Here is a 107545-nt window from a genome sequence, read left to right as displayed (position 1 = left end):
AACCTGGCTTAGGACCCTTGAAATCCCTAGGATTATCACATCACACAGCCCCCATAGAAGCAAGAAATAGCTTTATAAGAATGTTTTCATACCAAGAGCATATGGGATTCTCGCTAAACAAACAAAAAGAAAACAAAACAACAAAACAGATACGCAAACAAAAAAAACACCTGCTGAAGAAGCGCTCACAATAAAATATTATAAACCAGACAAGGAAATAATCTACCATACGGAAGAGTCAGCATACACAGCAAACAGGAGAATTAATACTCCAAGAAGTGTGCATAATAGAACAACATGAAAAATACTGTATAATAAGTATACTTAAAAACATTAAAGATTAAAGACAAGAAAAGTAACCATAATATAAACCACAATAAAATATTGTACTATGAAAAAAAGCAGCTTATTGAGGGTGAAAGATAAAACATTAAGAAATGAAAGACATACCATTGAAATTAAAAACTCAATGATGCATTAAACAGTAGACTAGAGCCTGCTGAAAAGAGAATTAGTGACTTGGAAGATAAAGTTAATGAAATCATTTGAAATATGGGCGGAAAGGGAAAAGTGATGAAATAGAAAATATGAAAGAATAATTTAAAAACACGAGGGAGAGATATATTCATATATATGGCCTATCACACCATATATATATATATGTATGCATATATATATGTATGTGTGTGTGTATATATATATATATGTACATATGTGTGTATATGTAATGAGAATTCCTGAAAGAGAGAGAATGAGAGAATGAGGCAAATGTAATAGATAATGGTTGAGAATTTTTCAAGATAGAAGAAAGACACAGTCTTCAGGTTGAAGAGTCCTGAGCTTAGAAACACATTGTGGTGAAACTGCAGAATCCTGAAGAGAAAGAGAAAAATCTTAAAAGTAACCAGAAAAAAACAGTCTTTTTCCCTACAAATATAATAATTATATTGGCAGCTGACTTTTTAATAGCAACAAAATTTTATAGAAAAAAAATGGAATATCTTCAAAAGACCAAAACTATCAACCTAAAATTCTATTCCCACCAAATTTACATTTAAATATTATAAAATAAGGACATTTTAAGACAAAGACTGTTTACCAAAGACTTTCACTGAAATGCCACCAAAGAATATTTATTTTATGAGAAGGAAGAAATGAACTGCAAGAAGAAATGGTGATCAGAGAAATTAATAAATATGTTAGTGAATCTAAACGGGCATTGAAAGGTAGTTAGTGGAGTGTAAATTGGTCCAACTGCTCTGTAGAGCAATTTGGCCATAACTAGTAAAGTTAAGCACACATTTTATGACCCAGAAATTCTACTTCTAGGTATCTACCTTAGAGAGTTGTTTACATATATGCTAAGGAGGCACGCACAGCAATGTTCAATGTCTGTGGCAGCATTGTCTGTAATAGAGAAAAATGGAAACATCCTAAATGCCCATTAGCAGAATGGATAAATTGTAGCATATTCAAACAAGAAAATAGCATTCAGCAGTTAAAATTCAACAAAACATGAAACAATGTGGATAAATGAAAAAAAAAAAAGTTGAGGAAAAAGGTTTGGATAAGAATGTATACAACATAATAAGATATATTTTAAGAACACGGTTCAGTGTTCTGTATTGTTTGTGGATATATACATATAGAGTAAAATTGTAAAACCATAAATAGAAAGGCAACCTCTGAATTAAATGTGGCAAGATACAAACAGTTGTTGGATTTCAGCAGTGCGTGTGTGTGTGTGTGTGTGTGTGTGTGTGTGTGTGTGTGCGTGCATGGTTGTTTATTATGTTATTCTCTGTATTGTACTTTTATGCATGTTTAAAAGATTCATATTTTTTTGTCTTCTTAATGAAAGGTTCTAGGCATTTCAAAATAAGGATAAAGAGAGATAAATGGCTGCATCAATTCTCAGAGAGGATGATCTGCAGGGTTAGGATTAGGAGAGAGGCTGAGTCCAGGGATTATGAAGATTAATTCAGATCATCCCCCTAAACTGATCACCTGGCTGGCATTCTGACCATTGCTGGCCCTTCAGGGCTGCATCCCTGGACCCCGGACCCCGGTCTACCTCTCCCCAGACCTGCTGAGCCCTTTCCCCCTGCCTCTTAACTTCACCCCACCCTCACCCCAGTGCTGGTCTGGCCAGGGTTTGCCCAAATTTGGGTCCTGAGAAGAGACTGGTTCAAGTGTCCCCTGAATGTTCTCCAAATTAAAGATGAATGGCAACCTGCAACCCAGGAGCTAGGGAGAGATTAGTCCTGATGCCCAGAATCAGAGCTCCCAGGGGAGAGCTTGTATCCCTGGATGTCACGGTTAACAATGTCCTCCCCTTCCCCTCCCTCCATCAGCCAAGAGGTCAGCAGTCAAGGTCAACTGCTCGCTGACTGCATTGACAGCTAGAACCAGAGGAGCTGTGCTGTGGCAAACAAAGAGCCACTGAGCTTCCAGCATTAGGCTCTGTCAGTCCCTAAAGCTCTATGCCCCCTCCTCTCCCAACGCCACCCCACTTCCACAATCCCTGACAATTGCCCTGCTCCCCAAGTCTGGGCCTGATATCTGTAGCAGACCCTCTGGAAAGGGTCTGGGTGGGCTTGTTCTACAGCCTTTCCCTATGACTGGATCGCCTTGACCATAGGATCTTGAGTGAAATCCTGACCTCTGGAGTGAAACCTCCTTGATGTGTGCTCATCATCTCTCAGAGTACTAGGTTTGGGGGATGAGAAGGAGAAAGAAAGGAGAAGGAGAGAGAGAGAGAGAGAGAGAGAGAGAGAGAGAAATTTTTATAGGAAAACGTTATCATTATCAGGCAACATTTAACTCCCTATGTGTGAAATCCTATGTTAAATGATAAGACAGTATTAACTGCATAGTTGGGAGATTTATCTTGACTAATTTATTCTGTGTCACGTACTTTGTCACATGCTGGAGATACAAAAATGACTAAGATACTTCCCAACCTTCAGGAAATTGGGCAGACAGAAGAGTGAACACCTGACCTCGACAACACAGAGTGACTGACTGGCACTGCCTTGGAGGGAAGGAGGACAGGGTGGAGCAAGCGGGGACATTTAGCGGGGTAGGCGTGGGACATTAGGGGAGGCTGCCCCCAGGCGACTCCCGGCAGTGGGCTTGAAGGAGATGTAGGGGATATTCATTCAGGCAAAGGACTTCTTTCCTGAGGAATTTAGGAGCCTGTGGGGGTGAACACAGTCAATAGATGCCCATGACCCTTGAGTGGATACCAAGAGAGGGACTGGCATGTATCCCTGGCTTAGGAATATCGCAGTACTTCTCTGGCTGTGCTGGGACGCCCAGTTCCCCAGTGTGTACCCATTCTTTCCTGGATGAGACCTGCAGAGATGTGAGAACAAGTGCCTTGGGCGCCTGGTAGATGGTCCTTCCTTGAATGATTGAATAAGCCCTCTGGGTTTCCACATCTCCTTTCTACGAGAGTGAAAGTCAGCAGTGCCCTACTCCACCGGGCAGGGTTGGGGTCGTGCCTTGCAGCCCACGGTGTGTGGGGCCAGGTGGCAAGGCCAGGCGGTGTTGAGAGGAGGTCTTCGGGCAGCGAAGGCTGCATGGGGCACGGAGCGGGCCATCCGAAGAGGGGCCCTGGTTCTGGCTTGGTGGGGGCGCGGAGAAAGCAGAGAGATCAAGGCCCTGTGTTTCACGAATGTGGGCCTCGACTTCCCTACTCCAGCCCTCAGGCAACTGTGGGACGCGATGGGCCACCGCTCGGGGCTGGGGCAGGCAGGAGCCGGACGCGGTGACAGTGGAGGTGAGGGCACCGGCCTGTATGTTGTGAGTGTCTGCAACAGGCTGCGAGGGTTCGTCCATCCTTGTCCTTTTCCTTCCCCACCTCTGAGCAGGACCGGGACCTGACACGGCGCAAAGGGGTCCCCGCGCCTAGCTGACTCCGGTAAGGACCCACCGCCAGACCAGAAGATCTTGTTGCTTCCCCTTGGGGCAAAGAACATGCCTTCTAGCCCTTTGGAGCCCTGGGAGCTTGTTGCTCCCTCAAGCCCTACTAGCTTGGGTCAGCCTGGCCCTCTCCCTCGAATGGGGCCGTAGACGTGTCCTGGGACCAGCTCCCTCGCCCTGCACGCGCCCGCCAGTCGGCACTGGGAGGGCTTCCGGGCGGTGGCGGCGGACAGCAGGCGGGGGCGGTGTCAGGTGGCCGGGCCAGGCCCCGCCCCCTCGGCCCGCCCCCCCCCCCCCCCCCCTGCGCGCCCGGCTCCCGGTCCCGGCCTCGCGGCTGCGGCTGCGGCGTCTGCTCCCGGCGGCGGCGGCGGCGGCGCGAGAGGCCATGGAGGCGGGCGCCGGGGCTGGCGCGGGCGCCGCGGGCTGGAGCTGCCCAGGTCAGAGCCGCCCCTCCCTCCCCTCCCCACTGCCGCTCCTTCCTCTTCTCCATCTCTTCTTCCTGCAGACCCCCACCTCCTCCCTCCCTCCGCGGCTCCCACCTTTCCCTCCTAAGTCTTTCCCCCTCCGTGCCGCCCCTCGCCCGGGCCCGGTCTCCATCTTTCCGGGCTGGGTCTTCTGCTCCCGGCCGCGTCCTCCTGGCAGTTCCTTCCCTGAGCCCCCTCCCATCTCGTCTCTCCAGCCTGGTAGTGCTTCCAGCCCTGGAGGCTCCTGCACCCTCTCCAGCCCCGAAGGCTTCTGAGCGCGGAGCGAGGGTGGGGCAGGCGAGGTCCAGGGAGGGGAGGGGAGCGGCTCTGGCCCAGACCCCTTCCCACGGCGCCACCCCCCATCACCTGCCTCCCCTTCCTCGCAGCACCTCACCCTTTCAGCCGCTTCTTGACCGCACCTGCCTCCTCTCCCATCCTTGCCCCTCTCCTCCTGTCCCTGCTGAGCTCAAGAGCCACACACCCTTTCTGTCTGTGCAAGGGAGAAGAGCCTGGAACGAGGGGTGCTGAGGAGGTTGGGCGGCGCAGGGCGGGGTCCCTGCAGGCCTAGCTCGCTGCGCTGGGCAAGTGAGCCAAGCACGTCCAAGGGGATTAAAGCCCCCAGGGCTCCAAAGCGCTAGAAGGCATGTTCTCTTACCTGCTCGCAGCCCCAAGCCGCCCCCTCGCATCCCACAATCCCTCCTCTCTTTCTGCGGGCAGGACCCACAGTGACCACTTTAGGGTCCTACGAGGTGTCTGAGGGCTGTGAGAGGAAGAAAGGCCAACGCTGGGGGTCCCTGGAGCGGCGGGGGATGCAAGCTATGGAGGGTGAGTTTTCCCAGAGAGCTTTCTTTCTCTCCCCATTGCCCAGTTTCCCTTCCCTTTTCCCGCCCCATCCTGATCCCCAGCACTCTGGGCCAGGACACTACCCTTTCCCCAGTTCATCAGAGCTCCCTCCGCCCCTCCTCAAAGCTCGGGCTTTGAGGGAGGTTCTAGGAGGTTCTGAGGCCCTAATCACCAGCTAACCAGGTTGTGTGTCCTGGGGGAGCTGCCAGACAGAGAAAGAGGTCTGGTTGGACAGAGCTTTGAAGCAGCCTTTCAGCAGGGGGTTTGTTCTCACTGCCTGCCGACCCAGATCCCAAGCTGTCTCTTATTTTGAAAAGCAGGGAAATGAGCATGTGAATTGTCTTTCTGGTGCCACCACCACTAACTACATATACAAGCCTTGTAGCTTCGGTTCTCCAGGATAGCTACCGCCTGAGACTGCCTGGGAGGGGGCAGGTGAGAGGGGCCAACCTGCCAACACTCCTGTGTCTCCATCACACCCATGCAACCTGGTAGATGCTGTCAACACCAGACCCCTGAAAGGATGCTGATCCATTTTCTAGGACTTCCTATGAAGTGTCCCCAGGTCCCTGTGCATACTCAGTGTGGGCAACCCTGCTCCCTCAATGGGGTACAGATGATGCGGAGGGTCCCAGATGAACATTAGGCTGCTGTTATTAGAGAAAGTAAGACCAGGGCTGCAGAATTTCAAAACAAAGCAAATGTCACCATCTAGACAAGAGTTTTGCTATTTAGAGGAACTGCATTGCAGCAAAGGAGGGGATGCTTACCAACCAGGGGCTGGGGACTAGCACATTCCATTTTTTTAATGCATTAAAATAGCAGGCCTTGCTTTTACACACAGGTACCTCTGACTTCCCCCTGTGTGGTCAGCAGGGGGAGTGGCCTCATAACATTCAGGGAGGGGAGAGGAATCATCTCCCCAACACACACACTTAGCAGAGGAAAGAGAGGTGGATGTTGTAGAAAGTTTCAAAAAAGCTATTTGATAGAGCACATTTGAAAGAGCCCCCAAATTCAGTAAAACATTTAGACTCACTCCATTCAGGTGTTTTCTTTCTCTTCTTACTGACAGGCAATGGTTTCTTATTATGGAAAGGCTAATAGTTTTTTAACTTTCTACAAAGCCCCAAACTGTAACTCTTGCTTCATTTGGCCTAAAGATACGTCCAGTGTGTGAATCGTTTCTTGACTACTTGTCCCACTACACAGAGACCAGAACTGGAAAAAGCAGGAATCCTTATGCAAGCGTCACATGGTTGAGCCAGCTCCCAGCTGCTCGGTTGGCCCAAGTGTAAGGCAGTAATAGGAGGCCACCAGGTGCAGTACTGGTCCAGAAAGGGCCTGAGAGGGGGATGGGCTACCTCCAACTGTGACCACCACATCTGAGGACTCATGAGTGCAGGTCCTACCCAGGGGCTACTTGAAGGACACCAGGTGGCACTATTATACCAGTCCTGAGAGTGAGTTTGAGGGCCCTCGCAGGACTGTGAAAAGGAAGTTCGTTCTGACTCCCTGGCGGGATGGATATCTGTCCTAGGGGAAGTGTTACTCCCAGCTCTCTATGAGGAGGAAGAGGAGGAGGAAGAGGAGGAAGAGGAGGTGGAAGAAGAGGAAGATCAAGTGCAGAAAGGTGGCAGCGTGGGCTCCCTGTCGGTCGGCAAGCACCGGGGCCTGAGCCTCACAGAAACGGAGCTGGAGGAGCTGAGGGCTCAGGTGCTACAGCTGGTGGCAGAGCTGGAGGAGACCCGGGAACTGGCTGGGCAGCACGAGGATGACTCTCTGGAGCTGCAGGGTGAGTGTCCATGAAAAGGCCAGAGGGCCTGGGCCCAAAGGCTCTGTGCTCACTGGATCCCTGATGCCATCTCACCCTCTAACTGCAGGTCTCCTGGAGGATGAACGGCTGGCCAGCGCCCAGCAGGCAGAGGTGTTCACCAAGCAGATCCAGCAACTTCAAGGTAATTCCTAGCCCTGAGGCTGGAGAGGCATGGCCATCCAAATACTTCTGTCCTGAGGGTTTGGCTGAAGCAAAGCAGACAAACATAATCCAGTTCAATACTTTCTTCTCTTTTTTCTCTTCTATTCTCACCCTTTCTCCTTGTCTCTCCAGTCTCCTCTTAATTTCCTTTCTTTTTGCATCTCTGCCTGGCTCGTCTGTCTTCCCCTCTCCTTTCTTGCCCTCTCGTTTCACCCCTTCTATCTGTGGTTAACTCTCTTCTTTTTCTCTCCTTCAGCTGCCTCCTTTCACGCACGCATCCCTTTTCCTTGGTTCTCCTGGTCAATGCCAGGGGTAGGTGATCAGGACTGAATTCCAAACCAGATTGCTTTTTCCTGTCCCTCCAAGGGCACCATGGGAAGAGCAGCAAGCCAATGAGAAGTGACTGGAGGGGGAGTCTGCATCAGATGAGAATGCATCTCTTGCTCCCTAGGTCCGGAGCTTGTGGCCCCCAAATTCCTTTCTTCTAATGCCCACATTCTCTTTGTCTCTGGGAAGCAGCAAGGCAGGCGTCCCACATTCCACTGCACCACCAAATAAAGAGGCAGCTTTTGTCACTTTTGTGGGCTTCCAGAAGGTTTAGGGGAGCTGCCCTAGAAAACAGCAGGGACTTTCCAGGGAGAATAGAGATCAAGCCAAAAGAAAAGTATAAATGGAGAAAAAAGGAAGGCCAGGAAGCAGGCCTGGAGAGGAACATGCAAAGGTCGAGGAGAGGGAGCGAAAGATGTAAGCAAATGTAGATGCAAAAGCAGACAATGCAGCAGGGAGTGCAGAGGACAGGAAAGGAGGGGGTGTATTGCACGGGGCAGAGAGTGTGAGCGCTGGCCTCAGATCACCTATATGCTTGGGCCCAGCTCTGCCACGTAACAAGCTTTGTGCTCTTGGGCAAGTAAGTCACTTTTATCTTTCTCAGACTTGGTTCCTCATCTGTAAAATTTATTTATCAACCATTTATGGAGTGAGTGCCTGTATACTTGGAGGACCAGCTATGAACGGGACAGACCAGATCCTTGCTCTAAGGAAAAGTACATTCTAATTGGGAGAGGCAGAAAATAATACAAGTTCAGGTGACAATAAGAGCCATGAAGACAATATAACAATATGATAGAAAGACATGGATGAGATGGGAGTTTATTTTCGACAGGGTGGTTGGAAAAGTTCTCTTTGAGACGATGACATTTGCACTAAGACCTGAATAATGAGAAAGATCTGAGGGAAGAGCACATCAGGCAGAAGGACTAGTAACTGCAAAAGATCAGATGCAAGAAAGAACATGTATTGGAAGGAAGAACAAATGCTGTTGTGGCTGAAGCAAAGTACATGTGGAGGATCTGGTAAGAGAGAGTTCTGAGAGGCAAGGAGAAGCCAGATTTCAGAGGTCCTTGTAGGCCAGATGAGAGGTTTGGCTTTTATCCTAAGTATAATGGGAAGACATGGGAGGGTCTTAGCCAAGGCTGAAGTGATATAATCTGCTTGACATTTTTTAAAAGAGCACTTTGGCTACTGTGTGGAAATTGGATGGAGGAAATGGAGTCAAAACAGTGAGTCTGGTCAGCAAGTTATTGCAGTAGTCCATTCAAGAGGTGATGGTTGCCTGGATTAGAACAGTAGAAATGAAGATGATTCACAAGAGATTTTGAAGGTTGAGCCCTCGGGACTTCTGATAAATTGGACAGGGTATAAGAGAGACATGAAAGATGGCAGCCTTGAGAAACTTGATGGTTGTCGGTGTCATTTATTGAGAAAGACTCAGCAAGGAACAAGTTTGGGGGCTAGGGGAAGCATTTAAGCCATGTTTTCTATGTGTTGAGTTTGATATGACGATTGACATCCAAGTAAATACATTAAGTTGAATATATAAATCTAGAACCAGAGAAGAAATTGGAGATGTAAATTTGGGAGTCATTAGCATACAGATGACATTTGAATCTATGGGAGATCATGACATCACATGGAGAGATACAGGAAGAGGAGAAAAAAAAGAGTCCAGTCCCAGGATTACTCCAGTATTTTAAGGTCCAGTATAGAAGGAGAAATGAATAAGAGACTGAGGTAGGAGGAACTACTCTCAATTTCCTGTGTCTGAAATTGCTAAGTCAGGTAAGATGGCCATTTGGTTTTGCAAGATGGAGGGCTCTGGCATATTTCAGTGAAGACAGAAGCCTGATTGGATTGGGACTGAAGAGGAAAGGGGAGGTGAAATGGAGGTGTGTACAGATAAGTCCAGCAGTCATGTTTTGAAGAGGAGCAGAGAAATAAGAAAACAGGAAAATATAAATAAAGTCAAGGGACAGTTTCTGTGTGTGTGTGTGTGCGTGTGTGTGTGTGTGTGTGTTTTGTTTTTCTTTTTGAGATAGGACACACTAGATCATGTTTGTATGATGAAGGAAATGATCCAGTAGAGCAGAAAAAGGCACTTGATTGAAGAAGGGTCATTCTTCCTTTCAGACAAGAGGAAAGTCAGGGGATCTAAGAGACGCATGCAGCCAACTACGTGGGGAAATAAAGTCCTAGAGCGATTCCCACTCAGTAGGGTTGTTTCTAGCATTAGATCTCATCCAAACGGAGGCCGAAAGTCTGGTGAAGGCTCCCCCAATCCCCACCCCGCGAAAATAGTCCTTGCGCACGTGCGTTGCCGGTTTCCGCTAAGACGGGGCGCGCGCAACCTCAGAGGTAGCTGGTGTTGCGAGGCCGTTCGGGCCGCCACAGCCCCTCGGGGGCCGGACCGGCCTGTGGAGGGAGGCCCCCCAGGAAGACCACCTACGGGGGGCCGACAAGATGGAGGCCATAACTAGTAAGTGAGAACCGACTTCTCTGCCTCCCTAGCCCGACTCCCGGGCCCTCGGACTCACCCCGATGGTCTCAGCCCCGCTGTTAACCGGCGCCAGCTCTTCGGAACCGGGCCAGGCCCTACTAACTCCCAGCCAGGGTTTGCCCCGCCCCGCTTCCGGATAAGCCCCTCCCTCGGGCCTGCAAGCCCCGCCCCTCGGCCCACGGCGCCTTTTGTGTTCCTAATTAAGAGCTTTCTTAGGTTGATGGAGAACTTCCTCCATTTCCCAGTGCATCTGAGCATGTCATTTTTTTAGGGCTAGACGCCCTAAGGGAGATTTGAAGCCGAACGTAGAGATTCGAAGCCGAACATCAAGGGCATATTAGGGAAGTGGAGATTGGTCAGCTCCCCCCACAGGAGCTCAACCCAGGCCCTAGGGCTTTTATCCTCATAGGACATAGGTGTCTACCCCTCTAGACCGCAAACTCCAAGAGGCAGCTGCAGTTCAGTAGGGGATAGAACAAGGACTTTGTTCCTTTTGAATAGGAAGGAAGTCAGAGAATCTAAGTGGGAGATGCTTGGGCTTGGCACAGAAGGGTTAATCAATACTTGTGAGTAGACCAAGGAGAAGAGGCAGCTGGGGTCTTTCTAGGGAAGAAAAGACTTGCAAAAGATGTGCCAGAAGATGCACAGGCGAGCTTGGGAAAGTAGGGCTGGAGACATTTCCCCCTGTCCCCGTACAAATGCCAACTCAGCATTTATATCTGTAGTATGCTCAAATTTTTATTCTCAAATATCTATATTCTGTTCTAATTTTTTAAAAAAAATACCCAAACATGTAATTCTGTATTCGTTAGTACTCAGTGAAAAAGTTCGTTGAATAGACAAATTAACCCCCTGCCTCATTTATGCATGAGTACAGCAAATGTTTCTCAAGCTGCATTATGGCACATACTGTGGCAAATCCTGGAGCTATAATGGTGAGTAAAACATTGGTCTGCCCCTCACTCCGTTATAATCTTCTGCCTTCACGAAGCTTATAACAGAGTGAGGGGGAGACCAGTGTTTTACACAAACATACACACACACACACACACACACACACAGTGCAAACTACAAGGTGCTTTGAGAGCATTTAATAGAGGACTGGTTAGTTTTTTGAGGAAGTGGCAGGCTAGGGAAAATTGAAATCTGAAGGGTGAGTAGAAAGAGCAGGAGTTTAGGATAGGCGAAGGATAAGGACTGTGTGGCTTGCAAAAGGTTTAAGGGAAGGCCCTGACCCTCCCAACCCAATCCTCATTAATTCCCTAACCCTTGTTCCCAGGTTTGAATTCCCTATTGGTGTCAATGCCCTTTACTCTCCACATGGAGGTTCTCCTGATCCGGAATGGGTACCCACGTCCAGAAACCCTAAGATGCTCCACGGATACGGAGCGATCTGACACATTTCTTTTGTAAATTAAAATCTATTATAAAATATAGGCTTATGAAAATTCAAACAGCACCAATATATATCATATGAAAAGTAAAAGTCCCCATCTCATGCATCTTGCTCCTCAGAAGGAACTGCTCTTTATGGTTTGGCACATAGATCTTTCCAGATCTTTTTCCATGTCTATGTATATTTGTTTTATATATTATGCATGTAAATATATTTTTTTTTGCAAAAATAAGAAGACTATACATTTTATAGTTCATTTTCCTTTCTAGTTAGTGTACTATGGAAACCTTTTCAGGTCTTCTCTCTAGATCTATCACTTTCTTTTAAATTGCTGCTGATATTCTACTTAACTGTTATCAATTTAAAATATCCCTCATTGATTGACATTTATTTTGCTATGTTTAGTTATCATGCGATGAACCTACATTTGAATTTCAGCTATGAACTCTAAATACACATTGTTTTGGGGCCACTACTTACCTCAGGCAGTTCATGGAAGCTCTGAGGCTCTATAATTTCTAAGCTCCCAGATCGAATGTATGAGAATAGTATGTGTAAATTTTTCTAACCAGAACATTTTTGGAGAGACTAAGGGCATCAGTAAAATACTGTAAATTAGGTTTAATCTTTAATTGTCAGGCTATTCCTTAGAAACACTTAATACTTTTTGTTTGCAGTAACCTAAGTTATCACTTTCGGTGTCAAGCCTCAGAATCTACTTTTCTACTGTAACTTACTACATAGATTCCCTCTGTTCCTTTTTGAGGTATTCCCTTTATTCCATACCAGATAAAACTATTCTTCTCTGATGGCATAGAGACTAGGTTGTCAGGAGTTTCCAGATAAGAATTAAGTCTGCCTTTACCTTTGTGCTTCTAGAATATGGTTAATTAGTTCATTTATCCTCTTGACCATTTGAACCTTTGGGCTTTGCAGGTGAGCTGAGGTCTCTACGGGAGGAGATTTCCCTGTTAGAGCGTGAGAAAGAAATTGAACTGAAGGACATGGAACGGGAGTTGCATGTGGCCCAGGCTGAGATCCGGAATCTGCGACAAGCAGCAGAGGATTCTGCGACCGAACATGAGAGCGACTTGGCATCCCTGCAGGAGGACCTCTGCCGGATGCAGAGTGAACTCGACGACATGGAACGCATCCGGGGAGAGTACGAGATGGAGATCACCTCCCTCCGTGCAGAACTAGAAATGAAGACCTCCGACCCATCCAATAGTTATAGTCTCTCAGATTTCTCTGAGATGCAAGGTATGAGAGCACAAGCCCTCCTCCTGGTCTGTCAGTAAAATAAGGCAGAGAGAGATAGTGTGTAAGAAGATGGTGGAAGGGTAACCTTAAATCATGAATTGGGAATCTCTAGGAAAAAAAAAAATCCCTCCAGGTTGAATTCAAGAATATAAGGGAGAAAAACTTAGCCAGATGTCACACAGCCAGCCAATCCATAGTCGTATAAGAAATAGCACCACTGGAGATGTACCCTGAGAATTCTTTCTCGGAGAGCCATCGGTCATTTGTTGAGTCAACTCTGCTAAAGGCCTTCCTGGAAAAGACTGGAGCTCTCCAGTTCTGAGATGGGAGTACAGGGGCCTGTCACCTTGGGAAACTCGTCCTGTTGCTCTGGCATGATGGCGCTTTGCCTGGACCACTTTCTGCAGAGGCTCCAGTCCTGTTCCCAAACCCTGGGCTGCTAATTCATCAGCTCCTTTAGCCCTCCCCCAAGTAGAAGCTTTAGGGGGCCACAAATCAGAGCACAAGAGAGCTGGAGAGGAAAGGAGGTTATTTCTAGTAATACATGAGGTACTGAAAAGTTCAGGGTCCGGCTTTCAGACAGTGAGTCTCCCAGCTCGTTGCTAGGATTCATGACATCGAAGAGTTTGTCTTTATTCTGAGGCTAGATTGATGATCTGGGTATAATGGGAGGGACCCTGTATTAGGCCAGGTCAAGCAGAGGCAAATCAACAAGAAACCAAAGAACCGCAGGTTTCTCTACCTGTAGCAAGCCTCTCAGAAGAGCCTTTGGACTGGCGATGCTAGGAGAGGGCAGCAGCCTAGGGGAAGGGCTTGGACGGGACTTGCGCAGCCTTCGGTTCAGCATCTCGGCTCCACCGATTAGCAGGATGACTTTAGTCTTGTTATTATCTCTCTGAACTTCAGTTTCCACATCTGTAAAAACTGGTTGATAAAACTTTACAATTAGATGAGATCCTGGACCGTGAAAAGGACCTTAGGAAAAAATGTAGAGAACTCTGACTAAAGTGTAGAGTTTAGCTAATAGTAATGTACCAGCGCTGGTTCCTTAATGGTGACAAGTGTACCCCCTGTCAGATGTTAACAGTAGGGGGAACTAGGGGAGAACTCTCCCAGGGGATTCCCCACTATCTTTGCAATTTTTCTGTAAATGTTCTGTAAAACTATTCTAAAACGAAAAGTTTATTTAGAAAAAAAAAAAAAAAAAAGGGAGAGAAAACCTTACAGAGCTATTTGGGAGATTAAATGAAATGCCTAGCACGTTGAAAGCACTAACTGAATCCGAGGCTGAAACCATCAAACCTAATGTTTAGCAGATGGTTGGTTTTTAGTAAAGATTAGTGTCCTTCCTTCTGTCTATGGTAATTTGGAGTATTCCAAAGACTTCTAATTGAAATAAACATTAGGAGTGAATTTCAGGGTGTTGAGTCTGACAGCAGGTAAGATAGGCCTTGTGTTCTAATTAGAACAAGTTAGTATTTTTAAAATGTCAGTAGAATTAGTATTCTAAGAAAAATCTTAATCATGAAGAAACAAAACAGATATGGGTGTTTGTATTATTGCAGCATTAAAAAGTATTGGTACCTGGTACTTAGGGACCTGTGCTGGGGCATTTCAGCCGGATCTCTACTGATGCCTGAGGATGATATGTGGATTCAGTTGGGATGGGCCCTTCTGTCAGCAGACAAAAGATCGTTAGAAAGAACTCTTGACCATGTGCAGGCCAATGTTTTTGGTGTGGCGATAAAGGAAGTAAAGGGACATTCGGGATGCCTGGGTTGTCTCTGAAAGGCCAGGAGTGACAGCATAACACCTGGCAGCTCTCATCTCTCAGCTTTTTGTACTAAAAGTGTTATAGGAAGGCAATCAAACAGTTTAGCGGAAACTTTAAATACAATAAACCAAACAATTCAACCCTCACAAGCTCCTAAAATCCTAGGACTCTGTCTTGGTTTTTTTTTTTTTTTTTTTTTTTTTAACGCCAACAACACCTGGTCTTCCTAAGTGGTCTCCCATCCAAGTACTAACCAGGTCCGACCCTGCTTAGCTTCCGAGATCAATCAAGATTGGGCACAGTCAGGGTGGCATGGCTGTAGACTGGGGTTTTAAATATGGGCACACAGGTCAAATCTTCCGTAAAGATGAAAGGAAGGGCAGTCTCTTGAAAGAAGACAAAGAAAGCTCTGTCGCAGTGTGGAAATTTCTGGGCCCTGTCTTCTGAGCCTCTGCCCATGGTATCTGTTCTGTCTTTGGAAAAAGAGGAGCTATTCAGCCTTCTGCTCTCAGATTTCTAGGCAGGAAAATTGGGGTCTGGTCATCAGTGCTTCCTCCCTAGGACCTCACTTCTCTCCTCTTGTCCTCTGCAGAAGAATTGCAACAATTACGAGAACGCTACCATTTCCTGAACGAGGAGTACCGGGCCCTGCAGGAGAGCAACAGCAGCCTCACAGGGCAGCTTGCAGATCTGGAGAGTGAGAGGTACAGCCAGGAGGCTAGTGGGGCTCTGTAGAACTGAGCTTTTCCCTGAGTAGAACTGGAGAAGGCAGATGCTGATGCCAGGCTGATGAGCATCCTTCTGCTCCTGGAGAACTGGTCCTACCCGTGGTGTCCAAAGGATCCAGATATGGCCTAGAAGCAGGCTTGGGGATCTAACCTGGTTGTCTAGAACTAGAGTTGAGTGAGTGCTAAAGTTTAGTTTTCTTCCGTTCTAGCCATTGGGGTCCAGTTTGATCTGAGTAGACTGGAAGTGATTCCTTTGTTGTCCAAATGGTCTCAATTCAGTCTAGTGGCCTCAAGTTTGGAGCTGGCTTGACATCAAGTCCAGCCTCAAGCTCAACTGGACTTATACTCTTAGGGTTTCCCAGAGCCCAACAAGCCTTTGCAGGCTGAGGTGCTTGGCACTTTTTTCTGTGCTCTTCTAGGGTGTTTATTTGAGAGGTAAAACACAATAGAAGACTCCTTACCATCTTTTGCCTAAAACGATGGCATCAGAACCACACTTGGTAGGTGATGCCAGGCAGAGCTCTCTCCCAAACATGGCTCTGGGGTTCTGGATTACAGGACACGAAGAGCAACAGAAAAATGGCTACTGGAGTCCCAAACACTAAGGAGTATGATGTCAACAGAGTCTCAGACTTTAGAAATGGATTTCTTGGAACCTCATCCAGAAACCCAGTTGTTACGACAGCAGCTGCTGGGAGCCGAGGAGCAGATGCACGACATGAAGAACAAGGTAGGGGAGCCGGGCTGCTTTCACTGTCTCTCTCCTGGGCTGTGGGGGAGACTGGCAGAAGAGGCATTGATAGCCGAGATGATAGTGCTCTGGGGCCTTGCTTGCTTGCCTGATGTAAAGATTCTCCCAAGCCTGTTCTTGGAGTGCATGCGGTACGTGTAGTAAGTCACCTTCTTATTCTGTTCCCTGCAGTGTAAGGAATTGTGTTGTGAGTTGCAAGAGCTACAGCATCATCGCCTGGCCAGTGAGGAGGAGCAGAAGCGGCTGCAGAGGGAGCTCAAGTGCGCACAGAATGAGATGCTTCGGTTTCAGACTTCCCACAATGCCACCCAGGTAAACACTGATGGGAAGGGACTTTGGGGAGGGCAGAAGGGCCTCCACGGAGTCGCTGCTTCAGGGGAGGATGAACGCAGAGTACGGCTGTGCTCTGCTGACTCTTGCCCTGCAACCAGGGGTACAGTCTACTGGAGAAGTCACATAGCATTGCATTCTAGAAATGCAAGTCGTTATTGAGTGTCTGCCTCAGAGAAGAAACCAGACCAGAAGAAACCATCTTGGGAGCAAATCAAGATGTCTGCATCTGGAAAAGAACCAAACTGGTCTGCTGTTTCTTGAGAGTAACCATTCTACCCACATCCTCCCCACCACAGAACGAGGAGCTGAAGACCAGACTCTGTGCCCTGCAGCAAAAGTATGATGCTAGCCAGGATGAGCAGCATGAGCTCTTAAAGGCACAACTCCAACTTCAAGCTGAGCTCCGGCAGCTCAAAGTCATGAAATCGGCAGTTGTAGAAAGCCAAAGTGAGAAGGTAACAGCAACCAGAGGTGAGGGGCAACTTAGGTACTAAGAGCTTTTGGGAAGGTAGATAAGGGTAGAGAGTTAAAACGACCCCAGCCACCGTCTGTGCAGCACTACAGGGGAACTCTGGCCACCCCTGAGTACTACATTAGATGAGAGGAGAGAGGACAACCAGTAAGTGAAGGGCAGGAAGAAGTCAATTCTTAGACTGTTCGTGTCTGAGAGTGACTCAGGCAGAAGAGAGAGTGAGTGGCTTGAGCATCCCAGAGGTACTGCCCAAAGTCCCCTCCACCATAGGAGTTACTGTGCCGACTGCACAAGCTGCAGCTCCAGTACGAGAACCTCATGTGTGAGAAGGATAAGCTGCTGGACGTGCAGCAGCAACTGCGGGAGGACCTGCAGTACCATGAGGCAGAGGTGCAGCGCCTCAAGGACATCGCAGGCTGCTTCCAAGAGAGCATTGAGAAGGTAAAAGAAGCTTCAGGTGAGGGAGAGGGTAGCAAGGCGGAAGCTTCTGTGAGAGGACTGGTGTAAAGGAGGAGTGTGAATGCCAGGAGTTCTGTGGAGTGGCTGTTGGTGAGGAGGATAAGGAGGTGCTTAGTAGAAAGGTATGTCAGAGACTCATGATGCTCTCAGCTTCCTTGGATTTTAAATCAGAAAACCAGCCTATAAAAAAGAAGCCCTTTTTCTTTCCCAATCCCCCAAATGGAAACCCCAGAAGGTCTCTGTGTAGAGCCTGTTAGGGACAGGTACATCTCGGGGAGCCCCCAACGGGATGAAATTGGGACCGGAAAGGACAGGGTAGGATCCGCTTAGCCCCTGTCTGAGAGGAGAGAGTATAGCCACTGGGACTCCTGGGATGATGGCGGGGCCTGCCTCCCCTGCCCCAGAACACAGAGATACAGTCCCAGCTTGAGGAGATGAAGCAGCTGTACCAGAGCAGCAAAGAGCAGCTGGAGCATCAGAAGTACATGTATGATCAGCTGGAGCAGGACTTCCTGCTCTGCCAGAAGGAGCTGAAGGAGCTCAAGACCACCCAGTCCATCACAGAGGAAAAGGGAACATGCGGTGATAAGGTAATTGTGATTAAGAGAGGTGAGATCTCCTGGGCACTTCCTCTGGAGAAAGGAGGTAAGGGCAAAAGATGAAGTCATCTGTCCGCCCGAGGGGCTTGATGGGCTCTTATCCAATCACAGCTGAGTGTGGCAAGGCAGGAAACAGAGGCAAGAGTCCCATGCTGTTAACTTTAAAACAGTTTACATTGACCTCGACTCGAGCCACAGCTTAGTAGGATCAGTACATCTGGGTCCAGTCTGAACACCTGAAGGTTTTACACATGATTCCACGTGTAGGGTGTCTCGTCATTCTTGGAGAAGAACATACACATAGGCCCATATATATACATTTTATTGTTAGAACCAGAAAGAGTTCTACATGTCCCAGTTTTCTGAGGCAGATTGCAAATACTCTTGTCAGATGGCATGGTCTTGTGTCCAGAACACTGACTGGGTATTAGAAGGACCTAGGCTCTTCCAGGATTTATTCTGTGATTTCAGAGTCATTAAGACCTCAAAGCTTGAATTTTACCCAATTTAAATTGAACAGAATACTAGTATCTTACTTCCGTTTAGTAATAAATCCTGGTAGTGATAAAGCCTTCCTTATTCATTTTCTCTATTTTTCATAGTGTGTAAAATGCAAGTCATCATCAGTTACTCTGTGTTGAGCACTTTGAGGATCACCAGTGAGGAAATGGGAAGGTGTTAAAGCACAGGAGAGAACAGGCACAGGATTTTCAAAAAATGGTGGAATAAGTCATGTTCTACCAGAAGACTCAGTAGCTCCTGCCACAGCCAACAGCAGGCCGTGTCCCCGGGGAAAGGCCTTCGGGAAACACAGAAGTGGGGAGGTTGTTTGGGGCCCCCTAACAGTCCACCTGCCTTTCTACACCCAGGCTTACATTTCCCCTTTTCCCCATTCCCACTCAACTTAGGGGCCTGGGGGGTCCATGCCTTGCTCATCACCTCCTCTTCCAGTGGAAGAGGAAAAGCGTGCTGGTGTACAGAGCCAGCTTTTTCTCTCTGGCCACGAAACAGCATTGAGATTAGTATGAGAAGATTTGGGGTTTGGGAATCATGGCATGATTTAGTCTTCTCAACCCAAATTCAGCAATAGTGCCTACTTTCCTAAAGATTTTACAACATGATTATGAAAACAAAAATGGGAAAAAATTAGTGTGAAATTATGTCCTTATTGGTAGAGAGCATAATTAGGTATAAAAAAAAAATTGAGAGTAATGAGAATAAAAGGGACTAGAATTACCAGCAGGATAGGATAATGGTTTATAGCAAAGAAAAGGGCCAGAGGAAAGGGAAGCAGGAGGTGAGAAAGGAGGGGCATTCGTAACACTCCCGCTCAGAATGCTTTTCGAAGTGACCAGTAAAAGAAATGTGGAGCAGAGCCAAATAGCAATCCCGAGCCGGCTGCTGGAGTTCCCCACTCAGTGTCTCTCTAGGCCTGGGTGCACACAGCACGTCTTGGGTTGATCAGTACAGGGAGGGAGACCCTGGTCAGGAGTAAGAGGCTAGCTGCGCAGGCAGAGAACTGCCTTGCAGAGTAACCGCCCCTCCATGCTCCGCCCCGTCCAGTGCGATGCGCTGCTGTCCAGACTGACAGAATTGCAGGAAAAGTACAAGGCCAGCCAGAAGGAGATAGAGACGCTGCAGATGGAGCAGTGCGAGCTCCTGGAAGATCAGAGGAGGATGCAGGAGGAGCAGGGCCAGCTGCAAGAAGAGCTGCACAAGCTCGTAATCCCGTTACCCAAAGCTGGTCTCCTGCAGAAGGTAACCACAGCCAGGGAATGGCAGCTTACTGTGGAGAAGCCGCTTTGAGAGGCTTCCCAGGTGTGACTAGGGCAAAAGAAAAGGGTGGAGATCAAACGTTTTCTTTTCCTAACCAACCACTCCTTACTTTTTCACCAGTCTTCTCTAACCAGAAAGCTGATTAGGGTTGTACACCTTAAAATATGTTTTATACTCCGGACTCTGTCCAGCATTTTATATTTAGATAATTAGTCCACCTGAAGAAAATATACTTGAAAGCACATTGTAAACTACCGAATGCATCCAAGTATTTGAGACCTGCTCATTACTAGCAGGTCTCCACAGCAGGACTCCCTCCACCCCAGGTGGGCTGTGCAGAGCCGACCCAGAGACTCCCAAGGGAAGGGCCCCCAGCGGGAAGGAGGCAGAGGTCTTTCCTTGTGGCCGCCACAGTTCCTGCCCCCTTCCTTCCGCTGTACCTCGCAGAGTCAGGACCTCCTTTCAAAGTTACGAGACCTGGGTGAACTGCAGCTGCTCTACCAAGGCATGCAGGGGGAGCAGGAAAAACTGGTACACAACCAAGAAGTTTTAATAAAAGAACAGTCAGAGCTGCACAAAAGGCTGCATCTTTGCAAAGACTCTCATTTCCGGGAAGTGTTGGAGAATCCGGAAGGTTCCAAATCGCCTAAGTCCTCAAGATACAGTCAAAACAAGGTAACCATAGCAAGAGGCAGGGACGAGTTTCTGGGGGCAGCAGCATGGCAGGGAAAGGGGCTGCGTGGAAGGGTCCGCGTTTGGGGAGGCTCGTTCTGCCAGAAGGAAGGATGAGACTGAAGTCCTGACCTGCCCCCGCCATGACCACTCATGGGCTCAGTTAAGATGTGGCTTTATATGTGGCCCAAAGACCTCATCCCCAGGTACGCCCAGCTGCAGCCGTGTGAACACTTAGAACTGGGGTGACCCGAAAGCCTGGAGTCACCTGATAATTTGATTCAGTCCCTTCAACATCTCATTTTCCGGATGTCTAATCCTGCTCCAGTGTTTGCTTGGGCCTGACTCGAAAGGTGTCATTCTTTTCTCATGAGCCGGTCGATGATTGAGAAGTACACTTTTCAAGGGTCCAAATCTGTAACCTTTCAGTGTTCTTCCTCAGGCCAATCCGGGACCATTTATGTCCAAGGGAGGAGGTCCGAGCATGTGGGAATCTTGGTTCTGACCACACTGTCTGCGTTAGAACGTTGGCACCAGTAACAGCCATGAGAGGGGAGTTAGGCACTGGCAAGGGGTCATGCCGTGAGGCCTCGCCGGTGGGGACTTCCATACACGTCTTTCAGGTGTGGGGGATGAAATTGGTCTGAAGTCTAAGTGGGAGTAAGAAAGAATAGATAGATAGTTTCAATTTAGGCAAAATCAATCCATTAGGATATTAGCCTGGACAGGGAGATCCAGGGAACAGCAGGAGTCCAAACCGAGGTTTAGTCAGATTCCAGGAGCATCAGATTTCAGCCTGGGTACCAGAGACCCACACCAGGTATAAAATATTTTCTTAACCGATCAGATCTCATCCTGGGCATCAGCAGCCAAGAAGTCCATCTCAGAGGGCCTGGGAAACATGCCCAGAGGCCAGATTCAGAACTGGGGCAGGAGGTATAGGAACTCGTAGTGAGATCTTGGTTCCAAGTCCCCATCTTCTGAGGAAGGACTTCTTCGTCTGCTGACATTCAAGGCCAGGGATGATTTTAGAATTGGGGGTAGAGAAAGGGACTGAGTCGAAAGGTCAGGATGACGGGTACACCTGACTGAGAAGAGGGGAGGGTGAGGAACCAGAGTGTTCTCGAGGCTCACGCAGCACTGCTCCAAGGAAAGAGATGTGTAACTGAATGCAGAATCAAGAGAAATAGGAGCTTGGAAATCTTGGAGCATCTGCCCTGGGGAGATTTCCCCCAGTGACCCAGAAACTGACACATGCCGGTTACCTGTAGGCTAAGTGGAGGACCTAGACTGTGGTGAGACTGGAGTGTAGGTGTGTAGTTCTCTAAAGTGTGCTCTCGGACGTCTGCACCAGGAAGGGTGCAGCTAGGAGGACTGCGGTGTCAGTAACGATACTGTCTCCCTACCCACTCCCGGCAGTCCAAGGTGATCGACGCTCAGATACGGGTTCTGCAGGATCTGTACGAGACCAGCCAGACTAAGCAGGAGCTACTGCAGCAGGAGCAGGGGAGGCTCCAGGAGGAGCAGAAGAGGCTACAGGCCGACTTGCAGCTCTGCCTGGAAGAAATGCAGTTGCTCCAAGCCCAGTCCCCTTCTGTAAAAATGAGCCTCGAGTCCAACAAGAAGAATAGCACAGCCAGCAGCAGTGAGAACTGTGAAAAGACTGACGATAACAACATTGATGACAACGAGAGCTATCACAAGAGTTACAGGAGCTCCGAGGACAGTGATGAGAGCTTTCTCAAGAGCTACTACAGTAGCACCAGTGAGACCTGTGGGAAGAGTCACCAGACCACCACCAGCAGCAGTGGCAATAGCTCTGACACCTTTTACAAGAGTTACGTCACCAGCAGCAATGAAGATGAATCTGCCGAAGCTGAAGATATAGAGGTAAAAGCAGGCAGATGACAGGTCAGGCAAGGAAAGAAGGTTCTTGTGTTATTAAGACGTAAGTCACCGGGGAAGGGCACAGAAGTAAGGTGGGCAGTGGGGTCAGAGCTGAGCTGGGTAGCTTGCTGGACGTAAAGGGGGCACGCTGCCCATCTAGCCTGGAGATGTTTCTGTCTGGATAGAGGTCTAGAGTGCAGGACTTTTCATCAGCACAGTCACAGTGCTCACTATGGGAAGAAATACGGGATCCCTCTGGGCAGCTTCAGGTCCTGTGGCCATTGTTTTGTACCCAAGGAAGAGCCTAGCGAGGAGAGTGGGGTGGAGGGCAGGTGCATTCCAGGGTGCCGTCATTACTCCCCCACCCTCCACAGCACTTTGAGGAAATGGTCTCCAAGGTGCTGGTCAAGCTGCAGGGGGTGCAGGCCATGTACCAGTTCAGCCAGGAGGAGCACGACCTGCTGCAGGAGAGGATGAAGAATCTGCTGGACAAACAGAAGGAGCTGAAGGCAGAGCTGGATGCCTGTGAAAAAGAATTCAAGGAGTGCATGGAGGGCCTTGAGAAACCTGTTGCCTCCCAAAACGACAAGAATGAGGTAACCGCTTTCAGGGAGGCAAGGTTTCTTGTAGGAGACCCTGGAGCCAGAGGAGGTTGTAGCCATTCAAAGAGGCTGAGCAGAGAGGGTCAGGAGCTCACTGCCCCGCTCTCTGCACGGCCGTCCGCTTCCTGGTCAGATGGACAGAACAGGGACTGAATCCCGGGAGGCCGGGCAGTCTGCTGTGTTGCTGATGGACGTTTTTCCCAGGTGCCCACAGTGCTGGCATTCACTAAGACCCTTTGAATAATTTTTTCTTTTTTTCCCTATGCCACTTCTGTTCTCTGTTTTGCTCTGTGTCCTACAGCACTTCCGGTAGAGTTATATTTTTTTACCTATCCATTTTCTTCAGTTATTTTGTGTGCATTTGTCTCGTGTCTTCAACTGGATTGTAAGCCCTTCAAGGACAGGGCCATGTGTCCTTCTCTTGGATCTCTCAGAATGGCAAGAAGAGTGCTCTGCATCCACTAGCAAGGGGATGGAAGGCACTGTCTCTGACCAAGAGCCGTCTGCAGTCCAGTGGGGGTCACTGTGTGCGCACGGGAGAGGCTCAGAGAGCAGTAGACACGTGGGCCTAGGTTGCTTCGTACTGGTCCTCGCCAAGGCGACCCTGGTGTGCTGCCAGAAGTCAGGAAAGAGAACTGGAGACTAGGAAGCAGGGTTGGGACTTGCGTCTTTTTCCAGGAAGAGGTGCAAGTGCCCAGGTACATTCTCAGGAGTGTACGATAGCGTTCCGTAGATGATTGTACTTAGTACAGAGAGAAATAGCTTGGGTGAAGTAAGAGTACCCATCAGAAATCACTATAAAATAAACCCTGAGGTTCAGAAGGTGTAGCCCCATAGTTATTCCCCAGACAGATCACAGTAAGGATGTAATTTAAATCAATCATCCTTTTTGGACCACGTTAGATATAAATGATCAGAGCGGAGGAGCTCTTCGTAAAACTGCATTAGAGGCTCATTTTCCACCGTTTTGTGTTTTCTTTATCATCTATTTCCCCGTGAGCTCCAACAGGGAAATTTCTGAGGCAGTGACCCCCCCAGGCAGGGCCCAGGAGTCCCACATAGGCCCAGCTGTGGGTAACTGGCCCTCCGCTACCAACAGATCAAAGAACTCCAGACCAGGCTGCGGGAGCTGCAGCTGCAGTACCAAGCCAGCATGGATGAGCAGGGGCGGCTGTTGGCAGTGCAGGAACACCTGGAGGGGCAGCTGCAGTGCTGCCAGGAAGAGCTTCGCCAGCTCAAAGAGAAGAGGTCTTCTGTTGCCAAAGAAACCGAGGGAAAGAATAGCAGTAAGAACTTGCGCAAGAACTCCAGTGGGGTTAAAAGTAAAAAGGTGTCCAAGCCAAGCCTGCAGAGTTCTCAGGGGAGCTGTGAGTCCAAAAAGGTGAGTAGTGACCTCTGTAGCCAGATAAGCAGAAAGGTAGAGGAGATCCTGGAAGAAAAGTCATCTCTGCCGCCATTCTGACCAGGTAGGCGTTAGTAGAGAAGCTCCTGGGGTCTCTAAGGTGTCTAGGGTAGTTAGTTTCATCTTAGTAGCAATTGGCTACTAAGTGGCCCTCCCTCTTCCTGTGAAGTTAAGGGGAGAGCGGAATCCAGGCCGCTCGTATCTGGAGTTACAGCCCCAAAGGACCACAGCCCCTAGGCTGGACATCTGCTTCAGTTAACCCAGCCCAATTCTCTGGGGCCCCTGTTCTTCCTGGGTCACACGCCCAAGAGAAGGACCCAATGGATGAAAAGAGGAATGTGTTCCAAGCAGTTGTGCGCACATATGTGAAAGAGGACTGGGCAAGATAGGAGTCGCCACGTGGGGGTAGGAAGAGCAGTCGAGGTGCAGGGCTCGAGAATCTGGCAGCTAGCCGTCTGGAGTGGCAAATGGCCGGCTAGATGCATCGCCCCTGAAGCCTGGGCGTGACTGCCCTCCACGCTGCCTGCAGGGCGTACCATGGGTCCCAGATGCAGTGCTGGGAAGCACGGTGCTTTGGGGATAGTTCGGCATGGCCTGCAGGGCTCGGATCTTCCCATGTAACAGCATCCCCTGTCCTGCCCCACCTCCGCCCCACAGAGTCTGGAGGTGGTGCTGTACTACAAGGCCAGCCACAGGGAGTTAGATGATATGACAAAAGAGGGAAAGAAAGAGGACACGGAGGACAAGAACAAGGAAGAAATTGAAGAGGAATCGAAGAAGGAGTCCTGGGACGAACTAGTTTCTGAGCCCCAAGACCCGCTAGAAGTAAAGTCCATAGAAGATGAGGAGGAGGGACTTGAAGACTCCCAAGACCAGGAAGAGAAGGAAGAGGACGACAGCTCTTCTTCTGAAGCTTCAGAGGAAAACAACCCCCTCAAAATTTCTGAGAGCAGAAAGGTAACCGCAGCCAAAGGCTGGACCAAGTGGGAAGCGGGCTCTTGGGCTCAGGCGCCTCAGTGTTCAGGGCGACCCAGCCCTGGATGGACTTCTACGGGTGTAGAGGCCAGCGAGCTCTGAGGTGTAGCACTCGGGGAAGGCGGAAATGGAGCCAGGCTTGGAGAGAGCGGTCTCTCTGCAGGAAGTGGCAAACGTAGGCCAATATGCCACGGAACTGTCTTGCAAAGGCCACCTTTGCTGGGAACCAAGGTGGGGTCATTGGAGTTCTACCTGATTTCATTTGCACGGTAGCCCTTGTGACTTACGTCAGGAGGGTGCGTCCCCCTCTCCCTTAGTGCTGTGCTCAGGAGGCTGACAGAACGAGGCCTTCCATCAGCCCGCCGCAGTCACTCAGTCCTTCCCCACGGTGCCCGGTCAAGTTTGACCTTTGTTGTTGCTATTAGGAGTGGGTGGGGGGCTGGCGTCACCCACTGGGCTCTATGAGGCATGAGGGTGGGGGCCTGGGTGATCAGAAGTAGTAGGCAAAATAGTTCTATCCGTACAGCAGGGCATTGATCGGTCCAGGGAGACCAGCCGGGACCTTAACCTTTGAGTCGCTGGATCTTGACAGGCTTGGGTGGGAGTGTCCCGTACAAAAGTGTGTCTGCGTTTTAACAACCGGTACATTGGTACAAGTACGTGCCAGCTGAATTCCTGCCCTGGTTGAGGCCAGCTGGGGGCTCTGGCTCTCTGAGGAGTTCGAGTCCTTCCCGAATAAGCCCTCGGTTCACAGGCCAGGTTCTTTCTGCCCCTCTAAGCTCAGGGGAAGAAAATCAGTCTCTTGTGGTGGGGTGTCCAGGCAGCTTCAAGGCTATCTGGAATTTTCTGGCAGTTCCGTCTGCAGCACTGGCTTCGGGTCCAGCGTGCAGTCCTCTCAACCTCGTGGCAGACCACAACTTAGGAAGCTGAGCGTGGGAGCAGCCGCCGCCTCCTCCCCAGTGTTGTATTCCTTCGACTTCATCGTATTCCACCGCATTCTGGTTCAGAGCCTCGTAGGTTTCCTGGCCTTGGGTACCACATTTCTAAATGCCGGACCCGATTTTTTTTACATCAAAGTCGAGCACATTCTTTGTGTCTGCATACGGAGGAGTCCTTTCGGCCCGGTGGGTCCTGTATCTTTTGCAGGCATCTCTACTGGCAATGTGTCACCGTCCACAAACTCACTTTCTCTCTGGAAGATTGTTGCAGTGAAAGAACTAGCTCTTCCCACTGTTAGCTCGTTTTAATGCATTTCGTCTCAACCACAGCATTACACTCCTAGGGCATCGTAGGGACCAGAGCCCAGAACACTGAGGGGCTTGATGGAAAGCAGCCAGAACAAGGGACTAACAGAGACAGGTGGCCGGGCAGGAGACGAGCGCTTCCTAGGGTGACTCGGGCAGAGTTTACATCCTGCTCGTCTGGAGAGCCCAGCTTTCCTTCGCCAGAGCTTCACTGTTTTAGTTACTGACCTATAGGAGAGGTCTAGGTGCAGATCGTCCCTGCTTAACAAAGATATGAGAGGGATACGACAAGCCAGAAAGCTGGAGCCACCACCTGATTCGGACCTCCGCTGCTGCTATACCCACTTCATTTTGCATCTTCTGGAGGCTACCAGTGGGAAGAACCAGGCCCGGGTCACAGCGAAACCTTCTGCCGCTCTCACTGACCACGCGTTTAACCTCTGATCTCTCTCTGTTTTCCCTTTGTTTTCTCATCTTCGTTATCTGTTGGATTCATGTGTGTTGTGTCTTTTTGCCACCTCTCATCTCCTGGCCTCTTGTCGTGCTTCTTTCTCGTTTGATATGTTGCAGCCATCCCCTGCCCCCAATCCCCCCATCTTCTCCTTGCCTCTCGTAGGCCTGGTGGTCATATCGGCTTTGCTCTGGTGCTGGTGGGCCGAGACGTCGTCCTAACACAGGTACTGGTATTGCGTCTTCTCCTTCGGAGGGGTAGAGGGAGGGTGCAGGTTGCTCTGGCCTCTTCTCTTTCCCTTCTCTCTGGGCATCTCACTTCGTGCTTTTGCTGTTTTAGAACAGGCATTACCCAGGTCTGAGATTTAGCCCTAGTTTTGCCTCGGGCTCCTGCAAAGCCCATGCCATGTCTTCATAGCCCATATGGAGTTAGAATGCTTACCGTGGGAGGCAGACTGTGGTCTTACGGCCCAACGTAGAACCCTAGGGCTCCACTTGCCTTCTGGAGCTTGTAGGCTCCCTTTGCCGCTTCCACTCCCCGACCCTCTCTCCTCACGTCCCGGGAAACGGAGTGTAGTTGGCTTAAGGCGTAGGTTCAGAGTGGCAGCTGAAGCACATGTCGGTAGCTCTTATCACCGTCTCCTTTTCTCTCCTTCCTTTATTTCCCCTCTCACTCTTTTTTTTTTTTCTCTTCAGATGCTTCTTTCTATCTTTTAGACATTCCAGTTATGCCCACAATCTTTACCTCTTTAGTGACGGGGTCTCTCCCTGTACCGGTTCTCCTCTGTATACTTCCAGATTTCTAAGTCCCTCCCTATAGGATGACCCAGAGCACTCAGGCATAACCTTTCACCGACTCGGACTGTAAGGACTTAACTTTAGCAACAGATAAAATTCCAGTCCTGTTTCCCCTTATCATCTCTCCTCATTTTGAGAGATTTTCTTTAGTTGCTTCCAAGTAATTAGGAGGACATCATATTTCTCTTTATTCAGCTTCGGATCACATTAGCTCTCTTGATAATATCACATTGTTAACTTCAAATCATGTTTATACAACCCCTTTGCACATTGCATACGCCAAGCCTCCCCTCCCCCTTACCCGTAGTTGATTTTTTGGATCCAAGGCAGAATTTTCCATTTATCCCTACTAGAGATAAACCATTGATCTAACCTGTGAAGTTTTTCGTGTTTTTTTTGTTTGTCCGTCTGCTTGTTTTTTAATTCGCAACTCTGGTTTCAAAATATTCCCTTTCTCTTCCATCTTCACATCATCATCCTCAGGGGTGAGAAGCCCACCCTCGTATCCTCAATCACGTTACAGAGGAGGGCCAAGCCCCTCAAATGTCATCCCTCCAGGCTCTTTTGTCCAGCTTATTGGTCACATAATAAACCACGCTGTCATCCTACTCTCTTTTCCTCGTATTTTCTCCAGTGATGCCATGGAAAACCTTGTCAAACACCTTTTTGTTTGTTTGTTTGTTTTTAAGAATATTCAAGAAAAAGTAATTCTTTTTTAAATTACAATTGGCAACATATTAGATCGAGGTATACAGTATAGTGGTTAGACATTTACGTAGTTTACAGAGTGATCTCTCTGATGAGTCTGGTGGTACCTGTCTGACACCACGCATAGTTATTACGACATTATTGACTCTATTCCCTGTGCTGTATGTACTTCACATCCCCGGGACAATTTTGTAACTACCAATTTGTAATTCTTAATCCCCTCACCTTTCACACCCAGCCCCCCAACCCTGCCCCCTGTCTGGCAGCCATCAGTATCTATGAATTTGTTTCTGTTTTAAACACTTTGATTAAGGCTAAAACATGATTTTCTTGCTCCGTGAATTTAGTAACCCAGCCTGAAAGGAGTGACATGACTTAGCCCTCTGTGACACCCAAACCAGCCCCCTGTGCAGCCCGTCTGGAATCCCGCCTCTGCCCGGCGTAAAGGGCACCATTCTCACTTGTGGGCTTCAGCTCTTTCCCCCTTAAGAACATCAGATGGACATTTTTAGCAGTGCGCACTGGGATGTAATCATCTGCACATGTAAATATTTTTCCTAGCTCCCTTACATGTCTTACATGAATTACTCTGTAAACCCACCTCCAACATTGTTTTTGTTTTCCATTTCATAGCTCATGTCCTTTTTAGTAACTATTTCTACAAGGAGATTTTTTTGTTGTTGTTCTTTATAAGTTGGCTTAAAATCTTTGTAGATCCTTTATTCTCTGAGCAAATGCATTCTTAGCATCAATGGGCTGTATTCATCCTTACCTAAAACCATCCTTCTGTTACTTTTCCTCATAGCTTACAACTAAAAACCCAAATTCTGTCTTTCAAGTAATACAGTAAAAAAAAAAAAAAAAAAGTACTGAAAATGGGAACTATTTCCCCAAGTATGTATTTTCTTGTCCAAGATTTCATGTTCCCTAAATGGTGTTTTTTGTTGTCCCACAAATCAGCAGGATTTGCTATGGTCAGCAGAGCCTGGGAGCCTCCGCCCTCTAGCACATGCTTAGGAAGTCAGTCGACACACCCAGCGGCTGGGGGTGTTTTAATGACCCTGGCTGGCAGTTGCCTCCCAAGGGCAGTGACCAGCTTCCGCAAATTTCCTTGAGCCAGCATCATACTCCACGAAGGGTTTGGGCTGCCTAAGAGCCCCGTATTTGCCTGCACTCTGTGGCACACCTTCTTCACGTCCCCTGCCAGTCTAAACATCCTCTTGACTCTTGAGTTCATTCTCCTCCATGAAGCTAATGAGGAGCTGTTGCTTTTCCCAAAGGCCCGCATTTACCCCACCTCCTCCCTTTTTTTTTTTTTTTTTTAAACCGTGGCGTTCTATCCCTTCTCAACCACACCCATTTGGATACTCTGAAGTCTGGCTCAAGCAGGAACTGGTATTCTCATTCTGTGGGGGCATGCTTACAGGCAGTCACCTCAGGTGATACACATAGTGTTGTTCCAGGATTCTAGTGGTACCAGGACTCAGACCGCACTGTCTCCAGTGGTTACCCAGGAGGTAAGAGGGACTGGACCACGATGGTCCTGAAGTGTCTCCAGCACCAGTAGGCAGGGGATCTCTGGCTTAGGGAAGGGTTCAGAAGACCAGGCACTCACCATTTGTCTTTGGTCCCCACAGAACATGTTTGGGATGTGGAAGCCTATGGTGTTCTTGGCTCTTGCAGCTGTGGCTCTGTATGTGTTACCCAACATGCGACAGCAGGAGACAGAGTTCTGCCTCATGGAGTGATGGCAGACCTGGGCCAGCCAAGGGGGCAGATCCCCAGTGGCTACTACCCTCAGCTTTGGGCAGGACGCACTGTGCCAGAGCCCCCGCTCCACCCGTATGTCCCATGTGTCCCCATCTTCTTAGCCTCAGTCACCCAGGCTGGAAAGGCTTATGGGGAGCTGCTGGCCCCCATCTCCTCCTGCCTTGTATAAGAACTTGGGTTCCTTGTAATTAAATGTCAACCTAACTGCATAAGACTTTGTGGCTTTTTTATTGGTTAAATACCTCACAACACGACCAGAACAGAGTGGTTCCCCTTAAGCCAGGTACCTCACAGAGGGTCTGGCTCCTAAATGTGATTTCTCACTCTACAGATGACCTCAGAAATGAGGCTGGCTCCTTGTGCTGCCAGCCGAATCACAGACGGATTGGTCTTTGCATATTAACCTAATCTCAAGGAACTCACCTGGGCACACAGAAATGGAATGAACTGGGTACTTTGCATGAGAGGGACCCAATGACCTGCATTTAGGTTCTGTGCCCACACTTATCTCCTGCGAGAAGGATGCCCTGAGATCTGTGTATGAGCCTTCGTGGCTTAGTCCTATGACTTCTCAAGGGATTTGCTCTCAGAGATGACTTATTAATCACTCAGGGCCTTGGCAGTAAACAGGCGGCACACTCAAAAGCTTTAACTGAAGAGTTTAATGAAGGGACAATGTACAGAAGGCAGAGTTAGGAGAACCGACCAAGAATAGTGAAGTCCCCAAGCACCAGCAACAGTGGATGGTGACTACTACCCCAGGCCTGAAGGGGGGAAAGGGAGGAAGCAAGAGCCGGAGACCCGAAAGGGGGCCCCAGATACACATGGTGGCCACAGAGGGACAGTAAGGCGGCCCTTACCACAATGAAGTTTATGTACTCCCCAGCCCTCTTCCCACCTGCCAGCTTCCTGTTGGTAACTGATCTCAAATGGGAGCCAGACAGCAGAGGTGCCCAGGTGACATCGTCTTTTGAGATCAGCTTCCTGGAGTTTACAGCAGGACAGAGGATTGAGAATGGGTCTCAGTAAGGACAAGCAGGATGATGATAATTTACGAGTGTCCTTGTGATTGGTTCTTATCACGAATGTTTCCATTTGAAAGCCCCCAAGTGTATTCACAAGCCACAGTGGACAGAGTGGCTCCTATGACTGCCGGTTTTCCGGGACCTCTCTCTCTGCCTCCTTTCCACCTGATGCCAGAGGAGTCTGTCTCATTCACCCAAATAATCCAAAGCAACCTAGAGCGCAGGTCGAGTGGTGGGCACTGCTGAGCACTAAATGAATTTATTTCTTCCCTAGCTTTTCCTAGAGGGAGTAGCAAGGACATGTAGAATTTAAAGTTGTGTGCAGCCCAGAAGAGTGGTGAGGCTGAGCCGGGAGTCCATCCTAGTGGGCGCGGGGCTAAGTGCTGAAGTCGTGATCGGCCCCTATAAACAGGGCTGCACCTGGGCAGATCGAGGGCGGGGCCACATGTCTCTTTTGCCTCCCTCTGAATGATCATCCTTCGAACATAGCACTGACCTAGCCCCTCGCCACTTGAAGAGTCACTCATGGACGAGCAGCATCAGCGTTTTGAGTTTGTTAGGCAGACTCTCCGGCTCCACCTCAGAACTACTGACACAGGATCTGCATTTTAACAAGCTCCCCAGTAGATTAGTGCGCACAAGCAAAGTTTGAGAAGCACTGCCCTCAGCTAAATTAGATTGTGTGTTCTCAGTTGTAACCTAATTGAAGAAATTCCTTCACAACCCACTCGGTGCCACCCCTTGCTGTTAAATGTAATGAAACCCTGCTTTTTTTTTTTTATCCCCTTTACTCCAGCCACCAATTGGCCGGAGAACATATTTGGTAGAAAAGACTGGAAGGTTACCTACCACCAAGGAGCACTGATTTAACTTGGAATTAGAAGTCAAGGCGGAGGTCCTGGCCTGGTAGGCATTTGGCCCCAAGTCAGGACTTTGTCCGGTCCTTCCCAGGCCTGAATCTAGAGCCTGGGAAATGACAAGAAAATGGCCCTGCTTTCCCCCAGCCTTTTTGCTTAGAATACAGAGCTCTTCCCTTTAGGACACTTGCCCCGATGGCTCATTTTAGAATGCCTTCTAGGCTTTGACTCCTGGGTCTTATTGATATGCCGTTACCAGAGGAGACTAAAGAAGTCTCTCTGTGTTGAATGTCACTCTGAACAGGCTGTGAGTCTACAGGAGTGTCTTCTAGAAGCCACAGGCAGTTCATGCACCCAGACTGAGGTACAAAATAGAACCAGGACTCCAAACACCTTCAGGGGCCTCCATTTCCAGCTCTGCTGCCCTCACAACTGCTTCCTTTTTGCCGTGTCCCCGCACGACAGCCCGCTCTGCTTTCCCTTCCCAGGCCACGTGGCAGAGCACGCCACCTGCCACTCCTGTCAAGGACCAGCTGCTATTGGGGGGGCAGGTTCTAAAGTTCAGAAGTACTGCGGTTCTGATTCTGGCAGGTGGAATGTTAAGATTCAGGGAAGGGAAGACCCGGAGTAGGATGGAGAGCCTGGCGACGGGCTCTACCAGGTATAGAGACAGAGCTGGAGGAAGGCCTAGCTCACCAGAACCCACATGGCTCCCAAGATACTAGTAGAAAAAGCAGACTATTTTCCCTAAGCACCTATTAGCTGCCAGGCACCAGGCTAATCATTTCACGTTACCTCCTTTCATCTTCCTACATAAAAAATTCCTATGAGAACACACTGTTAAGTCCATTTCACAGCTGACAAAACTGAGGTCCTAAAGTTACATTACCTGCCCAAGGTTACAGAGTCTATGGATCTTTCCATCCTACCACACTGTCTCTGGCACCCGGGTCAGGGCCACAGTCAGTAGTATCCCTGGTTGTCAGAGTGCCTGCTGTGAGCCCTGGCCAGGCTGCTATCCTCACAAGTGACTGTGGAAATGTCCCCAGCTCCAGAAAAACAGGATTCTCAAACATGGCTCATTGGAACCACTCGTTCAGACTCTGTTCGGCTCAAGTTAAATATGATCACTGTCCATGGCTGACGAGCCCCTTGATGGGAGCCGTAGGGCCAGGTGAAAGGCCAGGCAACCTGGTCCCCTGAGATAGGTCAGCAGGTGGTGAGTCAGGGGGCTATAAATGGCCTGTGGCCCCAACCAGCACTGCCCCAAATACTCAGCTGATGAAACCCCTCGTAAGCCCCTCTATGTGCCCCTGCCTCACTTGGGGAGGAACATATCGGCTCTCAGGGAGGCGGCCCCACTTGGCAGGCCCCAGGACCGGCATTGTGCACGGTCTGTTCTAGCCCTCATGGCCCGGCCTGGGGCCTGGGCTCATGGGCTATATTGAGGGCTGAGTCACCAACCTGCGCCTGGGTCAGGCTGCTGTGACTGGCTGGCTGGGGCCTGAGTCAGGCCCCGATTTATCCTGGAGAGCAACAGGCTCAGGTTTCTGGGGGAAGGGGGGTAAAGAGGGTGCCGGGAACCATCCTTGGCACTGGGTACGCTGCTCTGCTGAGACCATTCACTCACTCCTCTGGGGCCTCATACGAGCTGCCTGGAGAGAGAAAATGAGAAGAGAGAGAGAGAAGAGACTTCTTTCTCCACTCACTGGCTTCCCTCTGAACTCTCCCACCTCAACGGAGGCCCTCGACTGACTGGGGGAACATCAGGAAATGCCCACAAAATAGGGCTCCGAGCCACTAGCATTTGTAAAGGAGCTGTTGGCTCCAAGCTGACCCGCTTTACCCCTTTTGTCTCCTTCCCAGCAGTTCAGAGAGAGGAAGCCATCGTTTCTCAGATCTATAATTCAGTATCTTTATTAGGGCCTCAAAGACATCGTTGAACGCTGAGCTGACACCTCAGGTTAGGAGTCAGAAGTCTGCTTTTACACACACACACACACACACACACACAGTTCCCTTGTGAGACCCAGCTACATGTCATGTGTCCCCAGGAGCTGAGCATCTCTCCATCGGAGAGCTCAGCCTCTCAAGTAGATGGACAGCACTAATGCCTGGTGGTTGGTTTTGGCCAATGGGACAAAGGTGGCATGGGGGGGATGAGAGTTCTGGAGATAGGGAGGGGGGTGCCAATAGCAGAGTGGAATTCCTGAGCACCTCGTCACAGGCAGCCGACAGAACATGAGCCGCAGGGCCCAAGCTATTTATACCTTGCCTGTCACTATCAGGGCCCCCAGAGCTTCCCCCCCTTCCCCCACCCAAGCCACACACAGCAGGTCTCTTTTCTGTTTCTGGCCCCTTCTCTACTCCTCCCCCTCCCTACCTAAGGAGAGGGAAAGAAATCATTTATGGACCCTTTTCACCATAAGCACTGGCCCCAACAAAACCTCTAAATTTCTGAGTTCCGTAATGGAGATTGCCCCTATTCTGCCCTTGGGAGATAGCCTTCGGAGATGCCCGCCATCTCCTTCTCTTTCACTAGGCCTGAGGGTAGAAGAGGAATAAGGTAGAATGATTCACCTATAAGGTCCCAGAACCTTCCTAAACTTTAATTATCGTACAGCTTGAGTTGGGAGCTGTCTGGCCAAACTTACTTGGTTTTGAAGAATAGGAAAGCTTTGGAAATATGGCCTAAAAGGGGATTCCAGGGGATATAGAATACATGTATGCTACAGAATTATGAAAATATTTTCTTTTTATATAGGTATATTCTATCGCTCTGTCATCCCAGGCCAGCTTCTTTGAGTGCCTCAGTTTCCTTGCTGTCACCATTCCCTAGCCTCTAGTCACCCTTCACTTATCCCGAGCCCAGTCCTGCCTAGGCTTCCTGGCTGGCTCCCTTGGACTCTCCCTGCCCACCAGCCCCTGTCACGTTTCCCCTTGGCTGGTCTGGCAGGGCTCTCCCAGTTTCTGTCTGGCTAACCCGCCCTTTCACTAGAAGGATCTGCCCTGTGGCCCAAATGGGCACATTGCCCAGGGGGGCTCCCTGGTGCTACAGGCAGAGTCTCCCTTCCCGCTCATCACCTTGGTTGAGTCAGACTTTGGGGAGGGGGGAGCACAGTGTGACTCACTGGGTACACTTTTCCTGAGCTCAGCTTCATTCTGAGGGGATGAGGCTAGCGGGGATGGTGACAGGGACGCTGAGTCAGGGGTGGCCTCAGTCTTTCTTCTGGGGCCCCAGGTCGGAGCTTCAAACCAGGCATTTCTACCTGTAAAGTGGAGCACCCACTATGCCCACCACCAAGCCTTCTCCCTAATTGGCCTGGGCAGTGTCCTCACTTCCTCTCAGTCTGTCTGCACAAGCACACACACTTCCCTTCTCTGTCTGCAGGTGGACCGTACGGGGGCTAGGAGCCAGGACTCCCAGGTCCTGTCAATGGCCCTGTCACACCAACTAGTCCAGACAACTCTAACACCTGACTAATGGCCTCAGTTTCCCCATTGATCTCTTTTGTCCCGCGGCACGCGAAAGGGGCATATTTTATCAGTGACTGGCAATGCTTAGTTTGGGGTGTTGGGTGCCCTTCTCCCCCCCACCGCCCCGCCCCCCCCCCCCCACATTCCAGCTCTGCTCACCACCTCGTCAGCGCAGAGCCCCAGGGACCGGCCCCTCTGGGCGGCTACCCCGGGGCCGGGGGCGGGAGCCCCCCCTCGGGCCGCCTGGCCGCGTGGTGGGGGGAGGAGGGAGGCGGGGCGGCCGGGCTCCGCGCAGCCCCCACCCGCGGGCCGGGCGGCATTCCTGGGAGGCCGGCGCTCTGACGTGGACCCGGGGGCCGCGAGCGGGGCGGGGGGAGCGCGGCTCGGGGGCTTCTTAAACCCCCCGCCCCGGCCCGGCCGGCACTTCCCGAGCACTGCTCCGCCCCCGGAGGGAGAGAGAGAGAGAGAGGGAGAGAGAGAAAGCGCGCGGCCAAGGAGCGAGGAGTCCCGCCGAGTCCGGCCAGCCAGGGGCGCGAGAGAAGTTGAGAGCCGCGCGGCGCCGAGCTGCGAGTCCAGCGGTCGCCCCGACAGCGCCCCGACAGCGCCTTCAGCCGCAACCCAGCCCGCGCCCCGCAGACCGCGCAGCGCCCAGCCCGGCCCGGCCCCTGCCAGGATGATGAACAACAGCGGTTACTCGGAGGCCGCGGGCCTCGGCCTGGGGGACGAGGCGGACGACATGCCGTCCACGGAGAAGGACCTGGCGGAGGACGCGCCGTGGAAGAAGATCCAGCAGAACACGTTCACGCGCTGGTGCAACGAGCACCTCAAGTGCGTGGGCAAGCGCCTCACCGACCTGCAGCGCGACCTCAGCGACGGGCTGCGCCTCATCGCGCTGCTCGAGGTGCTCAGCCAGAAGCGCATGTACCGCAAGTTCCATCCGCGCCCCAATTTCCGCCAGATGAAGCTGGAGAACGTGTCCGTGGCTCTCGAGTTCCTCGAGCGCGAGCACATCAAGCTGGTGTCCATAGGTCAGTGCGGGCGGGGAGCAGGGAGTGTCCCGAGGACGGGATGGCCCGTGGGGACAGGGGACACAGGTGCCGGTGGGGGCGGGGAGCGGAGAGCAGCCCCTGGCACAGGGAGGGGACCCTGGCCCCGGCTGTCCAGCCACCGGCGCCGGCCACACGGGGACTGCCTTCACGCCCCTCTCTGCACGGCGGCGGCGGCGGGGGATGCCGGAAGGGTCCAGGGTCCCCCAGCTTCTCCCACACGCTCCCACCTTCTCGCCTTTGCTCATAGTCCCCATTCCTGCCATCGAGCAACCCCAGCTGTACTTGAGAGGACAGGGCCAGTACCCATTACTGATTCCTGGGGGCATCTTCCCCCAAACAAAGCAGCGGCTTCCCAGCCTCGGAGCAGCTCCAAGGGTTGGAGCGGGCTGAAGGCAAGTCCCAACTACTGCGGATCCCGGGGCTCCGGGGCAGACAGAGAGCCGGTGGCTCCCATGTGCTCAGCAGCTGGGTTCAGGCCCGGGGCCGGGGCAGGCAGGGCCCAGCCTCAGAAACCTAAAAAGGCACTGAGCGAGTGCGGGAGCCTTAACCCCCGCTTGTCCTCCTCCTGCTCAGCCTGCCGGGGAGGGGGTTCCTCACGTCCGTGCCCGGCCCCAGCCCCGGCCCCAGCCCACCCCCTGAGCTGGGATTGGCTGCGGCTAACGGGTCTGTGCCGAAGGGAGGGAGGAGAAGGCCTGTAGAAGGGAGGAAGTCATTGAGTGTAACCAGATTTGGAAGGTGTGTCTGTGTTGGGTGGGGGTGGGGAGACACTCTAGGCTTGGGAGCCCAGAGGCCAAGGTTGGACTCTGAGTGGCCAAAAGTTGTCCCTCCCCTCACAGCCCTTAGTCCTCCTTGCAGGCTGGGGGCCTGGGACAGGCCCTCTACCCTTGTGGTGATCTTTTCAGAGTCCTGCTGTGATTTAAAGGAAAGAGTCCCTTGCAGGGTGCACCCCGGGGTCCCAGGAGAGGAGTTTAATTTGGGGTCAGGTGCCTCTCTGGCCAGACTGCCCCAGAGACTATACTCCAGATAATTGAATATCTGTCCACCCCCCACTCTCCCTCAGGGCATCTCTAGTTCTCCTGAATTAGCAGCTGAGGTCAGTCCGGGGCCCTTTGCCCTGTCCTGTCCCCTCTGTAGGCCTTACCCCCTCCTGCCCCAATACTGCCCCCCCACATGCTCTAGCCTGGAAATAGCCCTGCCTCCGTGACACAGCAGATGTCTCTGAGCTTTCCAGAAGGACAAGCCTGAGGACGGGTGGGGGAGGGGCCCCGGTTTGTATAGTGGGTTTGAGGGCTATGTGAGAGTGTGTTTGGGGGGGGGGGGCTGGTCAGAGAGAAGTCAGCCAGCTCTGGGGCCTTCAACCCCTGCTGGCTGAGATTTGACAGACGGGACTGGCTGTCCCAGGTGGGGTCTCCAGGAGAGAGCTTGGGGCCTCACCACGACTTTATAGGAAACTGCTCTGCCTTCCCCTCCCCTCCCAGCAATGGGGAGGCCGGCCCCTCTCCAGGCCTCAACCTTCCTGAGTGCACCTCTCCCCTCCCCCATGGTGGTGCCTGGCTCCAGCCCTTTGGCTCAGCTGTGGAGGGGCCGGCTCAGAGTAGAGGGGGAAGAAGCAAAAACTGGTTTGAGGGCGGGAGGGAAGCGCCTCGGTTCCTGCTGGGTTCCTGCTGAGAGGAAGGGAACCGTTCTCCGTTTGGGCCAAGTGGCTCACTCTCGCTGATGAGATAAGCTGTCAGCAATTCAGCTGCTGGGCCTGAGGCTGAGGGTGGAGGCGAGGGGGCACCAGCAGCAGGGCCTGCCCAACCCTGTGCAGATGGAAAGGGTTTCCCCGCCAGGGGTGGCATCCTGCTTCCTCTAGTTCCCTCTGCTCAATGGTGGGAAGGGGCTATCAGGGACCCGCCTCCGGACATTATCTCAAGACCGAAATTAAGCATCTGGGCACCTGGAAAGAGGTCAAAAAGACTCCCACTTCCCTTTCTAGGAGTGGGGTGGGAGCTGGGAGCTGAGAAGTCCACCTGAAGGAGAGGGTACTCTGCTAGGGTTGAAGGCAGAGTACCCTCCCCCCATCCCGGTCCCCACCACCGCCCCCTCAGCCCCTCCGAACAAAGAGACGCATGAGGCAGCTCTGTCCCGCAGCTGTTCCCCAGTTGCTATTCCTTCTCTTGGAGCCAACAGCCAAGGGAGGGGCTGGAGAGGGCAGCAGCTGTCCCGGCCCCTCCTTTGTCCAGCCCTCTGTCCTTCCCCTCCATTTGGGGACTGGGGTGGCCTCAGGGACTGACTGTTGGGCTCCTCCCTTTGGGGGTATCCCCTGGCAGGCATAAAAGTGGTGGCTCGGGGTGCAAGAGAGGAAGCCTGGCTTGAGCTGAGCTCCCCTCCTCTGCCTGGCCTCCGAGGGGGAAAGGAAGAGGAGGAAGGTCACCGCTCCCAGAGTGAGACTCTAGGCCCACCCCTCTCCTGCTCCAAGCCAAAGTGGACCACTTGCTGTCTGGCCCAGGGCCAGTTGCTGGGGAGAAACCTATTCCTGCGGCAAATATGAAGGACCTCCCCCAACCACAACCCACCCCCCCATACCTACCCCTCCCCCCACCCCCAACCCCAGCAGCCTCCAGGCCTCCTTCCCAGGGATCTGGCTCCAGTTTGCAAGAAGTAATTCTGTAAGCACCGACTTTGGAGGCTGTCAGGACTGTGAGAGGCTGTGGGGCTCTGGGTGTCAAGACTGTGTGACTGTGCCCTGGGCCTGTGTGTTTGAGAGGGAATGCACTGAAGCACCGGGAGACTGGGAGTGAGTGTGTCATGGAATCTGAAAGCTGCCAAACCATTGTGCTGCAGTGGAGCCAGGGGGAGAGGGGGCGGCCTGGGGAGCTGCCGGGGAAGGAAGGATGAATCAGTGAATGGGTGGGGAAGCCAAAGGGGGCCAGAGCCCTGGACCAGAGGGACAGAGAGGCTGAGATTGTCCCTCCTGAGGGCAGGTGGGGGTGGAGTGGGGGATGCTGGGATTGCCCAATGCTGTCCCCCAAGATCTAGGGGGGTCAGAAAAAATGTGTACCGGGCGTCTTCAGCCCCACCCTTTCCCATCTCTTGGGCAACACCAGTAAACAAGGCTCAGTCTTCCGCCCCCTCCCAACCTCCTAAAAGCAGGGCTCAGGGAAACTGATGGATTTCAGGCCTGCATTGTTCTTCTCAGATGAACTGGTTTCCAAAGATTTATACTCCAGGCCACCCCCTGCTCCTGGATATTTCTTTCTGGCTGTTTAAGGGGAACTAGGCTCCCCAATATGTTGAGGAAACAGTTCTGATGCATCGTGTTCCTCAAAGGAGGGGATGGGATATGGGTCTCAGCTTCTAAGACTTGAATCCCCATGGGTGAAATTTCCCCTGGCTCTTGTGAAATCCCACTGGCCCCAAGCATTTGAAAACATGTTTTTTTTTTCAAGCCTTAACAGAGCATGTACTGTACCCCTTCCCTCTTCTCAGAACTTTGTTCCAAAAACCTTTTATGGCCTTCAGAGTAGAATTTGGCTGGAACCAGGTGGGTCCTACTCCTCTCCAACTTCAATTTTTTTAAGTATCCATTCATTCATTCATTCATTCATTCAGACCCTACTAAGTTCTAGGCTCTGAGTATAGAGAGATAAAATATAACGTCTAAAGTGAAAGAATCCAGACAAAAAAGAGTGCATACTGTATAAAACTCTAGAAAGCACAAACTAATCAATAGTGACCTCGAGCAGATGTGTTGTTGCCCGGGAAGAGGGCAGGGGGAGGGATCGCAAAGGAGAATGTGCTAGGAAACTCTGGGAAGGGGGTGTGTTTATTATCTTATGGCGACGGCTTTATGGATATGTACATGTCGTCACGGCTTATTCAGTTGTACTCCGTAATATGTGCAGTTTGTGGTATGTCAAGCATACCTCAATAAAATGAAACAACACAGTAGTGTCTGCCTCCAGGAGGCTTACCTACCGGATAACTGCGTGGACATCTATAGTCTAATAAGAGAACCACCCAAGTGCTGTGAAAGAGGTGAGAGTTTCTGCGGTGGGGACACATTGGGAAGTAGCCTCGTTCCAAGGGAGAAGGGAAGGATCTGTAAAGGGGCTGTCTTCTGGGCCAGGCCTTACAGGAGGGAGAGAATGTGGTAGGCAGAGAGGGGAGTGGGTTCCAGAAGTAGGAGACAGGGGAGGGAGGGCGCTTCGGGCCAGAGGGGTCTGAGCAGTGGAAGGTAGGGCCCTCCTGAGCCCAAATCGTCTCTTCCACTCTGCAGACAGCAAGGCCATCGTGGATGGGAACCTGAAGCTGATCCTGGGCCTCATCTGGACTCTGATCTTGCACTACTCCATCTCTATGCCCATGTGGGAGGACGAGGATGATGAGGATGCCCGAAAGCAGACGCCCAAGCAGCGTCTGCTCGGCTGGATCCAGAACAAGGTGCCCCAGCTGCCCATCACCAACTTCAACCGTGACTGGCAGGACGGCAAAGCACTGGGTGCCCTGGTGGACAACTGTGCCCCCGGTGAGTGGACCAGCTGGGACACATGGATCCCTTAGCTGGCCTGGAAGAAGAGTGGATGAGCTGGTGGTACTGAGGCCAGTGGTGATCAGAATGCATTTCTCAGAGCTGGGGGAGCAGGACCACCTGTGGGGCTTCCCCGCTTCCCCAGCTGAGAATCAGTGTTGGAGTCAGCCCTTCCCGATGGGTGTGCCAGGTTCTGCAGCGGCAAGAAAAGGTTTAGAACCCCTCATTTTACAGACAAGGACACTGAGGTCCAGAGCGCTAGTGACTTGTCCAAGATCACGTAGCTTATCTGTGGCAGAAGTGATCTAGAGCCCAGAGCCTCAGCTCCCTGCTCCATGAGCTTCCTACTTTGCCAAACGGGCACCATTTCTGCTGAGCTGAGATAAGAGAAATGTGGTAGACTTGTAGCAAGAAGGCCAGGAGTTAGACCCAGAGGAGGCTCTTCTTTGTGAAATCCTGGGACAGCTTTGGGAGGGGGCTGAGGCCGGTGTGGCACTGCCCCATGGCAGGTGACCCAGCCCTGGCCTAGTCAGGTGGGGGCAGCTCAGGGACCCCGAGAAGGCTGGGGCAGCACAGCTGGAGCCCTGCCCCATGTGCAGCTCCTTTTCTGACCCTCATCTCCTGAGAAAATAGGTCTTCTTCCCCCTGGGTCAGTCAACTCTGCTAGTGGGGAGCCATGGCCCCTTGGGAGAATCATCTCTCAGCCTGGGGTCAACTAGGGAGCAGGGGGTGGGAGGCAGGGGCACCGGCAGCCTGGGAAGCAGTCCCAGCTGCTGAGCCATTGCCCGTAGCTGGTGTGGCTGCCAGCAGTGAGCTCAGCTGTTCTGGCCAGTCTTGGATTCCAGCCCTTGAGCCGGCCCTGTCCCCGCCAGTAAGCATCACCCACCCTCCTCCAGGTCTAGCCTAAACCAAGCGCCTCCTCACCCCTACACCCCTTTGCAGGGGTGATCTGGGGCTACCTTAGTCCTTCCGCCAGAAGAGCTGGGTTCTGGGTCGCCATAGAGGAGGATTCATCCTCTCCCAATAGGCCCTTCAATATCTCAGTTTCCCCAACTGGGATGGAGAGGAGTCTCATGCCCTAGGGCTGATGTGGGAAGTGCTTAGAGATATAGGACTTCAGGGCAGCTGCGAGGGGACCTTCTAGGGGGTGGGTCAGAGGCATATGTGGGGCAGGGACCTCCTCTCTCCACTCCGAGGCCGCTGGAATGAGGTGGAGGGGCCCGGGAGGGGTGCCCTCACGGGGGTTTGGTGTTTAGGGTTTGGTGCGCGGGGTCCGTGCTGGGGCCTGGGAAGGCAGGAGGCTGGCTGGCAGGGCTGGTGCCAGGCTGCGTCAGCCAGGACAGAAAGGCCTCATTGTTGGTGCTAGGGAAGGTCGCCTGCTTCTAAGGAGCAGTGGGCATCCCGGCTGATGGGCCATAACATCGGGGGTCAGCAGGAATCTGGCCACTGGAAGGGGGTATGAACCCACAGCCTGTGAGAGTGACAGATGAGCATATACCCTGCCTCTGGCTGACTGCTTCTCCCTAATTGTCATCTCCCTCGCCACCTCTCCAGGCCTCTGCCCCGACTGGGAGGCCTGGGACCCCAACCAGCCTGTGCAGAATGCCCGGGAGGCCATGCAGCAGGCGGACGACTGGCTCGGGGTGCCCCAGGTACACTTGAGGTTGGGGTGCGGGGAGAGGAGAGGGACAAGGGGCCGAGGGTGGAGGTGGGGTCTATAAGGATGCCTGTTCGGGATGTGGGTGAGAACTGGGGTTGCTAGGTAAGGAGGGCGCCCTGTAACTCCGTTCCTCCACATGGCAGGTGATCGCCCCGGAGGAGATTGTGGACCCCAACGTGGATGAGCATTCTGTCATGACTTACCTGTCCCAGTTCCCAAAAGCCAAGCTCAAACCTGGCGCCCCTGTTCGCTCTAAGCAGCTGAACCCCAAGAAGGCCATTGCCTATGGGCCCGGTATGTGTTGAGTCCCCAGCGGTCCTCCCCGGGCAGCTGGGCGCCGCCAGGATGGATCTCCCCGAGTAACCAGCCTCTGCCTCTGCTCCTCAGGCATCGAACCGCAGGGCAACACCGTGCTGCAGCCCGCCCACTTCACCGTGCAGACGGTGGATGCCGGCGTGGGCGAGGTGCTGGTCTACGTCGAGGACCCTGAGGGCCACACCGAGGAGGTATGAAGAAGCCTTTGGGACAAGAGGGATTAGTGTGACATTAGAGCCAGAGGCCACAGGCCAACAACAGGAATGGCCTAGAGATGGCTGCCGGAGCCGTCCTCTATGCTGCAGAGTGGGGGCAGCTTCGCCATGGGGGCCGCCAGGCTCTGTGGGGTCAGGAGGGGATACAGCGACTGTGACTTCCAGTCTTTTCCCTTCCCAATAGGCCAAGGTCGTCCCCAACAATGACAAGGACCGCACCTACGCTGTCTCCTACGTGCCCAAGGTTGCCGGATTGCACAAGGTATCTACCCACGGACCCTCCCCCACACTCTCCATTCCATTCATATCCGAGGCTCTGGATGAGTGGACCCCCCTCCCTTCAGCTTACACCCGACCCCAGGGTGGTAGCCACCCGCCTCCCACTCTTCTTGACTCTGCATGCCCCTTTGCCACCTCTCAGCACTGTTCTCCCCTTGAAGCTAACATTTGACCCCTGACCCCCAGGTGACCGTGCTCTTTGCTGGCCAGAATATTGAACGCAGCCCCTTTGAGGTGAATGTGGGCATGGCCTTGGGGGATGCCAACAAGGTGTCAGCCCGTGGGCCTGGCCTGGAGCCTGTGGGCAATGTCGCCAACAAACCTACCTACTTTGACATCTACACCGCAGGTAGAGATGGGGCTCTGGGGGATGTTAGGTGGGCAGCCCCTGACTGCATGGGGGTGCGGGTGGGGGATCAGGACAAGGTCCCAGCCAGAGGATGGGCGGTCTCAGGGGAAGGTAGCTCTGAGTAGCTGTGTATGTCCAGAGTGGGAGCTGACGGCCTTTGTCCTTGGCAGGGGCTGGCACTGGTGATGTTGCTGTGGTGATCGTGGACCCACAGGGCCGGCGGGACACAGTGGAGGTGGCCCTGGAGGACAAGGGCGACAGCACGTTCCGCTGCACGTACAGGCCCGTGATGGAGGGGCCGCACACGGTGCACGTCGCCTTCGCCGGCGCCCCCATCACCCGCAGTCCCTTCCCCGTCCAGGTGGCTGAAGGTAAAGTCCTTTCTCCCGTCCCCACAATCACCCTCGCCAAGGCCAGGACACAGAATCGCCACCACATTCTGGGTCTGAGGATTTATGGGAAATGGAGCACTAAGCCCGTGGTTGGGGGGGAGCCAGCCGAAGTCTTCACATGGGCAAAAGAACAGCCGGGGAGGGGGCTCTAGAGAGACCTCCTCCTGATCACCTCCCCACCCCCGACGCCCGCGGTGGGTCAGGGGACCACAGCGAAGGATACCGGACAAGTGCCGCCTTGGAAGGGTTGAGGGGGAAATGCCAAGGGCACAAGGCAGGGGCACATGGTGTGAGCACTGTGAAGGGCCCGTCCCTGTCTCTCTTTGCTCCACTCTGTACCCGGCCTCTGCCATGCCTTTGTCCCAGGCAGCACTGACGCTGAGAACCTAGCAGAAGTTCCTTGTAATAGGCCCGACAGGGGCCTGTGCCTGGCTCCCTGCCAAGCGTGGCTCCCAGCAGCCCTAGTTGTGTTGAGGGTACCGGGGAGCGTGGAGGAAGCTTGCATGAGGCAATGGACTTGTGAGGGTGTCAGGAGGAGTGTACACAGTGAGGTGGGGGATGAGGGGTGAGGGGCTGAGGCTCCTTCCAGGACCCCTCAGCACCCTCAGCCTCCCCTCTCCTCTTCCCCCCCAGCCTGTAACCCGAATGCTTGCCGAGCCTCTGGGCGGGGCCTGCAGCCCAAGGGTGTGCGTGTGAAAGAGGTGGCTGACTTCAAGGTGTTCACCAAGGGCGCTGGCAGTGGGGAGCTCAAGGTCACAGTCAAGGGGCCAAGTGAGTGCCAGGGCCCTGGGCAGATGGGGGTAGGAGTGGTGGGGGTGGAGGTGGTGGGGTTGGGGGAGGAGGGAGGGATGTGGCCAGGGGCTCTGACCCCCTGAGAGCCATGTCAGCCAGCACAACGTCCCCTGGAGACTCCAAAGAGACACTGACCAGAGGCGGGGTGGGACTTTAGGCACACCATCTCCTCTCTGCCTCAGTTTCCCAAGCTGGGAATGCTCCGCTCTGCCCTCGGGCTGGGCCTGGGTCCCCAGGGCTCCTCGAGAGGGTCCAGGAGCTGGGACTTGTCCACTGTTGATTCCCACTTCCTGCATCTCCTCAGAGGGCACAGAGGAGCCCGTGAAGGTGCGGGAGGCTGGGGACGGTGTGTTCGAGTGTGAGTACTACCCCGTGGTGCCTGGAAAGTACGTGGTGACCATCACATGGGGCGGCTACGCCATCCCCCGCAGGTAAGCACCGTGCACCCCTGCCTTCCTGTCTGGGCCCTACAGGGTGGCAGGAGGGAGCCAGCTGCCTGGGACTCTGCGGGAAGAGAGGAGGGGGACTTCTGGTGGGGACACTTCTCAACATTGACACTGGCTCCCTCTGTGTCCAGCCCCTTTGAGGTACAGGTGAGCCCAGAGGCAGGAGCGCAGAAGGTACGGGCCTGGGGTCCCGGTTTGGAAACTGGCCAGGTGGGCAAGTCAGCCGACTTTGTGGTGGAGGCCATTGGCACGGAGGTGGGGACACTGGGTAAGTGGTTGGGTGGCAGCAGGTGGGAATGCTGGGGAGCAGTGTGATGGAGGGACACTGGGGAGCGACCGGAGGTGGGAACGTTGGGGCGTGTTGGGATGAGGCAAGGAGATGGGACACGGGGGCCACCGGGGTGGGGTTCTGGGGGAGTGACAGGATGTCCAAGCTGCCGCTGATCCTCTGCGCCTTGCACCCAGGCTTCTCCATCGAGGGGCCCTCACAGGCCAAGATCGAGTGTGACGACAAGGGAGATGGCTCCTGCGACGTGCGGTACTGGCCCACGGAGCCTGGGGAGTATGCCGTGCATGTCATCTGCGATGATGAAGACATCCGAGACTCTCCCTTCATTGCCCACATCCAGCCAGCCCCACCCGATTGCTTCCCGGACAAGGTGCGGTCCTAGCTCCCGCACACCAGCCTGGGATGGGGTGAGCAGGCCCTCCTCTAGTCGCCAACCCAGCCCTCCTCTCTTGCCCCTGCTCAGGTGAAGGCCTTTGGACCCGGCCTGGAGCCCACGGGCTGCATCGTGGACAAGCCCGCGGAGTTCACCATTGATGCCCGTGCAGCTGGCAAGGGAGATCTGAAGCTCTATGCTCAGGTGGGACATTGCTCCATGTCACTCTCCTGGGCAGGACCCTGGGGGCGGGGAGGCAGGTGAGAGGCAGGGGCCTCCAGGAATCACAGGACTCGTTCATTCTCATGGGTCCGTAAGAACTGTGGAAAATTTTTAATTTTATGTTTCCTTACTAATAATCTTAAAAACATAACTTTATCAAAAACATGTTTTTATACTAGTAACTTGTGATTAAAAGATAATTTGAGTAAGATATTAGTTTCCTAAATTAGTTTCTCAAATTGGTGTTCATTGACCCCTAGAGGTTAATGAACATATCTTAAGTCTAGGAAGAAGATTCTTCTTTAAAATGTTCATTATTCAATTTTAGGAACATTGCTTTAGCTCAGCGTCTCCCTTGCTAACACATTTCAGAGACCTAGGCAGGGAGAGCAGGCCACGCAGATGACCGAGAGCCCAGCTCCCTGACTCCCAGGGTGCACTCTAGCCATCAGAGCATGTGGCACTAGGCTCCCGTGGCCTGAGGTCTGGGCTGGGAAGGCCCTTGTGTGTGGCGGTGGGTAAGGAGGACGGCCTGAGGCCCACAGAGGGTGCCGGTGCTCCGAGGAAGCCTGAGCCCTCTAAAAACCTTGCTTTGTGACTCCCACAGGACGCCGATGGCTGCCCCATTGACATCAAGGTCATCCCTAATGGCGATGGCACCTTCCGCTGCTCCTATGTGCCCACCAAGCCCATTAAGCACACCATCATTATCTCCTGGGGAGGCGTCAACGTGCCCAAGAGCCCGTTCCGGGTGCGTTCTCTTTGCCCTGACCCTACCCACCTCCTGGGGCCCCAGAGGGCGGGTGGAACCCCATGCAAGAGATGTTGGCTGTCCCTGGGCCCTTGTCTCCACTCCCCACCTCCAGGCCCCCTTGCAGAGGCTGACAGTCCCGCTAAGGCTGCGGCGGGTAGTGCTCGGGAAGGGGATGGGCCTCAAGGGAGGTTCACCGTGCTGAGCATTGACTCCTTCCCACAGGTAAACGTGGGAGAGGGCAGTCACCCCGAGCGTGTGAAGGTGTATGGCCCTGGCGTGGAGAAGACGGGCCTCAAAGCCAACGAGCCCACCTACTTCACTGTGGACTGCAGCGAGGCAGGGCAAGGTGCGCCTGGACTGAGTGGGCATCGGGGGTAGGGCCCGGCGGGGTCCGGCCTGCTGAGGCTAGTACTCTGGCCAGGACTCTACGGGACTGGTCAGGCAGGGGAGGTTGTTCAGCTCCGTCTCATGGCCTCATGCCTGCCTCCCCACAGGCGATGTGAGCATTGGCATCAAGTGCGCCCCCGGTGTGGTGGGCCCTGCAGAGGCTGACATTGACTTTGACATCATCAAGAATGACAATGACACCTTCACAGTCAAGTACACACCCCCAGGGGCCGGCCGCTACACCATCATGGTGCTGTTTGCCAACCAGGTACCCACTCTCAGCTCTTGGCAGTCACCAGTGGCCTATACCACTGCCCCCAAGTCTGTGCTGGCAGCTGGAGATGCTGTCATTGTGGGCCGGGGGACAATTCCAAGGCCATCGATTGAGCACTTCCTGTGTGTGGGCAATGTGCCTCAGAGGAAGCAAAGGGGCCTCTTTCAGAAGCTGTCCTTGCCCACCCTGACCAAGCTTTTTCTCCATGTAGGAGATCCCCGCCAGCCCCTTCCACATCAAAGTGGACCCGTCTCACGATGCCAGCAAAGTCAAGGCTGAGGGCCCTGGGCTGAACCGCACAGGTGAATGTCTGGGCAGGGACTAGGCAACTTGGGGTTAGGTGGCCAGCAGGCCCTCACCTCCATGTCGGGGTGGCTCCACAGGTGTGGAAGTTGGGAAGCCCACTCACTTCACGGTGCTGACCAAGGGAGCCGGCAAGGCCAAGCTGGACGTGCAATTTGCCGGGGCCGCCAAGGGAGAGGCTGTACGGGACTTTGAAATCATCGACAACCACGACTACTCCTACACTGTCAAGTACACGGCCGTCCAACAGGTGCGCCCTGCCGTTTTCCATGCCCCCAGCCCTCCTGGCTGACAGGGTTCTGGGTCCCCTTCCTCCAGTTTCATAGGGTCCGTTCTGGGTCTTGGCCCCTTTCCTGCCTCCCATTCTCTCTTGATGTGAATCTCTGAGCCTCAAGGCCACATCGACCAAAGGCATGTTGCCAGGCTACATCTAAGCCACCCAGGTCTGACCTCCTGTTGTACCCCATAGGGCAACATGGCAGTGACAGTGACCTATGGTGGGGACCCCGTCCCCAAAAGCCCCTTCGTGGTGAACGTGGCGCCTCCACTGGACCTCAGCAAAGTCAAAGTTCAAGGCCTCGACAACAGTAAGTGGGGCAAGAGCTGCTCCGGGAGTGGGGGGCGTTTGGGGTGGGCTGGAGTCCCTGCTCATGGCGTCCCTTGCCCTCCATGCAGAGGTGGCTGTGGGGCAAGAACAGGCCTTCTCTGTGAACACACGAGGGGCTGGCGGTCAAGGCCAGCTGGACGTGCGGATGACCTCACCCTCCCGGCGACCCATCCCCTGCAAGCTGGAGCCCGGGGGTGGAGCTGAAGCCCAGGCTGTGCGCTACATGCCCCCCGAGGAGGGGCCCTACAAGGTGGACATCACCTACGATGGTCACCCCGTGCCTGGCAGCCCCTTCACTGTGGAGGGCGTCCTGCCCCCTGACCCCTCCAAGGTGAGGAGACAAGGGCTGGCGGGAGCTAGGAGCGGGTTTGTAGGGAAGATGGTTGAGTCACAGGGGCAGAGATCAGAGGGCCTTATGTCCCAGAGTGGGCACAGCGAAGGACCCAGGGCCAAGGCAATCCCCACCCCAGGACCTGCCTTTGAGACAGCTTAGTTATTAACAGCCTAGCCCTGGATCGGACCTGGACTTGAGTCCCAGATCCACTCACTGGAACAAATGATCTAATCTCTCCGTCTCTGTTTCCTCACCTGGAACTGTTATGAGGACTCAGTCTGTAGTAGCTGCTACAGTTGAAGGTGCTTATCTGCGTGGGGAGCCGTGAAGGCACAGGAGAGGCCAGGTATAGGGAACCCATATATCTGTTTCTCTCTCTAGGTCTGTGCTTATGGCCCTGGTCTCAAGGGCGGGCTGGTAGGCACCCCAGCGCCATTCTCCATCGACACCAAGGGGGCTGGCACAGGTGGCCTGGGGCTGACTGTGGAGGGCCCCTGTGAAGCCAAGATCGAGTGCCAGGACAATGGTGATGGCTCGTGTGCTGTCAGCTACCTGCCCACAGAGCCGGGCGAGTATACCATCAACATCCTGTTCGCCGAAGCCCACATCCCTGGCTCACCCTTCAAGGCCACCATCCGGCCCGTGTTCGACCCAAGCAAGGTGCGGGCCAGTGGGCCAGGTCTGGAGCGTGGCAAGGTTGGTGAGGCAGCCACCTTCACTGTGGACTGCTCAGAGGCGGGTGATGCTGAGCTGACCATTGAGATCCTGTCAGATGCTGGCGTCAAGGCCGAGGTGCTGATCCACAACAATGCAGACGGCACCTACCACATCACCTACAGCCCCGCCTTCCCCGGCACCTACACTATCACCATCAAGTATGGCGGGCACCCCGTACCCAAGTTCCCCACCCGTGTCCATGTGCAGCCCGCCGTCGACACCAGTGGAATCAAGGTCTCTGGGCCTGGCGTGGAGCCTCATGGTGAGTGAGACAGAAGGATCCAGGAGCCTGTCAGATCGTCAGTCAGGGAGCCAGAGGAGTCAGCAGGATGGAGGGAAGGAGGGCCAAGGGCTTAGAGCGCCAATGTGGGATGAAGGGCGGGCTTTGGGGCAGCCCTGGATTCCTTAGTTTGCAGACAGACACCCCAGAGAAGGAGCTAAGGGCAAGGACAGGGCTTGGAGCTTTGCCCCTGCTCTCGTGGCAAAATTGTGTCCACCCATTTTGGGGGGAGGTACTCAACTTTTATCAGCCTAAGGGGATCCTGATCTGGAAAACCTAAGAACCCTGCTCTAGAGGGTACAGAGGGATGCTTTGGGATCGAGACGACAAGAGTCAGGAGATGGTTCAGCTTGGTTCAGTAAATGTGTTACGACCTGCTGGGGCCACACCCTAACCTAGGCACGAGAGCAGAGGTGCAGAGGGACGTAAGACCCAGATCTTCCCTCTAAGGGCCCACAGCCTGGTGGGGTGACTGATGTGAACAGAACGTCACCACGTGGCAAAGGGAGCGACAGCAGGGGCCGTGGGAAGCAGAGCCTGCGACTCACGGGCACGGGGTCCCAGGCTCCAGCAAGGAGCAGCCTCAGGGCTGGGGAGGGAGTCGGGGGTTAGCTACTATGTGAAAGCTGCGCCCGGCCGCGCTGAGCTCTCCTCTCCTGGGACCCAGGTGTCCTGCGTGAGGTGACCACTGAGTTCACTGTGGATGCAAGATCCCTAACAGCCACGGGTGGGAACCACGTGACAGCTCGAGTGCTCAACCCGTCGGGTGCTAAAACGGACACCTACGTGACGGACAACGGGGATGGCACCTACAGAGTGCAGTATACAGCCTACGAAGAGGGTGAGGGGCCAGCCGGAGCCGGGCTGGTGGGATCGGATCCCAGCGTCCTCGGGGTGGCCGGGTGGTGGGGCGCCGCACACCCTGACCTGCTCTGTGTGGATGCTTCTAGGCGTGCACTTGGTGGAGGTGCTGTATGATGAGGTAGCCGTGCCCAAGAGCCCCTTCCGAGTGGGCGTGACCGAGGGCTGCGACCCCACTCGAGTCCGGGCCTTTGGCCCAGGTCTGGAGGGTGGTCTGGTCAACAAAGCCAACCGCTTCACCGTGGAGACCAGGTATCCTCCCCCCTTCCTAACTTTAATCTTGACACTGTGTCCACCCTGATTCTAGCCCTCACCTGACTCCTTTGTCCCCTGTGGCTGCCTCAGCATCTCCATTCCCCGTCAAGGATGACCTAGGAGCAAACCTTCCCCAGTGTCCCAGCGGCCTGCTCTCCTCCCTCCCACCTCACCCTGCTCCTCCATCCCCATCCACTGGTCCTAGCAGAGCTGACAGGGGTGTCATCTTGCAGGGGAGCTGGCACCGGAGGCCTAGGCCTAGCCATTGAGGGCCCCTCGGAAGCCAAGATGTCCTGTAAGGACAACAAGGATGGTAGCTGCACGGTGGAGTACATCCCCTTCACTCCTGGAGACTATGATGTCAACATCACCTTCGGGGGTCGGCCCATCCCAGGTGCGCGGGGAGGGTGGGGAGGGCTCCAGGTGGGCAGTCGGATGCCTGCTCAGTAGGTGGGAAACTGGAAGGAAGCGGATGTGCAGATTCATCCCTAGAGCAGGACAGCCAAAAGCCACACCATTGGGGAGGACACAGAACGGACAGGCATGGGCGCTGAGGCCGTCTCCAGAGGAAGGGCAGTGGGCGCTGTTGATGGGACCACCCCTCCGGCCATTCACAGAGGCCTAAGGCTGGCATCCTGGCCCTTTGCCTGGAGCACCAGACCTCATGGGTTCAGTCACTCAGCCACAGTCCAGGACACTCTCACTGGCTCAGTGAGGACCGTCTTGTGCCCTCTCGTTTTCTCTCTGCAAAGCCGAGAACCCCGCTCTTCTGCAGGCCGAGCTGCTCAACCTTTTTCTCCCCCTTATCTAATTTTACTGTCAAAAATGTGTTTTCTTTTAAAAATATTCCATTTTCAACTTTTTATTAACTTAGGAAGGCCTTCTTTCAGGCCTGTGGCCCAAATGAGTTAGGTTTGCCCAGCAGTCTAGTTTATTTACCCTTGTTTACATTTTCTTAGCACGTTCTTTAGCATTTGCACATTTTGGTCTGGCCTCCTGGAGGCATTTCAAAGGCAGGGAAGGCTCCCTCCAGGTTCCTAAGTGTCGGGAGATCCTCCTGGCAGGTGCATAGGGGCTGATGTCCTTTTCCTCCTAGGGAGCCCGTTCCGAGTGCCGGTGAAGGATGTGGTAGACCCTGGGAAGGTGAAGTGCTCTGGACCAGGCCTGGGGGCCGGTGTCAGGGCCCGGGTACCCCAGACCTTCACGGTGGACTGCAGCCAAGCTGGCAGAGCCCCCCTGCAGGTGGCCGTGCTGGGCCCCACAGGTATGAAATGTCTGGGGCAGAGTGGAGGGAGGTGGGATGGGGTGCCAGAGGCTCTGCTGACCCTGCTCTCCTTGCCCAGGTGTGGCTGAGCCTGTGGAGGTGCGCGACAATGGAGATGGCACCCACACTGTCCACTACACCCCAGCCACCGATGGGCCCTACACAGTGGCCGTCAAGTACGCTGACCAGGAGGTGCCACGCAGGTGAGGATGAGCTTCGGCCTCCCGTGCCCTGCCGAGCTCTGGGCCTCTCCTGCTAGGCCATCCCTGCAGGCCACTGCTGGGCCCTGGGACTGCGCCTCCCACTCATCTCAGCCCCTTCCTGCTCCTTCTCTGGGCTCCCTGCCTGTCTCTGTCCTGGAGGCGGCACAGCCCCCAGGGATGTTCCTCAGGCTTTCTCACCATGTAGCCACAAAATTAATACCTAGGGAAAAGGCAGGAGGCAGGAGAGGGCAGCCTCTCTACTCTCCTCTTTAAATAAACCATAGCATCTTCCTTGGGATGAAGAAGTGTTCAGGCTCTGTCAGGGGTGTCCCCAAGTGACCATCCCTCAGACTCGGGATATGATCTGGCTCCTGGGAACTGGTCCGTCCTCCCTGCTCTATGGAGTCATCCCTCCTGCTCATGTCTGTGGGGAGAGACTCCCCAAAAATGAGATGGAGTGTCCCACCCCAACCCCCAACCAACTGCCTATCCCTTCTGCCCCTCCAGCCCCTTCAAGATCAAGGTGCTTCCAGCCCATGATGCGAGCAAGGTGCGGGCCAGTGGCCCTGGCCTCAACGCCTCCGGCATCCCTGCCAGCCTGCCTGTGGAGTTCACCATTGATGCCCGGGACGCTGGGGAGGGCTTGCTCACTGTCCAGATCCTGGTGAGTCCACGCTCAGCCTACCACCCAGGTCAGGCTCTGGGGACAGGCAGGCCTTGACCTCTGCTTCTCCCCCAGGACCCTGAGGGTAAGCCCAAGAAGGCCAATATCCGGGACAACGGGGATGGCACGTATACTGTGTCCTACCTGCCGGATATGAGTGGCCGGTACACCATCACCATCAAATACGGCGGCGACGAGATCCCCTACTCACCCTTCCGCATCCATGCCCTGCCCACTGGGGATGCCAGCAAGTGCCTCGTCACAGGTGGGCACCTACCCACTTCCTCTGCCCGCTCACTGTCCAGCACCCCTCACAGCTCTTCCAGGTTCCTGGCCCAGTGTCCAGGGACCCAAGGGCCTGCCCCTCCCGCCCCTTGGCCCCCGGCCCACTCCTCCTGTGTGCCGCACTGTCTCATACTGTTCTCTCTTTCCAGTGTCCATCGGAGGCCATGGCCTAGGTGAGTGGCCAATCTCTTCTCTTCCGGCTGTGGGCTGAGGCGGTGGGGGCAGCTGGGTACAGAGCAGGGCTGGGTACACTTGTCACAGATCCCTGACAGGGCTCTTCTGTGTGGCAGGTGCCTGCCTGGGCCCCCGCATCCAGATCGGGGAGGAGACGGTGATCACGGTAGATGCCAAAGCAGCCGGCAAGGGGAAGGTGACGTGCACGGTGTCCACGCCGGATGGGGCAGAGCTTGACGTGGACGTGGTTGAGAACCACGATGGTACCTTCGACATCTACTACACAGCCCCTGAGCCGGGCAAGTACGTCATCACCATCCGCTTTGGAGGCGAGCACATCCCCAACAGCCCCTTCCATGTGCTGGTAAGTGCCACAGCCGAAGCAGGACTCCATGGTGTCCAGGGAGGCGGGTCAGGCCCTCTTAGCAATAGCAAGGAATCCCAGAGCCCTTCCCCACGTCTGGGCTCAGATGCTCCACAGCCAAGCCTTTGCTTTCCCGACCCAGGAGGTGAACTTGGGCCGCTCTGGCACTGGTCTGCTCTCTCTGGAGGAACTCGCCATGTTTCCTCCTGACTCTTGGCCCCCTGTCCCCGTACACCTTCTCAAGGTGGTCCTGCAGGACAATGAAGCCCTGCAGAGGGTAAAGCACCCAAGATATCCATCCCGCCCCATGAGCAGCCCAGGATGTCAGGACCCAGAGCCATTCCCTGAGTCAGTTCCCGGTCACTCGCACTGGTGTGCCGGCCTGCCACATCCTGAGCTCTCGGTGCCTTGCCTCCCAGGCGTGCGATCCCATGCCCCGCGTGGAGGAGCCCTCCGACGTGCTGCAGCTGCACCGGCCTGGCGCCTACCCCACACGCTGGGTACTGCCGCCTCCCACGGGGCGAGCCCTTGCCCTCCTCCTCCTCTTCAACCTTCATTTCTTTTTTCTATTCCTCAGCAGCCAGGGCTGGGCATGATTTGGGGCCATCTGGGGGAGCGGGAGAGGGGAGGTCAGGCTGGGCAGAGGGCTCCCCAGGCTGGGCATGACACCTCTTCTCTTGCAGCTGACACACCTCTTTGCCACGCTGGTTTCACCATTAACCATCGCGTTCTTGCCTCACTTTCTCTGACTTCGGTCATGGCTCAGGCCCAGCATGCCGGGCCTTCCCCAGCCAACGGCTGTTCTCTCTTACCTGCCCCAGGCCACAGAGGAGCCAGTGGTGCCTGTGGAGCCAATGGAGTCCATGCTGAGGCCCTTCAACCTGGTTATCCCCTTCACCGTGCAGAAAGGGGAGCTCACAGGTACTGAGGCACGAGGGCTCAGAGGGAGGACACCTTCGTCCAGGCCCAGTCCCTTGTCTTAGCGATGAAAACTGGGGCCAGGAGAGGGAAAGTGAGCAACCCAAGGTCATGCAGAAAGAAAGTTGGGCAGAGCTGGAACTCAGACTCAAGCCTTCTGTCTCCCAGTTCAGGGTTTATCCGCTGTTCCATGCCGGTGCCTAAACTCTGGGGAGGAAGCACAACCACACGGGACCGGGGTGGGGATAGCAAAGGGGTTGTGGAAGGAAGCACTGGGGTCCCCCACGTAACTGGGTCTTCTTGGCAGGGGAGGTGCGGATGCCCTCTGGGAAGACTGCCCGGCCCAACATCACCGACAACAAGGACGGCACCATCACCGTGAGATACGCGCCCACCGAGAAAGGCCTGCACCAGATGGGGATTAAGTATGACGGCAACCACATCCCTGGTGAGTGGGGGGCTGGGCTGGGCAGGGCTGGGCTGAGCCGGGCCGATTTGAGAGCAGCCCGGGCAACTTTATTCTTGCCTGCCTTTTTTCAACAAACAGCCGTTGAGTGCCCGCTGTGTGCGGACACACTGCAAAGCCCTGGGGAATCTGACAGCTTGGTGGGAGCAGACTTGCCCCAGTCAGGCCCCTATAGCAGAAGTGTAGGGCTCAGCAGGGAGGCCGCTGGAGGGTGCTGGTAGCGGAGGTAGGCTCCGGCAGTCTTTGTCCTCACTGCTGACCCAGCCCCCTTCTCTGTGCACCCCCAGGGAGCCCCCTGCAGTTCTACGTGGATGCCATCAACAGCCGCCATGTCAGTGCCTACGGGCCAGGCCTGAGCCATGGCATGGTCAACAAGCCGGCCACCTTCACCATCGTCACCAAAGATGCTGGGGAAGGTGAGGGGAGCTGCTGCAGGTCAAGGGCTGGTGTGGGGGGCCAGCCAGATGCAGGGGTGAGGGCAGGACCTTTGATCTCAGGCCCACCTCCACCTACAGGGGGTCTGTCCCTGGCCGTGGAGGGCCCATCCAAAGCGGAGATCACCTGCAAGGACAACAAGGATGGCACCTGCACAGTGTCCTACCTTCCCACGGCACCCGGAGACTACAGCATCATCGTGCGCTTTGACGACAAGCACATCCCGGGGAGCCCCTTCACAGCCAAGATCACAGGTAGGGGCACGTGAGCACATACAGTCTATGACACACAGCCCAATACATAACGGACATGCAAGCCCAGAATGTTCAGGTCACCAGGGCCTTAGGGTAGGGCCCCTTGAGGTGGAAGAAGTCATATTTGGACAAATGTAAAGGACGCTCTATCCTCTACAGGTGAGAGACAGCCATCCACCCCCATGCTTTGAAACCCATCATCTCATTTAGTCCTTGAGGTAGCTCTTGTGAGGTGAGGGTATCGATAATCCATTCTGATGGGTGAGGAAAGCAGTAGGCGCAGAGAGGCTCAGCAGCTTGATCAGAGCCACGGAGTAAAGGGTGTGTTGCCTGGTCCAGTGTAGAGTTTTGTTTCCCTGAAACCATGTGTCTTGGGATTAAAATACACAAATTAGGGATTTAACGCATCCAAGGCCGAGGCATCCCCAGGGCAGTTGGGGTGCCGGGCCCCTCCATAGTCTTTGACAGCTAACCTGGGAAGGAAGACTGCACTCCCCCTGGCCTTGGGCCTCTCTGTGCCTGTGAGCGGTTCCTAGTCTCTTTGAGTCAGTGGGACCTGCTAGAGGTGTCCCACGAAGACAGGACCTGTCTGGAGTCACGATTGCCTGACACCCCAACTCCCCCACCAGGTGATGACTCCATGAGGACATCACAGCTAAATGTGGGCACCTCCACGGATGTGTCACTGAAGATCACTGAGAGTGACCTGAGCCAGCTGACTGCCAGCATCCGAGCCCCCTCGGGCAACGAGGAGCCCTGCCTGCTGAAGCGCCTGCCCAACCGGCACATCGGTGGGTCTGGGGCCACAGGGCGGGGCCTGGGGGGGAGGAAGGCCCCCACAGACTGGGATGCGCTGCCAGGCCCAGGGCTCCACGCCTGACCCCCCCACCTCTCCACAGGCATCTCCTTCACCCCCAAGGAGGTTGGCGAGCACGTGGTGAGCGTGCGTAAGAGTGGCAAGCACGTCACCAACAGCCCTTTCAAGATCCTGGTGGGGCCGTCTGAGATTGGAGACGCTAGCAAGGTGCGGGTCTGGGGCAAGGGCCTCTCCGAGGGACACACCTTCCAGGTGGCGGAGTTCATCGTGGACACTCGGAACGCAGGTGCTTCTCCCCAGAGGCCTGTCCTTTCCACGGGTGCCTCTAATGAGGACTCGTCCTTCTTTCCTGCCCGGAACCCCCTTCGTTACACCTTCCTCCCTGAACTTCCGGCCCCGTCTCTGTTGGGATTCACATTCTGGAGCCCATTTAGGAGAAAGCGAATGTCCCCACGTCAGCTCTCTCACATTTAAGAGAAGGCTCCGCTGTCCTGAGTTTGTCTCTCCCTCGCTTACTGGGACCCAAGAGGCCTGCCTTAGGGAATTTTCCGGACCGCCTATACCTTGCCCTCTGTGTCAGTGCCTGACTCACCCCTCCTTCCCGCTGAGCCATCTGTCCTTAGTGGTTACTGCACGCCCTGGGTGCCCATTCCAGGTGGAGCCCGTGGTTTGGGGAGGGGAAAGCAGAGCGGCAGTGGACAGCAGGGACTCAGGGAGACATGTCTTTTGTTTTTCGCCAGGTTATGGGGGCCTGGGGCTAAGCATTGAAGGCCCTAGCAAGGTGGACATCAACTGTGAGGACATGGAGGACGGGACATGCAAAGTCACCTACTGCCCCACCGAACCTGGCACCTACATCATCAACATCAAATTTGCTGACAAGCACGTGCCAGGTGAGGCTCTGGGCTGCAGCTGGGTTGAACGCAGGTGGTCTGAGCCACCTGACCCACCTTTCCTCTCCCTGCAGGAAGCCCCTTCACTGTGAAGGTCACTGGTGAGGGCCGAATGAAGGAGAGCATCACCCGGCGCAGGCAGGCGCCCTCCATCGCCACCATCGGCAGCACTTGTGACCTCAACCTCAAGATCCCAGGTGTGAGCTGGGGCGAGCCTGGGCAGGGCAGGGCAGGGCAGGACGGTCTAGTGGGCCCAAAGCCTGCCCTAAGAGGTTTCTGTCTTGCTTGCTTATCTCTCCCTCCCCTCTCCCTGGCCGTGTCCCCAGGGAACTGGTTCCAGATGGTGTCTGCCCAGGAGCGCCTGACACGCACCTTCACACGCAGCAGCCACACGTATACACGCACGGAGCGCACGGAGATCAGCAAGACGCGGGGCGGGGAGACCAAGCGTGAGGTGCGGGTGGAGGAGTCCACCCAGGTTGGCGGAGACCCTTTCCCCACCGTCTTTGGGGACTTCCTGGGCCGAGAGAGGCTGGGCTCCTTTGGCAGCATCACTCGGCAGCAGGAAGGTGAGCAGGGCTGGGCCTGGGTCCTCACTGGAAGACTGGGCCTTCTGTCCCTCGGGACAGGATGAGGAGGGTCTGGTCAGCCAGCCAGAGCCGGTCTGTGCAGTGGAGGAGTGGGTTTTACTGGGGGTGGGGGCAGGTCCAGGACCAGGAACAGCCCTAGGGTTGCCCTGACAATTCCCACCCCCTGCAGGTGAGGCCAGCTCTCAGGACATGACCGCACAGGTGACCAGCCCATCAGGCAAGACAGAAGCCGCAGAGATCGTCGAGGGGGAGGACAGCGCATACAGCGTGCGCTTTGTGCCCCAGGAGATGGGCCCCCATACAGTCACTGTCAAGTACCGTGGCCAGCATGTGCCCGGCAGCCCCTTTCAGTTCACTGTGGGGCCGCTGGGTGAAGGCGGAGCCCATAAGGTGCGGGCAGGAGGCACTGGGCTGGAGCGAGGTGTGGCTGGTGTGCCAGGTGAGGCGCAGGTGGCCAGGAGGGGATGGAGGCAGGGCAGCCAGCAGGATGAGTGACAGTGCTAAAGAGACACCCCTGCCCCCCTTCCGCTTCCAGCCGAGTTCAGCATCTGGACCCGAGAAGCAGGTGCCGGGGGGCTGTCAATTGCCGTGGAGGGTCCCAGCAAGGCAGAGATTGCATTTGAGGACCGCAAAGATGGCTCCTGCGGGGTCTCCTATGTTGTCCAGGAACCAGGTGGGTGTCCACGATGGGGACCTGCCAGACTGGGTTTCTGCTCACCGACCAGGCAGGAGGTGGCCGGAGCTACAGAACTGCTTCTTCTCTTGCAGCCCCGCCCCCTGCCCCATCTCCCGCCACCCCACGTCCCTAGGATTGTATGTGTGTTTCCAGAGCTGAACCCTGACCCAGGGAGCCTGTCCCGGGATGAGGCTGGGGTGGGGTGGTTCCTCCCCTGCCTCCCCAGATTCTGGGGCCTGGGCTGACTGGCCTTCTCTCCCCAGGTGACTACGAGGTCTCCATCAAGTTCAATGATGAGCACATCCCAGACAGCCCTTTTGTGGTGCCTGTAGCCTCCCTGTCGGATGACGCTCGCCGCCTTACTGTCACCAGCCTCCAGGTGTGTGTCTGGGTTTGGGGCCCCTCTGCCACCTTGAAAGATGGGCAGGAGTCGAGGATGGCAGGCCCATGTGGCCAAGGGCTTTAGCAGTGACCTCGGACTGGCCAGACAGACGTTCCCCTCTCTCCCAGTGTCTGTGCAATGGGGACTCCATGCCCTTCCCCGGCTGCCCCTCGGGGTGGCCTTATCAGCCTCAGAGGCCCTTATTCCTCTCATTACCCTACTAGAACTGGGCTCCATGTTCTACCCCCAGGCTCATCTTTACCTCCCTGGAGTCTTCCCATTAGCCCGCCTCCTCTAGAGAGGGCCCCCAGGCTAGTCCAGGCCACACTCCAGTGTTTCCTCATCTGTGTCCAAACGGCACTATCTTAGCGCTGGCTTCTCGGCCATCAGGCCCACCTTACAGTGTCTAGGTCTTACCCCCTCAGCCAGGGCAGAGCACATCATCCTCCACCGGCACCACCTCCTAGCAGGTGGGTGCTGAAGCCACAGACCCAGCCCCCGTCTCCCACCACAGCCTTGTTGAGAGCCTCCCTAAGCTGGGCCGGCAGCAGGAGCCAGGCTGAGGATGGGAGGTGGGAGCCTCCTAGGCTTGGGTACAGCGAGGGCAAGGTTGGACTGCAGAGAGGCGCGCTCCAGACCCTCCCAGAAGTCTGAGCATCCTCTGTGGTCTCCACAGGAGACGGGGCTCAAGGTGAACCAGCCAGCGTCCTTTGCAGTGCAGCTGAATGGCGCGCGGGGTGTGATCGATGCCAGGGTACACACGCCCTCGGGGGCCGTGGAGGAGTGCTATGTCTCTGAGTTGGACAGTGGTGAGCTGGCCCTGCCCCTGCCCCCCCCGTCAGTCTAAGACCTCCTGGGAGGGGGAGGGGGAGATAAAGCCTCACCTACCGATCCTTTGTCCCGCAGACAAGCACACCATCCGTTTCATCCCCCACGAGAATGGCGTCCACTCCATTGATGTCAAGTTCAATGGTGCCCACATCCCTGGCAGTCCCTTCAAGATCCGTGTTGGGGAGCAGAGCCAGGCTGGGGATCCAGGCTTAGTGTCAGCCTATGGTCCTGGGCTCGAGGGAGGCACTACAGGTGAGCGCCTGGGGCTGGGAAGGAGGGGGTAGATATATTGGGGTGCTCAGTCTCTAGTCCTGCTCCAGAGGTGGGAGCAGTGCTAATGAGCCCTGAGTCCTCACAGAGGCCTGCCCCCGGGGATCCTGGGGCATGGCTCATCCATTCCCGGGCCCCAAGCCCTTCCTACCTACAACCTTGCTACCTCTGGCCCCCAGGCGTATCATCAGAGTTCATCGTCAACACCCTGAATGCAGGATCAGGGGCTTTGTCTGTCACCATTGATGGCCCCTCCAAGGTGCAGCTAGACTGTCGGGAGTGTCCTGAGGGCCACGTGGTCACTTACACTCCCATGGCCCCTGGCAACTACCTCATTGCCATCAAGTATGGTGGTCCCCAGCACATCGTGGGCAGCCCCTTCAAGGCCAAAGTCACAGGTGAGTGCCCTGGGTAGGGGGAGGTCCCTCTAGCCCGACCTGCAGCCCAGCGCACATGGATGGCTCCAGTAGCCATTCACATCTGGATCACGGACTGCCCCAAACATCACGGTCAAGTTATCGGGAGGTGCACCTAGCTTTACAGAGCATACCACCCCCCATATTCTACATGTGGATTCACACAGAATCATGTTTCAAATCTTTCCTCTTTATTATTGTCAATCACTTGTTTATTCTTTTCCCTATGGCAGCTCCCCAAGTTTGAGCTTAACTTTCTGCCTTCCTGGCTTCTCACGTTTCTGGCTTCCAAAAAGAAAGAGCTCAGTAAATATTTAGCAAGGTTTCCTCTTGGAAGCTTTGGGAAGGATTAGTTGGGTACATATTCCTTTTTAAAGCAAGACTCTTACCCTGTGACTTGAGTTCCCAGACGAAGCCCAGGAGGGTGAGAGACACAGAGCCAGAGCCCCAGACCTCAGGGTACACCTGCCACTGGGCCCATGCCCCAGGCTCTCTCAGAGTGGGGCATTGCTCCTGGGGCGCCACAGCTGAGGAAGCATAGCCCTAGACTCCGTGTGCCCCCTGCCTACAGAGGGGCAGGACTCTGCCCTGGCTCATGGCTGCCCGACTCTGCCCCTCAGGTCCCCGGCTGTCTGGAGGCCACAGCCTTCACGAAACATCCACAGTTCTGGTGGAGACAGTGACCAAGTCGTCCTCTAGCCGGGGCTCCAGCTACAGCTCCATCCCCAAGTTCTCCTCAGATGCCAGCAAGGTGGTGACACGCGGCCCCGGGCTGTCCCAGGCCTTTGTGGGCCAGAAGAACTCCTTCACTGTGGACTGCAGCAAAGCAGGCATGCTGAGGGGGAGATGGGCGGTCTCCTGGGGTGGGCAAGGAGGCAGGAATGGTGGGGCGGGGCCTGTGTGGGCACGGACCCTGGTGTGAGCCCACCCTCGCTGCCTCTCTCTCCAGGCACCAACATGATGATGGTGGGTGTGCACGGGCCCAAGACCCCGTGTGAGGAGGTATACGTGAAGCACATGGGCAACCGGGTATACAACGTCACCTATACCGTCAAGGAGAAAGGCGACTACATCCTCATTGTCAAGTGGGGTGATGAAAGTGTCCCCGGAAGCCCCTTCAAAGTCAACGTGCCCTGAATCCCAGAAGCGCCTCCCCCAGCCTCAGCCCCCACCTCTGGCCAAACACACACTCACAGACATACACGAATGGGCCACACCCAGATGCACACACGCACAATCAGACACTACAAACACCTGCCTTGGGGTTTAAAATAAATGGCGCTGCCACGCCCCAGGCCTTGTCTCAGGGCAGCGTCCCTCTCCTCAAATGTGACAGGAGGGCGGACTGGGGATTCAGAGGGTCAAGGAAGCCCTGAGTTTTCTGGTTGGGGCTGAGGCCAGTGGGGGAACACACGTTTGGGGATGTCTGCGTGTGTGAGAGGGCACCCTCAAACTGTACTGCTGGCCAGGCCTCCCTGTGCTGAGGACTGCATCTGGCCCCCTGGTGGCCACAACCCAGTGTTAAGAACTTGGAAAAGAAGCACAATCGGAGGAGAAAAAGGACCCAGAACCAGCAGCAGCGCTGGCACGTGGCCTGGCCCAGGGCGATTTATATCCCAGCCAGGCTTCCTGGGGGATGGATTTCTCTCTTTCTTTTTTTTTTTATGGTTGCACAGCTATGCCCCATGGGGGGCCTTTTTTACACACTGCGAGGCCCAGCTTTCTGGGGGGACTTTTGCACATGTCATGCGGCTCAGCTGGGAGCCGCTTAGGTGGAAAACTCCAAATAAAGTGCGGCCTGTCGCAGAGGCTTGGCTGTTCCTTGTGTGCGTGTTCTCAATGGCTAGCCACCTTCTGGCCCCCCGACACTAAATCAGGCCCCAGGAAGGAAGAGGCCAGCTAGCTGTCCCCTGGAGAACTGACAGAGGGAAGGGAAGGGCCTGGGACAGAAGGCCCTACCTTTGGGCCATCTATTTGGCGAGGTCTGGGGTGCTGGCTCAGGGATGTGGGATTGGTCCTCGGATTCCTGGAGAGCTGGTGGGCGGGAGGTGGAGGTAGACGCTGTGGTTTAGATGGCCACTGGGTGGCCAGTTTCTATGTAGCCTGATCTCAAGGATATTCTCCAAATTAGGACCTTAAAAGTGAGCACTGACGCAAACAGCAAAGCTCCTCATCCAGCAGGCAGGCAGGACCATATGCAAACCCAGGAACCTTCACCCTAGCCTGGTCCTGTGTTAAATCAGGGCTTCCCTCCTGAACCAGCCTCTCAGTCTTCCCAGCCCATCAGCCTATCCACTAGCCTCCCTGACCCATCAACCTCCCAGGCCTTTGCAAGCTCCCTCCAACCCACCCTCCAAGCTGCAGCCAGAGCAGGTCACGTTAAAGGGATTATGCTCTTCAATCCAGGGCCTTTCTGTGGCTCCCTCCTGCTCCAGGCTAAAGTCTGCTTTTCCTAACAAGACATTCAAGGCCTCCAGGTCCAGGTCTGGCCTCCCCACCTGTTCATCCTGGAAACCCCCCAAGCTGGGCAGTATGTTCATTCCTCACTGCATCCTCCAGCGCCAATCCCTCTTCACGGCCTCTGGTTACCAGGTACCCATGCTGCAGTGTGGGCCTCTGCTGGGGAACACCCTTGCCACTCCACCCTCCTCCTCCTCCTATCCAACAGGTAACTTTCCTAGACCCCTCCCATATCAGCCTCAAGCTTTCATACTCCCTGGGGCACATCTGTAGCTGCATTTACTACCCTGATCTGAGACTGTGTGCCCACAGGCAGCCTCCCCCACCAGACTGAGCTCTCTGGCCCTGGGAGGTGTGATGAACAAATGAATGAGCAACTGAGTAGCCAGAGTAGGGCAAAGCAGCATTTCATTCAATTGACCTTGGACACTGCAGCACATGGTGGGTCGGCTTCATTCCCCATCCTCACATCGTCACTCAGTAGCCTATCAGCCTCCTTGCTATTTAATTTTCTTCTTTCCCTTTCCCTCCCTCTCTCACTCTGAATCCTGCCCTCTTAAGGCTTTTCTTTCTGTACTTTCTTTCCGTATGTCTGCCCCCCACCCCGTGATATTTTTCACTCTCCTCTCAGTCCTGAGGGAGCTCCTTGAAGACAATTTGCATCCTCACCTCTTCATGGCCACATTTGATAAATGCTGGCTGAATGAAGTATATGATGAATGTGGCAGTCCCAGCTCCTTTATCTGACAGATCTACTGAGGCAGGATCTGTTTTTTCCTCTAAGTACCCAAAGACTCACAGCCATTAAGGGCCAGTTCTATGCCAGGCACTGAGCCAGATACTTCCACACAGCCCTCCTCTCTGCCCTCCCTCCTCCTCACCCCCAGGTGTGAGGTTTTCCTGCATGAGTTGCTGCCACCCACCTGTGTGTTCATGCGTTTATGGAGATCCAGCCCTGCTGTTCTCCCCTGGTCACAGTATGGCCCTGGTTGCTGAGCACTTGGGCTCAAACTCACCTAATTCTAACAGCCTATGAGGTGGTCATACTGTTCTGTGACGAAACCAAGGCCCTGAGAATGGTGGTGACGAGTGCAAAATCATACTTCTACATAGCAGAGCCGAGATTCAAACCAGATGTGCACAAACCCCAAACCTATCATGCAAATAATCAGTAGAGCAGACCATCTGGATGTCTCAAGTACTCTGAACTCCCAAATCACATGCCAGATGTCAGAATGCCAGTTTGTTAAAAGGGAGGAGGAAAGAGTGGACCTTTTCTCTTCAACATGTTCACCTCATAGAGTTCACTCTTTCAGAATGTTATTCCTAGCCACCTAGCTGCCCAGGTCAGAAGCCTGTGGGTTCCCTGGATCTCTCTACCTCAGCCCCCAAACATATCCAATCCAAATTTTCCCATTCTATCTCTATCTCCTGACTCCATCTGCTTCTCCACATTCCCCATGATCACTGCCTGAGTTCTGGCCACCATCATCTCTTACACTGGTTTCTCCTTCAGTCTTGCCTCTGCACAATGCTATCTTTAAATCTGGCGGTACCATTCTCTCGTTGAAATCCTTCGGTGGCTTCAGGATAACTGTCCTCAGGATACCTTCCAGATTCTTCAACTTTCTTGAAGGCACTTATGCTCTCTTGCCACTAAGCCTTTGCGCAGGTTGCTCCTCTTTCCCGAAACACCCTCTGGTCCTCATTGTTACCCCCTTCCTCCTGCTGGGAATCTTGAGCGCCCCCTCTCTCATGGGTTAGTTACCCCGATGTATGCTTCCATGTACTTCCCACACTTTAGCAATTAACACACATTGCCTGTTCACTGGACTCTACCTCACTAGACAGTAGCATCATTAACTTGCTCATCCTTTCACCAAATTGAACGACTCTGTAATGATTGTTAACTACGTGCCATAGTTACATACATACAAACACAGACCCAGACGTGGCCCTCGAGAACAGACACTATCTTCTCCTTTGGGATCTCGGCGTCTAACGATAGTAGGCTCTAAACGTTTGTTGAAGGAACAATCTGAAGTGTCAGTGTGAATCCGCGATGCCGCGCAGCCTTCTGGAAGTCGTAGTCCCGGGATGCAGGCCTCTCTTTGTGGCGCAGGCGCATTCCGCTTGAGGCTGTTTTGCTGTTAATGCGCATGTTCTGGGGGCGGAATGGTGGGACTGCGCATGCCTGAAGGGTGGGGGCGCGGCCGAAAAGGCGGAGCTCTGCGGAGGCGGGGCTTCGGCGACTTGCGGTGGTCGCCGCGGAACCCCGCCAGTCTGCGAGGATGGCGGGGAGGGGAAAGCTGATTGCGGTGATCGGAGACGAAGACACGGTGACCGGCTTCCTACTGGGCGGCATAGGGGAGCTTAACAAGAACCGCCAACCTAATTTCCTGGTGGTGGAGAAAGATACTACCATCAATGAGATCGAAGACACTTTCCGGTACGGTAGCCCGCGAGGCCTGAACAGGCCCCTCTGCTGCCTGGTGGGAGCGCTGGGAGAAGGCGGGGGCGGCGCGGGGCTTGCAGACCCTGGCTGAAGCGTTGGGTCCCTGCCTCCAGAGTCAGGGAAGTCAGTGCGCCCGCCCTTCCAGAGGAGAGGCCTCCGCGCCCCAAGTTCCCTCTGGGGGCTCGGTGGGACCAGGGCTTCCTCCTCACATGACTGCGTATCAGGAAAGAAAGGGAACAAGCAGCTCATGACAGGCGCGCCGTCGCTTGGCGGAATCTGCCACTTCATAGCTGGGCGTCCAGAGCGCCTGGGCCTCGGAGGCGGCCAGTCTCAGCTCCTCTGCAGGGGTTCTCCCAGTTCACCCATAGAGCAGGCTACTGGCATTGCAAAGCACTCAGCTCTAGCGAGTTGACCTCTAAAGGAAATACATACAGTGAACACATGTAGGGAGCCCTGGACTCGGGCTTTCTTGTATTTTCGTCTCCCTTAGAGGCGCACTGCACAATCGTCCTGTAAGGTAAGGGTTATTACTCCCACTATGGATGAGAAAACAAAAGCTCAGAGAGACTAAAGCTCCGAGAGGTTAAAAAACATACCAAAGTCACACGATTCTGAAGAGACAGAGCAGGGATTTGAACCCAGCCCCAAACCTTTCTGCCTCTTAAGCTAGGGCTACACTTTGCCTTGTGCCACCCTCCTCAGTCTGTCTTGGAATTTCTCGTCCTAAGCACAGTGGGTAGAAGATCAAGACTGTGGCCTCCCTTCTGCAGGCTTGTCTCTTAATTCAGGCATTGGCCTGGTAATTAGACTTGAGGACATCAGTCCCCTAGTCTTTCCCTCACCCCTTCTCTAGGGCCCGTTTTGCCAAGTCTCAGGAACAAAGTACTCACCTGTTTCTCCCTAAACAGCCCAGCCCTGAGCTGCAGGCTGAAACTAGTTCCTGCTGCCTGGGGTATGATAGGCCCTGACTGGGAGGCTAGTAGGCTGACTTCTAAGCTGATCTCTGCTGATCTGCAAGCAGTCTGGTAAAGTGACCCAAGTTGTCATGGGAGGACAAATTTTACCCCAAGAACTTGCCATGTTTCCAACCAAAAGGGAAATCAAGTCTAACCTACCCTATTATCTGACACAGTAAGTGGTCAGTAGTTTTTTAAAAAATTATTTTATTGGAGTAACATTGGTTAATAACTATAGAAATTTCCGGTGTACAACTTTGTAATACAAAACAGTTTTTAATGAATACGTAAATGAATGGATGGAGGAATCACAAGAAAGGAGGATCCCAGTACCAAGTTCTCTCTGTGCAGAAAGTGTCATTCCTTCATTATGATTTTCCACTTCCTGTATTGTGTTCTTGGCTCATGCCAAATTTCTTATGCTCCATCCCCACCCTCATCAGCATAGACCTTAAGGCGTTTAGTCAGCCTACGGTTTTTTTTTTTTTAAGTTAATTTGTTTTCCTTTGAAAAGTTAATGAGTTCATGTTGTTTGCAAATTAATACTTAAAAGGTAAACACAGTTGAGAAGTCTCACTCCCAGCCCTGTCTTCTCCTACTTCATTACCTCCCTCCTCCACCCCTGTGAATAACCACTTAGTTTCTTCCTTATATTTCTAGTTTATTTAATGCAAACGGACAGATATATGTTATTCTTTCCTTTTCTTACACAAAGCTAACATATGGAATAAAATGGCATACACCCTAATCTTCATTACCAGTCTACTTGAGAGCCTTCCAAGAAGGAGAAGTAGAAAACTGACCACCATGGCCCTTAGCTTCTGAATGAAATTTGGTTCTGGAGAGAATGGAGAGTTTCATGTAGCAACCTTTACCCTTGTCCTCTGTGCTCTCTGGGTCAAGCCCGTTCTCTTCTGTAGCCCAGCCTACCAGTGGGCCTGGGACTCCCTTCTCATCTCTCCCAACAGGCAATTTCTAAACCGGGATGACATCGGCATCATCCTCATCAACCAGTACATTGCAGAGATGGTACGGCATGCGCTTGATGCCCACCAGCGCTCCATTCCAGCCGTTCTGGAGATCCCGTCCAAGGAGCACCCATACGACGCTGCCAAGGACTCCATCCTGCGCAGGGCCAAGGGCATGTTCACGGCCGAAGACCTGCGCTAGAGGACTCCCCGCATCCCTACTGCCTCTCCCCAGGCTTGCCATCAGCCCCTCTCTAAGTTTTGAGCCTCTGATTTCCAATTCCCTGCCCTTTCCCACACTAGAGGCTAGATGAGGTGCTTCCAGGTTGCTGGAGCTCTGCCATTAAAATCAAGGCTGGTTAGGGAACAGGAAGCTTGAGTGTCTTCTCTTTCCACTACCTCCTTCCCGTGCTGTTACAGTGTCATTGTTGATGTTAAATTAAAGTAATATTCTTCTCTCCAAACTAAGGCTTGGTGCTAAAAAGGACAGGTGTGGGATGAGCCTGGTGGGGGGGATAGGATGGGCAGGACTGGAAAAGGTTCTGCCAAACACCCAGGCACAGAATTTGGACAAGGAGGCCATAACTCAAGGACAGGTCTGAATCAAAGATGACTGGCTCTGGCAGGGAAGAATGGGAGGAGGCTTGTGTCCATACCCCTGGCTCCCCAACTTCAGTCTGTATGGGATGGGAGGGAACCTGACCCCAAAGGATGGAAACAGAAAGCACAGGAAACCTGGAAGCCGTGATCCTAGACTGGGCCTGCAAGTGTTGTGGAGACCAAGGCTCTTGGCCAGTGGGCCCTGGCCTGAGGCTGCCTCAGGAAGCAAGGCATGTGAGGTGTGCTGAGGGCATGGCAAGTAGAACCCTGGCCCTGTGTGAGGTGAGGCTTGGTTGCCTGGTAACTGTCCCTGGGCAGCCACCTGCTGTCAGAAGGACGCTGCTCTGGTCACCTCTCAGCTGCAGCCACCCTGGTACCACTCCTTCCCTTGCCACCATGTCGCGGCAACTCAACATGGACACGGTGCAACAGAACTTCTGGAAGGAGGAGTTTCTGAGGGAGAAGATGTTGCGCTGTGAATGGCACCGCAAGTATGGGTCGATGGTGAAGGCCAAGCAGAAGGCCAAGGCTGCAGCCCGCCTCCCCCTCAAACTGCCCACCCTATACCCCCAAACCCCACTCTCACCCCCACCTGCTCCCAAAGCAGTCCCTTCCAGGGCCCCTAGCCCTGCCCCGGGGGCTCCTATTCAGTCAGAAATGTACCCAGTACCGCCTGCCACGCGGGCCTTGCTGTACGAAGGCATCTCCCACGACCTCCAGGGGCGCTACCACTACCTGAACACCCGAAAACTGGACATACCAGAGACGCGCTACCTCTTCCCCGTCACCACCAACTTCACATATGGCTGGCAGCTGGGTGAGCCCCAACCTTCCAGAAACAATTCACCTCACAAATGGGCACCCGCCATGAGCCAGATAGTACTCTGGGCAGGAGTCATGAAAGAGTCATGGATGCTCCTTTCTGGGGTGTCCATAAGAGCAAGGAAATGTCTGAGAGGGACAAGTTCCAGATGAGACTAGAGAGTGATGGGGGTGGGGGCAGGGTGCATATGCTGCTTTAGACAGGAATGTCAGGAAAGACCTCTGGGGACCTAAAGGCTGAGAGTTAAATGATGAGCAGGAGTTGGGGATTTATTCTAAATAAGAAGGGAAGCCAGTGGAGGGTTTTAAGCAGGTGAGTGACAAAAAAGTCACCCTGACTGTTCTGTAGGTAATGGCTTTTTCATGGGACAACATAGACTGATGAAAGAGGCAGCTACTTTGAGATGATGATGGCTTGGGCCAGGGCGATTAGCAGTAGAGCTGAAATAGGTTCGGGATATGTTTTGGAGGAAGAATCAATCAATGGAACTTTCTGATGGGTTGAATGTGAGAAAGGAAAACGATACACTGGTGACACTCAGGTGTTCGGCTGAAGCAGCTGCGACAGGGCAGAGACTGGGAGAGGAGCAGGGCCGGAGGGTGTGTGAAGACAGGTCAGCGTTGGCCCTGTCCTGGAGTGGTCAGTGAGGCAGTTGCCCTCTGGACCAAAGTCTGAGCTGAAGATGCAAATTGGGGGTCATCAGAAAACAGGTACTCTTTAAAGCCATGAGATCGGGGTACCTCAGCCAGGGAGGTCTAGATTCTGGAGTCTGATGGGAGGAGAACCAGGGGACACAGAGGGGTAGGGAGATGGTGCTGATGGGAAAGCTGTCCATCTGGACTGAGTCTGCTTTTTCTGTGAAGCTGAGTCAATGTCATCAGCTGGAAGGGAGAGGAGCAGAGACAGTGGTGTAGTTTGAGAGGAAGAGTTAAGGTGTGGGAGAGGGGTCATGCCAGGGAGTGGTGCGGGATGGCTGGGTGGTGCTGAGTGTCCCGTCGTTCTTTGTGGTCATGAATTTCAAGCGATTACTCAGCCATGTGTCTGGAGCCTGCACAGAGCAGGTAGGTGTACGGTTGGGGATACATGCAATTGAAAGTTTGCCTAAAAAGTCCCCCACTTCCTTCGGGGCTCTAAAGGGGCAGTAAAAAGAGCAATTCCAATGAAAGAGGGCCCAGATGGAGAGCAAGAGGTAGAAAAAAAGCCCTACCTAGCTGTTTCAAAGAAGTCTAGCTTTGTTCCTGTGACAAGCAGGGCCGGAGGATCCTGAGGCTGGCTGTCATTTCGCCATCACTACTGATCTGGGCACCCAGCCCACTCTCCGTTTTCCCATAGCCCCAACTCCTCATAAGAACTTTTTATTTCTTCACACTTACAAAGAAGATACAACACAGGCAAATTCAGAGGGCTAGACAGGCGGGGCCTCATGTGCTTGCTCTGTGAGTTCCTTTCTCAGGAACCCATCACTGGCCTCTGACATCTTTTCCCAGGTCCCCCAGCGAAGCAAGAACTGGTCTCCTGCAAGATGTGCCGCATTGAATCGTTCTTCCGCAAGAACGGGGCCTTCGCGCTGCTTGACCCCAGGGACCTGGCCCTCTGACCTTGGGCCAGGAGATGGCTTAGAGGAGGGAAGAAGAATCATGCGCCACCTAGTGGGAAGAAGCTCTTGCCTGTGCCTGTGTGTTTGGCTCTCCCCGGCCCTGGGCTGCGTTCTGGGCTTTTCTGAAACTACCTCTGACCTGTAGATTGACCTCTTGCTTCTTCCTTAACCCTCATCTCTTTAATCATCCTTTTGAAAATTCAGCAATGGTTAGAAGAGAGCTGGAAAGGGTGAAGGCTACTTTCCAGGCGCAGGTTCCTCCGTGCCAGGGGACCACAGTAGCTGCTGGAAGTTCTTGGTGTTCCTGGGGAGAGAGTGGCCTGTCATCCCAGATGCCAGAGAAAGGGGGCCGCCACCACCCCGCAGCCTCCCCTCGCCCCCTCACCTGGCCCCGAGGGCCCGCAGCCACCCTGTCCTCTCCTGGTGCATCTGCTGCAGCTGCTCCCTCAGGGCGCGCCGCTGCCCCGCAGCGTCCTCCTGGGCAGAGCCGGGCACTGAGCGCGCTCACCTCCCAGCCCCACAGCTCGATGTAGCCAGCAGGGGGCAGCACCGGGACATACTCGCCCTGCTTAGCCCCCTCCCAGCTCTCGGTCTGTGTCTGCACAAGCGTGTGGTGCACACACTTGAAAGGGAACCAGGTCGCGCCCAGCTTGGCCCAAGCCCCCCACCAACCTCTCCCGGAGGTCTTGCCTGTAACGGGAGCTGGGCCGGGCTGGGCGGGGGTCCCAAGGGGTGCACCCGGCAGTGGCGGTTCCTGGAGATGCTAAGACGTTCCAGGACCTGGGGGAGACTGCTGTCAGCTGTCGGCCAGCAGCTCTTGGTGCTCCGTCCGCCAGCTGGCCCGACCCGTGCGGGGACGCACCCGGAGCCGCTGCTGTTCGCAGTCCTGCCGCCGCCGCCGCCTGGCCGCGCTGTGCAGCTCCAGCAGCCGCTGCAAGGTCGTCTCCTGCTGCGCTGCACTCACTCCCACGGAAGCCTCCCTGCCGGGGGGCCTGAGCCACGCACCTTTCGAGGCCTTGGGGGCCTCAGCTGCTCCCTTCCTCCTCTCCCCATGGGCATCCAGGAGCCTCGCAGAGTCGCACGCCCGTGGCCCCCCCGCCTCGCGCACCTGCTGGACCGCGGGGCGGGGGTCTCTCCCCGGGTCCTGCAGCCGGTGCTGATTGCGCACCATTCCCGGGTGCCCCGGGAGAGCTGTAGGGCGCTCTTGCTGCTCAGAGTCTCCGGTGATCTGAGCCGCTAGCATCACAGCTCCTGGGACTGGGAGCAGCGGGCTGGCTGGAGGCCTCGCAGACTGAATGAGAGCTGGTGCTCCCTCCAGGCCCGCCCCCTGCTCTCCCACCGCCAGTGCTGACTCTCGTCTCTGGCCATCCGTCTTGTCTTGCATCTTTCCCCCGGGACCTGGCCTCTCCTTTTCCCTAGGCCGCAGCATCTGTTCTCCCCGGGACCTGCAGAAGTCGCCCGGAATTCCCAGGGAGTCTCCTTCCTCCTGGGGCTGTGTAGGTGCCTCTCTTTGAGCCACTTCCCTACTCTGTGAGTCTTGGCTTCCGCCTCCGGAAAACTGAAGGATCTTCACTTCCTCACCCTGAGAGGTCTCCTCACTCGGTTCCAAGAGGGCCTCCTTTCTCTGGCACTCAGGGCAATTTCCTCTGTGGCCTTGAAGAGCATCTTTGTTCTCACCCTGAGGGGTCTCCCACCATGGACCCCCAGAGACGACTTCTCTCAGAGCCTGAGTAGCCTCCCCACTCTTCCCCTGGATTGTCTTCTCCCTCTGACTCTGAGGAATTGCAGTCCTCGGCAGTTTCTGAAATTCTGCTCTGTCCTGGCCCAGGCTCCAGCCCAGCCCCTTGCCGGGATCTTGGGGTTCTGGCAGGCCCTGGGAAGACAGGCCTGAGGACCCCCAGGCTTCCTGAGTGACTTTTCTCCCCTCAAGGTTCCCAGAGGATGTTGGAAGGGGCCCCTGGGTGGTGGGCTCTGCTTGGCTCCTCTCTTCCTTCTGGTCCAGGTCCTGGGAAGGAAGAGTACTTTGTTCCAGGCTTGTGAGGGAATCCCTGCGCCAGGGCCGCTTCCCCCAGGGGAGTCTGGAGATGCCAGTGGCTGCCCAGCTGGATCTCACTTCCATTATGCCCCTCGCCTGATTCCCGAGTTTGTTGAACCCATGTTACGTAGTGTAAAAGGTGCATCAGCGATGGTTTCTTCTTCCATCTGACCACAAGAGGTGGCCCCACCTCACCCCGGCAGCCTCCTCTGAGGCTGACCCCACTCCTACTGTCCCCAGTCTGAGAGGACCCTTGCCCAGGACCTTTGACCACTTCACCTTGAACTCTGAGTTTCCTGGTTCCCCAAAGCTACTGCTGGAGGTGGGGTTCAGCTCTGGTAGGCAACCTGAGGGAGAAAGATTGATATTGGGAGCCCCCTGCTCAAGTCTCAGCTCCTCACATTCATTCTACCTGAACTGGAACCAAGAAGCCTAGGGAGTCCCTGGCATATAGCCGGGGGTTGAGGGGGATGGGGGGGGCAGTGCCTGAGAATCGGTGTTTGAACTTCAGTTCATCATCTACCTTTGTTTACACAGCCTACAAAGTGCCTGCTTGTCAGGTTTGTCTGCCAACAGCTGACCCTAGCTTCCTTACCCTTCCATCCGAGGCAGACCACCTCATGGGAACTGGCATACTCTCTCCCTCCACCTGGAGCAGGAAGGGCCTCATAAAAACACCACCACTTTGTCCTGGTGTGCCCATCCAGGCCCATAAAAAAACTTATATGCACCTTACTTTATTATTGTTAAGCAAAAGCCAAAAGAAAAAAGAAAAAAAAAATCCTCTCTAGCTCTTTCTTGGTTTCTGACAACACCATCAAATGAAATTCAAGAAATGAAATTTTAGGCCAGGGCCAGGCCTCAAAACTGCAAGTCTTCATAATTAACCAAAAGAAATCTAAAAAAAGAGATGAAATGTCGCTACTCCCTTGCAGCTGTGGAGGAGGGAGAGTCACTCAGCATCCATAAAACTCATTGAAATAACTTGATTTCATAAGGCCTTAAATTGAGAACTTTCAGAAGAACATTCCATCTTTATGCAATGTGGATATGTGAATATTCATAACTAACAAAATGAGTATGTTCTGTGAAAATAAATCTGTTTTTTGAGGAGTTTCTGAACAAAGGGGTCTGATAAGATTCCCGAGCCTTTAGAAATGATTGCCGTGAACTGTGAACATAACCCCTAGCCTCCTTCCTCTGTAATTCGCGTCTCTTGTCTTACCGATCACTTATGTCTCTGGTAATAATGTTGTAATTCATCTATCTGTATTTCAAAGAGAATATACTTGTAAAAATTTCTCTTCCAATCAGAAAATAATCATTGGCACTTTCCTCCTCTCTCACATGCATGATGGAACCAATAAAAGCTTATGGCCTTGCTGGGTTTATTATTTAACAAATCCTTTGAGAGTCTATGTCATTTAAATTAACACTTCCAGGGCTCACAGCATCTATCCAACTGGATTCTAATCATTTGTTTGTCACGCTCCCTCACTAGGCTGCGGTCTCTTCATAGATGAGGACCAAGTGACAGGCCCAAGACTCTCTTGTGCTCTGCATATCCCCAGTGCCTGGCACCAGGGTGGCCAATAGGCAGCATAGAGCTGCTAGTCCATTCCCTCTTCCCCTGGACAGCCACGGACAGTCATTCTCAGCCTCTCACCCCTGAGCCCCAGCTTGGCTTCAGAATCCTCCTGGACACAGTGCCTGAGACAGCTGCTACCAATCAGAGAAAAGGCATATAAAAGAAAACCTACCTGTAGTCCCTGGGCACCCCAGCACCCAATAAAAATGTATGAGACCAAGAATGAGTGAGGACTGAACTGGAATCCTGGGACTCGGGGTGAGGACTTCCTGTCTCTTCCCAGTCTAGTCTGGCCACCCAAGCCCAGGGGCTCCTGCTGTCCTGGCTGCAGATTCCTCCTGTCAACATACCAGGTGTGGGCTCTGCAGGCATGCCAGCATTCTCCCACCTTGGGTCTCTGTCACGTCTGGCTTCGCTCAGGTCTGGGGCTGATGATGGGTCCGCCGCCTGACTCCTGCAGGAGTGCAAAGGCTGCCTCGGATGCACCTCTTGCATCTGGACTCTGGAGCGGGGAGGCAGTCCCCACTGCCAGGGTGGGGAGGCTGCTGAGCCTCCCCACCCAACACTCAGACTCAGTCCAGGGCAGCCTGCTCCAGCCCCTGCACCCACCACTGGATCTTGGGGGTTGCCCTTTTCCAGGGGTTGTGGGGCAGCCATATGGGAGCAAATGAGTAAGAGCCCCAGAGGAGCCTGGGGTGTGAGGAGAAGGTGTTGGCCAGGGCTATGAAAGGAGACCAGAAAGGGGCTAGTGTTTGGTTGCTTCGTGTGGCAACATGGAGTAGACACAGTTCCCTGGGGAAAAACTCACCCATCTGGGAGCTGATGGTTCTGGCTCAGGCAGTCCCCAGCCTGGGGTGATGGGCACAGCCTGGAACTCTGGAAGGGTTAGGGGGCTGGCCTAGTCCCGAGGGCAGCAACTCCCAGTGTGGCAGGCAGCCTCTAAGACGGCCCTCAGGGACCCCTCCTCCTGGCATCCATGCCCTTGAGTGACACCCTCCCCTTCCCCTCTAGGTGAGGAAGCTTGGAAAGGGGTCCAGATGAGCCTGCAGTCCTGGCCGACGGTGTTGGCCGGACACATCCTTAACGGTCATCACGTGACACGCCCTCCTGTTACAGCTGAGGATGCCTCAGCCCAGAGAGGGCTGCCAACCTGCCCCAGGTGCCTCGGCAGTTGGTGGCTGGGCTGGGACTGGAGGCACAGGTCAGGCCAGTCACCAGCCCTGGAGGGAGAGGCCTGTGGCCGGGGCTGCTCGGCATCTCATCTCAGGCTTGCTTTCCTCCCCCACTGCTGCCATGTCTAAAGGCTTCTAGGTATCACCACAGTGGATCTGACCAAGATAACAGTTAACTGCGGGATGGTAACAGCCTGCAGAGAACGAGCAGGTCCTGTGCTCCAGGCACGATGCACAAGCTTTACGTGGATGAGTTCTCCGGTCTTCCCAGCAGCCCTCTGAGAAAGCTGTGTTAACTTCCCCAGTTTGTAGCTCGAAGAAATAGAGGCTTATGGTCCATGCAGAGCATCAGAATAGAGATCTGAAACAGATCCGCCTGTCTCCAGAGCCCATGCTCTTTCTACTTCCCACACCACTATGATCACCCTGATGTCACATTGAACCCCTCGCCTCAGCCAAGACCCCGCTCACCCCAGTCATCAGCTGCTCAGAGCCCCGACTTGTCCTACCACGGGGCTCCTTGCGCTGTCCCCGCGCACACCCAATCTGGTCCCTCGGACAGCAGAACTGGGCCCAGGGCGGCCAGAAGAGGCCCAGCCCTGCCCCAGTCAGCAGCTCCAAGTCCCACAGGAGCTGAAAAAAGATGGGGTGCCAGGATGTGAGGGTGTACCCACCTTGCCCTCTGCCACACCCCCAGCCAGCCCCTACCTGCTCCTGGGCCCGCCGGCTCCGTTCCATCTCCAGGAGCACAGTGAGCAACTCCAGGCCTGAGGGACAGGCCCGGCCATCTTGCACCTGGGGAGGCAGGGTGGAGTCAGGCCCCACAGAGAACCTGCCCCCTTGAAGACAGTGGCCTGCCTGCCTCACCTGCTGCAGTGCGGCCTGGAGCTGGCCCAGGCCTGCAGGGCACCGAAAGAGGTGCTGGTACAGAGCCAAGGCCTGTTTGGGGCTACAAGGGAGCCCTGGGCCCCCAGGTGCGCCTGCCTGTGCCATGGGGTGGGGAGCTGGAACAGGTGTCCCCTCTCTGCTCTCCCTGCACCACTGGAGCCTGGAGAGAGGAGGACCAGGAGCTGAGCACAGGAGCAAGGAGACAAAGCTCCTGAGCTCAATAATGTAGGACCCTGACATCTGAGCCAGGGCCTGGGCCCCAGCCAAGTTTCAGAGAGACTCTGGCCTGACTCTGAAAAGGATTTCTTGGCCACGGGGTGGCAGTGTAGGGTTAGGAGTGTGATCCAGAGGTATGTGCATGTTTGTCTGCAGTCCTGAACGAATGTTTTATATCTACATACGTATATATACATATGAAGATGCATTATATGGGCAGATAATACGCCCAGTGGGGGCAGCAGCCGCCAGGAGCTGACTAGGGCACGAATGCTCCGTATGTGTGACCTCCCTCACAGCAACTCTGTGAAATCGGTGCTACCATTCTCACCCTCACTTTACAGATCAGAAAACTGGGTCTCAGGGAGTAAGCTGCCTTAACTAGCGTGAGGCACCGTCTCCCTCATCTAGAGATGAATGGCCGGGACAAACAGGCCCTGGCAAAATGGTCTCTGAGTGCGAGCCCATAACAGGCGGGACAAATGGCAAGCGTTCCCTAGTGCTGGCTACAAGCCGTCCACGTGCGGAGCACTATTCGAGGGTCACTCTGCTTATTCCTTGCAATACCCAAAACACATCCGATGAAAACAGTCTGTATAATTCTAACTGGAGGAGGGGATGAATACATGAGATGGTCTGCAACCTCTGCAGCCTCGTCTGCCCGCTGCTCAGCGAGAGAAGGGAGCCGGCTCCCCACTCCGGGCCCCAGAGAGCAGCCTCGGCAGAAGCGGGCGAAGCAGGCCGATCATCTCGATTCAGCCCAACACTCTCCCTTTTCCTCCTGTTGAAATATTAGGGACCCAGCAATGAGAATAGGGTCCCCTTTGATCTTTTAGCCCAGGTCTCTAACACACCAAGGTCGCACAGCTGGTAGGTGGCAAAAAGAACTCCAATCAGAGTTCTCTTTAAAAAGAGACCTTTCTTTTCAAATAAATAGTCTTTCTATTTCAAACCCATGTTCGTTCCCCTACAGGGATTTCTTCGAAAGTCGCACGTGTGTCCCCTGCCCACATACCCATCAGGCGTGGCCGTGAATGCATGCAGCTGTGCACACGTGCCGTACGTGCTTATCTGGGTTTCCGGGGTGTGTGCGCACACATGCACATGTGTGCATATCTCATCAAGGGCCTGGTCCCCACCCCAGGCATGGGGTCTCTGTGTCACCAGCTCTCAGAGTGGCCATGGAGGCAACCGAGTACTTGGTGTGCCCCAAACCAAGAAGAAAAAGGATGTCATGTGGGGACCGCGCCTCTTCCATGCACCTCAGCCCCTGCAGGATTCACATGGATCCACAGCGGGTCGCACATGAGGGCCACGGGCCATGCCGGCTACATGTTTACACAGGGCTGGGACCAGAACACCCGGGTCCTCCTTCTGCCCACTGCAGGGCAGCACCAGGGTGTAGCAGGTGGGGGGCAATGCAGAATGCAGGCACAAGGAGCGAGCAAGGTCTAGGGCCGAATCCCCACGGCTGGTAACTTTGACTCTGGGGACACTGACCCCTAGCCCCCCTGTTCCAGCAGCTCGTGTCACCACCCCAGCAGGAAGCACGCACACACAGCAGCCTTAGGGCAGGCCCCAAGTTTACTGCTTCTGACTCAACACGGCCAGGGTCTTTGTGAGACACAGGCCCAGGCTCTCAGTGCCCAGGGGCTGTGGTGAGGGTGGACGCTGCTCTCCAAGGGGATGATGAGTCCTGTTCAGTGCCGTCCTGGATCAGGGTGCCCCCGGGGGCTCCCTCCTGGGGCTGGGCACAGTGCTGGGCGGCTGTGTTCCAGTGAGTAGGACTGGGGGGCAGGCCTCAGGTGGGATGCAGTGGGCGTCATGCTCCACCAGGCCTGCGGGGCACTGGCAGCCAGGAACGCAGGGCCGCACACAGTGGGCCGCCAGCTCCCCCAGAGGGACGTGCTGGTTGAAGCAGGTACGTGGACAGGGCGGGCCACATTCATCGAATACGAAGCCACGGTCCAGGGGACAGCCCACCACTGCAGGTGCAGTAGAGGACAAGGTCACAGTGCTCCAGTTGCCCCGCTCACACCTTGTGGCCCTCCCCGTACCTACCCTGTCCAGGCCTGAGCCCTCTGTACCCACCCCTCCCCGTCCCTGGGCATTGCCCGCTCACCACAGAGTGTGGGGCCCCGCCAGGCAGGCGTCACCCCTGCCTGGCGACAGTGGCTGGCATAGGCTTCCAGGGCATCACAGAGGCAGGCATCGGCTGAGGAGCCAGGGCCACAGGCACACAGGTCATACACGCAGGCAGCAAAGAAGGGCTCTGGTGGCACCACAGCGTGGCAGCGACTGAACGGGGAGGACTTCAGCACCCCACACCGGGCATTGGCCTCACGCCTGGCACGGTACCCTGCCGTCCGGCACGGATCCACCTCGTGGCCTTTGGAACAGGGCCGACCAGGTCCTGGCCCCTCTGGGACCTAGGCGAGGAAAGTAGCTCTAGTGTGACAGCAACTACTAGCAGCTAACTTTCGTGTGCTGTCCTTCAAAGCAATTTCTACCCAATGTTTTGTTTTAGCCTCAAAAACCTCTTTACAAGAACAGCAAGGGAGCATCAACCACTTTTCCTTTGTCCCCATTTTGGGGACAAAAACGAACACCCAGAGTAGGCAAGTAACTTGTTCAGGGTCACACAGCCTGTGAGTAGCAAAGCAGGGTTTGGGGAATCCTATGATGAGCCCTTCTTCAGCCATCTTGCCGCTCCTAGCTCCATGGCAGGCAAGGAGCCCCCGGACCACCCTGAAAACCAAAAAGCCTGTCTTGTGTCAACCCGCCCGCCCCCCGTTCAACTGCTCAACTGCTCAACTGCTCAACTGCGCCCTCTCCACCCCCCCCCCCCCCCGCCCCTCCGGGACCCTGTGCCACTCACCTGCCAGCTGTTGCCAAATGCAGCCTCAGTGGGCAGGAGCAGCCCCTCGGGGCCCTGCAGATCATCCTGGGCGAAGCCATTGAAGTTCCCACAAAGCCCACAGATCTGGCCCCGGTAGGAGCCTGGCACGTTCACCTCCACCTGGGACCGCCCATCCCACAGCACCTGTGCAGAGAGGCTGGGACTGGGGAGTGGGGAAAAACAGGGACCCCAGGAAGCCCACGGGCCATCCAGGCCACATTCTCCGTGTCCGCCTGCCCCCTGGTGTCGGAGAGGAGAATGGGCGGATGGAAGCCAGGCTACCCTGACCAAGGCCAAGTCTCCACATGCTCTGGCAGCAGTGAAGAGCCACCCACAGCCCCCAGGAAGGCGCCTCCTGAGATTCACTATCTTTTGGGCATTCAGGCCTTACAGAGGAAAAAACACAATTAGAGTTTGGATTGTAAGTGTAGACAAGTCTTATTTTTTAATTTTTTTTTTTTTTGCCTATAGCACTCAGTCTTCCTAGGTGGTCTCCCATCCAAGTACTAACCAGGCCCAACCCTGCTTAGCTTCCGAGATCAGACGGGATTGGGAGTGTTCAGGGTGGCATGGCCGTAGACGACAAGTCTTATTTTATGAATTTATAAATTATGCTTTTTGCTGGGGGCAGGGAAGCGAATTACTTTGACATGGAAGGAACTCTGAACCGCCTAGGAGACCTTACTTGGCATTCCCCTCTCCATTAACCCTTCCCCCATATTACCAATGAGGAAACTGAGGCCCGGAGAGGACTGGTACTGACCTAAGAGCCCCAGTGTGTTGGTGGCTGAGTCAACGTTAGAAACCAGGCTCAGAACTCCTTTCACTGCACCCGGAGGTCTCTGACCCTGATTCCTCCCCTCCCCTCAGAATCTAGCAGAACTCTCTCACCTCTCTGGCTTCGTTTGGCCGGGGACATAGCTGGTATTCCTACCCTCTCTACAGAAAATAGAACCGTGAGCAGGCCCAGGGCTCCCCGGCCACACTCGCCCTGGCCGCACCTGGAGCCCCGGCTGGGCGTGCAGGATCACGGTGCGTCCCCGCAGCTCCACGTACAGCAGCCGCTCCTTCAGGAAGGGCAAGGCCTCAGGGCGTCCATCCACCTGGAGGAGAACGGAGGCGGGAGGGGCGACCTCAGGAAAGACGAGTGGACAGCTTGGGACCCACCTTTCCCCCGGTCCTCAGCTCTGCTCACCGTGACCTTCCCGCCCTGCAGCAGCTGCACGGCCACGTCTCCCAGCACCACTGTCACCTCCTGTGTCCAGGCTACCCCGCTTCGGCCCCGGTCATCGTTGGTCACGTGCACGCTGTGGTGTGTGAGAAGCCCGGGTTCAGTGGTCAGCAGGGACGGGTGTAGGGGGTTAGGGAGAAGGCAGAGGGAGCTGCCCACCTGAAGTCCCCTCCACGGCAGTCCTTGGCCAGCACGTAGCTGCAGCTTCCCTGGAAGTGCAGCAGGCGGCCGTCGAAAGTGCGGTAATGAGGGTCTCCGAAGGCCATGCAGGAAGCTGGCCGGGGCAGGCAGCGGGGACAGCAGCTGCCAGGATTCAGGGCGGGGGCCTCGTCCTGGCCTCAGCCCCAGACGCGGTCAGACACGCCGCCCTCCGCGCGGAGCCCCACTCAGAGCCCTCCCGAGGGCCGCGGAGCGCTCGTGCTCCTGGATTCACTGAGGGCGGGCTCAGGGCACCACCGCGTGGCCACTCCAGGAACTGCAGGCTCCCGGGTCCCCCGCCGCCCGCTCCCGGCCCCCGCTTCCGGTTCCGCGGCCGCTACCGCGGCCCAACCTCGTCCTCCTCCCGCCTTCTCAGTTGCACCAGGATCGCGGTGCTACGTGTCCACTAACCCCACCGCCCTAGACCGCGACACTCACGGGGCCACAGGAGATCCGCGGGCAGCGCTGGCTCTGGCAGCGCACAGTGCCAGCCACGCAAGAGCAGCTGGTACAGGCGTCCACGGCCCAGCCCTCCCCGGAGGCCACTTCTCGGCCCTGGTGCGAGCACGACTGGGCAGGAGCTGAAGGGACATTGCAGGGAGGGGGAGAGGATCAGCCGCCAGTCCCTTTACACTGAGTCTCGCTCCTCCTCCCCCACATCGTCCTGACCCGCACCTTGGCATTGCTCACAGCACCTGCCAGCCTCCTGCACCTTCGCCCAGCCGTGAGGGCAGGAGAGGGCCTGGCACTCCTCAAGGTGGCACTCTGCTTGGCCCCACTGAGGACAGACGTCTTTGCTCTAGGGACTTCCAGCAGGGCTTGGGGTCCCTGGTCTCACACTTCTGGGGACCATCTGGGTCAAAGTCTGAGGCAGCAGCCCCTTTTCCTCTGCTCCTGCCCCACAAGGACACCCACTACATGAAGGGGTGGGGGGGGGGCGGATGAAGTCCAGCCCTCAGCTCTGCTCCAGCGCAGGGTACCTCTGCCCTTCTTGCCCAGTGCGGGCACCCTTCTCTAATTACCTTAAAGACTCCATATTTGCTGGCCCAGTGTCCTGAGGCTCCCCCGTTATCCACCTATAAGGTCCTCCACCACCCTCACCCTCCCGTCCCCAGCTCACATGGCAGGTACAAGTAATGCAGGTGTTGCTGGGGTCCTGCCAGCTCTCCCCATCCTCTACTCTCCTGCCCTCGGCCTCCACCACACATTCTGATGGGAAGAGATGAGGCTGCGGGGACATTGTCCTCCCAGCTGCATCCCACCTCCCTGGAGGTCACCCTGAAGGCCCACAGCAGCGGGTGCCCTCCTCATTCAGTTAGCACCCTGACGATGTTAATTTCTTCAACCAGCATACAGATGGCCTACTAGATGGCAGGGCTTGAGACTCTAAAGGGCTCTGGAAGCCTGAAGAGCCAGAGGCTGGAACCTTCCTCTGGCCTGCTGCCAGCTAAGCGGTCCCTGTTAATCCCTGCTGACAACCCTCAGCCAGGCCCTGAGAATCCAGGCTTCATTCCCTGCCTTCCTCTGCCTCGTGGGTCTCTCCTCCACCCCAATGAATAGTCCTCCATTTCTACAAAAGAACAACGCCTGCATTCAGAGTGCAGACCCCGGACTGCCTACTTAGCCCATGGATGCCACCTACCCCTCTTGTCTCCTTCCTGGGCTCATGCTCTGAGGGTGCGGGTCAAGGCTGGGCACTTACCCTGACACACAGGGCAGCAGCTCCCAGGAAGGGAATGGCGCTCTGATGAGGGACAGCTGAGCTCAGGACAGGCACGGCGAATGCAGAGCCAGGTCAGGTCCTGTGGAAGGGCATGTGAACACCATGGGCAGAGAACGGAAGGGAGCGTGCGGAGCCTCGGCAGAATGTGACATTCAGGACAAGCAGGCAAATGGCAGAGTGAGAGGGAAGCCCAGAGCTGCTGCAGGACAGGAGTCAGCCACAGACCACAGAGGAGGAAGAGGGGACTTTGGGAGTCCCCAAGGCAGGAGGGCTCACCAGGCACTGGCAGGAGTAGCAGGGGTCTGGTGGGGCCAGCTCAGACCCCAGTAGGTCTTGCGTGCAGTTACTCAGGGCCTCTGTGGAGGCGAGAATGCAATGTGACGGGGAGAAGGGCAGAGCAGGGCATGAAAGCCCAGTGGATCCCACTTACCCGCTCTATCCCCAGACTTCTTAGGCCCACAGCATACCCGTGTCCTCAGCACCTTGACTCCAGGAAGGATAAATCCCTTTCCCTTTGGTTCAGCAAAGAAGAGCTTAGACTTTTGAAAAGGAACTTTGCTAGGCTACTAGGGTGGGGGCCTGCTAACCGACAACGACAGACAACGTGCCGCTCCCTCAGCTTGAGGTCTCTGAGGACCAGCCCGTGCCCAACTTGCCACAAATTCCCACTTCCTTCATATTGCCTGGCTAAAAGAGCACAAGAAAGCACAAAAAGCCAGGGACCCCAGGTTACAATCCTGGCCAGGACTCAGTGACTGTGCCATTTTAGACAGATCGACAAACCGTTCTGAACCTCAGCTTCTTCATCTGTAATAATAACAATAAAATAATACCTACCTCACTGGGCAATGGTGAGAATTAAATGAGATACTGTTTATTAAAAGTACCAAGTATGGGTCTATGGCCATGCCACCCTGAACAAGCCCGATCCTGTCTGATCTCGGAAACTAAGCAGGGTCGGGCCTGGTTAGTATTTGGATGGGAGACAGGAGACCACCTAGGAAGACCGGGTGCTGTAGTAATAAAAATAAAAAAAATAGAGGATTGTAAGCTGACAAGTTCCTTGCAATCTGTGAGGTCAACCAAGGGTTGCCTCGCCTAAAAAAAAAAAAAAAGTACCAAGTATGGCGTGTGGCATGCAGTAGGCGCTTAATCAATATTAGTCCCCTTCTCTGTGCTCGAAGCATATCCCAGCGGTCTTGATAAGAATAGCTAGTCCCCACTCCCAGCGTAGCTGGGCCACTCGCTGCCCCTCTGGTCCTGACGTCACTGCTCTCAAGAAGCCAGCAGCCGGCACAACGGCTAGCGGGAAGCACCACCTGCTGAGCAAGATGCTCCACAAACTGCTCCCAGCTTCAAAGTCAAGGGGTCCTGCCAGCTTCCCCAGTTCCTCCTGTGGCGGTGCAAGGCTCATTCGCCAGGGCAAGGACTTCCAGAACAGTCCCCTGGTCTCAGAAAAGGGCTGGGGCTGGGGCTGGGGCTGGGGTTGGGGCTGGGACTGTGGGGCAGAGCTACCGTCTGGGGATGGTAGCCCTGCCCTCTTTGTCCCCACATCCAGGGACTCACGGGCACAGGTGGGGCAGCAGTGCTGGGGCCCAGGGGGCAGGAGCTGGCTGGCAGGGCAGCCCACCAGGCTGGGACACTGCCTCCGGTGACAGCGAAGGCTGGGAGGCCCCACAGGCTGCGGCTACAACAGGAATGAGCGAGTAGGGGGTGAGTGCCAAGCCATGGAAGCCAAGAGCCACCCTCTTCCCCCAGAGTCCATGCCCCTCCATCTGTCTGGGGTACCTCCTCTGGCATGTCAGACTCCAGTCTGCAGAGACTCAGTGTCTTCCTAGACATGCTCCCTACTGCATGCCCTAATCCCCGGAGACGATGGCCCTTTCTCTTTCCAGTCATTTGGGCTTGAATGTTCATGTGAGGTCTCATCCTCGGGCAGTCTCCCGCCTTCCTTCTCCCAGCCTCACGGCCTAATCTCCTGACCTATGATGTCACTGCCTGCTCAATGCCCTCCCTTGGTTCCCCATTACCCTTCAACTGGAATTTCCCCGACATGGCCCCCCAACATTTCCCAGGTATCTCCCCCTACCTCCTATACGCGCTCACCCCACGCTCAGCATCAGTGACCATGTCTAACTCCAGATTTCCCAGCCCTCCTGGCTCCTTACGCCAAGCCCTGCCTCACCTCCTGGCCACAGGGACACACTCCTATTTCTGACCCTCATAGTGCCTGCTCCTCATAGCACCCAGGCTGCACCCTCAGGGTGCCCCGCCCCTCAGCATGGCCCTCACCCACCTCACAGATGCACACTTCACAGGGGTCTGCCCCAGGCTGGAAGCTCTCCCCTGGCTCATACTTCCGGCCTTTGTGCTCACAGTCTTGGGGGTGGGGTAAGAGCAGAATAGGACCAGGGAGACTTCAGTCTGGCAGCAGTGCCAGGGGTGGGGTTCTCCTCCCCCGAGATGCCCCAGCCCCCAGGATTAGGGTGTGCAAAAATGGCTGAAACAGCCTGTCCCTTTGCACCCAGCCCAGTGCAAAGGCAGGGAGGTGCCGGCAGCCGCCGCCTCTGTGCCATCCATGCCTGCCCACTCCCCATACCCGAGCATCGAGGGCAGCAGTCGCTGGGCCCCTGGCGGGGCTGGGCACAGGAGCTGACACACTGGATGCGGGCACAGGTGACGACGCCCTTGTGACACGTGCAGGAGGAGCAGGGGCTGTCGGGAGGCTCCCAGCTGCTGCCTTCAGGATGCTCCTCCCCATGAGCCAGGCAGCCTGTGTCCCAGGTGGGCAGGGATGAGCGCTGAGTCTGGGTTCTCATGTCTGCCCTGACCGCCCACCCTGGGTCGTCAGCAGGGCATGTGGGCCTGGCAGGGGAGGGGACGCTGCAGGGATGAGGTGGTAAGGTGGCCTGGGGCAGATATTCTGTCTGCGATGGAGGGGAAAGATTCTGGGTTGGGGTCAGAACGCCTGGGCTCTAATCCCATCCACATCTGCTTGCTTGCTCGACCAAATGTCAGGCAGCAGACAGTGTCCATTGTAGCCCAGCACCAACAACAGTACCTGGCACACAGCAGGCATCTAATAAATACATGTGCAATGAATGCAAGGCTCCCTCACTAACCATACACCCAAGGTGACTCAGTCTCTCCAAACCTCAGTCTCGTCAAGGGCTGAGGGAAGGGAGGGCTAGATGGGCGAACAGGGAGGTAAGGCAGATGGAGGGGTGGGCCCAGGGGCCAAAGTGAGGTGGCAGCCCCACCGGCCAGGCATACCTCTGCAGCGGGGGCAGCAGCTCCCCTGCTCTGTGACCTGGAGTGGGCAGGGCAGGAGGGGGCACTGTAGTCGCACACAGCTGACCTGGCCGGCCTGCAAGAGATGCAGGCTCAGCGACTTGCTCCTGAGGTCCAGACCCCGCACCAGCCCCCTCTGACAGCTCCCTACCATACCTGACAGTGACACCTCTCACAGCTGCCTGTGGGTCCCTCGAACTCCTCCCCATCCTGGTGCTCCAGGCCCTGAGAGAAGCAGCCTGTGGGTGACATGCTTCCTGGGTGGAGGTGCTGTGCCACCTCGCCCTGGCCAACCCCGGGCCCGGCAGAAAGGGAGAGAGGAGGGGCAGGGAAGGGTGTGAGGGGCAGGTGCATGTGGAAAGCAGCTCACTGTGGCATACGGGGCAGAAGCAGGGTCCCGGGGAGGGGTGGGGGCAGAGAGCTGGAGGACATGGCTTCTTCTGGCAGCGCATGGAACCTTCCTGGAGAGAGACCACACTGCTACTTCCTGACTCCCATGTCATCACACCCTCAAACCAGGCTACACACTGCCCCAGGGCACCAGGCATGAAACCCTCCTGGGCATGCCAGGCCCCAACCCCCCTCCCTTGGCCCAGGAGACCTGAACTGAATCTAATCCTGCCCTGCTAGACGTCACTGGCAGAATGTATCCCATGAGACCTGGGTGGAGAAAACAACCCCTGGACAGAGAGGAGGATCAGGGATGAAAGCTTATCAAGTTCCCAAAGGTCCACCTCACCTGGCAGGTGCAGAGGGAGCAGGTGGGGTCAAGTGGGTCAGGAAGGGTCTCTCCAGGGGCAGCAGTGACCCCATGATAGAGGCATCCTGGCAGAGCGGGGAATGCAAGGGAAGAGCTGCCATCGATGGGGCCCGCCACTGCCACACACACTCACACACATACACTCACATGCTCATACGCATACGCACATACACACACACCCGTACGCACACACAGCCAGGCCTGGGGACATCTACCAAAGCTTAGGGAGTCTGAAAGGGAAAGAAAAGCGGCTGGGAAGGTAAGGGGCGGGAGAAGGATGCCGGCCCAGCGGTAAGGAGTGAGGACCGGCGGTGAGGCGCAGGCTGCTGAGAATGTGCCGTCTGTGTGGGCCAACGTGGGGAGGCAATATGAGGGGTGGGCACACCTGGAGAGGAAGGCGAGAGATGGGCTGGGCTCCCGAGGGTGTGCTAAACCAGCAGGAGGGAAGGAGGCTGCCCCTTGGGATGGCCTAAGAGCGGTGGGAGCCATAGAAGGGTTTTGAGTCGCGATGTGATATTTTAGGAAGGCGGTGAGACAATTTAAGAGCAGAAAGATCTGGAAGCATAGAGGTCAGTTATTTGGTTAATATAACTGTCACCGAGAAGTGGCAGCAGGGACAGAGAGGAGGGCATGGGTACAGTGTGCGGCGTCTGATGTAAACACAGTGTGGGTTTACTGTGTGGTTATCGCAGGGAGGGGCGAGGGTGGCCAGACCAGGGGGCTCTGAGCTGCTGGGAGGCCAGAGGGGCAGTGGAAGAACACGTGCTGCCCTACCCTGGCAGGTGGGGCAGCAGCGCCCAGATGGCGTGAGTGGGTGGCTGCAGCCCAGAGGCTCACAGGGCCGGCGGCTGCAGGTCACGAAGCCCCCGAGGCAGGTACACACGTTGCAGGGCTCTCGGGGATCCAGGAACTCCTGGCTGCTCAGGTATGACTCCCCTAGATACTCGCAGCCTTGGAGAGAGGACAGAGAAAGGCAGGGGAGGGTGCAGAAAGGGGTGAGAGGACAGCGATCATCATTCTGACCTTGTGCCAGGCCCGAGTCCAAGGCCTCAGAGACCTGGCTATGGCTGGGAGGGAGGCTCAGTCCAGGCTAGTGGGCGAAACGGAGCGGGTGGGGGGAGATAGCAAACTTCCTCCCCTTTGGCCTGCAAAGAAATCTCCCTGTCCAATCTATAGGGAAAACCCACATGAAATCTGTCAAATACCCAGCAGGCCACTGCTGGGCCAGAAGGCACGAATTTCCCCGGCCTGAGGAGAGCTGGGAATTGCTTGCGATGGCTTAGGTAGCCTGGACCCAAGGTACCCCTTTCCCATGCTCTTTCAAGCCCTCCGATCAAAGAGGCGGGGAGGGTCCCAGGGTGGTGGCAGTCTGCCCTTAACAGCTGACACTTGCTGACCTCCTTTTTGAAAAAGAGACAGTACTTTGGGTGACAACGATGGGTCAGCATAAGCTCATCAATTGTAACCAATGTGCCACACTGGGACATTGCTAATGAGGGCCGCTGTGTCTGTGTGAGGGCAGGGAGTATACAAGAAATCTCCGCACCTTCCTCTCGATGCTGCTGTGAACATAAAAATCCTCTTTAAAAAAGTTAATAGAAGGCGGGGGTGGGAGGGATAGTGAGTCTTGGGCTCAAAGCCTTGGCAGGCAAAAGTATCTCACTCAAATTTAATATTTCATTTCTAATTGTATTCATTTCTATGGTAATATTCTAGTCCTGGCAAATCTAATTTTCCATTTGCAGTATGATATAAAGACTTCTTTGTAAATAAATTTAAACTTAAAAGTGAATTAATTTGAAGAAAAATACTAAATAAAGCTACAGGCGATAGAGAATATTTAGAAAATATTACTTAAGATAATACAAGAGGGAACGAAGACTGGAAGACAGGTCTCATTCAATTCTCTCTTTTTTTCAGGAGTTAAAATTAGGTTACACTTTGAAAATCATTACGGTAGCAAATTTTATGTTACGTGCATTTTATGAAAATTCACATTTATCAAATGTAGTTTTTAAAACATTGAAAAAATTAGGCCCAGAGAGGTGATATGACAGCCAAATAGCATCGCAGGCAGGAGAAAATCCAGGCTTTAACCCAGTGCTTATTTTTCTTACTGTACTAAGTATTTTGGATCCACTCTAGGGCAGTAAGACAGACCCAGACCTCCCGTCCCCCCACTCCCCGCGACCCCCACCCCCCAGTCCCCTGCCTCTCACCGTCACAGGCAGGGCAGCAGTCACCCCAAGCGGGGAAGGGGCACGGTGCAGGGGCACAGGCCCTGGGCTCGCAGCTGACGCTGCCCTCCCAGCACAGGCAGACGTGGCACGGGACGGCGACGGAAGGGAAGCGCTCCCCGCTGGCGAACTCTTTCCCCTGGTACAGGCAGCCTGGGGGCAGGCGAGAGGGCAGCGGCTGGCGGCCGTGGTGGCTGTTCGCCAAGCCCACGACCTCCCAGGCCCCGTGAAGGGGGCGCTGTCTCCCCACATTCTCAGTGAGAACCCCAACGTGGGAGGGCAGGACCACGAGGAAGGGGCATGTCTGGGGCCGGAGACAGGAGGACGTGGAGCAAGAGGGGGACCGCGAAGGCCGGGCTGCGGCCGACGTGGAGGACGTGGGTGGAAGGGGCCCTGAGGGCCTGCAGGGGGCGCCGCGGGGCGTTACCGTCGCAGGAGGAGCAGCAGGGCCCCCGGCGCGGGTGCGCGCAGGGTGCGGGCGGGCAGGGCAGCCGCCGGCAGGACACGGAGCCGTCCAGGCAGAGGCAGCGGCGGCAGGGGTCGCCGGGCGGGGAGAAATGCTCCTGGTGGCGCGCGGGGACCAAGCCCTCCGGCAGCGGACAACCGGAGAGGGGGGCTGAAGTGAGAGAGCCTGCATCACGGGGAGGCCAGGGAGAGGCTGCGGAGGGGACCCCCCAGGGAGGAGCCGCCAAGGGGTGCAGCTCGTACCTGGGCACTGCGGGCAGCACTCTCCGGGCAGCGAGACCGGCTCTGCGCAGGGCGGGGGACCGCAGCGGCGAGCCAGGCACTGCACGTTGCCGCTCTGCGTGCAGAGATGGACCGGGCAGGCAGGGTTAGTGGCGGGAGCCAAGGAGACCCCCGCCCCTGCCCACCCCACTGTGGTGGACCTACCCTGGCCTCCTCAAGTCCCTCCCCGACTCCCCTGGACTCCTCCTCCCATCCAAGTGGCAGACTCACCAGACAGTGACACAGGCGGCAGGCGGCAGTGGGGTGGGGGAAGTCTGCTCCATTGGGATACTCTTTCCCAGCAAAGGCACAGCCTGGGGAAGGGAACGGCTATAGGCCTGGGAGAGGACCGACTTACCCTATAGGGGTCATGCTGCCCTCCCAGCCCTAAACGTCCATAGATGGGGCCAGGAGACTGTCCCCCCTCCCCCCTCCTGTCCACCTCACCACTGCAGTTATTCTGGCAGCAGGGCCCAGGCAGCGGGTGGGCACAGGGGGCCCTGGGGCAGGCCCGAGGCTGGCAACGGGCTTGGCCTTCCTGACACCAGCACTCCTGGCAGGGGTCTTGGGGGTGGGAGAAGCTCTCGCCATCCACGAACACTTGTTTCTCCAGGATGCAGTCTGGGCAGGGGATGGGCCAGGAGTAGGGGCAAAGGCTGACGCTGCTGGGAGCCGCTTGGAGTTCAGAGCCATTGCCCCTTGGACGCTGTCCCCATGCAAGGAGAGGAGGGGGCCCGTGGGAGGGCAGAGTGAATCCAAGGCTTCCCCAAGCCAGACAGGTGCAGTAAGCACATACCTGGGCACCTGGGGCAGCACTGGCCAGGGCCACTCTGGGGCCTGGCACAGGTTGTGGGTGGACAGTCGACCAAGGAGCACCTCACGGTTCCATCCTAGGAACAGGAGAGAGGACAAGGGGGGTGAGCCCCAGGAGGGGTGCAGCAGGGCAGCAGTGAGCCTGGGGAGATACCTCGCAGTGGCAGGTGTGGCAAGGGCTGTCTGAGTCCGTGAAGTTCTGCCCATTGGCATAAACTTGGCCATGGTAGGTGCAGCTCTCACACTTGGGGCAGCAGGCACCTGGGTGGGGCAGGTTGATCAGAGACCAGCTGATCAGGGTGGGCTGAGCAAAGCAGGAGATGAAAGCTAGATTAGGATGAAGCACTCACCAGGAGCCTGGGTGGGGTGCTGGCAGGGAGCTGGGGAGCAGAGCACAGCCGCACACGTGGGCACCCCATCTTCACAGGAGCAGGCAGTGCAGGGCTGACCGTCAGGCTCCCACTGGACCCCCTCAGCAAACTCCTCTCCATCGAGTATGCAGGCTACAAGAAGGGAGTTGCCACCTAACCCTGTCCATCCCAGACCACAGGACCCTTCCCAGGACCCTAGCTTTGCCATCCTCATGGCAGTCTCTGAGTATACTCTGGAAGGGCTGACGGACTTAGCAATGCCCCTCTTTACTGTGAAGGAATACCCCTCCATCTCCAGCCTCCGGAAGCAGCACCCCTTTGCAACTGTTTCTCCCTACCCCCCACATACACACCTGAGCACATCTGGGAGCCAGAATTGGACCGGGTACAGGGAGCTGTTGGGCAGTCCTGTTCCTCGCAGGAGACCTCACCAGCCTAGGATGAAGACTGGGTGAGAGGCCCTCAAGGAGGAGACAGATCTGGGATTCGAGACAGCGAGATTGTACCTGGCAGGAGCAGTGAACACAGCGGCCACCCTCTTGGAGTCTGAAGGTCTCCTGGCTCTGATACTGGTGTCCCTGGTACTCACAGCCTGAGCAGGACAGGGGAACTGAGGGACAGGGCTGAAGGCTGATGGGGAAGCCTCATACAACCCTGACATCCACCTTCCACCCTGATGAGCACAGCCGTCCATGGCCTCTCCCAGCAGCAAGGGCCCCACGAGAGTGCCCAGTTTGCCACGAGAAGGTAAGAACTCATTCCTCATCGGTAGTGACAGGAGCTTAGGATTGTAAAAGATTTCTCCTGTACTTTAGTTCAAGGGGCTTCCTGTAGGTCCGAAGGAAGCAATCCTCCCCCAAACACACCCAGAGACTCTGGCCAGTGCCTGAGCCTCACCCAGTGACTCAAGGCCCCCACTCACCTGCACAGACTGGGCAGCACTGCCCAGGAATCCTGCCTGGGTGTCTGCAAGGCACAACTGGGCAGGGCAGAGGCTCACACTGGACACTCCCATTCTGACAACAGGGCCTGGTCAGCATTTGAGAGGCAGGCCCAGAAGCCAGGCCCTCCCGGCGGGGCAGCCACACTCACAGCACAGCGGCAGTGCGAGCAGGCGTCCCCGGAGCCCACCGGCTCCCCGCTGCGGTACTCCCGCCCGTTTAGGAAACAGCCTGTTGGGAAGAGAGTGCCTTAGACCCTCCTCGGGGTTCCTTCACTGCCCCATGTCCTGGTCTTCTTGGGAGACCCAGGCTGGGCTGTCGGTTAGCTTTCTGAGCCCCTCCGGGCTCCACCCACTGACTCACCATCGCACACCGGGCAACAGGTGCCCGGGAGGGGCCGGGCTGGGTACGGGCACAGGCTGGAGCATTCTCGCTGGCGGCACTGAATGTGGCCCTCCTGGTAGGGGCAGATTGGGCAGGAGAAGGGGGCCATCAGAGTTCAGCCAAGTGGCAGAAACAGTGTTTGACTGCAAGCTCTCCACTATTAGATGTTGTTAAGAGTTGAGTTGTGCCCCCACCTTACACGCAAATTCATATGTTGACGTCCTAACCCCGCTACCTCAGAACGTGACCTAATTTTGAAATAGGTTCGTTGTAGATGTAATGAGTTAAGATGAGGAGAGGTGGCCCCTAAGCCAATGACTGGTGTCCTTATAAAAAGGAACTTTATTTACACACACACACACACACACACACACACACATGCACACACGGAGAGCAACATGTGAAGATGAAGGCAGAGGAACACCAAGCTTTCCACCAGCCATCGGAAGCCAGGGGAGAGGGGCCCGGAACAGTCTCCCTCACCACCCTCAGAAGAGACCAGCCCTGCCGCGCCTTCATCTTGGACTTCTGGCTTTCACAGCGTGAGACAACACGTTTCTGCTATTTAAGCCTCTCCGTCTGTGGTGCTTTGTTACGGGAGCCCTAGGAAACTAATACAGTATATAACCTTAAGTGCCCCCTGATTCAGTTTACTCATCTGAAAAAAAAAAGGACAGTGGTATTTCTGTCCTTCTTATGGGGATGAGGTAAGGTGTCTGGTATGGCCTCCACTTCTGGAAGCTGGCGGTTAATAAACAGTGGTTGTTGCTACTCCCCATGGCCTCTCCCCACAGACCCCGGCCCTGGCGTTCACACCCGCCTTCAGCCCCGTTAGTGTCTGGCCAGCCAGTGACTCTTCTCACCGGTGTGTGAGGGCGGTCAGTGTGAACAGGGAGGGAGGCACAGGGTTCCAAAGGGGCCCTGAGGCCTTCACAGTGGAGTCCTTAGTCCTCGGCAGGCTGTCATTCTGTGGCTGGCCTCAGCCCCCATGAGATACAGTCCTCCTCAGCATGTACCCTGCCTGGACGCTAGGCCTTCGTGTCTCTACCTTCATCCCCCAGGCTCTGCCCCGACTGTTCCCTACACCTGGCATCCTAGTCCATTTGGGCTTCTGTAATAAAATCCCATAGACCGGGTGGCTCATCAAAAACATTTAGTTCTCACAGTTGTGGAAGTCGAAAAGTCCAGGATCAAGGTACCAGCAGTTTCAATGTCTGGTGAGAACCTGCTTCCTGGTTCACAGGTGGCTGCCTTTTGGCTGTGTCCTCACACTGTGGGAGGGGGCCAGGGAGCTGTAAAGGCACTGATCTCATTCACGAGGTTCCACCCTCAGGACCGATTCAACCTCTAAAGGCCCCACTTCCAAACACCATCACCTTGGGGTGTCTTTCCCCATTTCTCTCTGCTCGAATCCTCCTCACCCTGTAAGACCCAGGTAAACATTACCCCTCGATAAAGATTTCCTACAGCTGTGCTGCCCAACAGACATATGACCCAAGCCACCTATGTTAGTTCAAATTCTCTAGTAGCTAAACTTCAAAAAATAAAAAGAAACAAATGAAACTAGACTTTAATAATATATACCGCTCAACCCAACATATCCAAAATGTTATTTCAATCTATAATCAACACAAAGTATGAACGAGATATTTTACATTCCTCTTTAATGCTAACTCTTTGAAATCTGGTGTGTGTTTTATGCTTTTAACCCATCTCAAGTTGAATAGCTACATTTCAAGGGCTCAGTGGCCACATGCGGTTGTGGCTACTGATCAGACAGCATAGTTACAGATGCCTCGAGTCAGTCTGCATTCGTCCCTCCCTAGAGCTGCCACCTGCTCCATCCTGCCCTGCCTCACTTCTGTAACCTGTAAGCTCCTTGAGTTCTGTTCACAAACCTGCGCTCTCAACTCCTGTGCTCAGAGCTCAGCATACAGGCAGACACGACTCCACCCCCACCCTCACAGCACCCAGGATCAGGTCCTCTCCATCTCTCTCCCCTCACAGTGCCTTTGGGATGTGCTCAGTGGAACGAAGGGATAAATATGGTGGGTCTCAGGGAGAGGAGGGACGGAGCAAGCCCAGGAGCAGCACCGGGGCTCACCAGGCACCGGCAGATCTGGCAGGGGTCCCCAGGTGCGGTCCACTCTTGGTCGTGCTCCTGGTGAGAGCCACCTTCTGTGCAGCCTGTGGTTGGGAGAGAGATGAGCCGAGAGGAGGCCTGGCAGCGGCCGGCCAGGATCCCAGCTTTAGCCTGCCCCCGTCCTCCTCCATCCTTCCGAGGGCTCTCCTCTGAGTTCAGACCAGACCAGGTCGTGCCTCTGCCTAGACCTCTTGGCGACTCCTAGTGTCCCAGGCTGGGTAAGGCCAAGCTCCTTAGTTTGCCCTTCTAGGCCTTCCAGGACCCAGCATGGCCAAGCCCACCTCCCCACCTCTCACTGTGAGATGAGGCCATTCCTGTCTGCTTGCACCTTCCCACCTTACATCCACCCACCTCACACTGTGTGTCAGGCCCAAGCCTTTTCTCTGGCTGCCCTCTCTTTCTGGGATGCCCTCTGCCCTGTTTCACCCTTCACCTAGGTAACTGCTTTTTATCCTTGAGGTTTGCTCAGGACACGATGCCTCCAGGATGCTTTTCCTCCTTTGCCCAGGCTGGATTAGTTCTCCTTCCTTCTGAGTTTCCATAGTACCTGGGGGCCTGCTGCTATTTCTGCCTTTGCGACAGTATTGGTATGTGACTCAGTGTCACCCTCTAGTGGTCTGCCTCGAAGGCCTACCCTGGGTCTTATGTGCACAAAGCAGCATTACTAACATAGAATATCATTATCTACGCCTTACAAAAGGGGAACTGAGGCACAGAGTAGCTCACTCAGAGGCCCATAGCCGTGAAGTGGCAAGGGCAGAATTTGAGCTCAGTCATTCCACCTCCAGAGCAGGCATGGCCGAGCATTGCTGCCCCACTGACTAAACCCCCAGGTCAGAGCCAGTGGAGTGGGCTCTGGAGTTGAAGAAATGGTGTGACAGCCCTGCTGCAGCGACACCAGGGAAGGGGCAGGGCTCACCTTGGCAGGTCGGGCAGCAGTGGCCAGGCCTCAGGACTGGCTCAGGGCAGGGGCTGGGTGGGCACTTCATGGGGACACAGTGAACCAGGCTTCTCTGTAATGTAACAACAGCTATAAAGTCTCTGGGTCTGCTTCCCAGAGAGAGCAGGGCGGGCAGGTGTCTGACACCCTTGGAGGGGTGGGGCACAGGGTCAGGACAGAGAGCAAACCTCATTGGCGCCAGGCCTTGGAAGGCATGTGAGGGGCTGAAAGAATGGCCCCAGGGTAGGGTGGTGGGTGTCCAGGAGGAGGTGGGCCTGGGTAAAGCTGTAGGGGGACTCACCAGGCAGGAGCACTGGAGACAAGGGTTGGAGCTGGACAAGAAGTTGGTCCCCTCCTCATAAAGCTGCCCCTCGTACTCACAGCCTGGGGAGGGTAGCCAGGATCACAGGCTGGTCAGCAGAGAGCAGGGCAAGCAGACACCACCCGAGGGAAGGCATAACCCCCAAGTAGGTACTGGACCCTCAGGGGCTAAGGGGAAGAAGGGGCAAGGCAGGGTGGGGTGGTCACCTGGCCGACAGATGGGGCAGCACTCTCCGGGTGGGGTGTAGCTCTCCGGGCAGTTGAGCTCTGAGCACGAGGGGCCCTGGCACTGCACGGTCCCTGCCTGTGGGGCAGACACTGAGCCCTCCCTCCCTCTCCACTGCCCGTTACTGAGTCACCCTGCTGGCCTAGCAGGCCTAGCAGACTCCAGACCTCAATGCCTGGGTGGGGACAGTAGCCCTATCTGACCGCCAGATCGGGCTTGGCACTGCCAGGCCTGGGGTAGTGCGGAGGCGGGGGCCAGGCTCCGATTCCCTTACCTGGCAGGTGCAGGTGACACAGGGCTCCAGTTGCCATGTTTCCCCAGCTCTGTGACCTCCAGGGCAGCCTGCAAAATCAAGGCCAGGCCTCTAAGTAAGAGACCCAGAGTTCTGGGGCAAAAGCACCCCTGAAGTTGCCGTAGCGAAGGGGCCCCATTCAGGTGACAGACTGCAAAGATTTTGGTATTTACGACAACTTTACAGCAGGTGGCGGTAAAGTGTTCGACTCTAACACGTTCAGTAGATTTCCATTATTTTACAACAGATGAAACTGTTGAGGAAAGGTGCCTTTTAAAAAAGTTTGCCAAAGACATCATATGGGCTTGCACTGGCCCTGAGGCACCATGTGTCCCACAGACGGGTGTGTGTGTGTGTGTGTGCGTGTGTGTGTGTGTGTCTTTGAGACTTAGCTCCTCATCTCTGGCCAAGACTCCCAGGCTACATTTCCAGACATCCGCCTTTCCCACTACCATATGAGATTTTTCCTGGGGTAGAGTAGATAAAATAGAGGGCACCCCGTTAAATTTGAATTTCAGATTGTGTATGAAAAAAAGGGGTTCTATGGAAAGTCACCTCTCGGGGGGACCTAACTGTGTATGGTGGGTAGTCATGACCCAAGTATATAGTTCTTTAGTAAAAGGTTTATCTTTGCCTTAAGCAATCCCTGTCCATTGTTTCTGTGCACCTAGGTTAACACACCTTTGGAACAACTGTAACCACCCTCAGGAGGGCGATCTTAACTATCTTGATCTTAACTATCCTGGAGCCGATCTCCACCTTGCTTTCTCCCACCTTCATGTAATCTGCTTTATGTTCCTGCCCTAATTTCGCCCTAATTTCAAATGCCTAAAGGAAATTGCAAAACCGTCATTCTTTAGAGCTTTTGAGAGCTTGCTTCCTGGCAACTGTCATCAGTTTTGGCTCAAATAAACTCTTTTTAAAATTCTCTATAGGTTTGGACATTTCTTACCTTGATAAGTTAGACAACCTACACTTTTTAAGTATAAGGATGTCCCAAATCACTTATGTACAATAAAAAAGTATAGGCTGTTTATCTGAAATTCAAATTTAATAGCGCATCCTGTGTTTTTATTTGCTAAATCTGGCAACCGTCTCCCCGACAAGGACCTGGTGATGCGGCCCGGCGGAGCATTGCCTCCGCTTCCTCCCAGCTCTCTTCATGCCGCTGGCACTACTGTGCTCCTACTTTCCCACTATTCCATGGGATCCAATCAGACACCAGCCCCGGCTCATTCTTTAAAAATACCCCTCCTTCTGCAGCCCAGTGCCATCCCTGGTTCCATGCCTAGACAACTGCTGTGATAGCCCCCTAACTGCTCTCTCTGCATCCAGCCCATATCGGATGAATATTCCCAAAACACCTCTTTGAACATGCTACACTCACTCTTCAACCTTCAATGGCTCCCCATTGCCCACAGAAGAAAGTTCAAATTACAAGGCTTATAGCAGTCTGTTTCTTTTGGCCTTCCCAGACTACTTTTCTGCAACACACCTCCCCCCACCTTGTTCTTGCACCCAGAGGGCCCTTAAGTACTGTTTCCTTCAAGTTAACTCCCCCTTTCCCTTGACGATCCAGTTGACTGTCTGTAAAGCCCACCCTGACACCTAGACAGGGTGGGCCTTCCCTGCCTTCCTGCCCTCCCTTCTGACAATTAACTGCTTACTGCCTTTCTATACCTCCTCTTAATCTGTTCATCGGATCCTAAATCTTGTATTATATTAGCTATAAATTTATCTTCTTAACTAGATTACAAGCTCCCTGAGGGCAGGTAAAAGATCGTACAGGGCCTCTGGGTTCGTCCCAGGCCAGAGGCAGTATTTGCTGACTGTGCTTCGGTTTTGAAATCCCCTAGCCACTGGCAGAGTGAGTGGGCAAGGCACCCTCTGGGCCTGTGACATGTGGCAGAACATGGCTCTGGGGGCTCCAGAGCAAGTGCAGGAGGCAGGGCAGGGGCTGGCAGGAGTCTGACCTGGCTCGCAGTGTGGGCAGCATGCTCCTGGCTCCCGGCAGGGTCCTCTTGGGCATGGCTTCTGGGTACAGGTTACGGCTCCTTCCTGTGGGGAAGCAGACTGCTGCTGCACAGGCAGCGGAATCCCGGCCGGCAGGGCCAGACCCGAAACCTCGTCCCCAGGTGGGACACGCCGGAGGAAGAGCGATAGGCAAAACTGGCTCAGGGGACGTGAGGGAGGAGACGTCCTATCCCCGCCCCATCACCTCCTGACCCTCTTGACCCCAGAAATCACTTCTTCCAGGTGCCAGCAAATTCCCAGAGTGGAGAGATCCTAGAAAGGGGACCGGGGCCTTCCTCGATGGAGTGAGGAAGAAAAGGCCAGAAGGTGGATGTGGAGCCAGGTGGGAGAGAGCAGGCGGGTAGTTGACAGGGGCAGGTGGAGGACATCCACAGATGAGGGGACAATGCAGGACGGCGGGCAACACCATCCTCTCTGTCTTTCATGCCACCGTTCGCCAGGCCCAAATCGTAGGGGCCTAGGGGCGCCCACCATGAGCATGGGGGCTGAGCCCCAGGAAGTAGAACTACTCAGAATCAGCTGATGGCCGTGGGTTGCCAGGCTGGGGGGTGGGGAAGGGGAAGAGGCAGGCAGACCCCATTACTTAACTCTCGGCACACTAGGCTGCAGCGACAGGTAGCTAAAGTGAGACAGACAGGTGAGAGGACAGGTATAGGAAATTCAGGTGGGTCGCGGAACTCACCAGGCAGTGGCAGGTGGTGCAGGCATCTGGGGAGAAGGTCTCCCTATTACCATAGGCCTGACCATTGTGGCTGCAGCCTGAGGAGACAGAGCTGTCACTCAGGTACTTACACTCATTTCCAGGCCCTAGAGGCCAGGTGGATAGCACTCACCGCGGCAGTGAGGCAGGCCGGGCACAGGGTCACAGTGCGCAGTCCCAGCCTGGCAGACGCAGGTCGTGCAGGGGTCAGGTTCCCAGCGAGCCCCCTCCGGCCAGGCCCGCCCCAGCCCCCAGCACTGGGGAGAAGCTGGGCGGCATTCACAGGACTCCAGCTGCCTCACCCTCCCCTGCAGGTCCTTGTTCTGGGGAAAAAAGTGAGGCGGGGAGAGGTGCTGGGGAGAGGGGCTGGCTCAGCTTCCCCACCATCTCCTGCAGATTTACGGGGTGTGAAAACTGAGACAGAATGAGAAGGAAACCTGACAATTCCAGAGCAGGGATGGGTCCACCTCCAGTCAGCACCCAGCTCAAACAGTCACAGTTCTCAGGGCCTGGGGGCCGAACGGTTTCCCAGGGGAGCACAGGGCCCCCCCAGGCCTCTCCTTTGGACAGAAGGGGACCCACACCCCAGCCTCAACAGTTAAGGACCCTTATCCATCCCAAATCCTCCCTGATGGTGCCTTCTCCACAGTAGGTACTCCAGAATGCCTGCGACTACGTGACAGGATGTGGAAGTCTGAATCGACAAAACAGAGATCCCGGAGGTTCTCCACGTTTATGAAAGAAACGACTCTAAGAACTTGTTCAGATAAGAACCTCTCCATGTGCATTTAAAACAAAATTCTATTTTAGGGTCCCCTGGCCAATCCCCCCTCCCTGCCACCCAAGCCCAGCTCCTCTCTTTTCCTGGCCCCAGTGGTACCTGTTCTCTGAGCTCAGCCACCTCTGCTTCTAGCCTTCCCAGCCGCTCCTCCAGGGGGCGCCACTGCCCCTGGGGGGCCCCAGCAGGGGCTGAAGAGTGGGCTGGGGCTTGCTGCTGGTAGTCATAGGTGTCAAGCCCCAGGGGCTCCCTGGAGACGACCCTGCCTGAAAGCACAAGAATCCCCAGTGGGCCTGTGGGGGAGGGGTTAGCAAGGTTTCCTGGGTTCTGTCTTCCCAGGGATGCCGCCCTGTGCCCCACCCCCATTCACCTATCCACCCACCACACAGGGAAGGAGGTAGGATCTGTGACGGTGCTGGACTGAACATGTGGAAGGAGAAGGGAGCCTTAAGTGGACAAAAGTGACCCAACCGGCTTTCCCACATAGCAGAAGCCTCTCCTTTGGAAAGAAGGGGACCCAATCCTCCTGGTACCAGCTCCAGGAACCCTGACCCACTCAGGGAATATCTAGACCAGGGCCTCCCTGTAGCTTGCCTGACTCGGCAGGGGTTCCCAGCCATGGGGGGGATATCAGGGTCATTTATTCTCACTTGGGCCAGGGCCTTGGCCAGAGGCAGTTTGGGGGACAGACATGTCACGCTAGGAGGGCCCAGAAGCCAGCACAGGCTGAAGTGCAGGAAGAGACAGATACGTGAAAGGTGGGGTTGCTTTCAAGTGCCTGGGGTCAGGTGTGAGTAAACCTTGCTGCCAATTGCCCGTCTCCGCCTATTGGAAAGGGCGCCACTTTGGGAGGATGCCTGGCGGGGCAGGGGATGCAATAGCTCTCTCCGTCCCCACCTCAAGCCTGGCCGCTGTTTCCAGGCCTGTGGCCTAGAGGCCTAGGGATCCCACACTGGGCAAGATGGGCTTCAGAAAGTGAGACTTGGCTGCATTTTCTGAAAGGTTTGGGGAAGGTGCTGGAAGGGCTCCCGCTGGCGTTCGAGGTGCTGGACTGAATGAAGACAGCCTATCCCTGGCTCCAGAGGACACTATGTTGAGGGCAGTTCAGGTCTAAGGTCGCAGACAGCTACTTTCACCTTGCTCTGATCCTTCTCCTGCAGTCGGAGAGTAAAGGGGAGGGGGGCGAAGGGGGGTGGGGGCAGGACAAGCTAACTCCACAGACCTCCACATGGGGTAGGCGGGGAATTGGAGTCTGGAGGAGGAGGTGAGAAGAGGGAGGGGGAGGGTCTTTCCCACAGAGGCGGCTCACTCGCTCACGCTCAAGGGTGAGGCCCGCTTGGGGTGGCTAAAGGCTTTCTTAGTTTTATGAGGCACTCCTCCCACCACCCCACTGCCTCCACCAAGCGGAGGGGCGTTGGAGATTCTACTCCAAAACCTAAGTTGTCCTCTTCCTTCCAAACCTTTGCTTTGGCCTGAGTTCCTTGGCTTGGTTAAGGCTGTCTCCTCCACCTGCTCAGAAATCTGGAGTTCGGCTTCCCGCTTTTGCACCCTTCCCAAATCCCGCTGGTCTCTGTTGCACGCAGCCGTCCCCCAGCCCATCCCCCTGTCCGCTCTTCTCCCTGTCTCCACTCAGGAGGCCGAAGACAAGAGCCGTCCTCCCTGCCTCCGCCTGCTCCTCTCCCCTCTACACAGCCTTTCTAAATCACACATCCGATGGCTCCCACCAGCAGGTCCAAATACGACATTTCACAAGTGCCTCCCACCTTTTCAGCCTGCTGTGCTATCCCCACATTCGGGGTTCTAACAGACGCGGTGCCCAGACCTCTTGTGCACATCGTCCGGCCCTCTCCCCTGCACAGGGTTACCTGGAATGCCTCGCTGTCTTCGTGTGGCTCCCCTACCCGGCTTACTTCCTAGCCCCATGAATGGCAGTCAAGGATAGGGTCCCGGCATCTTAAACCCTCCATCCACCCTAGCTTGACTCTCATCCCCCTGATCCTGCTCCAGACCTGCTTAAACAGGAACAATTAAGGGTCAGGGAGAAGCTGGCAGTCCTCTGAGACCCTCGAGCAGGATAAGGCTGGTCTCTTGCCTGGAGAGACCTGAAGAAAGAGCTCCTGAGTGTTGCACAAAGCCCAGTTGCTCCCCACGGAACTGTCCTCAGTTCCCCTCCCTGACCCGTCTATTCCTGCCTGTCCCGCTGGGTGAGAGCCAGACCGAGACTCTAAGTCAGCTCCCAGAGCAGGCCCCCTTTCTCAAGACAAATAATTAACTTCAGACTCCGGGATTCCAGGACAGCCTCTGCTCCTCTGCTGCCTGCAGGAATTCCTCCCACGGCCATAACAGGAAGCCCCTCCCTCTCCTGGACCCCTGACTCTCGCTGTGCTCCCCCATCAAGCTGGCTCCTCCACGGACTGGAGGCAACGCGCCCCTTCGGCGGGGCCTGGAGAGACAGCTTGTCCCCTCAGACTGACCTGAGGAAGGGCCGGGTCCAGCCCAGCTGCCCCTAAGCCCTCTGCGCCCCGACTTACCTCTGCTCACACCCCGGGCTGGAGCCAGGCTCACGAGCTGCAGGACAAGGGGCAGCAGGGCGGTCCTGGACCCTGCCATGCTCTCAGGCCTGGCTGCTGTCTGTGGTCTCGGCTCAGCAGGCTCTGGGGGAGGCGGGGTGGGGACACGCCAGGCCACCTCCCATTCAGCCTTTGTTCAGGGAGGGCTTCTGGAATCTGTCACTGCTCCCAGCTGTGCCTGGCTCCCTGCTAGGCACCTCGACCCCAGGGTCCCAGCCCCCTCCAGGCCCAGCCTTGGCTCAGAGGTGCAGGGGCCTGGAGAGCAGCCCCAGCCCCACAGGAAGCTGGGAGGGGTGGGGGTGGGGGGTGGGGTGAAATCAGCATAAGCTGCCAGAGGAGACCCTGCAAATAAATACAGATTCGTCTCTCTGGAACAGCTGGTATCCCAGTCCCCTTGGGTTACTCCAGCTCCCTGGGCTTCCAAGTCACCTTTCCCTTTCTTGCCTGTCTGTAGGAAAAGCAGACTGACCTGGGTTCAAATCTCTGCTCAGTCAATTCCATATGCCCTTAGTCAGACCCCTTGCTACTCCGTGTCTTAATTTCTCTGTTTGTAAACTGGGTGTCATAGTATCTACTTTATAGACTTGCAATTAAGATTCGGTGAGATTATGCAGATGAAAAATTCAGGGCGGTGTTTGGCATATGCTAAGTGCTCAATAAATAACAAATAACAATAGATGCTACTCTACTGGCTGTCTCTGAATTCAGAGGCTCCGAGTCTCCTCCACCTATACTCCTCCACCTATACGTTCTTTCCTGGACTCTACTCACCATCCCTGTCCATCCCAGAAGTCCTCGGCATAGCGCCAAATGCCAAGGCTTCTTTCCGTTAGCTGGTCCAAACCCATTTTCCAGCTCCTGAGCTCAGGTCTCACCTGGGGGTGAGCCTGGGGTGAGGGGCAGGGAGCAGGGCAAGGGCCAGGGCTGGGGGCAGGCCTGGGCCCTGGGCTCAGCAAGCAGAGGGGGCCAAAGAGAGGAAGTGAAGAAACTGGCCACAGGGCCCACAAGTCTGGGACACTCCTCGGTGCAGCTGGGAAGCAGGGGGAGGTGGGGTTGGGCCCCGAGCTCGCAAGCAAAGAGATGTGGAGGGCGGAGCCACGAATCCTGCAGAAGCCTCTTCCTCCTGCCTAAAAGCCAGCTAGTCAAAGGCCACCCCTCCCCCTAACCCAGGCACGGACAAAGGTCCCTCCAGCCCACTCTCCCTGCATCCTGAGAGAGGGCAGCCTCTCTCCCCAGGAGTGTGGGCCCCTAATAAGGCCTAAGCAGTCGGCAGCAGCGGGCAGGGAGGCTGTGAGCCAGTGCCGAGACCTGACCTCAGCTGGCCCGGAGCAAGGCTCACAAGAGCAGAGGGAAGTTAGGGACAGCCAGCGGAAAAGGAACAAGGAAGTGGCAGCTCTGTTCCCACCGGCCTTAAGAAAAATGATACCTGTCGTAGGGCAGGTCCCCTGGGAGTCTGGGTGGCGGAGAGGCTAATCAAATCCTGGAGCTGATGTTTTCTGCTGGTGACCAGCAGCTAATTTTTCCTAGCTGTGACATGTAGCTCTAATGGCACCCGCCTCACAGAGTGTTTGTGAAAGTTAAATAAATTAATGGTCTAAAAGAGCGCCCGGCGTGGCGCCTGGCACATCGACATCGACTCATTACTTCTCTTGTGCGATCTCTGCGTGGTCACCCCAACCATGCAGGTGGGGGCCTTCTTCCCATTTAACAGATGAAGAATGTGGGAGAAGCAGGAAGCAGCTCAAAGTCGTGCTAGGACTAAACTGCAGAACCCAGATTCAGTGCCAGGTTCATGGGATCCCAGGGCCTGGCCAAGCCTGTCACACAGCCTAGCTTCAACCTTGGCATGACCCTAGCCAGCCTCTGAATGAGGGGCTCATGCTTCCAGTAGTTTTGGGGGCCATCTTTCCTAGAGTCAAAGATGGAGGGCTTGTCAGGATTTGCATCCTTGTACCACTCTGTAAACTTCATTATCACCAAGAGCCCAAGCCCCCCAGTCATCCCAGTCACCCTGACTCCGCGTGCCTCCTTATTCTACCCAGCTACCCCTCCCTTCGCCTTCCCACAGTGCCTACTCCAGGCCCTCGCCTGCCTTTCCCAGTGCCTCTGTCAGAGCACCTGAGTGTCACCGCAGAAGGACCCACCACTTGGCTGACCGGTTTCACATCAAATTCATGGCCACAAACCTCGGTGGCCACGCAACACTGCCAGAAATCCTACTGCGGTCCCCTGGTGAATCCAAGCTCCCACTCCCTGAGAGGAGCACCTCGTACCCTCTTCTTTCTTCCTAAACATCTCAGTGGTTCTGCCCTTTCCTGCGTATGACCGTGGCAAGTTTTTGAGGCTTTCCAAGCCCAGGTTCCTCTCCTGTGGAACACAGACAATAATAGTACCTCTGTCATGGTTGTTGAAAGAGTTGTCTTAGCCTGGATTCTCGGAAAGCAGAGCCTGAGACCAAGGCTTAGACGTAAGTTTATTTGGGAATGTGATTCCAGGGAGCAGGAATGAGGGGTAGGGAAAGCAAAGCAGGGACGGTTAGAGCAGGGACGGTGGAGCTGGTCTCTGCTCGGGGTATTGGGGTATCCGGGAGGGGAGTGGGGGCGGTGTCCAACCCCACGGGACCATCTGAGCTGTTAGAAAGTGGAAGCCTTGATCTGCCTACTGGGATCAGCGCCCCTTTTGCCAAGGGTGGCCCCTTGGAGCATTACTTGCTCCCAGTTACGCATGAGCAAGTGCAGGGTGTCTGGCGCTGCGCACCACAGAGATTCCAAAGCTAGAAAGGAGAGATTTGCAGACGGGGCCTGAGGCGAGGCACTGCCACGCTGCACCTGCACAGAGCTGCTTGCGGCCCGAGTACAACTGGAACAAAGTGAGGCTGAGAGGATTTGCATACGAGGGGTCCAATGAATGGGGCAATGCACATAAAAACCTTTTTACAGAGCCTGGCACCTTTTAAGCATCCAAAATATGTTATTATTTCTATTAACATAATCATCATCTCCTGCTCAGGTGCAACCTGAAAAGCCAATGTTGACATCCTTTACCTGCAACAGAAGGTAGAGAAGCTTCTGGAAAACTCACTCTATGAAATAAAAACCCAGAGCCCTGAGGAGAGGGTGTTATTTGGGGAGACATTCGAGTTCTGCTTGAGTGATTACTGTGAGTCTCTGTGCCAGCCGTCAAGGCAGACACAGCGATGAACGAAATATGGTTCTGGCCAGAATGCCCGTGTAGGCCAGGGGAAAGGGGGACGAGGTCCCGGATGAGGAAAGGGCATGCGCACAGGACCGTAGGTGCATCCTAAGGTCAGGCTCAGAATAAAGGGCTCACATTTCTCTGCTGAACTAGTGGAATCAGATGCAGACATCCTAACCAAAACCTAGCCCTTTCTTGAGAAGAGGAACATTCTTCCTAGGCAAAGAAGGAATGACTTGGGCCCAGGCTCGGGTCCTTACTTGACAGAGTGGCCCCATGTGTGAAGCGCCGTGTGGATCTAAGGGGCGTGCGGGCGCAGCAGCGCGTGGTACTGCGCGGGGCAGCAGAGGCCTCCGGGCTTCAGCGAGTTCTGAGTTCCACCGCTCCACCGCCTACTGTCTGTGCGGGTTGTTCTCCATTTCTCCCCGCTCGCATTCATCCTCCTCCATCTCTGCTCCTAAGACTGCACCGCTCTGGCTTGCTGCTGGGTCAGCAGTGAGAGTCACAGGCGGAGTCCCGGACAGGGCTGGAGGGCAGGAGAGGAGAGTGCTTGGGGTGCCAATGTCTTCCTGCTTGGACTGAATCCGCTTGGATTTTCAGAGTGTGTGTGCATTTTTCGTTTTTGTTTTTGCATAGAGACCAATGCAAACACATAGCAAATATGTCCACCGCAGCCCGGGGGGGGGGGGGGACAGGGACGGGGATGGGACTTGGGCAGTGGGCAGATTTCCAACGCCCACACAGGAACCTCCCCGCTCTAGGTTCTCCAGCCTGGAGGGGAACTTGCCAATCGCCCTTCTGCATGTTCCTGCCTGGGCTTCTCCAAACTATTTTCTGGCTTTCTTTTCTTTTTTAAACTAATTAATTAATTTTTTATGGTGACATTGGTTAATGAAATCCAATAAGTTTCAGCTGCACACTTTAACAGTAAAGCGCATATATATATATATATATATATATATATATATATTTACACTGTGTGTTCACCTCCCATAGTTAGATTTCTTTCTGTCACCACATATTTGACCTCTTTACCCCATCTACCTGCCCCTCTCCCCCTCCCCCTTCCCTCAGGTAACCACTAGTCTATAGTCCATGTCCATGAGTCTCTGTTTGTTTGTCCTGCTTGTTTGCTGCTTTTAGGTTTATATCCCACATATACATGACATCATGTGATTTTCAACTTTTTCTGTCTGGCTTATTTCACTCACCATGATTATCTCAAGGTCCATCCATGTTGTTGCAAATGGCGGTATTTCAACTCTTCTTATGGCTGAGTAATATTCCATTGCATGGATGTACCACAGCTTCTTTATCTAATCATCGATCGTAGGACACTTCAGTTGCTTCCATGTCCTGGCCACCGTGAATAATGCTGCTATGAACATCGGTGTGCAACTTTCTTTTCTTAAAGACTGACCCCCTGGGGATCCCATTCGGGCTTGGAGAAGCTAAAAAGGTGAGGAAAAGAGGGGAGGAGATATGTGTGGCTTCCTGCCTGCAATTCTGTCTTCTTCCCGCCCATTTCTCTTCTTCCTGTCCCCCCTGGCTCTGCTCTCAGGCGTCAACAAAACCTCCTCTGGCGGTTCTAGGCAGCGCTACCATTAGGACCATCACAGTCTAATAGAAATGCAGTGACAGAAATGTTCTATATCTGTACTGTGTCAAACAGTGGTCCCATGAGGTTACTGAGCACCTGTACTAAGGCTAGTGCCATTGAGGATCTGAATTTTTAATTTTAATAGAAGTAGACATATGTAGCCAGTGGCTACTGTACCTTTGTGCAAATTAGTGAAACATGCAGCTTCTCAAGACAACTTCTTTTCTTCCACTGGCTGGGAAAGTTTTGTAATAGATCCACAATGGCTGCAATGTGAATGAGGCCCCTATCCCAGAATCGTGCAGTGCGCAACCCTGGCTCCAGGCCCCGGCCTCCGAATGGCAGTGATAATGACTACTGTGCTGGGAGGATTCAGTGGGAGCCAG

General features: G+C 54.9%; 5 protein-coding genes and 3 pseudogenes across 19 annotated transcripts; 5 read left to right on the top strand and 3 right to left on the bottom strand.

The window, feature by feature from the left end:
* Positions 1-4304: 4304 nt before the first annotated feature.
* CCDC136 (coiled-coil domain containing 136) lies at positions 4305-30310 on the top strand. Of its 13 annotated transcripts, none has more exons than XM_036230934.1 (19): positions 4305-4364; positions 5109-5216; positions 6775-7029; positions 7118-7192; positions 12378-12701; positions 15068-15179; positions 15762-15933; positions 16126-16266; positions 16584-16742; positions 17030-17200; positions 17623-17808; positions 19381-19575; positions 20041-20268; positions 21685-22155; positions 22527-22748; positions 23854-24135; positions 24814-25113; positions 26992-27052; positions 29969-30310. In XM_036230934.1, exons 1-19 carry the CDS (start codon positions 4313-4315, stop codon positions 30268-30270), a joined length of 3816 nt encoding a protein of 1271 aa, XP_036086827.1. In that variant the 5' UTR covers positions 4305-4312; the 3' UTR covers positions 30271-30310. The 13 variants fall into 13 exon arrangements, with proteins under 13 accessions (XP_036086827.1, XP_016004145.2, XP_036086828.1 ...); XM_016148659.2 differs by having other exon boundaries at positions 26946-27052; positions 29969-30077; XM_036230935.1 differs by lacking the exon at positions 17030-17200.
* On the bottom strand, positions 14681-14799 carry LOC118611026 (annotated as a pseudogene).
* Positions 30311-35814: 5504 nt separating the features above from the next.
* Positions 35815-62838, top strand: FLNC (filamin C). 2 transcript variants are annotated; one of them, XM_016148664.2, is made up of 48 exons: positions 35815-36488; positions 40771-41019; positions 42577-42674; positions 42826-42976; positions 43070-43188; positions 43397-43474; positions 43678-43840; positions 44011-44211; positions 44866-45003; positions 45329-45455; positions 45602-45738; positions 45936-46129; positions 46223-46336; positions 46962-47105; positions 47331-47454; positions 47603-47763; positions 47981-48071; positions 48153-48322; positions 48542-48659; positions 48748-49010; positions 49395-49992; positions 50678-50851; positions 50961-51123; positions 51360-51520; positions 52223-52390; positions 52470-52593; positions 53101-53257; positions 53333-53522; positions 53692-53715; positions 53833-54080; positions 54500-54580; positions 54902-55001; positions 55306-55446; positions 55752-55880; positions 55980-56153; positions 56783-56944; positions 57053-57256; positions 57711-57863; positions 57938-58060; positions 58190-58432; positions 58623-58892; positions 58989-59126; positions 59393-59508; positions 60188-60320; positions 60418-60594; positions 60792-61010; positions 61649-61858; positions 61978-62838. In XM_016148664.2, exons 1-48 carry the CDS (start codon positions 36134-36136, stop codon positions 62163-62165), a joined length of 8163 nt encoding a protein of 2720 aa, XP_016004150.1. In that variant the 5' UTR covers positions 35815-36133; the 3' UTR covers positions 62166-62838. The 2 variants fall into 2 exon arrangements, with proteins under 2 accessions (XP_016004150.1, XP_016004151.1); XM_016148665.2 differs by lacking the exon at positions 54500-54580.
* Positions 62839-65712: 2874 nt separating this feature from the next.
* ATP6V1F (ATPase H+ transporting V1 subunit F) lies at positions 65713-68331 on the top strand. Its single transcript, XM_016148667.2, has 2 exons — positions 65713-65937; positions 67868-68331. Exons 1-2 carry the CDS (start codon positions 65780-65782, stop codon positions 68067-68069), a joined length of 360 nt encoding a protein of 119 aa, XP_016004153.1. The 5' UTR covers positions 65713-65779; the 3' UTR covers positions 68070-68331.
* Positions 68332-68441: 110 nt separating this feature from the next.
* On the top strand, positions 68442-71053 carry ATP6V1FNB (ATP6V1F neighbor). Its single transcript, XM_016148666.2, has 2 exons — positions 68442-69284; positions 70778-71053. The coding sequence occupies exons 1-2, from the start codon at positions 68579-68581 to the stop codon at positions 70885-70887; spliced, it is 816 nt and encodes a 271-aa protein (XP_016004152.2). The 5' UTR covers positions 68442-68578; the 3' UTR covers positions 70888-71053.
* A 7299-nt stretch (positions 71054-78352) lies between these two features.
* On the bottom strand, positions 78353-102582 carry LOC107512798 (kielin cysteine rich BMP regulator). 2 transcript variants are annotated; one of them, XM_036230932.1, is made up of 42 exons: positions 102326-102582; positions 99897-100087; positions 99150-99339; positions 98999-99075; positions 98256-98340; positions 96265-96332; positions 95972-96068; positions 95745-95827; positions 95423-95516; positions 94465-94547; positions 92340-92433; positions 92128-92207; positions 91958-92051; positions 91542-91627; positions 91389-91470; positions 91015-91167; positions 90819-90925; positions 90648-90741; positions 90299-90472; positions 90083-90165; positions 89834-89927; positions 89553-89741; positions 89108-89278; positions 87663-87839; positions 86868-86953; positions 86499-86589; positions 86285-86367; positions 86111-86204; positions 85437-85610; positions 85134-85216; positions 84404-84524; positions 83114-83193; positions 82817-82916; positions 82235-82323; positions 81790-81892; positions 81553-81695; positions 81076-81248; positions 80881-80992; positions 80687-80788; positions 79665-79829; positions 78909-79215; positions 78353-78771 (listed from the first exon to the last, which is right to left on the bottom strand). In XM_036230932.1, the coding sequence occupies exons 1-42, from the start codon at positions 102402-102404 to the stop codon at positions 78503-78505; spliced, it is 5100 nt and encodes a 1699-aa protein (XP_036086825.1). In that variant the 5' UTR covers positions 102405-102582; the 3' UTR covers positions 78353-78502. The 2 variants fall into 2 exon arrangements, with proteins under 2 accessions (XP_036086825.1, XP_036086824.1); XM_036230931.1 differs by lacking the exons at positions 81790-81892; positions 82235-82323 and having other exon boundaries at positions 99897-100060.
* On the bottom strand, positions 80148-80266 carry LOC118611107 (annotated as a pseudogene).
* Positions 83734-83859, top strand: LOC118611088 (annotated as a pseudogene).
* Positions 102583-107545: the final 4963 nt, after the last annotated feature.

Source organism: Rousettus aegyptiacus, unplaced genomic scaffold, assembly GCF_014176215.1.
Source record: "Rousettus aegyptiacus isolate mRouAeg1 unplaced genomic scaffold, mRouAeg1.p scaffold_m13_p_13, whole genome shotgun sequence".
In the NCBI taxonomy this organism is placed as follows: domain Eukaryota; kingdom Metazoa; phylum Chordata; class Mammalia; order Chiroptera; family Pteropodidae; genus Rousettus; species Rousettus aegyptiacus.
Note: the sequence above shows the minus strand (reverse complement) of the source record. Positions and strands in the feature narration are given on the sequence as shown.

Coding starts and splice junctions, on each gene's coding strand:
- FLNC (XM_016148664.2), top strand. CDS start 36,134: ATGATGAACAACAGCGGTTACTCGGAGGCCGCGGGCCTCGGCCTGGGG. Junction 60,321..60,417: donor TGTCTCTGAGTTGGACAGTG/GTGAGCTGGCCC, acceptor TTTGTCCCGCAG/ACAAGCACACCATCCGTTTC. Junction 61,011..61,648: donor CTTCAAGGCCAAAGTCACAG/GTGAGTGCCCTG, acceptor TCTGCCCCTCAG/GTCCCCGGCTGTCTGGAGGC.
- LOC107512798 (XM_036230932.1), bottom strand. CDS start 102,404: ATGGCAGGGTCCAGGACCGCCCTGCTGCCCCTTGTCCTGCAGCTCGTG. Junction 99,340..99,896: donor TGGCTGAGCTCAGAGAACAG/GTACCACTGGGG, acceptor TTTTTTCCCCAG/AACAAGGACCTGCAGGGGAG. Junction 91,168..91,388: donor TGGCTCCCAGATGTGCTCAG/GTGTGTATGTGG, acceptor CCCTTCTTGTAG/CCTGCATACTCGATGGAGAG.
- ATP6V1FNB (XM_016148666.2), top strand. CDS start 68,579: ATGGAAACAGAAAGCACAGGAAACCTGGAAGCCGTGATCCTAGACTGG. Junction 69,285..70,777: donor CACATATGGCTGGCAGCTGG/GTGAGCCCCAAC, acceptor ATCTTTTCCCAG/GTCCCCCAGCGAAGCAAGAA.
- ATP6V1F (XM_016148667.2), top strand. CDS start 65,780: ATGGCGGGGAGGGGAAAGCTGATTGCGGTGATCGGAGACGAAGACACG. Junction 65,938..67,867: donor GAGATCGAAGACACTTTCCG/GTACGGTAGCCC, acceptor CTCTCCCAACAG/GCAATTTCTAAACCGGGATG.
- CCDC136 (XM_036230934.1), top strand. CDS start 4,313: ATGGAGGCGGGCGCCGGGGCTGGCGCGGGCGCCGCGGGCTGGAGCTGC. Junction 17,809..19,380: donor AGGGAACATGCGGTGATAAG/GTAATTGTGATT, acceptor CGCCCCGTCCAG/TGCGATGCGCTGCTGTCCAG. Junction 27,053..29,968: donor GAGACGTCGTCCTAACACAG/GTACTGGTATTG, acceptor TGGTCCCCACAG/AACATGTTTGGGATGTGGAA.